This window comes from Chenopodium album, chromosome 16 (genome assembly GCF_948465745.1).
Source record: "Chenopodium album chromosome 16, dcCheAlbu1.1, whole genome shotgun sequence".
NCBI lineage: Eukaryota > Viridiplantae > Streptophyta > Magnoliopsida > Caryophyllales > Amaranthaceae > Chenopodium > Chenopodium album.
In genome coordinates this window covers 34897629-35041807 of record NC_137849.1, presented here as the reverse complement: position 1 = coordinate 35041807, position 144179 = coordinate 34897629, and the positions used below count along the sequence as shown (strand labels likewise).

At 34.2% G+C, this 144179-nt stretch overlaps 7 protein-coding genes and 1 pseudogene across 7 annotated transcripts; all 8 read left to right on the top strand.

The window, feature by feature from the left end:
* Window positions 1-2105: 2105 nt before the first annotated feature.
* Window positions 2106-4756, top strand: LOC145585160 (peroxidase 12-like). Its single transcript, XM_081641890.1, has 3 exons — window positions 2106-2362; window positions 2683-2877; window positions 3982-4756. The coding sequence occupies exons 1-3, from the start codon at window positions 2129-2131 to the stop codon at window positions 4606-4608; spliced, it is 1056 nt and encodes a 351-aa protein (XP_081498016.1). The 5' UTR covers window positions 2106-2128; the 3' UTR covers window positions 4609-4756.
* A 21014-nt stretch (window positions 4757-25770) lies between these two features.
* Window positions 25771-34722, top strand: LOC145584147 (peroxidase 12 pseudogene; annotated as a pseudogene).
* A 2290-nt stretch (window positions 34723-37012) lies between these two features.
* LOC145585159 (peroxidase 12-like) lies at window positions 37013-39015 on the top strand. Its single transcript, XM_081641889.1, has 3 exons — window positions 37013-37278; window positions 37966-38160; window positions 38392-39015. The coding sequence occupies exons 1-3, from the start codon at window positions 37045-37047 to the stop codon at window positions 39013-39015; spliced, it is 1053 nt and encodes a 350-aa protein (XP_081498015.1). The 5' UTR covers window positions 37013-37044.
* An 11967-nt stretch (window positions 39016-50982) lies between these two features.
* Window positions 50983-52508, top strand: LOC145585158 (peroxidase 12-like). The gene is made up of 3 exons (XM_081641888.1): window positions 50983-51222; window positions 51579-51773; window positions 51867-52508. The coding sequence occupies exons 1-3, from the start codon at window positions 50995-50997 to the stop codon at window positions 52485-52487; spliced, it is 1044 nt and encodes a 347-aa protein (XP_081498014.1). The 5' UTR covers window positions 50983-50994; the 3' UTR covers window positions 52488-52508.
* Window positions 52509-75733: 23225 nt separating this feature from the next.
* Window positions 75734-78479, top strand: LOC145585156 (peroxidase 12-like). The gene is made up of 3 exons (XM_081641887.1): window positions 75734-76030; window positions 77422-77616; window positions 77704-78479. Exons 1-3 carry the CDS (start codon window positions 75806-75808, stop codon window positions 78319-78321), a joined length of 1038 nt encoding a protein of 345 aa, XP_081498013.1. The 5' UTR covers window positions 75734-75805; the 3' UTR covers window positions 78322-78479.
* A 7991-nt stretch (window positions 78480-86470) lies between these two features.
* LOC145584146 (uncharacterized) lies at window positions 86471-87727 on the top strand. Its single transcript, XM_081641060.1, has 3 exons — window positions 86471-86605; window positions 87052-87299; window positions 87535-87727. The coding sequence occupies exons 1-3, from the start codon at window positions 86471-86473 to the stop codon at window positions 87725-87727; spliced, it is 576 nt and encodes a 191-aa protein (XP_081497186.1).
* A 3807-nt stretch (window positions 87728-91534) lies between these two features.
* LOC145585155 (peroxidase 12-like) lies at window positions 91535-96187 on the top strand. Its single transcript, XM_081641886.1, has 3 exons — window positions 91535-91870; window positions 92807-93001; window positions 95190-96187. Exons 1-3 carry the CDS (start codon window positions 91631-91633, stop codon window positions 95808-95810), a joined length of 1056 nt encoding a protein of 351 aa, XP_081498012.1. The 5' UTR covers window positions 91535-91630; the 3' UTR covers window positions 95811-96187.
* A 1230-nt stretch (window positions 96188-97417) lies between these two features.
* LOC145584145 (serine/threonine-protein kinase WNK8-like) lies at window positions 97418-98686 on the top strand. The gene has a single exon (XM_081641059.1). It carries the CDS (start codon window positions 97418-97420, stop codon window positions 98684-98686), a length of 1269 nt encoding a protein of 422 aa, XP_081497185.1.
* Window positions 98687-144179: the final 45493 nt, after the last annotated feature.

Here is a 144179-nt window from a genome sequence, read left to right as displayed (position 1 = left end):
ATTTGGTGCAAATTCTTACAAATCTCAGGGGTACGCGGTGCATTTGAAAGTTTTTAGGAGTACGCGGTGCATTTTTTAAAACCTTAAGGGTAGACAAAATAATTTTTCCTTTTTTTTTTTTATTTCTTTCTTACACCTACACTTTAACTTTTTAAACTTGATCTTTCTAATTGTGTCCAATGTTTTCTTACACTCACCCACCATATAATCAAACTTAATCTCCGTAATTGTTATATATATATATATATATATATATATATATATATATATATATATATATATATATATATATTTTTTTTTTTCGAAAAAGTAATTAAAACAATTGAGGAGAATAACCTAATATAAGTAGATGTTACGATGCGTTACCCCTAGATCGGGGAGGTGGAGGTTATTAAAATATATGAAAAAGAATATTACATTCATATATATATATATATGGGAAATTGTTGGCAATAACTCTTAAACCAAAAAACCTATAATGGAAATACCCTTAGCTTAGTGAATCCTTTCCAACTCCAAAATTTCATTACAATATATTTTTTGAGTGAAACTAACACTAAGGGGTAAATTTAAATATACAAGAGTTTCTAACAAGACCATGTCATTATAGCTAAGACTATCGTTTTCTTTTAGATTAAATAGAAACTAACAGAAAGAGACTTAAACATAAAGAAAATGTTCTTCTAAAATAAATAGAATAATGATCATATAATATTCTTGTGATCATGTAACCAAACCTATGACAAATGAATGCTATGCACTAACTCGAGACAATGACTTTTTTTTTTTTTTTGTGAAAGAGAGATCGACAATGACTTTTTGATTAGGTTATCTATTAAATAGGTATAACAAAAAACAATTTGAATTTTTTTTTTTGTACAACTTCCGTTTCATATTATCTGTAACAATTGAGTTTTTTATATCTCATAAAAAATATCCAAATATTACATATACTGTGTGAAACAGAGGTAGTAGATGATAATTTATAAACGATGGCTTTCAATCAATAAATTGTTAAATTGTCTATTCCCTTCCTCTTAAAAAAATTGATAAAAAAAACTTATCAAGCTTGTGTCTACCATACGTAAGACTTTTGACCACATGCCAAGGCAGACAAAATAAAAAAAATGCCTCAACCTGTGTCATTCATGCATGTGGAATAGATAAGCAAGACAAACGGATAATTTTAGTCAATTTCCCTATTTCAACTAACCAATTACAAATATTACACCAAACAATCAAGACTAGTACTCTTTTGTTTTTATTTTTGTCCCACCTAGAATCTTAAATTTGAAGATAAAAAAATATAATATCAACTATATTGGACAAATATAAGTAATAAACATATTAAAATTGATGTATGTTAGCTTCGTGAATAATCCGTACTATTTTTTAATCCCTTTTAAAAATATTTGATGAAATATGTATGTTGAAATATGCGTACTCTCTCTATTTCAAATTATTTAATATAGATATATTGTATATATGCCAACATTTCAATAATTATATATTAATAATTATATATTAATGAAAATTATTTTAAAATTTATATTATGAAACTTTATATTAATACTTACGAAGTATGTAACAACATATTTCAAGATAAAAAAAAATTATAAAACTTTATATTAATACTTACGAAGTATGTAACAACATATTTCAAGATAAAATATGTTTTTTTTTTTTTAATTATGTTAGGAAAAAATTATGGTCAAAACTTATACATAAATAGAGAAAAAAAAGTCCAATGTCCCAAATATTATGGGACGGAAGGTGTATCCGTGTATTATAAAACAAATGTACCAAACTAAAAGAAAGGGTGAAGTTTTTTATAAACACTCGGGTGGAAGGTGCATCTAAGGTACATTCTATTCATTTAATATGTTTTTTGCTCATTTTGAAGTCTTAAAATGAGCAAAAAATTTATCAAATGAGCAAAGAACACAATTAGATACACCTAACTCTATATACACCCGAGTAAGGAGTACAGTCTACAGAGTAGCTTATTATTATAATAATATTATTATATCACCAATAATATATTTTCTCCGCTTCTCTACCTCTTTTTTTTCCTTATATATTGGCTTATGCAATGGATTATCCAAGTCTATCTAAAATAACTTTATAGATGGCAGCCTTAAAGTTTTTGCCTCTATTCCTAGTTGTATCATCTTTGGTAATAGGAGTCTCTAAGGGTCAGAGTACAATACCAGTTGTGCCTGGTCTTTCATACACATTTTATTCATCTAGTTGTCCTGGTTTGGATTTCATTATTAGAGGTCATCTTTGGCAGGTTTTTCAAAGTGATATAACCCAAGCTGCTGGTTTGCTCCGCCTTCACTTCCATGATTGCTTCGTTCAGGTACATATCTATGTATGTCTGAATTTAATTGTCGCGTAGCACTAGTTGATGATACAATCAACGTGACATTTAAGTTCGAGGAGTATGCCAATTCAGTGTAACTTGTAAGCTTGATGGTTAATTATGGAATTAAATTTTATTCATATATGTTCAGAGTAGAGGGGTCAATTATTATTACTACGTACTAGTATATGACAAGTGAATGTTAGAATAGCTTTATAAGCTTGATGGTCAAGCTAGCCAACTGATAAGGTCTACTCTGTATAAATGAAGTTTATTATGCATATTTTTAATCACAATATTATGCCTCTGTTTTATAGGGATGTGATGGTTCAGTGTTGTTGGATGGATCAGCCAGTGGTCCAAGTGAGAAAGATGCACCTCCAAACTTGACGCTCAGGGCTCAGGCATTTAAGATCATAAATGACCTCCGTGCCCTTGTGCATCAACAATGTGGCCGGGTTGTCTCTTGTGCTGATATCACTGCCCTTGCTGCTCGTGAATCCGTATTTCTGGTATTGTTATTATCTTTTATTAGAATAAGAAACTAAAACTTTAGCCATTCAATAATGCGTAATCTCTCGATCTCTATTTTTATGCCTCATTTGACTTTACAAAGTATTCAAGATGCGTTTTGAAAACATTTTCACATAATTATAATTCCATTTCCTTACACTAAAAAATTATAAAACCTTATATTAATAAAATATATAATGAGACTAACCATAAAATTATATTATCATGATAGACATTGATGTGACTAATAGTAAAAGTTTTTGAAATTTGAACCAATAATTTACAATAGGGTTAAAAAATACGGACAAAGGGAGTTATCAGCTAATAAAGTAACTGTAAAATAGTAGTGATCAATTAGCTGAGGTAGTATGTAAGGCTGGTTTCCCAAGAGACAAGATATGATAATTTGTTCTATATATATATGAAAATGAAATTACATAAATTATTTGAATGGACGTTGTATTAGTTAGAGGGGGTGTCCCCAAGGCCGAATATGTTAATGTGAAATTATTTACTTTGTGTGACAAGATTTGAATAGATGTGTTATAGACTTTTAGTTTTTTTTTTTTTTTTTTTTTTTTTTTTTTTTTTTTTTTTTTGACAATAGTTATAGACTTTTAGTGCTGGCGGCTAAACTAGAACTTTGGAAAAAAAATATATAAAGATTGAAGAAAAAAACTACTTCGTATGACTTTATTATTTCAAATCTAACCTCTTTTTTAATTTCTTGATTTTATTGGAATAGTTTGATAAATAATTTGTTTACAAGATCTTTTTTTATTATTCATATTTATTATTTTGCAAACACACCTGCTTGACATAAATTATGAGAAAGAGGTTAAATAACGTTAACGGACAAATTCTTGTCAAAAAAAAAAAAAAAAAAAAAAATATTAACGGATAAATTAATCAATATAATCACGTAATACCTAACTCTTTCCTACTCTAATCAAGTAATCGCCTCCTAAAATTACATGAAAAAAATTACCTCTTGAAAAATCGTGTCTTGAATCGATCTATATTTGTATTTTTATGATTTATCCAATATAATGTATGTAGAATTTTGATCTCACACTAAAATACTTTGCTATGTGATTTTTCAGTCAGGTGGACCATTCTACTGGATTCCCTTAGGAAGAAGGGATGGCCTTAACTTTGCTACACTTAAAGAAACCCTAGCCAATCTACCACCCCCCTCTTTTAACACTGACCAGCTCCTCAACTCCTTATCCAACAAAAACTTGAACGCCACGGACCTCGTGGCCCTCTCCGGAGGCCACACTATCGGACGCAGCCATTGCTCCTCCTTCGCCGATAGACTCTACCCTCAAGACCCTACCATGGACCAAACCTTCGCTAAAAACCTTAAACTCACTTGTCCAACAAACAAGACTGATAACACTACGAATTTGGACATTCGTACTCCTAATGTTTTCGACAATAAATATTATGTTGACCTAATGAACCGCCAAGGCCTGTTCACTTCCGATCAAGATTTGTATACTAACTCGAAAACGAGAGATATTGTTACAAGTTTTGCTATCAACCAAAATTTGTTCTTTGAAAAGTTTATAGATGCAATGGTTAAAATGGGACAACTTCATGTATTGACGGGGTCACAAGGGGAAATTCGCGCTAATTGCTCAGCAAGAAATGCTAATAAGTATGATGAGGACATTAAATCTGTGGTGGAAGCTGATCAAGAACAAGGAAAATTGTCACAATTTTAAGGAACAAACGTTGTACTAAAACTTCAAGTAGATATGTATATGTTTGACTAGTCTCCTACACTTAAGGGTCGATGTTTTAATGCGTGTGTTTGGTATGTTATCTTATAATAAGGTGAGGTATGATGTCAATGAACATGTTTAATTTGGAGCGTTTTTCTCGACTTCTTGTATCATAGGGTACTTATTGATGAATGGTTTGTGCCTAAGTTTTTAAGTTTTTATTATGGAAAAAAGTGCTTCTGGTTTAAAAATATCGCATCTAAACAATGGATTATTTAAAAGATGGGATATGGAACAAGACAAACAAGATTATTTAGATATAAGCTAAGCATTGTTGTTATCAAGGTTATCAGGATAGAGACTCTAATTAGGATCTCTGAAAGGAGAGGATCCAATTGTAGGATCGTATGATCCTATTTTTAAAAAAAATAAATAAAAAAATAAAATAAAAAATTATTGAGCCATATCAACTTAAGTCATTCGACAAATTTAAATACAAAAAACAATTACTGTGCTTTTTCGGCCACACCGTGTGGCCGGGTTACTTATTTAGGAGTTACTCAGTCGGTCAAAGGTTACTTATTAAGAGGTTAATTAGTCGGTTATCGTGTTTTCGCCGGGATTACTTAATCCGGGGTTATTTATTTAGTGGCTAATCAGTTAGTCGAGTGTTACTAATTCTGGTCGATTAACACGTGTTCTATGTGAGAGTATCCCCTGGTCGACCAAGTAACCCCTGACCGACCAAGTAATTCCTGATCGATCAGTAAACCCTAGAATAAGTAAACCCTGGCCACATATAAAATTTTGTGCAGTGGTTACCTTTCTCTATGTAGTTCGATATTAATCTAACATCAATAATTATTTAAATAATATATTATGTTCAAGATTGTCAAAATAAGGTTTTAACTACGATTATTAATTTTAAGTAGTTGTTCTGAAAAATTATTTGAATTTATGTGAATAATGTGTATTTAGTAACTATTATTGAACACTTTAAACAATTTTGCGTATAAAGTTATAAACTACAACGTATTTTATTATAAAAAATTTATGTGTATATGTTGTTGTAAAATAAAGAGAAACATAAGAGATTGAGAGGGAATTGGTCTGTCTATCTTTATTCCATATGATGGGGCTATATATACATACAATATGATTAGGGTTTGTTTAGATAAGAATGAACCCTATATGTAGAATATTTCGGAATGATATAAGGAGTATAATGGTCATTTACACAATATTTCATAACACTCCCCTTGGATGCCCATTATCGAAGACTGTGCCTCGTTAAAACCTTAATAGGAAAAACCCTATGGGATAAAAACCTAATTAAGGAAAAAGAGTACAACATTCTTCGTAATACGCTCGGGATGCTACCTCATTAAAATCTTACCATGAAAACCCAATGTGGGACAAACCCATGGTCAAGATAAAAGAGTAGCGTGTATTTTCTCCCCCTGATGAATACATAACGTGAAATCTTCAAGTGCAATAATAATAAATCTAACACGACATGGTTGGATAACTTCTCCCATGTAGCAGAACACCATTTCTTGAAAATTGATCCTTTCAAATTGAACTTGAATCTTCAAATTTTCACATGAACAAGTGAGTTGTCTTCAATTTCACCATATTTATAATAATAGAACATGTGTGTTGTCCAGATCTTATTCGAAATCTTTGTTTAAAGTTGCCTTTATCATTACACGTATGCCTTCTTCTGGAGGCCAATCGACATATTTAGTAAAAATTTATGATCAATAATTTATCGTAATATATGGCAATACATGATATAATTTTCCAATTTTACATGATTTAGTGATATAAGATAATTACACACATACATCACTTATGATTCTTCTGGAGCATAAGAAAATTATTCCCGCCGAAAGATATCTCAATGCTATTATTTGTAAATTACATATTTAATATAAGAGCTCTCCAATGTATAAAAAAACTGATTGATCTCACATACAAACTTCAGGTTGAGATATCAATGATGTAGTCATATTGACTTTTTAGGAGATTGATAATAATTTGCAATATTCAAGATATAAAATTTGTGAGGATGGGTATTTAAATATGTACGTCGTATATAAGTTCTTCAGGAACTCTTCTTACATGATTCATAACATGCTATTAAATCGACGTCATCAATAATTTTATCACAAATGTAAGCTTATTTGAATATAAATATTTCTTTTTAAGTTCCCATCAATGTTGTAAATACATCTTACTATATTTTGGACGAATATTCACACATACCACAATAATTATATAGAAACTAATGCATGTAATATGAGACATAGAAATCTTGATAAGATATTAAACAAATAAATACAATGAGTAATGCATCTAACAACTTCCTACACATGCAATGAGAAATCCACTAGCATATAACTCACACATACACATAAACATAAGACTCAAAATAATGCAAAATACTATATATTGTGGATTTAAAAATCCATATTTCATTGGACTTCTAGTCCATGATGAACTATTGATCAATATCAATATGTCGACATCAAAATCGACATATATTTCAGATCCCTTATTCACTAGTCCATTCTATCAATATGCATATTTTTATCGGTTCCATCATATATCGGTATCATTATATAATTCTTTAAGGTACAATTCTAATTTGCATGCTTTTGACCAATGATATTTGAATACATCTCCAATTGGTACCATTACAACAACCTTTAATTATTTTTTTTTTCATATCATAGGCCATATATTATAATTCAGATATCCATACCACTTCTATTTGGGGTATTTCTCACCCAATAATTAAGAGATTAATTTACTATTAAAATCACTTGTATGTAAAGCCACTATATGGTGATCTTCTAATTCTCCCAATACTTTAATAATGAATTTACACTTACTCAAAATCGCTACACATACAAGTTTTAGTGAGTTTCTGGCCACTTATTACTTGTTCACATGCAAAATTGTTCAAAACTAGCATATAATCTATTGAACTTTCATCAAAACAAACAATTAAATCACAATCTAAATCTAGCCCATCAATCTCAATGTTATGTCTTGCCATTCAATTCATTTCATATATCTAACATGAGAGAGCGCCAACACATTAGTTCTTTCATATCAAGTGAAACTTCAAGTTTCCATAATGGGTAATTATAAACCTGGATGGCCTAATTTAATCATCACATCCAATCACTTCTATGAATTTGAATTTTGGTCAGTTTTTCAATACTAGTGATCACTTTATTAAACTTAATTTATGCATGACCATGAATATAATGTGATATTAAAACACCAATATGTGATTCTTTTACAATTGGCAAGACAATCAACTAATATTTTATTCCAATAATTACTCATACTTTGCTAGAGTTTTGACTATAATCTTGATACATGTTAATCTTGTTGGACATTTTATACTCTTCTGGAGTCTTTTATATAATCATGAAAAATATGAATTTTACTAAAGTAATTTCTTCTAGAAATATATTGGGATTTATCACTTCCTCAAAATTGTCATTGTCAATAGTGGCTCCTTTCCTTTTCGAAGATACTTAATTATCTTTAGAACTTTTTGATCTATCACGTTTCAGGCGTGCTATAGGTTCATCAGCAATTGATTTTGTCCTTCAGGGACATCAATTTTAATTGGAGCAATTACAATACAATTAGTATATGACAATGACATTTATTTATATCCATCTTTAGGATGGTATTATTTCAAAATATTTAATTAACATATGGCCATCACTATTAAAAAAATCATCATATTGATGTTTAGGCTAGTGTATATACCAAACTGACCATCAATATATTTAATTATTCATGTGCAAGGATTACATAAAAACAATGGAATAAACACTATCTCCCCCTAATCCTTGCATATGGGGTATAAAAATAGTCCAACAATATTTAAATTCCTTGCTCCTTTTAAGCCATAAATTCTTTTCGCAATATCATGTATCAATCAAAGTTAAATTTCTCTAGTAAAACTCATGTAATAATTTTATTGATCTAGTAAAGTTGCTCACAATTTCATGTCATGTTGTATTTCATAAACTCATAAAAATTATTTCTTGGTCAAATAGTTGATATATAATAATCTTTGCAATTCTAATTGAACTTTTCAATGATTTTAATAACAAAAACATCATGCAAACATGCTTCTTTCCAATCATACAAATTTTCATTCACTTCTGGGAGTGAGTAAATCTTGTAACTTATAAATCATCAATTTTAACCCTAGTTCGATATACTATTCAAAAACTTTTGTATATCCTTTCTCATGACATTATGTTTATAAAATCACATTCGTATTGTGAAACTAACAGAAATTTCTAAGTCATATATGTATCTTCATACTATTTTTTGAGGGTTTTAAAACCTTCATAAATTTAAGGAAATTCAGGTTCATATGTATGATATTTCATGTTCAACTTATTCATCATTCCTATATATTCCAACTTCATGAAGGCGTATAATAGTATATATGTAATCATATTCAAATCACATCAATAATTATTTCAACATTGAAAGTGGCAGTATGTTTCATAATAGGTTCCACTCATAAGGTTACTGACAATATGACAATATATGATACATACCATGTTAATGTCAATTATAATGCATGTACATGAGATAGTTCAAAGTACTAAAAGAATAATATTTGAAACTTCAAGTCCCAGAAATGGAGAGATATGTGTAATTATACAGTATTAGATTACAAGTTACTAGTATGACACTATATGTCTGGATCGATCATTTCGTAAATATCTAATATATCTAATGTAATAGTCATTATTGTCATCACAAACTATTGTTCATCAATCAAATCCTTTCCCATATAATTAATAAAATAAAAGAATTTCAACATTGCTAGTGGAAAAACAAGATAGATTGTGATTAACATAATTCGAGGTCAACCAGAAAAATAAAGAGTGTTGACATCTAGTCAAACATCATAGGCTTGTGAAAGGGAATCGGAATCATATATATTTTGTTGTAATTCATATACATTATTAAAGTTAGCATAATATAAACATGTATTTGTTGAACCCACAAATAACGATTTAAGCATGTATGGGGTGTCTAATATATAGTACTTCCTCCGTTTTTTTTTATTATTGCACCATAGGGGTTGGGTTCAAATATTTTGGTAGTGGAAAAAAGTAAGAGAGAGAAAGGTAAAAATACAAAATTGTCCATGTGACATATAGATAAATTAAAAAGTAAGTGTGAAAAAGCAAGGGTATGTTGGGTATTTGTAGTGTGAACAGAAATAATTTTTTTCCCAAAGAGGAAATGGTACAATATTTGTGAAACTTCCTAAAAAGGCAAGTGGTGCAATAATAAAAGAACGGAGGAAGTATTATTTTAGTGACCATGCATAAATTAAGTTAATATTCATATAACATGTATATAAAATTCACAAAAGTGATAAGAAGTATGTTAGTATTTGATGCAAAATAATATGAAGTATGTTATGCAAATTAAAAAGAGATAATTCTCTATAGTCTGTTATTATTTCTTTGCATTTGATGTAGTATATACACAATGGGCCTGTTCACATTTACTGAACTGAACTGATTGGAGCTGAACTAGGGATGTCAATGGGGCGGGGCGGGGCGGATGTTGGCCTTCCCATCCCCATCCCCACCTAATATTTTCATCCCCATCCCCGCGGCGGGTCCAATTTTCATCCCCATCCCCGCCCTACCGGGTACAACTCCAAAACCATCCCCGCCCCACCCCCACTAAGATATCCATCCCCACCTAATCCCCACCAAAGACCCGTCTAATCCCCACCCAAGATCCACCTAATATCCGTATCTCAAATACACAACCTTACATAATTAATACGAATTATAAAATAAAACATTCTACACACATTTTTGTGTTATAATATAAGTGTCGTACAAAGTATTATAACTAATATTGTATTTCATGTAATTATTTTATAAATAGAATAAAAGTATGTAATTTTGCTTTAAAAAATATATAGATGTGGGTATGAGGTGGGGATGGGGCGGGTACGAAATAGGGCGGGTGGGGCGGGGCGGGGATGGGGCGGGTACAACTTAAAATCCACCCCTGCCCCATCACCCATGGCGGGTATGGTTTTTATCCCCATCCCCGCCCCACCACCCGCCAAACCGAGACCCATCCCCGCCCCAATGGGGCGGGGATGGGGTGGGTCTCCTACTTGACCCGCCCCACTGACATCCCTAAGCTGAACTGAACTAAACTGAACTGAGCTGAAATGAATATTTTATGAGAGAGGGAAATTAGGAGCTGAACTGAACTGATTGGAGCTGAAATGAACTGAACTGAACTGATTGGAGCTGAACTGAACTGAAATTAAGTAAAATGTGAACAGGCCCAATATCATCAATTCAAGTAAAACATTGGGCCGCATGCAAGACAGGTAAGGACAACTAGGAAAATCAAACTAGAATATATCTTTTACACTTCAAAATTATCTCACCAAAAAATACTACTTATCTTTCACAAGTAAGATCTTAGGCCGCAAGACAAGTAAATACATATTTATCACAATATGGTGCTTCGTGCAAAGTATATCTTCAGTCTTAATTTGCAATTTATATATACCAAACTGTAACAAATTAACCATTTATTAATTAAATAAAGTATAGTTCTCTCCATAGCCGACTCTAGGGTTTCTCTTGGGAGGGTGATTCTAGCGCTGTGCTAGCTTTTGCTTCTTCTTCAAAGGTTATGACTCGTTTATCGGGTCTTTTGCAAGACAATGGCCGCTGCTGATAGTGGTGGTGACTCTCAAATTGAGAAAGTAATAACAGAGACGAAGGTTGCAAAGGAAGAGATTGATTGGATTGATGATGGGGGAGGAAGGAGGAAGATCAGATCGAACTTGCGATTGTGGGAAAGGTCTAGACCTCTCGCAATATAAATTCAAATTCCCTAATTAATACCATGAAAAAAATCTAGAACCTTAAGCATGGATGCGAGGCAAACGAGATTGGGGATAAAACCTTTTGCTTCCAATTCCATCATTGGAGAGACAAGCAATTTGTTATGGAATCACAACCATGTCATTTTGATCATCATGTGCTGATTCTTTATAATGTGGATGGTAAGACCAAACCTTCCGAGATTTCTCTGAAAAAGTCCTTTTCTGGATCAGAGTCTATGATATACCTTTCAAAGGTAGAAATAATGAGGAGAATGCAAGGCATTTAGGAGATAAGATTGGGACTTTCTTGACTATGGACAAAACTGATGCAATTGGTATAAATAAATCCTTAAGGATAAAAGTGCTGATTAATGTAGAAACACCCTTGATGAACACGGTGGAAATCAAGACTAGTAGAGGTGTTATAGAGGTCCCTGTTAAATATGAGAAGCTGCCCGTTTTTTGTTATATATGTGGATTGTTGGGAAACGAAGAGAAGAAGTATGATGAAGTTTCTATAGCAAGAAAATTCAGTGAGAGACTGCGGGTTTCTACATCCTAGAAGGTTTCAAAATTCGATAATAATTCAGAGAACAATTTGGGGTGTTTTGTTTCCAAGTGCTTGTTTGTTACCAAGAGACAAGCAAAACCAAAAGAAGATGACAAGGAGATAGGTGAGGTAGTTGAGAATTAATAGGTTGTATTGCTTGAAAATAATAAAACGCTGACGCCTGGAGGTAAGAAAGGTCCTATGAAGGAAGCTGAGGTTAAGACAGAGATCATCCAGAGTACAAATAAGAACTCGGTTCTATGCGGCGAGGAGGGTCAGGTAACTTTGGTAGAAAACGTGGATGAGGAAGAGAAGGAGGAGAGGGATCAGTGCAATCATGGCAATAAAAGGACTGATGCTCAGGCTATGAATGGGGGAATAAGAAAGTGGAAAAATATTGCAAGAAGCGGGGTGGGGGGAGCTAATACTCCAGAATTCGCAAATAATCGTGGGGACAAAAGGAGAAGAGATAGTAATATGCAGATTGAAGAGGAGGGCATATCCATAAAAAAAATCATTTATACAACTGTGGTGACTGGCGTGGGGCCATGAGCGGAGGTTGGTGAAAACCAACCCCGCCAAACCCAATGAATGTCTTAGCCTGGAACTATCGGGGAATGGGCAATTCCCGATCAGTTCGTCAACTCCGAAAATGGAGTAATAAATTTAGCTCGGGGTTACTTTTTTTTTTGAGATGATGGTGGATAAAAAAGTTGTAGAAGATCTCAAAGGTACTTTAGGCTTTCATGGGGCCTTTGGTATTTCTAGTAGGGGAAAGTCAGGTGGCTTGTGCTTATATTGGAGGGAGGAGGTAGACTTTCGAATAAATTCCTTTTTTCATCATCATATCAGTGGAGATGTGTGGAGTGAGGGTCGAGTGTCATGGAGATTTGCTGAGGTGTACGGTTGGCCAAAGGCGGAGGATATGTACTTGGAACCTCATACGACTTCTTTGTGAGGATGAGGTCCCACTGTTGATAGGGGGTGATCTAAATGAAATTTTATCTTATGTGGAAAGAGAAGGAGGTTCCCAGGGAGAACGGAGAGAGATGGAGAGTTTTAGGGATGTCATGGAGGAGTGTGGTTTGAAAGACTAGGGTTATAGTGGGACTTGGTACACATGGGAACGCGGTAGAAACCCTTACACGCGGGTTTAAGAGAGCTTGATAGATATTTGGCAAACATTGCTTGGTTTGAGAAGTTTCCGAATGCAAGTGTGGAGCATCTCCTAAGGGTCAAGTCCGATCATTTGCCTCTTCTTCTTTCTTGTGTTCCCAACAAGAAGAAGAAAAAGAAGAAAAAAAGAGTTTAAGTTAGAGGCATTTTGGCTGCTAGAGGAGGGGTGTGAGAAGCTGGTGAATGATGCTTGGGGGAGTTCTTTGATGGGGAGTGCAGTAGTGAAAGTTGTTTTCATGAGCAGGAAGCTGAAGGGATGGAGTGATGTGACTTTTAACAACTTGGCAAAGCAGATTGCAGGTGTAAAAGCAGCTCTATTACAGGCTCAATCTCGGACTACTGATGAAAACAATTGCAATGAGTGTGCTAAGCTCAAAAATATGCTTGAGAACTTAAACGATAAATATGAAGCATATTGGCATTTGCGTTCTAGAGTAGCGGAAATAAGGGTAGGGATAGAAATACAAAATACTTTCACCATAAGGCCTCTTAGAGACAACGACGATATCAGATTATGGGTCTTTGGGATTCGTGTGGCAAATGGGGGGAGGAGGAAGAGGAGATTGCAGATATTGTTGGTGGGCATTTTGATGGCATTTTTACTACGTCCAACCCCATGCAGCATCATCTCAGACTTGTGCTTGGTAATGTGAAGCAATCGGTCACAAATGTAATGACCATTGAACTTATGAGGCCGTATACAAAAGATGATGTCTATGACGCTCTCAAACAAATGCATCCGAGCAAAGCCCTGAGCACTGATGGTATGCATGTTATCTTTTATCAGCACTTCTGGCATATTGTTGGTGACGATGTCGCTAATTTTCTCACTAATGTTCTTAATGGTGGTTCTTTTCCGGAAAGTGTAAACAAAACAAATATTGCTCTCATTCCGAAAGTTAAAGAATCAAAATTTGCTGCTGAATTTCACCCCATTAGTTTATGTAATGTATTATACAAGCTTGTGTCGATATGTTTGGCTATCCGGTTAAAAAATATTTTATACGAGATTATTTCAGAAAATCAAAGTGCCTTTGTTCTAGGGAGATTGATAACTGATAATGCTTTCATTGATTTGGAATTATTTCATACGATGAAAAAACGGAGTAGAGGTCGGAAAGGTCATATAGCCATGAAATTAGACATGAGTAAGGCTTATGACAGAGTAGAATAGGGCTTTTTGAGACAACTCTTGCTAAAAATGGGCTTTGATGGAAGATGGGTTAATATGGTGATGAATCTTGTGTCGACAGTGAAATACTCCTTTATTATTAATGGAGGAGTATGTGGTTCTGTGACCCTTCTAGAGGGCTATGTGTAGACACCCAAATGTGTCTCCCCAAAACAAAAACCCAGTGATGAATACCTTTCATGTCATTTGATTATCGAACGAAGTAAAAGTGTGAAAAGTCTAGTGATGTGGTTGTTTTTATTAAAATATCTCACTTTCTGTTTTTAAAATATTTCTTTCTACACTCTATTTATGAAAATAGCCAGTCCAATTTAGTTTGGTCCATGATAAGGGTCCAATAATAGTGTATTTGGATTGGGCTCGAAAAGAGCTTTCCAACGATATATTATAAGCCCAATTCCGATGAATAATGAGGAAGTTATGGATTAAATTAAATTTGGCCCGAAATGAATTTTATATGTGGCCCAATGATGTAGAGGAGGACCTATTAATTATTATTCCTAAAGTTATTAGGATTTGATTTTAATGTTCTAGAATATCTAGAAGGTTATTTTAAATTCTAATGAGATTAGGATTAATAATTATATTTTAAAGAGTTTTATTTTGAATAAAATATGTGATTTGTCACAAGCATGATTTTAATCTGATCAACGTGGAATTAGCTGCTTAATCGTATTAAGAAGAGGATTCCGCGTGGAAAGTGCGTTTTAATTCTGACTTAGCGCGAGACGACAAGGCTGTCGCCTGGCGCTGACAGCTGTCGCCTGGCGCTAATCCTGTCGTCTGGCGCTAACTCTTGTCGTTGGTGACAGGAAGTCTTTTATTCCGAATGGGACTCGAACTCTTTTCTATCGGTTTTCGGACTATTTTTTCTATAAATAAGGGTCGTATCTCCCCGTTTTTATAGATTCACAACCAATCATCTCTTTTCTCTCTCTAAGCTAGAAGCTTTCTCTTTCTCTATTCTTTTTCTAAGCCTAGCCCTTTTCAAAATACATCATACCGCGTTCACAAGTTCTTAGACACACCTTGCCAAGTTCGAAGTTGCCTTCGCCCTAGACGTGAAAGATTGATAGTTTCAGAGGGTTCGGTCCCAAATCTCTATTTCAATTATTTAATTTAATTGTTTGTTTTAATATTTTCCTTGAAGTTACTAACGCGTGTATTTTGTTATTAGAAAGAGATACGAGGCATCCAAGTAAGTAATTTAATTGTTATTATTTTGATATAGAAATCATGCTCTGATTATTTTTATTCCTAGTATCATGTTAGGATGTCTTTATTGATTCCCAGTATCATGTTTAGGGTAATAACTAATATTTCTAATATCATGTATGTTTCTATGGGTTGCTTCCTATTCTTTCCTTCTATCATGTTAGTATCATGTTAAGGATAAGGCTTTGATCTTTATTGTTTAGTGACATGCTAGGATTTGTTATTAATCTTGTTAGTATCATGCCTAGGATCTTGCTAATATTATGCTTTATTGAGATTATGATGATGATTGTTATTATGTTGCTTGATATATTATTGTTATTGCTTGATCACACCTATTATGCATGCTTAAAGGGAATTTGTACTTGTAATCACGCTTTATAAGATAATTAATAATCTTGTTTAGGCTAATATGATTATAATTCAAGTGATCACCAATAATAGATTTGTTTGTGCATTAATATTCAACTAACATAGATTAAACAAGTTTAGGGTTAATCTATTGATTGCATGTTAGTCAGAAAGCGCACATGAATATGAGAAGATTAAAGTAGAGGCCTATTATTAGGGCAGGTTCAATCTCTTTTAGGTTGGATTTGTACCTTCATCCCCGAATATCCAGTCATGGTTCCAGACCACTATAGAGTTAGCGATCTCATGGATCGTGAAGGGGTGTAACCTTCACCATGTGAACGGTTTACAAGTTCCTAAAACTTGTTGGCGACTCTTTTACTCTAGCTTCCTTCCCTTTGGACGCCACCATGCTTAAGTGTATGATCACAGTGGGGCTCAAGTGTGGGATGCTTGAAATATTCCCTACACTACGTCAAGGGGATATTTTGTCCCCTTATTTATTTGTTCTAGTGGCTGATGCTTTCTCACAGATTATTCAAAATAAGGCAATGGCTAGAGAAATTCTTGGGGCTAAGGCAAATAGGAGTGGCCCGCAAACTTCTCATCTTCTTTTTGCTAATGACATTCTCCTCTTTAATAGGGCAAACCGAAAGGAATGCTTAACCATTGTTGATATTCTTAACCAGTACAAAGCAGCATCCGGGTAAAAAATCAATTATGAAAAATCAGAAGTGTCTTTTAGTAAGGGGGTTAGGGTGGAGCAAAAAGAAGAAATGCTGAGCATCCTGAGCATGATGTAAGTGGATCGGCATGACAAGTATCTTGGCATTCCAAAAATTTTAGGGAGATCAAAGAGGGGCACTTTTCAGGCTTTACTTGATCATATCTGGAAGAAATTGCAAGGTTGGAAGGAGAAACTTTTATATGAAGTTAGGAAGGAAGTTTTGTTGAAATTAGTTATATAAGCCATTCCCACTTATCTTATGAGAGTTTATAAGTTTCCCAATGAAGTGATTTGAAAAATTCACTCGGCAATGACAAATTTTTGGTGGGGGCAGAGTGAGAATAAGAAGCGCATACATTGGCAGAGTTAGGACTCGCTTTACACTCTTAAATGTTTAGGTGGAATGGGGTTCTGTGATTTAGCAGTTTTTAATGATGCACTTCTTGGAAGACAAGCTTGGATATTGACATGTAATACGAATTCACTTCTTAGCCGAGTCATGAAAGCTAAGTATTAACCCCACTCTGCGTTCATGGATTCGTATTTAGGCTATAGAGGAAGTTACTCTTAGAAGAGTATTTGGGGTTCGAATGCTTTGGTGAAGGAAGGGGTGTTATAGAAGGTGGGCAATGGTGAGAACATAAAAGCATGGTTTAACCCATGGCTTCACTACTACAAAAACTAGAATAAGGAACGCAAGATATAAATCGGTTAATTTAGATAGGCGATCTCTAGGATTATATAGAACGCCTATCTAAGTTAACCGTTCTATTTGATTTATTTATTTATTTTTATAAAATTGTGAATTTACTATATAGAACACCTTTATTAATTAACCGTTGTGTTTGATTTAACATTAAAAAAAATGACAAACCCTATTTCTCGTGGGTTTGAACGCCCATTTATTTGTCTAACTTCTCCACAACCGTTCTTTTCTTCTTTCTCTTGAAAACTTCCTTCTTTCTCTTTCTCTTTCTCTTTCCCCCTCCCCTCATATCTAGTTTAGAGCTTCTCCATTGCTGTAACAACATTCTCCAATAAACACTATCTCATCTCCATCACCTTCTCTGATTGCAGAAAACACATCTCGTTCTCAGTCAAAATAACCTTAATATGGAGCTTCAATAATGGCAAGGCAACAAAGCAAGACAAGCTCAAATTCTCTCTCCCTCGACAACTATGGCTGCTCAATTTTCATGTCGGTTGTTGGAAGCTTAATTGTTAAAGATGTATTATTTTTATTATCAGTTCTTATACATTTATAACTTTTTTGTTTGTTAATTTCAATAAATTATTCGAATACAATGGGGAAGAAATTATGAAAGATCTTCTGGAATAATTTTTCAGTACTATGTTGTTCGATTTTTTTTTTCAATTGAATTGTATCAAAATGTATTACAAAGGATAATAAAGTTTAATTTGTTTAACTTTGGTATTTGATTTCGAATTTAGCTCTATTGATTGGTGATGTATATGATAATTGGTACAGTATTTAATTTCGGTTTTTACAATTTTAATTCAATTAGATCTATTGATTGATGATGTATTTGATATTTGGTAACTGATTTCGAATTTTACAATTTTAATCCATATGCAACCTCCGTGATTCATGCAAAATTAATAATTTTTTTTTAAAAAAATTGACAAAGAGAACAGTTATCTTAGCCAACCATTCTCTTTTATTCCTTTTTTATAAGCTTATGAAAGAGAAAAGAGAACGGTTATCTCTTACATATAGAACGCCTCTTGTACCCGTTCTCTTTTCTCCTGCATATAGAACGCCTCTTGTACTCGTTCTATAAACTTTGCATATCGCTTAGCAAAAGAACGCCTCTGAGACGTTCTATAAAGCCTATTTCAACCGTTCTCTATTCCCTTTTTTGTAGTAGTGCTTGTTGGAAATAAGAAAGCAAAACTAGAATAGTAACGTTGAATTAAGCTAATGCTATTCTCATTCAAATAAACTAATAACAAATCATGCCTTATATAGGCTACAAAAACTGACAAAATAAATAAAAGAAACTAATTAGCATGCAAATCCTAACTCCTAAGTACGTGGGATGGTTGTTGATACTTGACAGTGCCCATAATTCTAGCCCACTACTACTACTAACTTCCTAGTTTGACTAAGTAAAAACAATATTAAAACTAAATATCTAATTAACTAACTTTGAAGCATTAATTTTAACACACCCCTTTGCTTCAAAGTTTGATAAAAATAAATTAATGAAGCACTTCTCTTCATCCATGATGCACTTCTCATCACCTACACAAATGTTGTTGATGCATATTATCACCAACCATCAATGTTTAATTATTGATGCACATATCACCAACACACACTCTTTAAATTTTTGGAGTACTTCCCTCCATGGTGCACTTCTCAACTCTAAAATAGGTTCTCTTCCACAGCCACTTGTGCCATGGTCTCTTGCTCTTCATTTTTGGACTTACGGTTTCTTGCTATGTGCTCAAATTTTTGACAATTAAAACACTTAGGTTTCCCCTTATGCTAACAATCTTTTTCTTCGTGACCAATTTTGTGACAAATGTTGCATTTGAGAGACTTGCCTTTCCCCTTTTGATAAGGAGACCTTGTCGTTAGAAATGCTTTTTCGCCCTTGTTTTTATCATTTTCGTTTCTCATGGACCTCCTTTGATCCACCGCATGTAGTGAATTGATCAACTCCGAAACTGTCAACTTTGAAAAATCTTTAGTATCTTCAATTGAAGAAAGTTTAGTTTCATACCTTTCCGGAAGACTAACAAGAAGTTTGTCCACTACTCTTTGATTGTCAAATTCTCCACCAAGTAATTTGATTTGATTTGCGATGGACATTAGCCGACTCCCGTATTCCTTGACACCTTCACTACCTTTCATCCCCATCATTTCAAACTCTCTTTTAAGGTTCAAAATCTGCATGAGTTTGGTTTGATGGTTTCCTTCATACTCCTCCTTAATTTTTTCCCATGCTTCTTTAGGAGTATCACAACCCATAATAGTTGTGAATATTTCTTCCGACACCGCCAAATGTAGACACGAGAGTGCCTTTGCTATTTTTGCCGTATCCTCTTCATATTTTTTTGGTTTGGGTTACAATTGGATTTTGTGAAAGAGGAATTGGATACACATCACTCTCAATTGCTTCCCATAAACTCATGGCTTTCAAATATGATTTCGTTTTGATAGCCCATGTACTATAATTATCCCCTTTGAATGTGGGAATGGAAAGTGAAAAGTTGTTTGGGGTAGACATTAGAACTCTCACGATTTTTTAACCTCACAAGCCCTAAGAATCAAATGTCTCTTGATACCAATTTGTTGGAAATAAGAAAGCAAAACTAGAATAGTAACGTTGAATTAAGCTAATGCTATTCTCATTCAAATAAACTAATAACAAATCATGCCTTATATAGGCTACAAAAACTGACAAAATAAATAAAAGAAACTAATTAGCATGCAAATCCTAACTCCTAAGTACGTGGGATGGTTGTTGATACTTGATAGTGCCCATAATTCTAGCCCACTACTACCACTACTAACTTCCTAGTTTGACTAAGTAAAAACAATATTAAAACTAAATATCTAATTAACTAACTTTGAAGCACTAACTTTAACAGTGCTTCCTAATGATGATGGTCGATTTGCAACTAGTGTAACCAAGGTGAGTGATATGATTTGTTTTGAGAATGTGGAATGGAACTACAATATTCTGTGTGAGCTCTTTAATGACAGAGATGTTAAATGCATAATGGCCATTCCTTTAAGCTCGAGAATTCCCTCAGATGAACTCATCTGGGCTTTCTCAAAATATGGGTTGTACACGGTAAAGTCTGCATACTTGTTAGGAAAGGGGTGTGACTTGGAGAATTTTCACCATGCTTGGATCAGTATTTGGAAGATGAAGGTATGCCCGAAAGCTCGCAATTTCTTATGGCATTTTGGGACTGAAACACTACTTGTCCGTGGTTTGCTAAAGTACCGTCACCTAACTGAAGATGACTTATGCCCCTGGTGTAATAACAAAACAGAGTCTTGGAGACACGCTTTTTTTTTTTTTTTTTTTTTTTTGTTAGAGAGTTAAGGAGTTGTAGTGTGAACTAAGCTGTGAGGGGATGACAAAGCACGAGAATATTGAAAGTGCTTGTGATTTAATCGAAAGTTGGGGAAATATGCAGGCCGATTTGGTGGTGCGTGGTGTATTCCTAATGTGGGGAATCTGGCAGGACCGCAATTTTATGGTCTTCCATAATCTGAGCACCCCCTCTCATCTTCTAATTGCTCGTTTGTTGAGGTGGGCAGATGAGAATGATAAATATGCCAATGCAATTTACAAGTCACTAGCATCTCTTACTAAGACTAGTCCAAACAGATGGTCTCCTCCCCCAAAGGGCATAACCAAATTAAATGCTGATGCTTCTCATGCTGCGGAAGGTTGGGTGGGTTTAGGTGTAGTTGCTCACAATTCAAGGGGTAAGGTGATCTTTGCTGCAACAAAGAGAGTAAGAGCGTGCTAGTAGGTAGAAATTGCAAAAGCAAAGGCCATTGATTATGCCATCAGACTGGGGCACAAGTTTGGTTGCGAGGACGTAATTGTTGAAACAGATTGCGAAATTGTTGTTAACATGTTGCTTAAGGGAGCCGCACATCACAAAGAGCTGGACGCGATCTTGTGTGATGCAATATCACCTAGTGCAGCCTTCAAGAGTATTCAACGGGCACATATGAAGCGTGACAGAAATACAGTGGCTCATAATTTAGCTAGCTACATCCCTTTTGATGTTAAGAAAATATGGGAAAATTGGGTGCCTTCTAATGTATCTCTCTATGTACTTATGGATGCTTTGGCCATTTAATGATTAATATTTACTCCCCTTCAAAAAAAAAAAAAGTTATACCAAACCGTAACAAAATTCTTAAAATTTATACTAATTGATTAGAACAAACATATAGGGTATAATAGTAGCATAATACTTCAATTTATTAATTTAATGTATCAGTAAAAGACAAAGGGTTAATATTAAACAGTATATAGATCAGATTATCAAAATAATACTATCTATAAATCCATAGTAGATAGTAATTCAAAGATTACATATCAATCAAGATATACCAAACTATTGATCAAAACGGTAAAACTACATACTTTCTCCGTTCTATTAATATTGCAACAATGGACTTTTTGCACTATTCATCACTCTTGTTTGACCATATAATATGAATTATAGATTAAGCAAAATATAGTCAAGTGGGATCTTGTTGGATTCGTCTCATAAAATACTTTCACAATATCAACTTTTTATAATTTTTACTTTTACATATATTTAGCATAAAAAATGTGTTTTAGGATGCGTAATTTCCTCCTTGTTGCAATATTAACAGAACGGAGGAAGTATATGATACACAAGAGCACACTTTCCAGCAAAAAAAAAAAAAAAAAAAAAAAAAAAAAATTTAAAATTTTGGGTATTAATTTATGAAGGATCTAATTAAGTTATTGTTCTTATTAAATCTTAAATCTTAATCTTAATATTCATAATTGGCTACCTAGTAAATAAAGATAAAGTAGGCCAATGTTTTAAGGCAGATTCAATCATATATAACACTTTGTTTGGATACAAAGAAATGGAAGGAAAGAAGAGAAGAGAAAGGGAGGGGGACAAATTCTCTTGTTTGGATAAGGGATTGGGGGAAGGAAGAGGAAGGAGAGGGATGGATCTATTTTCCCTCTCTCTTTAATAAGCATAATCCCTCCAAATTTGGAGAGATTTGGAGGGAAAATGGAGCTCACCTCCCCCTTTCTTTCTTTTCCTTTCCTTTCCCTTTCCCTTCCTTTCCTTCCTTCTTTGCTATCCAAACAAAGCGTAAGTGAGCCGGAGTGTCGGACATCATAAATAACTAATAGGAAAAATTGACAAAAATAATCCCAACTTTCCCTGGTTCACTCAAAATAATCCCAACTTTGGGGATCATTCGCTCAAAATGATCCCAACTGACCGATTACCTGTTAAAGTGGTTTTTTTCCCCCAATTTTGAGTGACACATGTCAACACATTATAGGTTGAAAAAATAAATAAAGAAAAAAAAACTTAAAAAAAAAGAAAACTTTAAAAAATTAAAAAGTAAACCCCGCCCCACCCATGACTATGACCACCCTCCCTACCGCCAGTCAGCCATGACCCCCTTTCGAAACCCCCCATCACCACCGGCAGCGACAACGCACTCCCCCCTGAACTGTCGTACCTGTACACCTACCACCAAGCCGCACCACACCACAACAATCACTCCTATAAATTCCACAAACCACCACTCCGTTGCGCGCGACCAGCACCTACCAGCCCACAAACCACCTTGCAGTCCCCAACCCCGCCCGCCCCAAACCTTGCCTGGGCGTCGGCACACTCCTTACCCTAACCCAATAAACCACCACCCAAAACACCCGTATGGCAACCTGAAACCCCCAAAAAATCCTCCCCCACTGCATTAAACCCCCAAATCGACCCTCCCCCACCCTCGAAACCCTTGCGGCCAAGGATTTTGAGGGTAAGGGGGAAATTTGGGGGTTTGATGTGGTGGGGGAGGGTTTTTCAGGATTTTAGGTTGCGATTTTGGGGCGGTTTGGTCTTTGGTGGTTCCGGGGTGAGGTGTCGCCGATGCATGTGAGGGGGAGGAATGTTTAGGGGCCGGCGGGGATGGGGTTCCGGGAGGGGGTCATGGCTAAGTGGTGAAGAGGGTGGTCGTGGATGGAGGTTCCGGCAACTAGACTTTTTGTTGGAGTTTTTTAAAATTTTATTTTATTACCAGCAAATTAAATAACGACACACGTCACATTAACCTGTTATAACAGGATAAGTGACCAGTTGGGATCATTTTGAGTGACTGACCCTCAAAGTTGGGTTTATTTAAAAATAATCCAAAATAGGCATTATTTTGAGCGAATCAACTAAAGTTGGGACTATTTTTGTTAATTTTTCCTAACTAATAAGCTAGCTTAGTATCATAAAGTATTTTGCACGTGCTCACATTTCTGCAAAAAAAAAAAAAAAAAAAAAAAAAAGATAGTGGACTAAATTAATAAAACCTAATCATGTAAATAGCAAGCAAAACTCAATTATATATCATCGGAAAAACTACACAATGATAACGGATAACCTGATCTAATTCAATGATAATTTGGGACAATCATATTTACAATATATTAAAGCTTTAATATCATATCATAATTCAAGAAAGAGAAAAAGGAATATAGAAGTAACCTTTTTCACCAAAGAAAAAGCAACGTCGAAGCGGAGTTATATGTCATATGAATTCTTTTGTTTTCCAACTGCTAATATCCTTTATTCGGTCAATTGGTTAAGGTTGGTGTTGATAACGTGTTGTAAAATAAGGAGAAAGATAAGAGATTGAGAGGGAATTGATCTATCTATCTTTATTCCATATGATGGGGCTATATATACATACAATATGATTAGGATTGGTTTAGATAAGAATAAACCCTATATCTAGAGTATTCCGGAATGATATAAGGAGTATAATGCTCATCCACACAATATCTCATAACATATGTAAATTAATCTCTCAAATTATTTTTAGATGTATGTAGGATCAGATTGTAGGATAGTATAATTGTATGATCATATTAAGATCATATCTCTCATCATTTTTTTTCCAAGTAGGATCGTCCAATCCTACAAACCTGAAGATCCGATCATACCTATGGTTTGTATATATTGATCTCACAATAACTTTGAATGGTAGGATGGTAGATTGTAATGTAAAATCGGGATTTCAACCATGGTTGTAAGTAATTAATGAAATAAGGAATTATAATAAATTTGTTACTCTCTACCGGCTTAGAAAACAAAGTAAGATGCATGTGTACAAACAAGATGGCGAAATATCAGTTGCATAAAAGAATCCATTCAAAATATTTGACAATCCTAGTGTATCCGTACCATATAGTCCAATGAATAAATTCGTTACACACCAGAAGATCATCTTATAAAAAATTTCCCTTATCGGATTACATTTTTGTGGAAGACAAACAATCTGAACTTCTGAAGTCGCTTTATAAATTTGATTCTTGCATAAGGTCATGAAGTATATATACGATCGATATTTGACGCAAAACATTGATTTAGGGCTTGTTCACATTTACTGAATTGAGCTGAACTGAACTGAACTGAACTGATTGGAGCTGAACTGAATTGAACTGAAATTAAGTAAATGTGAACAGGCCCTTAGTCACCTAGTTTTTATTTATTTATTTATTTATTATTATTATTATTTTTTTATGAATGCACATATGTATGACTTAAATTTCATGTCAGAAATACAATTACGCCAAATCTTGTATGGTAGTACAAGTGTCACTAATAAAACTTAATTATTTTTAATGAAAAGATATTATTTAAGTCCAGATTTCGAGATAAGATAGAAATAAATTATTAGACATTTCGTAAAATTTTTGAACATCTCGACTTTTGAAATGTGAATATAAGCTTTTGGACATTTTATATAAGTTTTTTTCAAAATTCTATACAAATTGTTGGACATATTTATCAATTTTGGGGTGGGTGAATTTATGGTGAAATAGACTCATCTAATATATATGTACAATCCAATCATCAAAATTCAACTTTGCAAGTAGCCAAGTAGGCGAAATGAATTGAAGTCACTAAACGTGTTACACACAATCCAATCATTGCATATATACAACAGTAGAAGAAGTACCTTACGTAAATTATATGAGTTTAATTATGACAAAATGAAGAGGAAGATAAACCCTAGCTAAGCAATAACACTATGCATGTGGATAAATATGATTCACAAACTTAGTTTCTTAGTCAATCCTAAATTATCAATCAAATTAATGAAAACAAAACTAACAAAATATGTTAACGTCTTATCTCAATTTTGCCTCCTATAAATAGGGCTATGAAATGCATAGGAAATATCTCCAAGATAAAAATAATAATTTGAGTTAAAGGTGAGAAAAAATACATAAGAAAATAATAATATGATGATCTTTAAAAATTTCTCTTTATTCTTAGTTGTTATATCTTTGGTGGTAGGAACATCAAAGTGTCTTCATAGCTCAGAACCAGTTGTGCCTGGTTTATCATACTCATATTATCAAAATAGTTGCCCTGATGTGGAATACATTATTAGGAATCATCTTAGGAAGGTTTAATCGTGATATAACGCAAGCAACTGCTTTACTCCGTTTTCATTTCCATGATCGCTTTGTTCAGGTATTATTATGATACTAGTTCATTGCCCAAGCAATGCTCAAATATTAACACGAAAAAAATTATATTTATATATTATTATAAGTGTGTATTTGTTTATAGATTATATATATATATATATATATATATATATATATATATATATATATATATATATATATATATATATATATATATATATATATTTAATATTTTATTTTTCCCTCGATTTTTTATTTTTTATTTTTATTTATTTATTTAGAGTTGTTATTGTTCTATTATTTAAGCGGTATATAAATTCTCTCTTTTTTTTTTTAGAATTATATTATTATTTTTTAAGGAAAAAAAAGTAGAAAAAAAAAAAGATTTTGGCGGGATTTTTTTTATTGTGGACACGACACATGTATTTCTTGGATAATCTTGGTGATTATTTTTCTATATAGTATTGATTATTACAAGTAATTTTAGAAAAATTGACATAAAATAATCCCAATTATTAGCGGTTTCAAAATATATCTTTGACTATCAATATCTTTAATTATGCACTTTCAAAAATTATACAAAGTTGATTATAAAGATACACATTGAATTGTATCTAACAATATTTACATGACTATGCTATTTGTATACATTAATGAGAATTTGTAATAAAAGTTTTATAATTTGATCATGAAAAAGAAAATAAGCATTATGTTATGGGATAGAGGAAGTATTATATTCTATTAGTTTTATTATTATTTAACAATGATGAGCTTGATTTTCATGTGGGAATGAATAAACTAAGAAAGCTAGAATTAGAATAATAGATAGATCGAAGTAAGCAATTATATAAACTCAAGAATTATCTAGGTTAAAGAGGGGTTATATTTTTATTTAATTAAAGGTGGGTTGCATTAACCTAATTTCTTTGAATTTAACTACTAAATTGGATCAAATCCAATTATCTCTGATTTTCACTTTATGTTTACACCTAGCTGATTAGGCTGTATCCGCCTTGGTTAGACATGATTAGCCTTAAATTTTTTATTATTTTTTTTAAAATTTGAATATAACACAATGCAGGAATATGTTCCTACATCTTTTTTTTTTTTTTTTTGAACACCAAGTAAGCATACTTATATTAAATCGATTTTCGCCAAAGTAATAAGGATTTGGGGAAAAGAGTCCGTACAAACAACTTCCGAACTAGGAACCATAGCCCATCTAGCAACTAGGTGAGCCAAGGAATTACCACTACGCCTAACATGCTTACATTGGAAAAAGCTAAAAGCGATACTCATGGAAGATATATCTTCATAAAATAGGAACATAGGTGCACGTCCTCTCTGATTTGACTGAATAGCTCGAACCACTTGCAATGCATCGCACTCAAGAACAACCTCATCAAACCCCAATCTTCGACCCAGCTCCATGCCATATTTGGCAGCCCCAGCTTCTGCCATCACAGGTGTCCAGTTGGCAGCCTCGTGCTTCATTGCTGCCACCAGAAGCTACCCCTCAGATCCACGAATTACAGCACCAAACCTAACCCCACCAGCCTGCACCAAGTGTGCATCAACATTGATCTTCACCTTTCCGTTGGACGGAGGGCGCCACGAAGCTCTCAATGCAGGACCAGCCCCTCTACCTGGAGCATGCACCTTGGCATTGTAAGTACAATAATCATAGAAAAGCTTCACAAACCCAGCCCCCCTACGCACTGCATCAATACCATTTCCACCCTTGAAAATATGGTTGTTCCTACAATGCCAAATTGCCCAAATCAAGGAAGCAAAAACACTCAAACGCTCCTTGTTCACCTTTGTTCCCGTCCACCGAAGTCTCACAGCAAAAGAACTTGCAGGGGTAGCAACTAGGAGATCCCCAAAATCACTTGTGTTCCACACAACAGCTGCATAAAAACACTCAAAGAGAGTGTGCATAATTGTCTCGTCCCCACAACCACATATGCTACATTATTGTGAGACACTAATATGACGCTTATACAGCACCCCCATCACAGCAAGAGATCCCTTGCACGCACTCCCAAGAAATGGTTAAGTTTGGGTGACCTCTTCACACTCCACACTAATTTCCACAACGATTCTGAACTATCACCATGAAATAAATCCCAAGCTCTCAACGGCCCTATCCTACCCAACCAATATCCACTTTTCACAGAGAAAGTCCCCTCCTTTAAAGGCCACCAATATCTAGTATCTTTTTTCCCCGAAACAGAAAGTGGAATATCCATAATAGCCAACTTATCAGCAGCACAGAAGTTGGCATCCAACACCTCTTCCTTCCAACAATGTAAAGTATTATCAATTAGATCACATACCTTAAGCTCAAGATTGCAATTCCCAATAGGTGTGGGAACCAATTGTGAACCATCTCCAAGAAGCCATGATTCCTCCTAGACTTTAATACTTGTGCCATCCCCCACTCACCACTTTAAACCATCTAGCAGCAAATTCTTTGCACCCCAAATACTTCGCCAGCTATAACTTGGGTCGTACCCTCTTCGAGCTTCCAGAAAATCAGAATGCTTAAAGTATCGAGAATTCAAAACACTATACAGTAGAGAATTACAGTCATTTAATAATCGCCAACCTTGTTTTGCCAATAATGGTTGATTGAACACACGAAGATCACGAAAACCCAAACCCCCTTTCGATTTTGGAAGGCAAAGATCCTCCCATTTGTGCCAATGCATCTTTCTCTCCGAGCCACACAAACCCCACCAAAACTTGGCAAGCAAAGAGTGAATTTCATCAATTAAAACATCAGGAATCTTAAAACTGCTCATCATATAGGTAGGGATGGTTTGTGCCACCGCCTTAATGAGAATCTCTTTTCCCGGCCTAGAAAGGAGTTTTTCCTTCCACCCTTGTAGCTTCTTCCATATACGATCTTTCAAGCAAGCAAAAAAGGCCTTCTTTGATTTTCCAATAATCATTGGCAATCCCAAATACTTCTCATGTTTATCCACCTCTCTCACACCAAGAGTTCCAATAATAGCGTTCCTTCTCTCCACACTCACACACTTGGTAAAAGAAACCTCAGTTTTGCTTAGATTGATTTTCTGACCCGATGCTCTTTCATACCTACTAATAATATCAGCAATTTTAGAACATTCTTGCAAAGTTGCTTTCATAAAGAGGATACTGTCATCAGCAAAAAACAAGTGAGATACTCTAGGAGCGCCCCGACACACCCTCGCCCCGTGAATCACATTCTCTCTAGTCGCCTTCAAAATTAGAGTAGAAAACGCATCAGCACATATCAAGAATAAATACGGGGAAATAGGATCACCTTGCCGGAGTCCTCTTGAAGGAACCAAAGAGCCCGAAATAGAACCATTATACTTGAAAGAGAAAGTGACACTCTCCTAACATTTCATCACCCGATTAACCCAAGCTATTCGAAAGCCCATCCTAAGCATGACCTTCTCCAGAAACCGCCACTCTACTCTATCGTACGCTTTGTTCATGTCCGACTTAAGTGCAATCAACCCATCACGACCCTCACCTTTCCTCTTCATAGCATGAAAAATCTCAAAAGCTATAAGGGCATTATCAGAAATCAACCTATTCGGCACGAAAGCATTTTGGTTCACCGAAATAACCGACCCCAACATAGGCTTCAATTTATTCGCCAGAGTCTTTGAGATGATTTTATACAACACATTGCACAAACTAATTGGTTTAAAATCTGTCATTCTTTTTGGCTCGTTACATTTCGGAATGAGGACAATGCAAGTACGATTAACATTTGTTAACTCCACCTCTCCACGCCACCACCTTTTTACAAAATTAATCACATCACCTCCAATAATACTCCAAAATTTCTGAAAAAATAAGACATGAAGACCATCCGGACCCGGAGCTTTATTGGGATGCATTTGAAACAAGGCTTCTTTAATTTCCTCCCTCGAAGGTTCTTTATCAAGAGACAAATTCATATCATCAGAAACAAGAGCCTCAATACCCTCCAGCGCCTCATCAAAATCAACAGGTTGATCGGACGTAAAAAGACCATCAAAATATTGTGAGATAACCGAATCGATAGCTAAAGGAGAAGTCTGCCAAACATCATTGTCATCAAATAACCCCATAATTGAATTCTTCTTCCTTCTTTGAATAGATTTGTGATGGAAGTACTTCGTATTCTTATCTCCATCACGAAGTTCCGTCGTTCTAGACCTTGCATACCAATACGATTCCTCGTGGCGCCTCAACTCATTTAGCTCATTACTCACATCCTTACATTGCTGCAAAATCACATTGTCCATACGGCCCCTCTGCAGCTCACGCAACTTGCTCTCGGCTTTCTTAATTTTTTTTCTTTAAGCTGCCGAAAGTCTTCTCGGCCCACGACTTTAATCTCTCCTCCATGATGGTAATGCAATCAGTAATAGCAGTCGCTTCACCTTCACTCCAAGCGTTCCCCACCACCTGGCTACACTCATCACTTGATAACCATAACGCCTCAAACCTAAAGAATTTTTTCCCCTTAGCATTATCATCACGGTCACCATATTTGAGTAAAATGGGGGCATGGTCTAAATGACACATTGGCAAATGGATTACCTCAGAGCATTGAAACAAAGCACACCACCCCAAGTCAGCCACATATTTATCGAGCCTTTCACGAATAAGAACATCGATCGAATTCCCACGCTGCCAAGTATAGATATTCCCTTTATAACCAAGGTCCCTTAAACCGCAATCATCCAAATACCCTCTAAAAGCATCCATCAACCTCTCCTTCCGCACCGTCCCACCACTCTTCTCATTCATCCCCAATATTTCATTAAAATCCCCAAAGCAAAGCGTAAGCATATTTGAGTCCCTTTTCAAACTACGAAGCAAGTCCCATGTCTTATATTTGCACGCCGTGTCTGCCCAACCATACACTCCAATGGCCTTCCATAATGGGGTATTATCACTACTCCGTACATCCACCGCAATATGATGCGCAGAAAAGGAACTCACTGCTACATTCATATCTCTCCACCACAAACCCGACCCACCGGAACAACCCTCACTACTAAAACACAAGCCATTAACGAAATCACACCTATTTCGAATTTGCTCCAACCTATGACTGTCAATTTTTGTCTCCGATACAAACACCAACTCTGGCTTGTCCCTCCAACACCAATCTTGGAGGGCTCTCACTATCAATGGGTTGCCAAGCCCATTGCAGTTCCAAGCTAGTATTTTCATTGCCCTTCGTGGGATTGGTCATCACCAATCGCCGCTACTTGAGCTGTTTCTGCCCAACCCGATGTGTTATGATCATACTTCACTCTTTTTGCCACATCTCCCTCAGTCCCCCTTCACTTTCTTCACCCTTCATCATCGCCTTCCTTTTTCCTTCACACAACGCCCCTACCCCCTCTCCCGCATCGTGCTCCATCATGTCATTAGAGCCTGTAGCTCCTTGCTCCAATTCACCCCTTCCAAATCCCCTCCCACCCTTCAGTTTGTCAGTCACTCGAATCACTTTTCTCTGCTTCTTAGGTTGTTTCGGTGGCAAAAAGGAGCCAATAGAGAAAGGTAGGCTTTGCATAGGCACTTCGCAAGGCAGTAGGTTCTTTTCAATATGAGCAGGAGCATGCATTATGCTCGAAAGTCCAGAACTCTTCTCAGCAGTGCTGTCACTCTCGACCCGTTTATTTGGAACACTTTGAGAAAGGCTTTGCACAATTTCAGCAGCATCAGATGCATCAACACACCCCCCTTGTCCAGACTTACAAACAGTTCCAGCAAGTTTCTCACCATTATCACTCCACCCTTCGATCAACACTCTATTATTCACATCCAATTCGCTCCCATGAACCTTCTTATTGACTTTCTCACTCATAGTATCTTTCTCTTTTGTAATAAAGAGTTGGCGTCTGCTTTTAGTAATATGACTTACCTCTTCATTCATCTTGCTAAAACCTCTTCTAGGAGAAGCTTTAAGGAAAGTGTCCCATCCCAGCTTCTTCGATTTATCATCCTCAGAAATTGTCACACAATCTCTTTCCGAATGTCTGATCGTCCCAAAAGCAAAATAGAAGAATGGAAGTCGTTCATACTTGAATTCAATCTTCACCATTTCCCCTTCTTATCCTTCATCCATTGATATCGTCGTAGAGGTTTTTCAACGTTTAACAAAACACAAACTCTACGGTATCTATTGAGCCTTAATATATCTTCTTCTATCTCCATAAATTCCCCTAAATTTGAAGTTAGGGCTTTTGCATAGGTATCAGTGCGACACTTATAGGGTAAATTCATTATTCGAACCCAGAACGGTGAGTGGGTAAGTTTCACTTAATCAGGTTGTTCATTCCCATCAATTTCATTCAAAAGCAATAAATTATTCTCCTAACACCATGGTCTACCCTTTAATACCTTTTCCTTATCCTTCCAGTGGAAAAATTGAAAAGCATACAGATTAGGGCTAATAACCCTAATAATCATATCATGCGCAGGAGACTATACCTTCAACATCGTTCGTTTGAAAGCTTCAACATTGTAAGGACGCTCAGTACATAATCACCCTACGATCAGTAAGGAAATATTATCTTCCAATTCCGCACACTCGACCTCACCAGCATCAATTAGATCACCATCCTCATCTTCGATTTTGAGTGAAGAGTATTTGTTCACCAAATCGTCGGCCATTGCCGGAGAACCATGCTCAAAACAACAGCAAAGAGCGTAGCAAGGTCGTTTGAGACGGAGAGAAGTCTTTCTTTCAAGGAGTTTCGCCCTTTCTTTCGAGGGAGTATGTAGTAACAGATATGTTCCTACATCTTATTTTAAAACTTAATAGAGCAAATTAGAAAAATTGTATCATACTATGCATTTTTTTAAAAAAAAATTTATATGTTGAAAATAGATTATATATCTTAGATTCTATAATAAGAAAAATTACGAAAGTTAAACATTTAATGCATAATAAATAAGACGAATTTAATAACATCTCATATGATACAGAAAACTTGACAACTATTTGTCAATTTACTTATTAAACCTTAAACATAAATAATTAGATATTAGTAAAATTATATATAAAAAAAATGAGTTGATTTTATGAACAATTGTTTTAAGTATGTTAGGCGTAGTCAAAGTTAACTCGTGAATAAGTGAAAATGTCAATGTGTGTAAATATACATGGAACGGAGGGAATGCAATAAAAGTGTCAAGTCTAATTATACAGTAATATTATTATAATGCTTTATTATCATTATTTTGATATATTTAAGCAATAATAATGTTATATTACCTTTGTTTTACATGCATGTCTTCGTCACAAACAAATTAAGAAATAACAATTTATAAAGAAAAGAGTCCAATAACATATTGGTTGCATATAATATGAAGCATTCGATTTGAATACAATGTTGCAAATGATAAATTATTAGTGGTTTAATTTTCAATTATATTTACCTGACTTTATTTAGAATATAGTAGAGATACGCTATAGTGTGCATATATACGAAGTATATATAGTCGATAAACTTAATTAAATTTCAAATGATATATAGATTCTAATAATGATTTGCCACCTTTTAATAATTTCTCCTCCTCAAAATTTAAAATATTAATACAACTCCACTTTTATTAGGGATGTGATAGTTCAGTACTTCTCGATGGATCACCTAGTAATCAAGGTGAAAAGGATGCACCTCCAAATTTGACGCTAAGGCTTGAGGCAGTTAGAATTATAAATGATCTTCGTGCTCATGTCCATTATTATTGTGGTCGAGTGGTATCTAGTGCTGATATCCTTACCCTTGCAGCTCGTGAGTCCGTTTATCAGGTATTAATATTTTCTACTCTTGTAAACTAACCATGTTAATTATAAATTAGTTGAAAAATATTAAAATTTTATTCTATGTATTTTATTTATTTATTTATTTATTACTATCGGAGTTTATATTATTTAATTTAATTGAATTAATTATTTATTTATTTATTTATTTATTTTTGTTAAGTTGAATATGAGGATTAATGCTTTTTTCTTTAATTTCCTTGTAGTATTTTTTGTAATTAATATTATCAAAACCCTTCACAATTAAATCATTACTTTGTAATCTAATTTCTTAGGCAGGTGGACCATTCTACTATGTTCCCTTAGGAAGAAAGGATGGCCTAAGCTTTGCTTCAAGAAACGAAACACTAGCCAATCTACCACCACCCTTTTTCAACACCACACAACTTATCAACGCCTTCGCCGCCAAACGCTTGAACACCACGGATCTTGTGGCCCTCTCGGGAGCCCACACGATCAGGCTCGCCCATTGCAACTCCTTCACCAATAGACTCTACCCTATACAAGACCCTACCATGGACCAAACATTTGCTAACAACCTTAAACTCACTTGCCCTACAAATACCACTAATCGGACTACAAATTTGGACATACGTACTCCTAATGAATTCGATAACTAGTATTGTGTCAACCTTATGAATCGTCAAGGCTTATTCTCCTCCGACCAAGATTTATATTCTGATTCAAGGACAAGGGGCATTGTCACGAGTTTTGCTACGAACCAAGACTTGTTCTATGAAAAATTCATCGACGCAATGGTGAAAATGGGCCAAATTAATGTATTGACCGGGACACAAGGCGAAATTCGTGCAAATTGTTCTGCGAGGAATACTCGGATTAATATTGATCTCGAATCTATGGTGAAAGAGGATCAAGAACAAGAACAATTGTCACAATTTTAAGGATTATGTACGTAAAACATCTTCTAAGTCGAGTTAGATTGTAAATTTGTAACAATATTAAGTGTTGGTCAGCTTGTTACGTAAAGTTTAAAGATCGATGTTATGTCATACATGTTATGTAATGGATTAAATGGAATTTCGTCTTAAGGAATTCCATACTCTTAATAAAAAGGATTGATTCATGTTATACTAATATTCACTTCTTTCAGTTCTTTTTTGTTTGTCTCGTTTGTCTATTTGCACAATTTTTAATATAATGTGTTCTTTGTATATTTGATCACCAATACTTTCAACAACACATAATGAAAAAATGTGTATAGTATATGGTTGAAATTTTTAAACCATAAATTGATATTAATCAAACAAAATCCTAGCTGAATAATTTTTTAAAAAAATTATCATTGCAGATTTTTCATTGACAAAATCTCTCTGTTTTAATGAAAGATCTCAATTAGGATAATAAACAAATTAATAAAAGAATAAAGAGTAGTATACTAGGATCATTACTTGTGTATTAGCCTTGTTATATATTAAACTTAATATGAATCAAGGCTTACTATTAACCAAATTACTACAACTATTTGTCCATGAAACTAAGTATAACATGCATAATACTGTCATCATATTGATTAAAATTTTACTAATACTGTCTTCATTTCATAATGAACCATAATTTATCTTTTAATGGCAAAGGTTGAATAATAATATGTCCGGTGTATTTGTATTTTTTCAAGTTAATTAAACCATTGAATTTGAATATAAATTCATATGTCATCGTGTTTTATTATCCATAGGTTATACTCTGTATAAAATTATAATTAAAAAGAATTGCTGTAAAACAAAATCAAAGATAAAAAATTGTTTTCTTTGGACAAAAAAAAAAGCAAAAATTGAACCGGGCTTTAAGAAGTTAAGTTCGAACCATTTAGACTGATCTATTGGTCCACCCAAATGGACAATTCCTTTGCTTTGACGCAACTAGTTTTGAATTATGATGTGGTCTACTCATTTGATTTTCACATAATATAATTGTATTTATCTGAACATGCTGAAAGTTATTTAAAATTATTAGACTATATTATAATTTATATTTTCGTATAAGAATAAAATAAAATAACTGTTATTAGCTCTTCTCAAAACTTATTATTTTCAAAACAAATGAAGATGCGATAAACATAACATGATGGCCTTACTAGTCTTGGAGATGTGCACAACCTTTGGCATATTGATGACTTTTCTATAAAAGCTCAAGTTGGCATGAAGCTACAACATTTATTATAAAAACTTATACTAGCTAAGGTATAATTAGTTTCGTTAAATTATGCCCCAATGTGTATTATAAACAAGCTACTGTATGTGTTTGAGTCATTAAATATAGATTTGTTTAAACAAGGTCCTCAGTTGACAACGAAAACCAGTTCACCCATTAGATAAATTACAATAAGCTCTAAGTATTAATTTCATAAGTTTGAATTAAGGATTAGAGTTAAAGATATAGTAATGCAAATTGTTCTTTTTTATTAGGTGATTATGTGATTTAATTGCTCCCGCTTAGATATTAGAAACCTTACTAGTAATATAATTGACACGCATGTGGTCACCACCATTTAATCTCAAATTTTAAATAACAAACTTTAAAAAAATTGTCAACTAAAACAATGTTTAATTAGTTCACCAAATTTGATTTGAATTATTTAGACTTTTAATCTGATCTAAACTTATTGATTTTCGGAGTTGGTTAAGTTTTGACACTATTAATTACATTCAATTCGTGCTCTGGATTGGATCTAATATTCTTTGAAATTTATAATAATTTACTTAAATATGTTGATCTGGATAGATCAAATCCTAAATAAAATGATATACATATCCAAAAAGACTTTAAGAGATTTGTTTAAAAAAAATAGAAGACCATAAGAGATAATATACAAAACTTAATATCAAATTCGGTCTGTATTAGTGCTCTACATACCTTGCCCTACAGTTAAATTAAAAATAGTTACAAACACTAATACTACGTATTAGTTATCAGTTAAGCTTGATCAACTTAAATTATGTGTAAGAAATGCGGGTATAGTTAAAATGCATGTGCTTTCACCTGGCCATACGTGGTCATTGACCAAACTACGAGGAAGATAAAATTAACATCGGAACTCCTCTATATTCTAACGTATACTGACAAGCTCAAAGATTATTCAATCTCAACTAATCATTAAAATAACCCATCAAATGATCCACGATTTCACACCAAATTGGCAATACCTTATTGTTTTTTCCTATAAATTGTCAAACATAATGCTACAAAATTCATAACCAAAGTATTTCGTTGAAAAACATATTACAAAAACAATGGGCTCTTCTAAATTTATTTCACTTTCCTTAGTTTTGTTTTCTTTGGTTGTAGGAATATGTAAGGGTCAAAGCACAATACCAGTTGTGCCTGGACTTTCATACTCGTTTTATTCATCTAGTTGCCCGGATTTGGAGTTCATTGTTAGAACTCATCTTTGGGAAGTTTTTAACAATGATATTACACAAGCCGCGGGTTTGCTCCGCCTTCACTTCCATGATTGTTTTGTTCAGGTAATATATATCGTGAACTATTGTTTTCTTTTACTTGCTCGTTTCGCTAAATGTAAAAGCGAAAGGTAACAGTTATTCACATAAAGTGATAGAACGGGTTTGAATTTAGAATTATACCCACTTTTGTTGGTTTGTATGTTTGAATATAAGAGAAATTTTTTGCTTCTAACAACTTCACTCATATATAGTTGGTATTAAAATTGTATTTATCAGATTATATCATCTTTAAACCAACAAAGAATTTTATTGATAAAATACGAACAAAGCTTTAATCTAATTTTTCATTTGTTGATACCAATAAGGCAATAAGTATTTTGGTATTATGGAACTGATATCATCTAAGCACAATTTAATACCATCGAGTACTATTAGAGTTATAAGCAATCAAATGCGGAAGATTTCTAGTTGAATATGTACCTACTAGGCCATTACTACGAGTATTGTGTATTCGTGTAGATTGTGTAGTATTATATATTTATATGTGCCTCAAATCCTCCAATTCATGCTCCCTTTTACCTTATACGAAGTATTTTACTTACCTATATATCTTGGAATTTTGTGTTATAACTCTCACGTGTTTAGATTCTCCTCGAATCCTCGATCTTCTCCTAAGTAGAAAAATTGATAATTTTAAGGAAGCCTAATTCATCATGATTATTCATATTGCCCATCAAATTTATGTTTTAGGGATGTGATGGATCGGTGTTGCTGGTTGGATCGGCCAGTGGTCCAGATGAGCAAGATGCACCTCCAAACTTGACGTTGCGAGCTGAGGCATTTAAAATCATAGAAGATCTTCGTGCTCTTGTGCATAATGCTTGTGGCCCAATAGTCTCTTGTTCAGACATTGTAGCCCTTGCTGCTCGTGAATCTGTATTTTTGGTACGTTTATCTCTTGTTTTTGGTATGTTCATAGATAAAATTAAAGCTTATTGAAACCGTTCATATATTTTAAAATAAAAAGTCAAGCATGAGTCGCGTATTGTCTAATTAATAATTTATGAATTAATTATACAAATACATGGTATATATATATTCCTTATCTTTAACCTTTCTCCAAGTCAATTTTTTCATGTAACAATTTCTCATTATTTATCATGTAAATTTTTACAGCCAGATGGACCATTCTACGAAATTCCCTTAGGAAGAAGGGACAGTCTAAACTTTGCAACAACACCTGTAACACTAGCAAACCTACCACCACCTACATTCAACACCACAAGCCTCCTCAAGGCCTTCACAGACAAAAACTTGACTACAACCGATCTTGTCGCCCTCTCGGGTGGCCACACCATTGGTCGCGGTCATTGCACTTCCTTCGCCAACAGACTTTACCCTACTCCAGACCCTACCATGGACCAAACCTTCGTTAAAAACCTTAAGCTCACATGTCCAACCAACACTACTGTTAACACCACGAATTTGGACATTCGTAGTCCTAACTTGTTTGACAACAAGTACTTTGTCGATCTCATGAACCGCCAAGGGTTGTTCACTTCCGATCAAGATTTGTACACTGACTCTAGGACAAGGAGCATTGTGAAAAGTTTTGCTGTTAATCAAACCCTATTTTTCGAAAAGTTCGTGGAAGGGATGATCAAAATGGGACAACTCGAAGTATTGACGGGTTCACAAGGGGAGATTCGTACGAATTGCTCCGTTAGAAATGGTGACAATATAGGCTTGGCATCTGTGGTTAAGGAGCAACAAGAACAAGGAATGTTGTCGCAATATTGAGGAATTATACATTGATTTTGAAGTGGAATAAATGAAGTTTGTGCTAATTGTATTGTGCATTTGTAAGTGTGATGATACATTGTACGTAACTTTTGTATGATTGAGATGGTATTTGATCCATCTTTCATGTATTCGAGTGTTACTACTTTTGTTTAGAGGTGTCAAAACCGAACTGACTCCAAAAAACTATCCGTTTCAAACTGTAACCGATCCGATTTGATCCGAGAAATTCAAGATCCAAACTCGATCTGTAACCGAACTGAACTCAACCCGAATCCGAACTTGACCCGATCTGAACTTAACCCGGTACCGATTTGATCCGACTTGAACTCAAACCGAACCAATTTGATCCGACCCGAGCTCAACCCGATTCGAAATTGACAAGGCAAAAACTGACCTAATCCGATCTGTTTTGACCCGAACTGATATTAACTCGACACGATTTTAACTCGGTTTGATTTTTATCCGATCCGAATTTAACCCAAACATAATTAATTATTGACCTTTTTATTCAAGTTCTTATACTACGTACTATATTTACTAATCGTTTTTTACTACAAAGAAATAATCCGGAGTAACAAATTTACTTCATGTATATATCAATTATATAAAATTATTTTCTAAGCTTTATATTCGTCTCATCTAAAATTTGCTACAAATAATTTTTAATACTTTAACATTAAAACCTCTTCTTTCAACTCGATAAAAAATATAATACATGAAAGACTTGATATTGACCCAATAATAAGGTAAAAACTCAATAATAACTCTAGGTTAAAAATAACCTTATTTGGGTATAAATTTGGAAAGCTCGATTAAAATCCAGCCAAACACAGAAAGGAATTGAATTGAAATTGATCAATTAATGAATCAATGGATCAACCTTATCTTAATCAAAGTGAACTTGACCGAACCGAAATCAACCCGACCCAAATTCATCCGACCCGAAATTAACCCGGTTAAACCCGTTTTGAACTCGATCCAAATTTATCCGAACCGAACATGAACCGATCTAGAGTTGACCCTGTAGGAGTTTATAGGTACTACGCAGCGGAAATAATATGAATCATATTCAATTAAGCACCTAATCCAGAATCGCATGCATAACACACAAGACACATAATCATACCTTTGATGCGTGAATTCCACGAAGCTATTCGACAGGCAAATCAGGGAGAGAATAGAGCCCCAAGCGTTGCTCCTCTACTTAGTCCACGAGATTCGAACGAACCGTCCACCAATACTAGATTGGTCGAGTGATTGAGGAAAACCGCGATTACCACCTTTACGAACAACCGACCACCGCACGAACCACCACCACCACGAGACACCACCGGCGCCGAGGAGGAGGAAAGAGCCGTGTGAGAGAGGACTTTGAGAGGGGTTGGGTTTCATGTTTGCTAATTAGGGTTTGATCAAATGATCAGTTAATTGCTTGCTTGCAAACCTAGGCACCTAGCCTATTTATAATCTCATTATAATTCGACTAGGGCACGAAGCCCAAAAACTCCTTCTAATCCTCCATATGGCCGGCCACCTAGAGTGATGAGGCCCATGATGGGCCTCGTCCTCTAATGCTCGATCTAGCCCCTTTGTGTGACCTTATAGGATCCTTCCAATTGGGCTTTGGGCTATTTTACTAGTCCAAAGATCGTTAGTACCTCTAGCTATGGCAAAACGACGACCCAAATGTACGAACTTAATTATCTCCATAATTTAATCCAATTATATATCTAGTAATTGCACACGACGAAGACATAACTCCTTCAATCTCCCACTTGTCTGAGACAAGGGTGCAATATTCAAATTCCTTAAGTCAATATATGTGTCGATTTGATAATATGATTGCATCACATGTCGAGATCATATTAATCTACAAATCGTTTGTTGAAATCTGAGTTAGAATTACAAAACTGAATGATTACTGTGTAATGCATTTGAACGCGGCCACGTATTTTCTGCATTCTCCCTCTTCAAGTGGCCATGACACATTTCCTAATTTGATAGGTAGACTCAATTTAATCTTGTGGCAACAAGGCTCCCACTCAACTTTTGAAATAACCGGGAAACACACTTTATAATCTCCAGTTACGGGAAGACGTTTGAATGTACCATAGTTAAATCAATCATTGAATGAAATCAATGTTCCACTCATGTCAAAGGAATCCACTAATATATCTGGAAGCTCTATACTTGAACTTCAAAGTAGGTCAATAGTTCGATCATGCATCATTCATGCATATCCAAGTGATTGACCGAGCATCTCTATGCCCTTATAGCCCATGAAACTGCGCTATCCAATCAATCTTACATGCTAGTCCATTTATTGAAATCATTTTTGTCCACTTTAATGATCTCGAACTAGGAACTTAAATAATATATGAATTTTGTTCACTTGTGAGGTTTCAATTCACCAGGTCATCAACCTGATGAGCCCATCAATTCATAATTATTTTGGACATTTTATTTAATTTCCAAAACCATAATTAAATAAGAGAAATAATAATTTCTATTTTAAACATAATTCTGCAAATTGATGCATTTCTCATGTAATACATTTTCTCAAAACATACACAACTTAAAGTACACAACTTGCTTCAATCCTAAGACTTTAATATGACTCTCATACCTTAGTCCATGGAAGGGGTTTAATGATTTCTCACTCATAATAAAACTTTGCAGATCACAACATTCCGCTTGTCATTGATCTCATAAATGAGGTGATATCTCATATCTATTTGTTTGGATTTGTGATGTGACCCTGACTCCTTTGTTTTGGAAAAGGTGTCCTTTTAGTCACAAGACAATTTGATCCAAACTTCCTACTTAACTACTCTTACTGTAGCTAAAACACATATTCTGACATTGAGTATGCGACAATATTCTGCTTTGAACTCTTTCAAGCTTACTGTCCTTCTTCATACAAACACAAAATGTATCTAGATCACTATCTAAAGTCATCTTTCCTGTTTGGAAACTTGCATCCGTATAACCTTTTAACAACTTATTCACTTTTAACATCATTAGCTAGAAAATTTCCTTTAGTCCTTCTCAAATACTCAAGGATTTGCTCTTTGCAACTTTCAGTATGCTTATTCTGAATTTACTTGAAACTTGCTACACATGCACGAGTCATATGTAACATCTTGCTTTGTACATATCATGGCACATATAATGGACCCTTCTGCAGAAGCATAAGGTACATTATCCATACAACTCAACTCTATTAGCTTTTGAAAGCACTGAGTTTTACTGAGCATACTATGGGAATACATCCTCTCTTAGAGTCTTGCTTCATGAACTTGTCAAGAACCTTATCAACATAAGTCTCTTGATTCATTCCAATCATTCTTCAAGATTCACCTCATGGATCATGATTCCCAATATGTACTCAACATCTCTTAGTCTTTCACATTGAAACAACTTTCTAACCACTGCTTGACTGATTCAAGCATTGATATGTCATTTCATATGAGCTGTATGTCATCTACATACATGACCAAGAAGACCGATTGCTCCCACTAAACTTCTTGTTTCTACAAGATTCCTTTTTTTCGTTCTTTGAGGAAATCAAACTGTTTGATTGCCTAATCGAAACAAATGTTTCAACTCCTTGATGCTTACTTCAATCCATTAAATGAATTTTTGAAGTTTTTAAAACTTTCTAGGATTTCTGGATTTCAAAATTCTTAAGTTGTATCATATACATATCCTCCATCAAGCACATTTCAAGAAGGTGATTTTGATATCCATAACTAGAATAATCCGAATAGGCTTACGCATCTAATAGGTTTGACCCTATTTGTAAGACTATCATGGACTAATACGTCTTTACAGACATGGAGTTCATACTGGATTTCTTGGCTTTAAGCCATTTCTTGAGTTGGCACTTATTCAAAGCTTGCTTGTAGGGCATGGATTCCAACCATTCCAATAGGAAAATTTTAGAATCCACCTTTTCTCAAGATTTCAACAAACTGTTTGTTTTGATCCTAAGTAACCTACAATAGGTATGAGCAACAATAGAATTATTCTCTTCAACTCTTTGAAGCCTTTCATTCAAATGGGACGACAGAAGCATCGCTAGTGGAATTAGCTTGCTTCAACATATGAATTATCAAATTAGCTGATTTCATACGCCCTCGTCTCTGATGTAGTATTATCCACATCCATTTGCTGCTCATCTCGAATTTCATCGAGATCTAACTTTACTCCCACTTGGCTTTGTAGGAAGACATTTCTTTCTATAAAGACACTATCGCGAGCAAGAAACACTTTGTATCTACGCGATTGTAGGAATAATACCTCTTAGTTTCCATGAGAAAACCCATGAAGAACTATTTTTTTGATTTAGGGTGTATTATGTCATCTTTGTAAACATTTTACATTGATTTCATAACCCTTAATCTTGTTTAGAAAAGATAACTTTTTAAACATTTCCAAATCATAACTCTTATGACATCTTTTCTTCTGCTTTGGTTATGTTTTCTGTTTAGTATATTTGCAAATGTTGTTGTAATGCATATCCTCAAACGATATTTGTAAATCATTAAAGCTAATCTAGGATCGAACCATGGCAAGCAAAGTTTGATTCCTTCTTTCTACATACACTTTAAATGTAATGTTTCTGGATTTTGAACTAATTCAACAATTCTCTTTAGATGATCATTTACTTTTTGAGTTAAATATTTATCACAACAATCATATTGTGGTGTTAAATTGCTTATCTCAAACTGATTTTACATTTCATTTTGGAATTTTGAACATTTCAATGATTCCAAGATTTACTTCATTAAGTAATTATCGATATATTTACTTAAATCGTTAGTAAAAGCAATAAAATAGTTAAATCTCTTTGCTAATTCTTGAACTTATGGTCCACACACATCATATGTATGAGTTCCAAAAGGTCATTTTAGCTCCTTTACTCTTTCAACTAAAAGGCAACTTGGTCATCTTACCTTATCAAGCATGACTTCTAAATCTCAAGTGATTCATAATCATATAAGAATAAGAGTCCATCCATAACTTTGGATGTGCAAATGGTTTATGTGACCTAATCTTACTTTGTTATAAGCAAGTTTACTTTAATCATCTAAAATTGCTTTTGTGATCTACTTTTATCAATGTCATAAAGCAAAATAACTCATATCTAGCAAAATGAAAACAATTTATTACCTTGGTCATGGATCAACACTTGTCCAAGCCAAGTAAAAACGAATCAGTATTCAAAGTAACACTGAAAAATTATCTCATCAAAAACTGGAAATTGTTCTATAATCATCATAAAATTCAGATATTAAAACTATGAAGCTATCTCTGGCCACTTGAACACTTCTAGTGCACCTTCAAGCTCCATTTCCATGCTAGCCTCACTTGGTTGCAGTTCCTGCGCAACATTCATAATGTCAAGCACTGCAACTTGGTATCACATACCTAAGTGAAAGTTAAAATTTTATAACATAATATCTGAGGTTGATGCTCCATTCTTCTTGAGGAAGTCTAGGTATTTCTGGCAATTGTGTTTCCAATGCCCCTTCTTCTTGCAGTAACAGCATTCACTTTCACTTGCAGCTTTGGGTTTTGGATTCGCCTTAGGCTTCTCAGGAGCCTTGGCAACTTGCTTGCCCTTGCTCTTGGCACTAGTCTTTTTCCCCTTTTTCTTGAACCCCTTTCCCTTGTGAATCATAAGAACTTCCTTCTTAGGTTCCTTAGGGATTTGCTTTTCAGCACTAACCAGCATTGCGTGCAATTGATTCATAGTCTTTGAAGTCGCAGTCATGTTAAAATTCATGATAAACTGGTTGAAACTTTCTGGAAGTGAGTGGAGATTGAAGTCTGTTGCCATCTCATCACTATATGGGTGCCACAGTTTCTCCATACTTTGAATAAGGCCGATCATTTTGAAAACATGATCATGAACTGTGGCACCCTTCTCCATCCTACAATCCAGAATCTCACGATGGAGTTCGTACCTTTCAACTCTAGCTTGTTTCTTAAACAAAGCTTTTAGTTCTTGCATGATTGTGTACGCATCCTAATCCTCAAAACGCTTTTGAAGACTAGGTTCCATGGTAGCAATCATCAAGCAAGTGATAGGCACAACTCTATCATGAGCTTCCTTGTGCTTCTTGACTTCTGCCGTAGTTGCATTTTCTGGCAGAGATCCTGGCAATGGGGTGTCAATGACATCCTCTCTACCTTCAGATTTCAGAACGAGCCTTAGCATTCTTTCCCAAGTGGAAAATTTTTCTCCTGTCAACCTATCCTTCTCAAGGAATGGTCGAAGATTGTAAATGTTGTTGTCATTGTGATTACGGCTACCCATCTATGTCAAAATAAGGAAAAGTTTAATAATTATGTTTAACTTAACATTAAAGTACCATATACGAATTAATTAGGTAACTTTAAAGCACTTTATTCAATATCAATTGATCCCAATTGAATTTTAAGTGATTCCAAGATCCTTTATTTGTGCAATAATTGATCGGACTTTAGCCCTACCATCAACCATTACATTTTCAAGGTGAGTAAACTCTTTACTGATTACAACTCTTGTAACTCTTGGTTGAATAATTAACCATCATATGTTTAATTATTTCCCTTTGCTTCAAGGTTCTAAACTCTTTAGGTAACCTTGTTGAGCATAACCAATTAAAATTGTAAAATTTGATTTACCCCAACTTCCCAAAGATATAATATGACACCCAGCTTTGGCATGACCCATCATAAATATCGAAGGTTTTATTGGGTTTTTAATTGGAAAAGCAATCTCAATATTACTGGGACCTAGATTCATTTATGTTGTGATTATTTAGTGAACTCTAGCGCATCATCAATCAACATAAATAAAATCTAACATGCATAATCTACTAATGCAATAAAACATGACTTAGTATGGCCCCTTAGTCGTAAGAAAACTAGAAATGAAAAGCTCCCACTTGAATCATCATGGATCTCCATCCACCTTGCTCCTTTGGGCCTTCACTTCATGGGCTTCTTTGGACTAACACTATTTAAATAACTAATCTATTTACTTTAAATAAAAGTTACAAAAATATTTAACGGTACGCAAACCGTATTTTAGATTACAAAAATACATCACGATGCGTAGATCGTATTTTTGTATCTATGGGCCATACTAGTCTATATATAGCAACATAATATCATATATTATAAAAGTGCCATATAATAAATCACTCAACATGCTTGTCTAAACTAAAACATCGAATGTTCATAATAAAGTCAACGCATTTTCTAAAATATCTTATATTTTAATCATAATTAGATAATATCATATATTATTCATGACCGTTTATAAAATATTATATATTTAATTTAGACATGAGATAGAATCAACTCATATTTTAATCTAGAAAGATAAATTATATTTAATCTTCCATGATTATCCTAATAAATTTAGGAGATTCTATCCTAATTACTAGCCAATCAAATAATTTTAAAATCAATTATATCCTAATCTAATTATGGGATAATCACATTATTTAAATCAATTATTATCCTTTTGGAATATGCTCATAATATCCTAATCAATCTTATCCATAATTAACCACTTTAATTAGGATAATTACCAATTTAACAACTTTAAATATGGATAATGTCAAATATAACAACTTTTGAATATTTGATTTTATCCTAAAATAAAAGATTTTATCCAAATAAAACCTATTTTATCTTTTAAAATAAAAGATCATATTTTCAAAGTATTTTATCTTATCCAAAATAAATCATATTTATCTTGAAATAATTTTAAAATAAAATAGTTTTTTTTTTAAAAACGTGAGTCACCACCGCCGGCCACCGTGGTTGGCTAGCCGAAGCTAGCCACGGTGGCTGACTGCCTTGACGGCAGCCACTGCCGCAAGGGCAACAGCGCGGCAGCAGCATTGGCAGCCGTGGCAGCAGCCGTGCAACGCCTGCACGCTGCTGCCCACAGCCACCCTCCGACCTCCGCCCACCGCCCTCCCCTTCCCCTCCCTCTTGGACCAGCAGCGGCGGCAGCCACCATGGCTGCGCCACCCAACCGTGGCTACCGCCTCTAAATTTGTTTTTTTTTCCTTTAATTTAATTAAAATGACTTTTATTAAAATTAAATTAAATCAGTCAAAAAAATTAAAATTAAATTAAAATTCAATCTTAAAATTAGGGTTCTTCATAAAATTAATCCTAATTTAATTCTAACTTTTAAAATTAAATCGATGATCATACACAAAACACTTTTATGCATAAATCAATACGATTAAAATTATGAATTATAAAATAAATCGAATTAAATCAAAATCCAGCACAAAAATCATATTTTAGGGCTATAAAGTTCGAAAAATTCGAAAATTAGGGTTAGGGGGTTCGAAAATTTCGAACATATTAGGGCTAAAATTCGGTAATCTTCATGGCTATTTGAGCATAATTAAATCACATTTAATCGATTCTAAAAGTTTAATCACATTTAAATAATAATTGAACCATAATTAAATTAATTTCTCCTTCTTAATTGATTATAAAATCAACATGGACATCAAATAATCGTATTATTATGATCTAGCGCGTTCATGCAAGAGGCTAACTGATACCACTGTAGGAGTTTATAGGTACTACGCAGTGGAAATAATATGAATCATATTCAATTAAGCACCTAATCCAGAATCGCATGCATAACACACAAGACACATAATCATACCTTTGATGCGTGAATTCCACGAAGTTATTCGACAGGCAAATCAGGGAGAGAATAGAGCCCCAAGCGTTGCTCCTCTACTTAGTCCACGAGATTCGAACGAGCCGTCCACCAATACTAGATTGGTCGAGTGATTGAGGAAAACCGCGATCACCACCTTTACGGACAACCAACCACCGCACGAACCACCACCACCACGAGATACCACCGGCGCCGAGGAGCTGAGGAGGAAAGAGTCGTGTGAGAGAGGACTTTGAGAGGGGTTGGGTTTCGTGTTTGCTAATTAGGGTTTGATCAAATGATCAGTTAATTGCTTGCTTGCAAACCTAGGCACCTAGCCTATTTATAATCTCATTATAATTCGATTAGGGCACGAAGCCCAAAAACTCCTTCTAATCCTCCATATGGCCGGCCACCTAGAGTGATGAGGCCCATGATGGGCCTCGTCCTCTAATGCTCGATCTAGCCCCTTTGTGTGACCTTATAGGATCCTTCCAATTGGGCTTTGGGCTATTTTACTAGTCCAAAGATCGTTAGTACCTCTAGCTATGGCAAAACGACGACCCAAATGTACGAACTTAATTATCTCCATAATTTAATCCAATTCTATATCTAGTAATTGCACACGACGAAGACATAACTCCTTCAGATCCAACCCATATCCGACCCAGACTCAATAGACCTTGACCCGAATTTGATCCGAATCGAATTTGACCCGACCCGACCCGATCCGAAAAGAATAATTTTAACCCGAACATATCCGACCCGAACAGACCCGACCCGAATAGACCCGACCCAAACTCCATCCGGTTATTCGAATTGACACCTCTACTTTTGTTTTCATTGTAAGAATGAAATAAAGGTGTATTTGTATGTTTGAAAAAATTCCCTACTTGGTTCGATTGATTAGTTGCCGCAAAACAAGTTAAACACTCTTAAGGCCAGACTAAGGGCTTTTTCTCCTATTGCCATATGATTGTGGGAAAATGGAGCCTCCTTTGAAATTTGGACTTATGAAAAAGATTATTTGTGGGTGAGGGAGGCCCAGACCCGACAAATTTTCAATTGAAGGTTTTAATCTGCTAATTTGTTTTTATAAAAGAACCTTTCCACTACAAGAAATAAGATCAAAGAGGGCAATTTTAATTGCCCTCTTTGAGCCAAATCTTGCCTTCTTAGGCAAAGATGGCGACTTTTTAATCGCCCTCAAGTTGCCCTCTTAGCATCGTAGTATTAGCTTAAGAGGGCAATTGAGATGTTTTCGCCCTCTTTGAAAGAGATCAAAGAGGGCAAAAAGTTTTGCTCTCTTTGAATAAGATCAAAGAGGGCGAAAATTTCCTTCCCCTTTGATTGATTCAAGCAGGTCAACTAATTTTTTCTCCCTCTTTGTCTGTTATCAAGTAGGGCAAGTAGATCTCCGTAAATAGTCCATTTTGACAAATATCCCTGAAATTGATAAATTTGAAATTACGTATTAAAATGAATATAACAAAATGTCAAGAACTGATCACTTGATATTTATTTTTTGTATACATCAATGTACAAATACAGTTTAAAATCAAGCAATTCATACTTCCTCGTTCCAATCCAAATTAAATGACATACTTTGACTTTATGTACTATTCACATAACTTGTTTTGACTTCGTGTTGAGAAAAAAATATATATTTTTGTGAGGTCTTGTTAGATGCGTCTCAACATCTATTTTTTAAAATACCAAAATTTTTATAATTTTTGCTAATATGTAATCAAGGATATGTGTATTGAAATTATGTATTGACAAACATGCCTAAATAAAATATCACTTAAAAAATATACATTGACGAGTATTCCCAAGTGAAATGTGTCATTTAATATAAAACGGAACAAGTATTAAACATGACCAGAGTTTAGAAAATTCAAACATAACACTTATTTTATGCAAAGAGAACATAGCCACCCAATTGAGGAAGAGTCACATTCCTGTCATGATATGCTTACACTAATCTAATTAAAGCTCAATTATATGTTTAGTCAAGGGACCACATTCTATAAAAAAATAAAAATTTATAATATATTCAATGCAAGTAGATTAGTTTAATAATTTTGATGCATATTGAAAGGGAGCAGACCGGAACGAATCATACGACAATATACAAAAGCTAACCTATCTTTTGGCTAGGAAAGAATTTTAGTTGGATTAATATAGTACCTTGTTAATCATATCCCTCAGATTTTCGGACAAACTTTATCTTCGTACATTGTTGATTATTTGCTACTTGCTACCTAACTTTATCTCAACACATGTTGATATTGTCGAAGGTTGATTATTTGCTACTTGCTAGCTAGTCTTTTGGTCATTAGATAAAGGATCATAATTCAATTTGGGGATAAAAGAAAAAACATTTCAAAAAGCATGTGCCAACCATACGCACCATTGTACCGTCGTCGACTCTGACCCCAATCTAGAAATATTATAGTAGTAGCCACTAGCCAGTAGGGGATGCTTTTAACAAGCCGCCGGTGACCTATGCTCCTTTTTCGTATTACTCTTTCTAATTCGATTTACTTGCCCTATAATTGTTTAAATTACTTACAATATTATACTGATGACTTAACATTAAATGTTAAAATCTAAGAATTGATTGATTTGTAAAGTACTAATTAAGTTATGTTTCCCCTCAAAAAAAAAAAGGAAAAAAAAAAAAAAAAAAAAAAAAAGAGGTTATATTTGGGGATATTATCGGAATTTCTTATGTTAGAATTTGAGAAGTTTGTGTTGCCACTTGCAACGTGTCAACATTTGCATGTAAATATTCTATGGCATTAATTGATAAGCATATTAACTAGATTTAATCAGAGTTAAGCTGGAATATACTCATTAATATAAGGTTTTGTTTAAAATTTGAATATTAAGATTAAAATTACACCCCCAACCCCAACCCTCCTCACTTAAGATTTTCTTATGTGTCAGTTTACCTCCCAATGGTCATCAGGCAGAATAATCTTTTTTAGGGTAGGGAAAAAAAATAATAATAATAAAAAAAAAAAAATAAATAAATAAATAAATAAAAACAGATACATTTTATTCAATCATGACATACATTTTCATCTTTTTCACCTAACCCCTCACTAACCATACAATACATTTGTAGTAATATACTAATCTGATTAATAAATTATAAGTCCATCACCTTTTAAATTTCATATCCACTTTAATTTTGATTATATATTGGCCTCAGAAGTTAGCAATATATTTTACCAAGTGATTAAGAACATCTATTATAAGCACTATTAAAAGAAATAATGGCTTCTCACTTTACCTTATTGGCTATAGTTGTATTTTCATCCTTGGTTGTAGGAAGTTTAAGTAGTAGTGTACCAGTTGCACCTGGATTGTCACTCTCATTTTATTCTTCTAATTGCCCGAAACTCGAATCCATTGTTAGAAATCATCTTAAGCAAGTTTTCAAGAAGGATCTCACTCAAGCTGCTGGTTTGCTTCGCCTTCATTTCCATGACTGCTTTGTTCAGGTATCATCTTACAACATTTTATTACATAGATATTGTTCGTGCATGTAGAATATTTTGTATTGTAGTTAATTTTTAATCATCGGTGTCATGTGCGATTGTGTTTTTCTTTCGGGTGTTTAATTAAGTTGGGTTCGAGCTTGGGTCGGATCAGCTTAGATAAACTAAGATAAACTTATAAAAAGAATAAAATTTGAGCATATCATTAGACACTAGGGTTTTTGTTTCACTCTTCAAGAGGATAAGGAAAATATATAGACATTCAATTTTTGTGCATTTATTTCAAATTATTAGTGTATCTCATTAACTATACGTGTACCTTTTTAATGGTTGATATATTTTTATGGAACACAAATTAGGGATGTGATGGATCTGTATTGTTGGATGGGTCAGCAAGTGGTCCAAGTGAACAAAACGCACCACCAAATTTGTCACTAAGGAAAGAAGCATTTAATATTATAAATGACCTTCGTGCCCTTGTCCAAAAAGCATGTGGCCAGGTTGTTTCTTGCGCAGATCTCACTGCCCTTGCAGCTCGTGATTCCGTTGTTCTGGTATAAACCTTATTCCGTAAAATCTATTTATACTATTTATGTACAAATTTCAATTAATCAATGCCCTAACAAATGTTTTATTTGCTTTTGTAGTCAGGTGGACCAAACTATAATATCCCATTTGGAAGAAGGGATAGCCTAAACTTTGCAACAAAAAATGTAACACTAGCCAATTTACCTAGTCCTTCTAGCAACACCACAACCATTCTCAACTCCCTCTCCACCAAAAGGTTTGATCCCACTGATGTCGTCGCCCTCTCCGGGGCACACACCATTGGTCGCAGCCATTGCTCCTCTTTCTCCAATAGACTCTACCTGAAACAAGATGGGACTATGGATCCATCTTTTGCAAAGAACCTTAAAGTCACTTGTCCAACGTCAAACACCGATAATACCACAAATTTAGACATTCGTACTCCTAATGTGTTCGACAATAAATATTACATCGACCTTGTTAATAGACAAGGCTTGTTTACTTCCGATCAAGATTTGTTCATGGATACAAGAACGAAAGGCATTGTCAATAGTTTTGCAAACAATCAAAGTTTGTTTTACGAAAAGTTTGTAAATGCGATGTTAAAAATGGGACAACTTGGTGTGTTGACGGGTAAACAAGGGGAGATTCGTGCAAATTGCTCCGCAAGGAATGCTAAAAGTGTGGACTTGTGGTCTGTGGTTGAAGAGGGTGAACAAGGAAGATTATCACAATTTTAAGATATTTTTTTAATTACTAAGTTTTAAAGTGGAATTGTAAGAAATTGTGCTATTTATAAGTTTAGTCTTTAGTCTCGGTTATAAGGCATCATGTCATGTTTGTAATATTTGTTTACTACTCTATAATTATCAATATGGTGTGTTTAGCTTAGCAGTTTACATTTGGAGTTACTATTGTGTTTGAGAATTGATTTGTGGGGAATTTTATGATTAACTATGGTCCCTATGGACCAGAATGTATTGCTAGAAACTAGAAAAAGTTGTGTTTTGGGCCTAAAACAATCACCTAAGAAGGATTGATTTGTTTAATTTAATTTAAAATACCCTCTTCACTTTATTATTTGTCATAGTCTTGGTGCTTGCATGCTTTTCTAGGACTTATGGTTCTTATCTCTTTGTTGATGATTGATTATGTTGGAATATGACTCGAGAAGTAATCGTGGATGAGCATGTAAGCTACTGAATTGAATGAGTCAATTTCAATTGTACTAGACATATTTCTTAAACTATTTTAAACTTTGAGATGACTCAAGTTGAAGATGAAATCTTGTTTCAAGAGCTTTCAAACAATATATAATTTATAAGCTTAATTCCGATAAGAAATGAGAAAGTTATAAGTGTTTTTCTATGAGTTGTATGTGCTGATCTGAACTAGATAACACGTCCATGCCGCTAGAGTTCATGATCGATGATCAATAGCTATTGGATTGATTAATCGATGTTGTCATGTCCATGCTAACCTAATACTCGTTTTAACCTGATATGTCAAGGGTACATAAATACCTATTCGGGGTATTTTATTTATCCACAATTTGAGAGAAACACATAGAGACGTATGGAGCTCTTGTTTTTGTAACTCTTATTTTTTAGAGTGAAAGTGAAATTTAGCAAGAGATTACTCTTGTAAACACTAATTGAAATCAATACTACTTGAAAAGTTATGGGTGATCATTTAGCTTAGGCCTTTAAGCTGTTAAGCCATTAGAAGACTTCATGTACATTTCTCAGCTCTTGCTTTCTCTATTATATAGTGAAGAAATACCTTTTGATGATTTTCCCACTAATGGAGTAGGGATTAGGGGTCTAATCGACTAAACCTTGAAAATTCTTGTGTACTATAGTTCCACACAAATCAAATACAATACCGTCTAATACTTATTAGTTCATTAAATTTGGGATTCTAATTTTAGGAGTTGAGGGTAGACAGCGTTATCTCGTGTCCATTTATTGTAGGCTTTGTAATTGTTGAATTAAACTACATACCCATGAAAAATACAGCTGCTAATAAATGATGTATCCAAGTTTTTCGAGTTTATAAACTACTTAGTTGATGTTTGGAAACTATATATATTTTTTTGGTGAAGTGAAAACTATATATTTGAACGAACTTGGTATTGTAAACCAAAAAGAACTTGCCTCACGGGCGCGAGAACAAAACCCCCCAAAATAATCTGCTTTCAAGGCCACTGGTTTTCTAAATCCAGCTTTTCCTCTAGAATCCTCCGATGGGCTGCAGGCAATCTGAGTAGGCCGCTTTCCTTCTTGATCGCCGGTAAGTCCATTCCTGCGGAGCCTGCACCACCTGATTGCGAGGAGGCCTTCATTCTCGCAGGATGTAACTCGTGTACACCTAGGTTGACACTGAACCATCGTCTGCGCCGCCTAAGGAAGTGCATTTCCGACGTCGGTGACCCGGTTGACAGCCAATCCGCTGCTTTTTACCCTATCATCATTTGTTGAAGCTTAAAGGTTTTGATGATAATAGACTTAAACTCAAGCAAACTTGACTAAAGATTTCTTCAAGTGTTTGACCAAGAACAGGTGAAGTAGACCTTGGTGGTGGAAGAATAACCTTGACTAAGAAGAACATGAAGAGAATACTTTAAGAAGGTTAAACAAGATAAAAGAAGAGTTCCCTAACAGGAACTTAGTTCTCTAACAAGAACTATCTAAGTTCCCTAACAGGAACTTGAAGACAGCAGGAACTTGGTTCTGGTCTGCGTGAAGCCCAAGCAATCTTCGAGTGCAGAATAAAATGGCGCAGCAATTTAATTTAGTTAAGATTTTATCTTCTGGATATGTTGTTAAATATGTTAAGTAGGGTTTGCACGAAACTTATTAGAAGTGTGACAAAGAGCTTGGTAAATCTAATAAAAAGGAAAAGATAAAAAGATAGATTTTAGGAAAAGATTTACTAAATAAATATTTCTTAAAATCAGAATATCAAAAAGATATTATTCTTTTTGATAATCTTTCTTTATCTTATTTTCTGAAAAAGATTTTCTTTAAAACTAGATTTACTTAAATAAAAATCGTGTTTTGAGGTTTAGTTAAAATTGACATAATTATCTTTTGAAAAAACCCTACTTGATATACGAGTTAATCTTGTATAAATAGTAGAGATCTCATTTCATAGTTTTCGGTGAGTTTGTGCTTGAAGAATCATTCGTGTTTTAATTGTTGTTCGTCTCAACTAACAATTGGTATCAGAGCACGGTTCTCACGTGCAAGTAGATAACTTTGCCGAGTAAGTTCCTGAGGAGAGATGAATTACAAGGAGAAACTTGAAGAAGGGAATTCTACCCAATGTCCACCTATGTTTAATGGTAAGTTTTATGCCTACTGGAAAAATAGGATGGAGATTTTCATTAAGGCTGAAAATTACCAGGTATGGCGTGTGATTGAATCTGGTGATTTTGAGGTAACCGCAACCAATGACAAAAACGAGGTATTTCCTAAAATTATTTTTGATTATGATAAAGAAGATTATCAGAAACTTGATTTAAATGCTCTAGCTATTAAATATTTGCATTGTGGTCTTGGACCTCATGAACATAATCGTATTATGGGGTGTAAGACAGCGAAACAGATTTGAGATTTACTAGAGGTAACTCATGAAGGAACTAATGAAGTAAAACGTTCTAAAATTGATTTATTGATGTCTAGGTATGAAAGGTTTGAAATGCAGTCTAAGGAAACCATAGAAGAAATGTTTACAAGATTTAATGATATAATTAATGAACTGAGTTCCCTTGGCAGGCAAATTCCTATAGATGAACAGGCAAGAAAGATCTTGAGGAGTCTACCACATGATGAACGCTGGAGATCCAAGGTTACTACAATGCAGGAAACTAAGGACTTCACTAAGTTCAATATAGAACAACTAGCAGGTTCCCTAATGACTCATGAACTTCACCTGAGTTCCAATAATGAAAGTTCTAAAAACAAGAGTCTCGCACTTAAGGCACAAGACTCAAATGCCTCGGAAGTTGATGAGGATGAGATGGCAATGCTAGTAAGAAGATTCAAGAGAATGATGAACAACCAGAAGTTTGATAGGAACAAGAAGGCTACAAGTTCCAGAGACACTACTTGTTTCAAGTGTGGCTCAAAAGATCATTTCATCAAGGACTGTCCAATCAAGGAAGGTAATAAAGGAAGGACTAAAGGAAAGGATCAATCCAAGGATTCCAGAGTCTATAAGCCATACTTTACTGAGGACAATGTAAAGAAAGCTATGCTTGCTGCATGGGGAGACACAGACTCAGAAGAAGAAGAAGACCAACCTTCAAAAGAAACTGCGCATCTATGTCTAATGGCCAAAACTGATAAAAAGGCCAAACTGAAGGAACTCGAGGCTGAGGTATGGTTTTCTCAAAAAAAATTAAGACATTTTTCTAAAGAGAAACTAATATGTGTTGTTTTGGATATTCAAGAAGAACTTAAAGAATTACATAGAGCAAAACATCAAAGTGATAAGGCTTTGTTAACTTACAAGGAAAACAGTGAATGGGTAGACAATATGAAGTTTGATATTCAATACAGGTTCTTTAGTCTCTTTGATGACAATGTTGTTCTAAAAGAAACTATAGAAAAACTGAAACATGATAACATACTTTTGAATGTGGAATTATCTTTGTTAAAACTTAGTGTAGATACTCCTAACTCTGAAGTTCCTCCACTTATGCATTATCCGAGTTTTGAAAAATTAAAATTTGATTTGGAAGATCTAAAAACAGATAAGGCAAGACTTGAGGGGGAACTTAAGAGAGCTAGGAAAGGTAAGCAACCCATAAAATATAAAGTTCCAGATTGGATTGCTAAACCTCAGACCAAGAGAACAGAGGGACTAGGTTTTAAAAAGAAGTTCCTAAAGGAAAAGAAGTATGTAGATCTGCCAAGTAGTATTGTTTGTTATTTCTGTGGAAACACAGGACACAAGCAGGTTAAGTGTCCTAAGAAAGAAAAAAGCACAGAGAAGAATGAAAAACATGTAGAACAGATTTAGATTAAGAAAGATAACCCAACTCATGTTACAAAGGAACCCAAGGAAACCTGGGTTCCTAACACTAACGTTTGATTCTTCATGCAGGTTCCAGTGAGGGGGAACAACACTTGGTACCTCGACAGTGGTTGTTCTAAGCACATGACTAGAGACAAATCTAGATTTCTCTCACTGGATGCCTATTATGGTGGGACTATGACCTTTGGTGATAACATGAAAGGAGATATTGTTGCTATTAGCAAAGTAGGAAGGTCAAGTTCCCATGATATTGATAATGTATTTTTGGTCGAGGGTTTGAAACACAATTTGTTAAGTATTTCTCAATTTTGTGATAAAGGTAACTCTGTTAGCTTTACTTCCAATAAGTGTAAAATCATCCACAATAACACTAAGAACATAATCCTAGAAGGAACTCGCAAAGGGAACACATATATTGTGGATCTCAATGAGGTTCCTAACAGCAGTTTGACATGTCTTAGTGTTATTGAGGATGATACTCTATTATGGCATAAAAGATTTGGTCATGCTAGTTTTACTTTGCTTGATAAACATAGATCAAAGGAATTAGTGGAAGGACTTCCTTGCATTAAATTCCTATATGATAAAGTGTGTGATGCTTGTGTTAGAGGAAACAAGACTCGAGTTTCCTTTAAATCTAAAATGATGGTAAGTACCAAAAGACCTTTGGAACTTATTCATATGGATCTCTGTGGTCCAATGAGAATCCAGAGTAGAAGTGGTAAGAGATATGTTATGGTAATTGTTGATGATTATTCAAGGTATACTTGGGTATTCTTTCTTGTTAATAAAGATGAAACATTTGATGAGTTTGTTGCTATTGTAAAGAAAGAACAGAGAAGAACAGGTAATCAATTGATACATCTCAGATCAGACCATGGAACAGAATTTGAAATTTTCAATTTTGATGAATTCTACACAGAACATGGAATGGATCATAACTTCTCTGCACCAAGAACTCCACAACAGAATGGAGTTGTGGAACGCAAGAACATAAGCCTTGAAGACATGGCCAGAACTATGCTGATTTCAAGTAGACTGCCTAGAAACTTCTGGGCAGAAGCAGTGAACACAGCATGTTACATTCTCAACAAAGTATCTGTTAGAGCCATCACCAACAAAACTCCCTATGAACTCATTAAAGGGAGAAAGCCTAACATTTCTTACTTTAAATCTTTTGGTTGTAAATGCTTTGTTCATAATAATGGTAAAAGGAACTTGGGAAAGTTTGACGAACGTAGTGATGAGGCAGTTTTCTTAGGATATGCCTCAAATAGTAAAGCCTATAGAGTATATAATAAGAGAACAATGTGTGTTGAGGAATCTGTACATGATATATTTGATGAAACTGAACAATTGATTGATGTACAGGATTGTGATGATGATTTTGAAATTGGACTTGTTCGCAAACAGGATCCAGATGAGGAATCAACATCATTGCAGAAGCAGCAAGTTGAAAATGTAGGAGAAGCAAATACAGAAGCAAATGAAGCACCTACATTGGAGAATGCAACAGGAACTCCACAAAACGCAGAACAGAATATAGTAAATGAGGAAGTTCTTGAAGAAGTGTAAACTGAAAATCAAGTTGGAGTTCCTACTGAAGAACTAGTCAACAACAATGAAGAAAGACTGTATCCAATCAAGGACTTCACACCAAAGCCTTGGAAACATCAGAAGTCACATCCAGTGGATGCAATCATGAGCGATATCACAAAAGGAACTTAGACCAGATCTCAGCTTAGGAACTTCTGTGCATTCTATACGTTCCTTTCCTCTATGGAACCTAAGAACTACGTTGAAGCTTTAACTGACACTGACTGGAGTAATGCTATGTAAGCTGAACTTAATGAGTTTGAAAGAAATAAAGTTTGGCATCTGGAACCTAGACCTAACAAGAAGAAGACAATTGGTTTAAAATGGGTGTTTAGGAACAAGCTAGATGAGCACACTAGGTGAAAAAGCAAAATTGGTACCGGTTCAAAACCCCTCAATGCCACCGGTTTTGAACCGGTGCCAATGTGGGGGGTGCCAATTACTTGGATGAAAAGCCACCGGTTCAAACCGGTGGCAAAAATGGTTATTGGCACCGGTTAACCGGTGCCAAAAATGACCCCAAAAATTTTTCATTGTTTTTGGCACCAGTTAAAAGTGCCCAATTTTTTTTTTTTTTTTTTTTTTTTGTCTTTTTTCACTTAAAAATTAAATAAACTAAAATAAATAAGAACACAAAATATAAATCCAATATCAATCAATATAATCGAATCTCTACAATATATAATCAAAAAAATTTTACAATATAGATCAATAAAATAGATCAATTGCAACATATAAATCAAAAAAAAAATTACAATATAAATCAAAAAAAAAAATTACAACATCACAATAAAAAAAAACCCTATTCAACATCTAAATCAATATACTTGCACCTTGATTCTTGCATCAATATACCTGCACCAATTAAAACAAAAAAAAAATCGATTAAAAGAAATTATAGTAGCTGTGAAAAAAATATTAAAAAAACCAAAAAAATAAAAAAAAATCGAATTAAAATTGATTACAAAAAAAAATCGATTAAAATTGATTACAAAAAAAATCGATTAAAATAAAAACAAAAATTGAAAATCAGTTAAAACCCGGAAAAAAAAAATCGAATTAAAATCGATTAAAAAATCGATTAAAATAAAAAAAAAACCCAGAAAATAAAAAAAAAATTAAAATCGATTAAAATAAAAAAAAATCGATTAAAACAAAAACCCAGAAAATAAAACACAAAAGCAAAATAAAATCGATTAAAATAAAAAAAAAAAATTGATTAAAATAAAATAAAAACCCAGAAAATAAAAAAACGAATTAAAATCGATTAACATAAAAAAAAAAATCGATTACAACAAAAACCCAGAAAAAAAATGAAAAAAAATCGATTAAAATTAAAAAAAAAAAAAAAACCCAGAAAAAAAAACAAATTAAATCCGATTAACATAAAAAAAATCGATTAAAACAAAAACCCAGAAAAAAAAACGATTAAAATCGATTAAACCTTGAATAATTTTGGACTAAACCCTAACCTTGCTCATGCATGTGTTCGTGGTGGTCTTGGTGGTGGTGGAAAAGTCGGTGTTGCAAACGAAAGTGGTGGTCTTCGTGTTGGTCTTCGAATGAAAGAAAGGAAGGGGACACGAGGGAGAAGGAGATCGAGAAAGAGAAAGAGAAAGAGAAGGAGGAGATCTAAAAATAGAAAGAGAAGGAGGAGATCGGGGAGCAGGAGAAGGAAAGAGGAGGAGAGGAGAGAGAAAGAGAAAGAGAAGGAGGAGATCTAAAAAGAGAAAGAGAAGGAGGAGATCGGGGAGCAGGGGAAGGAAAGAGGAGGAGAGGAGAGAAAAAGAGGAGGAGAGGAGAGAGAAACGGCTGAGAAGAAATTAACTAGGGTTGGGGGGAGTTTAAAAGGGCCGCGTTTCTTTTTAATAATTAAAAGGACCGGTTCACAAAGGCACCAGTTCAAACCGGTGGCCTTTATGTTTTTGCCACCGGTTTGAAGTGAACCAGTGCCTTATATCCTGGTTCAGCTTCCCACCAATTTTTAAGGCTATTTTTGCCACCGTTTTGGACTGAACCGGTGGCAATTAGGGGGTGCCTTTTTGATATTTTCTACTAGTGGCATGGTATTATTGTTAGGAACAAGGGTAGACTTGTTGTACAAGGTTTCAATGAACAGGAGGGAATCGACTATGAAGAAACATTTGCTCTTGTAGCTAGGTTAGAGGCTATACGCTTACTTATTGCTTTTGCTGCTTACATGGGATTTAGGCTGTACCAGATGGATGTTAAATGTGCGTTTTTAAACGGATTTCTAGATGAGGAAGTCTATGTGGAAAGCCTCCTGGATTTGAGAATCTAGAGTTCCCAAACCATGTCTACAAGCTTGACAAAGCTCTTTATGGGTTAAAGCAAGCTCCTAGAGCATGGTATGAAAGATTATCTAAGTTCCTTTTGACAAAAGGTTTTAAACGTGGTAAAATTGATAAAACTTTGTTTTTAAAATCAAATGGAATTGATATCTTAATTGTACAGATTTATGTTGATGATATTTTGTTTGGTGCAACTAATGAATCTTTGTGCAAGTATTTTGCTGACCTAATGAGTGGAGAATTTGAAATGAGTATGACGGGGGAGTTAAACTTCTTCCTCGGTTTGCAAATCAAACAAATTAAAGAAGGAATCATGATCCATCAACAAAATATATCAAGGAAATGATCAAGAAATACAAGATGGACAATGCTAAAACCAACAAGACTCCTATGGGCATTGGAACTAGAATAGATGAAGACCCAACTGGAACTTGCATAGATCAAACTATGAATCGAGGTATGATTGGCTCTCTACTTTACTTAACAGCTAGTAGACCTGACATATCTTTTAGTGTAGGTCTATGTGCCAGGTTCCAAGCCAATCCAAAGGAATCCCACTTGATAGCAGTAAAGAGAATCCTTCGATACTTGAAAGGAACTGATGACTTGAGTCTCTTCTACCCTAGAAGTGATTCTTTTGATTTAAATGGCTTTACTGATGCTGACTATGCAGGTGATTTGGTTAATAGAAAAAGTACTTTAGGTATGGTACTGTTTTTAGGACCTTGTTTAGTTTCTTGGGGTTCCAAGAAGCAAAACACAGTTGCATTATCTACAGCTGAAGTTGAATATGTGGCAGCAGCAGCATGTTGTTCGCAAATCCTATGGATAAAGCAACAGGTTAGAGATTTTGGTATTATATTTAAATGTGTTCCTATTTACCGTGATAATACCAGTGCTATATGTATTTCAAAGGATCCAGTTCAACACTCAAAGGTAAAGCATATCCACATTAGGCATCACTTTTTAAAAGATAATGTGGAACAAGGAAATATTAAGTTGGAATTTTGTCAAACTGAAAATCAAATTGCAGATATTCTAACCAAGCCCTTGAACAGAGAAAGATTTGAGAAATTGAGACTGGAACTTGGGATGATCAAGCTGATTTGATGGCTTCTGAAGTTCCAAGACATGGCAAAGTAAAAAAACAATGTAAATAGAGCAAAAAGAGCATTTAGCATAATCTTGGTGTGCTAAACATAGCTGAAGTGTCACCGTTGTTGATCACTGAAGGTTAGTTCACTAAACACTTAATTGTATAAGCAATTAGTAACGTACATTGCATGTGTGTGTAAAGCGTGTTCCAATTACGTGTATTTTCATAAAGTAATTATTTTTGAAAATTAAATGAATTTGGAAAGAAAAGATTTTTGAAAAATTCATCCTGCCTAAATTGATTTGTAAAAATTAATTGAACTTGTTCAATTAAATGACTGAACAGTAAACTCCTTAAATTCCATCACACCGCTTCATTAATTATAAAAAGAATCTTTTACCCACCTTCGCACTCCACTGTCAAATCAAATTAACCCTCTTCGGTAAAAACCATCAAAGCTTAAAACCACCATCATCTAACACCATGGTCATCATCACTTCACTTAGTTCCTCAGAAAATTCCCAAAACGAACCAAGGTCAGAGCCTGAAATTGCTTCTCCTCTAACCATGGTGTCATACAAAGAAATTGATAAAACCCAACACGAGACCACTTCTACCTCCTTTACCTTCACCAGAATCCCTAAAGAGAAGAAATTGGATGACAAAGAAGTGGAAACCACAGATATCTTTGAAAAATTGAGAGAATGGAAAGAAAAGAAGAACAAAGTGAGGACTGTGGAAGATCACATTAAGGAGGTCGAGGATTTCGTGGCCGGAATTACAGAGTCTGGAGGAGAAGATGATCCGATTGAAGAAGACATCATAACTGACCAATCAGAGCTTGAGGCTCTAGCAGGAAGGTATGTTGTAGGTCATAGAATTGATTTAACTTGGTGTAGGAAGGCTAAGTTTCTGGAATTTCTGGATTTACTCAAGTTCCAAGAATGGGAGTTTTTGCTTTCTAGGGCTTCGAACAATTGCATGTATCCTGTAGCTATGACTGAATTTTGTCAAAATTTTGAAGTGAAACAAGGAGTGATTTCTAGTGAAGTGAATGAAATAAAAATTGAGTTTGATGTAGAAACCCTAAGCAAAATTCTGAAAGTGCCAACAGAGGGTTATGAAACATACATTAAGGGAAAATCAACAGTGAAGATTGGAAACTATTTGGGCGCTGATATTGTTGAGTCTCTGGGAGGAAAGAGAGGGATAAACACAATGAGTCACAATGATCTGAAACCTCTAAACAAATTGCTGTTTAATTTGGTAAAGAAAACCATCCTGCCTAGAACTCAAAAGAAAGGTGAAGCTTGCTTAATGGACATGGCTGTTATATTTTGTTTGAGTAGAAAGATCAGAATCAATTTTCCATCATTCATGTATCAACACCTAGCTCACTGTGTTCCTAGCAAGAACACAGTGGGCTATGGAGCAATCATGTCCATTGTGTTTGAATTTCTTGGAGTGGTGTTGAAAGGAAATTATGGAGCTCTGGATGAGAAGCCAGAGAATGTGATAAATGAGGAAACCCTGCTGGGTCTTAGCCTAGAAGTTGTAGGAGGAAAGATTCAATGGGTTGAAGAAAAGAAAGAAAAAAGTGCATCTGCTGGTGGGAAGAGGAAGGAGGCACCTGCTTCTGGAGAACATGTGAGGAAAAGTAGAAGGTTGTCTGCTAGTACACTTCCCAAGACAAGCCTGGAGGAGCCGTTGGAACTGGATGCTGAAGAAAATATGCTTGAAGGGCAAGTCTTTGAGTTGACTGACAAGGTTGAGGTTGTAGAGAAACAGCTTAAAGAGGCTATGGGCACAATTCAAAAGCTAGAAAGAGGAGTACAGGGACTGGAAAAGAGTCTTAGGGAACAGAAGGTGGAGTTCCAGAAGACTATTCAGGACCCGGAAGATAAACCGGAGGCCAGTATTGAGCATTAGAAGGAAGAAAACAAGAAGATAATGTTGTTTCTAATGAGTTGACAAGTTTGAATCCAGCCAGCCTACCTCTAGCCTATCCTAGCCTAGCCTAGCCTAGCCTAATTTGGTTTGTAAATTTGGATGTTAATCTTTTGGTTTTTATGGAATGATTTGGAACTTTGCCTATACATGTGTGTATGTGTATGTTATGAAAACTTGTGCAGGAAAGTGGAACTAACTCAAGGGAAGTTAGCAGTGCTGCCTTCAGTTTCCCACACTCGATGAATTGCTTGTGGGGCTGCGGCTAGATGCTTAATAACCTTGAAAAACAAGACTTTTTGATAATGCCAAAAGGGGGAAAAGAAGAAGCAAACTTTGAGGCTGAAGTTGTTCTGGATTCCAGTTGAGAAAGTATCAGAAATTTCTCAAAGTATCAGAAAGTTATATCTGATATTGATGCCAGTAGTTTCTTTAACTTAGTTTAATCTTGTGTTCTGTTTTATTGTTAAGTTTTTCTTATTTTTGTTCTTATTTTTATTTTCATTTGTGTGTTTATTTTCGGTTAATAAAATCAAAAATAAAAAAATACGAACCTTTTGTTTCATTTAATCTTTTAAAGAGTTTGTTTAAGTTTGTCATCATCAAAAAGGGGGAAATTGTTAAAGCTTAAAGGTTTTGATGATGATAGACTTAAACTCAAGCAAACTTGACTAAAGATTTCTTCAAGTGTTTGACCAAGAACAGGTGAAGTGGACCTTGGTGGTGGAAGAGTAACCTTAACTAAGAAGAACATAAAGAGAACACTTTAAGAAGGTTAAACAAGATAAAAGAAGAGTTCCCTAACAGGAACTTAGTTCTCTAACAAGAACTATCTAAGTTCCCTAATAGGAACTTGAAGACAGCAGGAACTTGGTCCTGGTCTGCGTGATGCGCAAGCAATCTTCGAGTGCAGAATAAAATGGCGCAACAACTTAATTTAGTTAAGATTTTATCTTCTGGATATGTTGTTAAATATGTTAAGTAGGGTTTGCACGAAACTTATTAGAAGCGTGACAAAGAGCTTGGTAAATCTAATAAAAAGGAAAAGATAAAAAGATAGATTTTAGGAAAAGATTTACTAAATAAATATTTCTTAAAATCAGAATATCAAAAAGATATTATTCTTTTTGATAATCTTTCTTTATCTTATTTTCCGAAAAACATTTTCTTTAAAACTAGATTTACTTAAATGAAAACCGTGTTTTGAGATTTAGTTAAAATTGACATAATTATCTTTTGAGAAACCCTACTTCATATATGAGTTAATCTTGTATAAATAGTAGAGATCTCATTTCATAGTTTTCGGTGAGTTTATGCTTGAAGAAATCATTCGTGCTTTAATTGTTGTTTGTCTCAACTAACATCGTTTTTGGGACCTTTCGGTCCTTCGGGGGGGGGGGGGAGGTGGTTGTTGTACTTGACAAGCTCCCCTTACCGTGTCAGTTTCTGTTTTGGTGGTAGGGTCTCGGCCACCGCCTGTCTGCGTTTGTAGTCTTGGCTCTAGGTTGGCAGTCGGATGTCTTTCCCTTAGGTTTCTAGTTTTCTAATTTGCTTATCTACTTTGCTTCCAGTTTCTTTCGTGAAGTCTTTTATTAATTTCCTTTCCCTTTTCAAAAATCCTAGTATACACTGCCGCAAATTACTTAGTGCCCTTATGCACACCCACTTGAACGATAATTTTAACGAAAGCATTGTAAACTTTGCAAAAAATAATTGCCCCCGTAACATTCTTAATCAAGCAAAAGACTTGAACAAGGAAGGTAATACTTACCTCAAGAAAGGTGAATTTGTTCTTGCTAAGGCTAAGTATGACAAAGGGCTGAAACTTCTATGATTTTGTCAGCCGAGAATTAAAATGAAGATGATTATGTCTTCCTATGGAACCTTGTCATATCTATCCCTTGAGTCAAACCTTGAAGCTTGTGCCCTAAAAGTCCATGATTTTGAACAAACTAAGCAACTATACTCATTAGTCATTGTGCTTGATAGTAACAATACTAAAGCCCGATACAGAAGGGCTTTAGCCTAAATCAAGTTTTATCAACTCGAAGAGGCCCATGAAGATCTTGGCAAAGTAGCTAAGGCTGAGCCTAAAAATCAAGACATCCTTCATGAGATGGAGAAGGTGGAGGGGTTGAGAAGAAAAGCTATCAAGATCAAGGGAAAAAGGAGCAATAAGGAGTCCGACTTGTCCCACACCATCTTCAACAAAAAAGGGAAGACTAGCAATCCCTCAGTCAATCTAGACTTTGTTGGGTTGCCTAGTGTTATATTACGACCTTACCCACCATGGACGCTGCTAATGAGATGATGGTAGAATGTCTTACCACTACATCCAATGTTCTTACCCCTTTGGAAAAAGAGGACGATGATGCTACTAATAGTTCTCCAAACAATCAGGATTATGGACATGCTAAGGACAAGGGACCTTGGAAATTTCATATGTTCCTCAACGGATCAAGAAGTAACCAGTCCCTTAATATTTTCGATTTGTTTTATTTAGATCTGTGTCAAGAGAAAACCTTAAGTTTCTACAAACATTCTGTTGTATCATGGATGATTGTACGAGTATAGTAAATTAAAGAAAAAGACCACCTATGATGAGTATTCTGAATCCCATATGACAAAGGATCGGAATCCAAAGTTCTTGAAACCTCACTTACGCCCACTAGGATAGTGGGTCCAAAAAAGATGTAACACAACAAAAAGAGCCAAAATGAAAAGGCCAAGCGAACTCTGAACTCCGCCACGATCAATGGACTTTCGAAACCCAACAGTGTTGCCGTTGAGAAGTTAGATGATCATATAGCTACTAGCCTAACTTTTAGCGACAATGAGGGTTTGATTATCGAGGAGGGGTATGAGTTACCTGCAAGAGATTTAACTACCACTGTTTTCGATGATATGGAATCCGTAGGTTCTAAAGATAAAGACCCCATGAATGTTGAACTCGACCAAGTGCAATCCCCTCCACCACTCACCACCTTCATGTTCTCTGCCACGTCAAGAAAAAAAATGGAAGGTCAATTAGGGCAAGGGTGAAGAACAAGAAAGGTAAATGGTATTGTAGTCGTTTTTGCAAGATTATCAAGAAATGCAAGAAAACAAGTTTGGAGCAGCTTAGGGCTAGTTTTAGCAAAGGATATCCTCAACCCCCTTATTTGTATTGTCAAGCAGTTCATAGCGTTTGTAACCTCAATTTCTTTTTTAGCTCTTGTATTAGTTTGGTTAAGAGATTTGAATTTTCTTGTTGTTGTCTTGAGTCAGTTGGAAGCTAGCAATCTCCTTTTTGGACCATTATATAAAAAAAAAAAAAAAAAAAAAAAAAAAAAAAAAAAAAAAAAACTATATTCAGACGATTCTAATGCTATTTTTAACATGATTATAATTTTTAGGTGAATTATTAACATTGATCAAAACGAGTTATGTAAATAGTGTAAATGTTAAAGTGAGAAACTTTTAATATAATATTGGGTTACTAAAAGATAAACTTATAAAGATATTGATGTTAAATAATTTTCTTATATAATTTGTTATGCAGTTCATCTTAAATAAATTACAATTTTAAGAGAAGACCAAAAATAATTTAGTAGTTATAAAGAAATTGTGTAAGACTAGGCATAATGTATACAGAAATTTTTTACTTGTGTGTCATATAGGATTCTTATCGGTTATGGATAAGCTCATGATTTAGTTGAAGGCTCTCGTGACATTTATGCCAGCAAACTAAAAGCATATGCAATCACATTGATTGGCATGACCAAAGTGTTTTGAAAATGGTGAAGGGCTAATTAATTAGCTATGTGCACATGCGCCTTAATACCTTGGATCCGACACATGTACTCTACTGCTTTTATGGCCGACATTTGAGAATTTTGTTCGGAGATTCCAGATGCTTGTGCCAACCATAAGCACCAAATACACTACATACAGTGCCTTATTCTCTGTATGATGCCTACGTATTAAATTAGTAATATTAGGGTCTTGTGTCTCAAGGTATTAGAAAATTAATTAGTAATATTAGGGTCTTGTGTCTCAAGGTATTAGAAAATTAATTAGTATGTGACCTGGGTAATGCCCCGGCTTATTACTTTGAACACTTATCATTGAATAGATAGGTTCATTTTTTATTATTCCATTTATTCATTACTTGTATTTGTTTATTTATATAATAATTTTTCATATTTATGGAACAACTACTGACTACTAATTATATAAACATGTCTTTTGTATATAATTTATAATTAATATAATGAAAATAGAGACATAATTATTATCGAAAGAATTAAATAACTAAAATTAGACTAATAGTTGATTTTTCTTGTTTGCATTACCTCATTGATCAGCATTATTCGCAAATAATAGAATTGATTTTTTTAAGAATCGAAATCATTAAATGTTTAGATCTCCAATCCATATATATATATATATATATATATATATATATATATATATATATATGAATCAAATATAAAAGCATTATTAATCAATAGATGAGGTTGGTAACACTTCTCTAATACATATTTTTGAGGTTGTGTGTTCAAATCTCATGATAGACATTTTCATTATAATATGCTCATGGTTGAAAGTTGGCATGGCGGAGTGTCACATGGCACATAAACGTTTTTAGGAACATTTTTTAATATATAACTAGTGAGTGACCCCGCGCGTTGCCCCGGGTTGCTATTATTGTAGACGTACAATCGGTAATTTTTTTAAAAGGCTTTTTAAAACTGCAATTGTCACTGTCAAACCAAAATTGAGTTACTCTTTGAATGTAGTTTTTTTATTTTTTAATTAAACCTTGAGGTTTGTACTTATAAGAAATTTTTTCTATACAAATAACATAGTTGATATTGGCTTAAATGGTTAAATAATCATATGTGTTATTAGAGGTTGAGGGTTCAAAGCTCCTTATCCTGATGTTTTTATATGGACTAATGTTAGTTGCTTGGGTGATGTGGCATTTGTTTGAGTGATGATGTGACATCATGAGATGGTGGGAAGATGTCGTGGCGCAACAAAATAGAAACTACGTGGCACGTCAACGTTTTTAGGAACATCTTTTAATAGATTAGTATAGTTTAATACTCCTTTCATTTTTAAATACTTGCTCCATTTCTTCATATGCGGAGTTTTAGGAGAAATTGGAGAAAGTACTTAATAAAATATAGAGATAGTAGGGTAAGCGGAAGAATAATTGTAAAAAACAAAAGTAGTTGCATTGAGAGAATTGGAGAAGAGAGAATATCAAATTAATAAAATATAATTTATGTTAGGTCCACTAGTTGAGAGAAATGAAGTAAATATTGTAAAACCTTTTCAAATAAGGAAATGGAACAAGTATTTAAAAACAGATGAAGTATATTACTACCCCGTAAAAAGAAACTAGTTAGGAATGCATGACAAAATCACACGTCAATTGATGTAATTAATATACTCCCTCCGTCCCTTATTAATAGTCCCTTTTGGGCAAATTTCAAGGGAATTAATAAGCATAAATAAGAAGTAGTAAAATTACATTGAAAAGATAAATTTACATTGGGTATGCAAAAAAGTAGAGAGAGAAAGTAATAAAAGTATATGGAAAAATAAAATTTACTCGGGAAAGTTAAATTTGCACAAATATTATTGCAAAGTTGAGGGAATTTTGGTAAATATTAATATTAATGGTTGTTAAAAAAGCAAATGGGATGAACATTTTGGGACTAAAATTTAGTCAAAAGAGACTATCAATAAGGGATGGAAGGAATATGTTTATTTCCCTACCTTATAAAAAGTAGAAGATAACTCTTAGAAATAGTGTGCTACCAACTATACCATCAAAAATATGTACAAAAATGTGTATTTACTTTTTTACCCTCATTAATATGTTTACTCTCATTAAAATATTTAATGTTTTTTTTCATTAAACCTATTATCAATTAATTCAAAAGTTTTTTTTTTAACAAAAAACTTGTATTTTTTTTTTTTTTTTTTTTTTTTTTTGTGTTGTGAATAAAAAAATTCTAATGCTTTATACTTCATATGTTTTTATTATTATTTAAAAAGAAAAAATTGTACGTACGAAGAGACTGTTTATTACCAAGAGACTGTCTATCTTTACTCCTTCATGGTTGCTCTTCTTATTTACAATCTTGTCGTACTTTAATTGCAACTATTATTAAGGTTTATTAGTTTTGAAATGTACATTGTTTGATGGCACATGAACAACGTTATGGAATTTAAATGGAATTCATATTAAATAGTGATATTTGAGCAAATGTTATCAAGAGGTATAAAGAACTTAAAAATCCTAAAATCAAGGGAAATCGATGAAAGGAAAAAAAATGGTATTAATTAATTAATTATGGAGAGAAATTTGGAGGAAACATATAATTAAGTGATTATTGCTTTAATTTTAGATTTATATATAGATATTAGATGGTCGTAGAATATTAAAGAACTTACATTATTAAGTTTTTAGCTGCACCGAACATGGCACATATTATTACTCCGTATGACCAAAGCTCACAAAAAATTCATTTGAAGAAAAACACACTAGGTATTATTGAAACATGCAAATCAATTAAGAATTCTAAACTAACAATTGCCGCTTAAATTATGAAAGGATGCAAATCAATTAAATATTATTTAATAATTATTTTGAAATAACACTATCAAACTTTTTTGAGGGTTTTAAAAAATAATTGTCAAAAAACATTATGGTGGCTTTCTTATGTTCTACGAAGCAACCACATAGGCACATAAACTAAATAGTACGTATTAAAATTACCAAGTCTACCACCCAAATCAAAGGTGTAAATACACGTCAATACAACTTTTCTATGAGAGGTGGCCCTTTGCAAGCATCGCGCGCGTAGGCCACCCAAATTACTTTAATATTTTCAATTCTAGTTCTCTTATCAAACTTGTTAGCTTTTGCCAAATTGCCATCAAATAAATGATTAAATACAATTATAGACTGAATATAATTATCGACTTAGTCAAGCCGCCAGTAATTTTTTATCAATTAACTTTTTTCTTTTTCTCTTTCTTTTATTGTCATATTTTATGTACTCGTATTTATTATGGTAGTACACTAGGACTCCCTAGATAATAATGGCCAAGTTTCCTAAAACTTTTACCATAATAATTGAGACATGTAAGATCATAAAAAATCTATTCGTTTTATTATTATTTTACTACCTAAAGTAAGATGGGAAAAAATAATCCGGAATGAACAAAGACTAAATTTGTGTTAATTATTTTCTTTTCTTTTTTTTTCGTTATTATGACGTGGTTATTTTTTTTTTTCAATTTTATTTAACAAACTATTACATTTTAAAGTTGTATTTCTCTTTTTTTTTTTAACACAACATAAGGAACATATATTACCTAATTAGAGTTTTACAAAGAAAGCTGCCCACCTCATTCCGTAGAGCAAAATTAGAGGTAAGTAAATAACTAACAACATGAACACTGCCATAGGACCATTTACCAAACTGAAAACTAATGGTCCTAGCAGCCACTAACACTAAACCTCCTCGAAGACCAAGATAAACCAGCTTAACAACACAAATTATACAGAAAATATTATTCCTACCATTCCTAGGCAAATTACTCTCCATCTGAATCTTCATCAACATTCATGGCTGCTGCAGCAGCTAATTCAGCATTATAAATAGGCTTGATGGGCTCCGGACAAGTCAAACACAATCTATGTCCAACGCTCATAGTCATGCCAATCCGAGCTAGTTCATGAGCAACAGCATTGTTGTTTCTCTTGACATGCAGAATCTCAAAGGTGTCGAAGAATTTGATATCCTCCTCAATGTCCCTAACCACTGCTGCTAACTCATGATGCAGGGTACTTCCAGCTGATTTGAGCATGATACCAATAGAGAGGGCATCAATTTCCAACTCCACATCTTTTGCCTCGAGTCTCTTTACCATAGCAATTCCTTCTCTAACTGCAAGTAACTCTGTGGCAAAGGCTGTAACTGCGTTATACTTGCTTGAAAATCCCATGATCCAAGACCCATCATCTCTACGCACAACACCACCACCAGCTGCAACATTGATTGCTGTCCACGCTCCATCAGTGTTGATTTTCACCCACCCTTTAGGAGGAGGTCTCCAAGTATTCTGAACACTCGAACTGCTTGAATTGTCAGAAACCTGTGCTTTGCCCTGCATAATGTGATTAGTACACTGATAGTCTATGATAAAACGACTAAAGACAACTCGAGAATTAAACATTTTAAGTTCAAATACTGCTGTGTTTCTTTGCTTCCAAATGTGCCATATAGCTATAGTAAAAGTCATTTTCCAATGAGCATCATAAGCTAAATTGAAGTTAATCCTCTCAGTCCAATCTAATGAGAAGAAATCATGAAAATTAAACTGATGTGGAAGGTGCACCTTTGCAAAAATATCTTTCCATAAAATTGCAGAAGAAAAACAGTCACGAAAAAGGTGTAAATGTGATTCACTATTCATATTACATCTAGCACACAGCGGGGAAATAAACGGCAGAAAAATAGTCAATTTCTCAGCCACAGGAAGGATAGCATGAACCACATTCCAAAGCAACATTTTGTATTTTGAAGGGACAGTGATTTTCCAAAGGGATTTCCATGAATTAAAGTAGGGAAAGGGGTGATAAGTAGATGCAATAAGGAAATGATAAGCAGATTTTATGGTAAAGTCACCTGACTTGGACAAGGACCATTGAATAAAATCATCCAATCTAGCAACTCTAGCAATGGGAGTAGCCAAGATTTCAGCTATAAGAAAACCTGGGAGTAAGTGTTTTATGGCCTCTAAATCCCAAATACCATCCTTAATGATGTCACTAACAAACCAACCTACCATCCAAGAAGGAATATCATTCGAGATTAGCAAATATATAGGTGCCTTTCCCACCCAATGATGATACCATAACGAAGTAGTAGTACCATTGCCTATCCCAATTTTCATACCCGAGGCTAAAAGATGTCTACCCTTAAGAATATCTCTCCATATGGGTGAGTGAGAAGATTTTGGAATGCAATCAAACAAAGCAGAATTTTCAAATATTTCTCATTAAACATCCTCACCCAAAGCTTCGTAGGATTATTTAAAAGAGTCCATCCTAACTTAGCCATGAAACATAAATTCCATTCCCTTAATCTCCTAATCCCTAAACCACCAGCAGCAAGAGGCATAGTAACATATTTCCAAGCAAGTCTAGGACTATAATGTATACTATCCACCTTATTCCATAAAAATTTCCTACATCGTTGCTCCAATTTATCAAGGACAGAAAAGGGAAGAAGGCTAGTTTGCATATGGTAAACTGGGTAGGAATTTAGAACCGATTTGATTAAAGTACACCTTCCTGAAAGATTCAAAAGCTTTGCTTGCCACCCCCTAATCATATCCATAGTTTTATCTAAGAGGCCAAAATAAAGAGAAGGTTTAAGCTTATTAGGACTAATTTCAACCCCAAGATACTTCCCAAATGAAGTAGAACATTATTTAAAACCAAAGGAGCTAGCAATGCTATTTCTAACCAAATGATTCATACTCGATGGAAAAATCATGCAAGATTTAGACTGATTTAATCTCAATCCAGACATATCCCCAAAAGAATTAAGAACAGACATCATTACATCAATATTTTCAGTAGAAGAGTTACCAAAAAGAAATACATCATCCGCATAGAAAATATGAGACATATGAATTGAAGATGTAAGTCTAATTGGTTTCCATAATTTCCTACCAACATGATGCTCAATCATAATTGACAATCTCTCTAGGCAAAGAACAAATATATAAGACGATAAAGGATCACCTTGCCTAATGCCACGAGAAGGAGAGAAAGGATTACATATTTCCCCATTCCACAAAACAGAAATTCTTGGGGAGCAAATACAATTCAAAATCAATTTATTCAAATTATCAGGAAAGCCAAAAAAATTCAAGGTATTCTCAATAAAAGACCACTCTAGGCTATCATAAGCTTTGGTAAGATCTAGCTTTAGAGCACAAATATTCTTTCCTTTTTTAGCTTTCTTGAAAACATGAGCAATTTCTTTAACTATATTATATTGTCCTCAATGCCTCTTCCAGGAATAAAACTTGATTGAAGTGGATTTATGATTTTAGAAAGAAAAGGTTTTATTCGATTAGAAATCAACTTGGTAACCAATTTATAGCTAGTGTTACATAACCCTATTGGTCTAAATTCCGATAATTTGGAAGGTTTGTCAATTTTGGGAATTAGAGCAATATATGAATTATTAATACTAGGAGGAACCTCACACATACTAAAACAATTAAACACAAACTTGTGTATTGAGGGACCTATATCAGACCAAAAATGCTGAAAAAATCGAGGTTGTACACCATCAGGCCCCAGACATTTCATGGGATTCATACTAAATAAACATTCCTTAACCTCATCTAAACATGGGAACCTAGACATAGCTAGTCGATTAGAATCAGTGAGGGTGTAATTTGGCAAAAATTCATTTTGGAAAGATATATTAGGATTTAATTTTGACTGAAACATATTTATAAAATAATCAGTAGCCAAAATTTTGAGCTTATCACAATCCATAGTCCAAATATTTGTATGCTTCTAACAAATTTCTGTTATGACGCTTCTATTATTTTTATTATTTCTCTTTTCTGAGGTCCCTTACTTTTTAATAAACTAGGTTAATCCCGTACGATGCACAATTTTAGGAATAAAATATTTGAAAATATATATTAGAACATGATGTTAAATGTTCTAATTAATTTCATAATTAAAAATAATTTTTTTTAAATAGCATTAGTGTTCAGTGGTTAATATAGGAGGAAAGAAGGAAAAATAAAAGAGCCTACCGTCAATTACGTAGTAATTTTTTTTCTCAATAAGAAAATTGTGTTGTTAGTCAATTTAGTAAAAAAAATTAAGTTTTAATGAAAATGTGTAATTAATTTAGCTTTTCCATACATTAACTTTATCTTGAAAGGAAAAAAGGAAAAAAAAAAAAAAAAAAAAAAAAGGATGATGTCGCTTATAATTTTGGCGGGAATTTTTTTAATAAAAAACTGACACATAGGCAATGGTGATGTCAACGGTTTCTACTTTAATTATACTTATAGATAGATTATTACCTCTATTATATATTCTTATAATTTTACCCGATGACTCTGAATCTCTAACCCACCTGCACCATAATATATTTAAGTCAATAAAATTACCAAACCCTATATATATATCAACTTTTATACTTTTTTTTTTAAATGTATTAATTTGACTGGCACATTTGCCAAGAAGTAACTTTGACCACTAATTATTTTTTTTTTTTTGAGACAAGACCACTAATATTTTTAATTGTCTATTAGTAAAAATTATATAAAAAAATAAAAATAAAAAAACAAAAAAAACAAAAAAAAATTATATTATGAAAGTAGACATTGTGATGAATCTAATGATATATTATATAATAACATTTATTCATTTTATGATACCAAAAAAAATTAAGTCAAACATGACATGTGAAAAGTGCAAAAATCAAACTGATACGGAGGAAGTAGCACTTAAAAATATATGGCCAGAGCATGTAGAAAATACTACGTAGTACTTGTATTATTTCCTCCGTTTTTTTTAGTTGTAATACTTTCCTATTTTGAAAATAGTTAATTATTTGCAACACTTTTCATTTTTCACATTTTTTTTTCTCTATCTATCTCTTATCCACATGTGTCCCTCTTATTTTTATCTCCATCTCTCTCCTCTTCAAAAATTGCAGAGACTGTGAAAATAAAAGTGTTGCAACTAAAAAAACGGAAAAAAGTATTTATTTTCTAAAAAAAAAAATTCTCAAAAGTAGATAAAGACTTTTCAATCCTGACTATCATATTCAATAATGTCACCTAACCCATAATAAATACCCAAATAGTACATATAATATCAACCCCAACCCAACACCTTTTTTAGCTTATAAATTTGCCTATAAATTTAGCATTCTATACTATCTAGTGAAGAGCAACAACTACTACGTACTATAGTTAAGGCATTAAACTAGGTAACCGAAAAACACAAAAAATGGGTTCCCAAATAAATTTGTTGTTCTTAATGATAATGTCATCTTTGGTAGTAGGAAGTTTAAGTAGTGTACCAGTTGCACCTGGACTATCGTACTCATTCTATGGTTCAAAGTGCCCTCAATTAGAATCCATCGTTAGAAATCATCTTAAACAGGTTTTTCAGAAGGATATCACTCAGGCTGCTGGTTTGCTTCGCCTTCATTTCCATGATTGCTTTGTTCAGGTATATTTTTGTTTATCGTTCGTGTGAATTTTTAGTTGTTGTGATGATTATTTGAATTATGTGTATCTGAGATTAATATTGTTATGTTGGTAAAACTATTGATTATTGGACGGTAAATTTTCTATTTACAATCCCTTTGTATGATGAATATAATTGACTTTTACTATTTACGATTCATTATTATGATGAATTATGAAATTTGATTATGGGGCAATATTGTGCTCTCTGTAAATTTTTATTTTTATTTTTTATTTATAAAATGCATGTTAATAGGTAATAATGACATAATCTACTACATCCTTATTTTTAAGTGAAATCTCTCGCAGTTTAGTGGGTAATGAAATGTTACTTTAGGTATTGTGTTGAGGTTAGTTTATTATATTTAATGGGTCATGAAATACTACATTATACGAAGTAATATGTAAAATGAAATGATTATAAAAAAAAAAAAAAAGCGTTTCTTATGTCATCATAAAATTGTTGTAAATATTCATCAATATAAAAAGTACGGAGTATTATAAGTAATTTAAAATAAATTTAAATTAATATAGTGAATATAGAGTACTTTTCAATTATGATTTAAGTGTGAAAAAGGGCTCCACTTTCACTAAATTAACATAGTATATTAGACTATTAGTATTGACGTATTGTAAATAAGAAAATCGATTGAAAACGAATAACGTACGGCTATTAAATTTGTCGTTAGTATTTTTTTTATTTGTGGTGGTTGGGCCCAAATTTGGGATAGTGTTTGATTAACTAGGATTATGTTTCAACAAAGCCCAACCCAAAGGAAATTTCAACAAAGTTGCAACTCTTACGTGGAATTATTTTGTAGGGGCAATTGTCCCTTTTTTCTAATTTTTTTGAGGAAAATAGGGTTCGTTGTCCTTTATGTAGACTTTTTGAGCGATTCAAAACCATATGCTTTTAAAGACTACGTTATTTTTTCAACTATTGGAAAAAATTGTCCTCTTTTTATCGAAGACTATTGATTATTTTCCCTCAAAAAAAAAAAAAAGACTATTGATTATTAGTAATAGTTATCACTAGCATTAGATAAAATATATATAGGGTGGCTGATGGCCTAGCCAATTTGGGTGTTCATCTTGAGGAAGGGATGGTTTATTTCGATACGCCTCCGATCGAAATAAACGCTCTTCTAAGAGAGGATATCTTAGGAGTGGCTATTCTACGTTTTATTATGTAATCTCTTTTGGCTTTTGAATAAATGGCTTGGCCCTCACTTGTATCCAAAAAAAAAAAAAAAAAAAAAAAAAAAAAAACTAATTTATTGTTTTCAATAAAGGATTATTTGTTTAAATTAATCTAATCCAATTTACTATGAGGTACTTCAAATTAGTATGATTTATATAAGTTAAAAATTACAGGGATGCGATGGATCAGTATTGTTGGATGGTTCAGCAAGCGGTCCTAGCGAACAAGGTGCACCACCCAACTTGTCACTAAGAAAAGAGGCCTTTAAAATTATAAATGATATTCGTGCCCTTGTGCATAAAGCATGTGGACGAATTGTTTCTTGCGCAGATATCACTGCTCTTGCAGCTCGTGATTCCGTTGTCCTGGTATATATCTATTATTCCCTTCAATTTACTATTTCCATGTATATATAATGTCAAAGCATTTCTCAAACTTGTCACTTGCTTTTGCAGTCTGGTGGACCAAATTACAACATCCCACTAGGAAGGAGGGACAGCCTAAACTTTGCAACAACACAAGTAACACTAGATAATCTACCGGCACCTTTTAGCAACGCCTCAACCATTCTAAAATCCCTTGCCAACAAAAGGTTTGATCCTACTGATGTTGTTGCCCTTTCCGGAGGCCACACCATTGGTCGCGGCCATTGCTCCTCCTTCACCGAGAGGCTCTACCCTACACAAGATAAAACAATGGACCAAACTTTTGCTAAGAACCTTAAGGCCACTTGCCCGGCCAAAGACACTGATCGCACCACAAATTTGGACATCCGTACTCCTAATGTATTTGACAACAAATACTACGTAGACCTTATGAATCGCCAAGGTCTATTTACTTCGGATCAAGATTTGTACACTGATCCTATTACAAAGCCAATTGTCACAAGCTTCGCGATAAATCAAAATTTATTTTACGAAAAATTTGTTGTTGCAATGTTGAAAATGGGACAACTTGGTGTGTTGACGGGTACACAAGGTGAAATTCGTGCAAATTGCTCGGCAAGAAATGCTAAGAAGGTGGATATGTGGTCTATCATTGACGAGGGTATCACAATTTTAAGTGATATGTAATTAACTAGCTATGTTTTGAGTTGATTGTAATAACCTGTGAGGTTTAATTAGATGTTTTGTCCTTAGTTTTTAAGGCTTCATACTTCTATGATAAATAAAATGTTTGACTAGGTGAAATACTCGTACAATTTTATCTAGATCTAGTAGCACGCTTAATAATAGAAGTATTGTACTTGTACTCTTGATCTTTGTTTCTTTTATCAAATTGTCAGTAATTTTAATTTTCTTTTATCTACTTTTACCATTTGCATCTTGTTGTTTTCTGGTTGGAAATTATAGTTTTCTTCTTTAAGCATCATTGATCTAGCATGGATTTGGAACAATATTATACATATTTATCTTACTAACTCTTGTCACCATTTCTACCAAATACTAATTGTCGACTTGTCGTATTGTTGTTTTTATCTTATCATTAATTTAAAATTTGCTAGCAATTTTTTTGTCCTTATTTATCTTTTAGAAATTGCACTTTCTTATTGCTATCCAAGGAACAGGAGGCTAAAATACTTCACAAACTTTTATATGTGGTTGGCCACACCGTGTGACCAACTATTATGAAGATTACTCTGTTAGGGCTATAGGGGTTACTCACTCGGTTATGGGTTACTAAGTCGGTTAGGAGTTACTTAGTTGATCAGGGGTCACTAAGTCGGTCAAGGATTACTCACTCGGTCAGGAATTACTAAGTCAATCAAAGTTTACTCGGTTAAGTGTTACTTGGCCGGTTAGGGGTAGTTACTCGGTCAGTCAAAGATTACTCAGTCAGAGATTGCTCGTTGATGAAGGATTACTTGGTGTGTATCAGCTGACCACACAGTGTAACCTGCCGCAGACAAAAGTTGCTGAAAATACTTAGCTTGGATAGCTCTCCAACTTTTAGCCGAGAGTTTATGAGCTAAATCTCATTATGCTTATCATAGAATAGATGAATCTCTTCTTCCTAAGGTAAATGATGAGTCTTCTCAATACATTCCTGTAACCACAATAAAAGTATCTTTCATCTATTAGTACGTCTTTCTCTAAAAATAGGGAGCTTTTTAGATTTCTGGTGGTTTTCCCGTGATAGGATTCTCTTAGATACATGAACCTTTTCAACTAGGGGTTTTCCTTGTGATAGAAAACCATTATATTGTAGGTGGCTTTCCCCATCGTAATACATTGTATGGTTGTGTTACTTGTGTACTATCCCTTATATGAATTATACATTAGATCATTCGGTGGGGGAGTGCTCGACATTAAATGAAAAGGGAAAGGAAAATAAAATACATACTTGTAAACTTATGTCATCTATGACAGATATAAAAATATTTGAATATGTTGAAGATTATTCAAGTCTGCTAGCTCAGCTTGTTTCTTACATCAGCTATATAAAGTTCAAGAAATAGAATGAAAAATTATGTTATTCATTCGGTTTTACTTTTGTACATGTAAACAAAAGTTGTTATAGCACCATAACAGAATTCTGTTATGATACGTAGTTTCTAGAAGGTTTTGTATTTAGTATAAAAGTTGTTTTTATTAACATAGGATTAAGTATTCATTCATTTTTCCTTACACAATCAATACAAAAATACCTCTTGTTCTATTTAGCTTCTAGCTTTATCTCTAAAAGTTTTCTCTAAAATTTCTACCGAAAATAAAAAATCAACATGGTATCAGAGCTTCTGAATTTGTTTGTGACTTGCTAAAGAAGGTGAATCCGATTGTTTAGCTCATCTTCTTGCCTTAGATTTTGCTGTTTCACTCAGGTGTGATATGTTTTTTTGCTCATCGAGTTTTTCTTTTCATTACTGAGAAAGTCACTTGAATTTTCTGAAAGAGTTGTTGATTGTTATTTGGTCATTTGATCGATTATGGATTAGTTTTTTTATTGTAGTATTTGTGGATCTTTTTTTTGGATTGAAGTTGTTAGTAGTTGATTGATTTGTTCAACTTTTTTTTGTCAGTTTTTCTTCGAATTCTTCCTAAGTAAATCTTTTGAAAATGGCTGGAAATTCTGAGAGGGTTGTTTTCCCTTAGAACCAAGATCTTTCAAGCAAGTATTATATTAATCCTTCTTATGCTAATTCTGCAAAGTTAGTATCATTTAAGTTCAAAGGTGAGAATTATCGTGATTGGAAGAGGTTTATGATGATTAATCTTTAAGCTAAGAAGAAGCTAGGTTTTGTTACCAGAACAATTTCGAAGCTTGATGTTGATACAGAACCAGCATAATATGTGGCTTGGGAAGTTGGGAGAGGTGCAATGATTTGGTGTTGTCTTGGATTCTTGTTAATCTAGATCCTACTATTGCTAAGAGTGTGTTCTTCTTTAAGTCAACTGAAAATGTTTGGAAGGATTTGGAGGAACGATAGATTTGGCTTTACTTCCATGGTTGATCATATATGTTGTAACTTGGGATGGTTTGAAGATTTTAAGCTAGTAAACAATCCTAATTGCACTATAACTATTTTTGATGGGAGAAAAGTAGTAGTGAAACATGTTGGATCAGTTAGATTGAACAATGATATTAACTTGAGAAATGTCCTACATGTACCTGAATTCAAGTTTAACTTGATTTCAATCCACAAGTTGTGTAAGGATATGAATTGCAGAGTTTACTTTACTCATAATGAATGCTTCATTCAAGGTCATACTGTGAGAGAGACTCCAATGCTTCTTGGTAAATTATAGAGCGGTTTATACAACATTACAAACAAGCATTCTAAAGTAAACACTACTACAAAATCTAGAATAAGAAGCGCAAGATACAAAATGGTTAACTTAGATAGGCGATGTCTAGGATTATATAGAACGCCTATATAAGTTAACGGTTCTATATGATTTATTTTATTATTTTTATTAAATTGTGATTTTATTATATAGAACGCATTTCTTAGTTAACCGTCTATTTGATATATCCAAGATTTTACACTCACAATATAGATCTCCCTTCCTAATTAACCATTCTATATGTTTAACATTATTTTTTTTAAAAAAAAAAAGAAAAATCTAACATACCAAAAGGCCCAAAATTCTAACCCTAACTCCTCTTTCCTCTTAAGATAGTCGTCATACACTTATTCTCCTTCATAACTTCCCCTCTTCTTTTCCTCTTCTCTCAATTCTTTCCTCCTATGAAACTCTAACTCCTTTCTCTTCTACCTTCATCCCTTAGTGTTCTAAAAACTCCAAGCTGACGCCCGATTAGACTCTGAGCATCGCTGCTGATGTTACAAAAAATGTGGTGTGCGAAAGATCAATTCTCAATGTTACAAAAAATGCGGTGTGCGAAAAATCCGTCGTCTTCTTCCTCTGTTTACAACTAGCCTTGTTTTCAACCCCCAACTTCGATACAATGCGACGTGCGAAAGATCAAGCCATTGAATCTCTGTTTTGCTCTGTTTATGGTCATAAGTTATTGCGGGTTGATTGGTGTTTAACATTATAGAGGTAGCTTGTTTAATTCTCAATTATTAATTATAGATCTATAACTTTTATCAATTGATTTTATGTTATGATTTGGATTAAATTATGATTTTTCATCTTTGGTTTATGGGTGTTTGTTGCGCCTTCACTATTTGCGTGCACTATCGGTGGAGGTGTTGCGGTGGTTGAGGTTGGTGGAAGTGCTGATGGTAGTTCAGGTTGGTGTTGAAGCGTCGCTGGTGGTTCAAGTTGGTGGAAGTGCCGCTGCGGTTGAATTAGATTATTAAGTGGTTTCGAATTTCAAGGGAAAATCAAGTTGTTGTTCTTCTGAAGTTGATTGCACATTGATAATTATTAAGTTAGGTTAGAGAATTGTATCAATATGTACTTGAGATGTAATTATAATAAAGTTTGTTTTAATTAATTTGGCGTCTGACTTTGACTTTTACAATTGCAATTCAATTTCATTTATTGATTGATGATGTAGATTACGAAATAGTATACATGCAACTTTCATGACGCAAAATTATTATTTTATTTTTTATTTTAAAAAAAATATTAAAGAGAACGGTTATCTTTGCTAACCGTTCTCTTTTATTCATTTGTTATAAGCATATAAAACAGGAAAGAGAACGGTTATTTTTTGCATATAGAACACCTCTTGTACCCGTTCTCTTTTCCCTTACATATAGAACGCCTCTTATACCCGTTCTGTACGTAAACTTTACACATCGCTTAGCAGAAGAATGCCTCTGAGGCATTCTATAAGGCCTATTTCAACCGTTCTCTATTCCATTATTTTTTGTAGTAGTGAGACATGTAGCCTAATCTTAGATGCCACAACTTAGCATCATATACTGTAGTGAAACATTTATGATCTGACTTTGATAATGCTAAGGAGTTGGGAGAAGGTGAAATGAAGTAGTTATTGTTGTCTCAAGGCATTTTTCACTACACTAGTTGTAGTGATACACCACAACAAAATGGTGTTGTAGAAAGGAAGCATAAAGACCTTTTAGAGACTCCTTAGCATTATCTGCGAAATTCTGGGGAGATTGTGTCCTTTGTGCAGTTTATCTCATTAATAGAATGCCTTTAAGGGCCATTAATAATGAGATACCTTATGAAAGAGTGTTTAAGGAGTCTGCTGGTTTGGAACACTTGAGAGTATTTGGGTGCCTTTGCTATGTAAATACTTAAGCTTGATCCTAGAGCTAATTTATAATATCAAGGTTACAAGGTGTTGATACTTGAAAGTAATAACAAATTTATAATATCAAGAAATGTTGTTTTCCAATGAAAGACACTTTTCCTTTCACATTTATAATAAAACACATTCTTCAAACCAACATATTTTTATATGACATTTTTCTCCCTTCTCAAACCCATGATCAGTTTCATAATGATTGTACATCACATTTAGAACACTTTCTTTCTTCCCAAATTCACATTGATTCTTCTTTTCCTACTACTCCTCTCAGTTCTTCTTCTTCTTCTTCTTCTTCTTCTTCTTCTTCTCCTCCTCCTCCTCCTGTTATAGTTTCTAATACTATAGTTCACTCCGATTCTCGAGATACTATTTTTGACCTAAGTGAACAGGCCACTAGACCCCCATAGAAAACCCTTTTGGCATGATGATTATGTTTGTAACATCATCATTACTAATCATTGGTGTAATCTAGTTTGTTATTCCGAGTACTCTACTCCACATAAAGCTCTCCTCTCTTACATTTCACATATTCAAGAAGCCACTTCTTATGCAGAAGCTATAACTGACAGTAATTGGGTTGAAGCAATGTAAAAGAAAATTGTTTAGGGTAAAAATATCCATGACATGTGGACCAATAATGCTACTGCGACACGTGTCCCTAAGCTCAGCGGTCAATGATCCAGTCACTAGGTGAAAAAAGAAGATTGCCACCAAGTAATGCCCACCGGTTTTTAAAAACCGGTGGGGAAAACTGGGAGAAAAAATGAGGGAAGGGTATTGCCACCGGTTCAAACCAAACCGGTGGGGAAAATATTAATCCCACCGGTTTTGAACTGAAGGCTAAAAAAAAAAAAAAAAAACCGCCACCCTTTATAATCCCCTAACCCTAACTCTCTCCTCTCCTCTCCTCAGCCGCTCTCCTCTCTTTCTCTCTCCTTCTCTCTCTTCTCTATTCTCGTCTCCTTCTCTCTCTTCGATCTCATCTCCTTCTCCTTCCTGTTCTTCTCCTTCGATCTCCTTCTCGTCTCCTTCTCCTTTAAGAGCACCAAGACCACCACCAAGACCACAAAGGCCACCACCGCAACAATAACACCACGAAGATTTTAATCGATTTTTGGATTTTTCTGGGTTTAATTAATTGATTTTTCTGGGTTTAATTAATCGATTTTGGATTTTAATTCAATTTTTAATTTGATTTTAATCGATTTTTCTGGGTTTAATTTTGGGTTTAATTTTTCTGGGTTTAATTTTTGATTTTAATCGATTTTTTTTATTTTTTTCGAAGTTCTTGAAAATCAATTTCTGGGTTATTTTTTGGGTTTTTAACTAATTTTTGGGTATTTTTTATTTTTGTGGGTTTTTTTGTGGGTTTTTTAACTGATTTTAGTCGATTTATGGGTGCATGCATAGTGTTCTGGGTTTTATATTTTTATTTTTTTCGCAGCTTATTTATTTTAATAGATTTATTTTTTTTGTTTTAATTGATGCAGGTATATTTATTTAGATGTTAAATCGAAGATTGAAGATGCAGGATTATTGATTTAGATGTTGTATGGGGTTTTTTTTTATTTTGATGTTGTAATTTTTTTTTTTTTAATATATATTGTAATATTTTTTTTTTTTGATTTATATGTTGTAATTGTTCGATTATACTAGTATTGATTTATATTGTAATTTTTTTTTGATTGTATGTTGTAATTTTTCGATTATATTGATTGATATTGTTCGATTTATATTTTGTTGTTGTAATTTTTTTTAATTTAATTGTTCGATCCAAAACCCTAGAAACTGTAAAACGGTGGGAAGCCAATCTACCGAGGTTAAATAACCTAAAAGGCACATGTCCCAATGCACCATAAATACTGATCATTTACATCAGTTGGGATACAATGAATCCTCCAAGTGCAATGACTCCCAAAAATATTCTCCCTTCTTTCTACTCACTACTAGAAAAAGAGCGTTTTCCGACAGAAACCGTCGTCGGAAACACTTTTCCGGCGGAATTTATGTGTTGGAAGAGATTTTCCGGCTCAGAAAAAGTCCGTCGAAAAATTACGACAGAATATAAATCCGTCAGAAAATTGCGACGGAATTTCCGTCGGAAACTTCTACCAAAAAAAAAAGTCACCCACACCACAACTCACCACCACGTTCAACCGCCTCTGCCCAAACCCCAGCCGTTTTCCACCCTTTTCCCACCTAACTGCAATACCCAGTAGCCCCACCACTAAACCCGAACCCAGTAGCCCCGAAAAACCCTCCAACACCCAGATCCCCACCCAACCCCAAACCCTAACCTAGTAGCCCCGAAAACCCTCCCACACCCAGATCCCCACCCACCCCAAACCCTAACCATCCACCAGATCCCTACCCATCCACCACCACCACGACTTCCACCTTTTCGCCGGCAAACCCAAAAAAAGAAAAAAAAGAAAACATACCCACCACCACCCACCACAGCAATTAAAGCCAAATTTAAAAAAAAAAACACACACACACACAACACAAAACACACCACATTCACCACCGTGAAAGCCAAAAATTAAAATTAAAAAAAAAAAAATTAAAAACACAAATACATACTTGAAAACTTGAATTGGCTTCGAATTTAACCTTGAATTTAGTTTAATAAGGCCAAATTTGACCATGAAAACACTAGATCTAGTGTTTTCATGGTCGAATTTGACCTTAAAAAACCCTTAATTTGTTTAACACCATCCCTAAAGCGAAATCGACCACCATGCCGCAACTACACCACCCTCAAACCGCCGAAAAACAAAAGAGAATAGAAAAGGAGAGGAAAGAGAGGAGAAGAAAGAGACGAGAAAGAGAAGTGAAAAAGAGAAGAGGAAAGAAAAGAAGAGAGGGAAGGAGAAGGAGAGAGCAAATAAGAGGGAAAGACAGAGAAGGAGAAGGGGGAAAAATGATGAGAGAGAAGGAGAAGAGGGGAAGGGAGGCGGATAAGAAAAGGGGATTTAGGGTTTCTATTTTTTTATTATGTTCTGACGGAAAATAAAATTTCCGACGGAATATTTCATCGGAAAGCCCATATATTCCGACGGATTTATATTATGTCGTAAATTTCCGACGGATTGTGGAATTTTTAATGTTTCCGATGGAATTTCGTGTCCGTCGGAACCAGTCCGTCGGAAATCAGCCTATTTCTAGTAGTGACTTTCTCTTTCTAAAATCCTTTTTCGGTCACTAACTTGATCGTCAAAGGCAAATCTCTGGCGCACTGGAGGTTTGTTGTTTTGCAGGTGACTAGGCCATTCAAGTGTTGCATTGTGGATCTGTCTCCCGTGGTAAGTACACACCCCCTGTCTTGGATACGTATAAAAAACCATGGCACTTGGGAACTTAGCTTGTTGATTTTCCAAAAGGAAAGAAAGCTATTGGTTTCAAATGGGTATACAAAATTAAATTGAAGAAAGATGGAATATTAAAAGATACAAAGCTAGGCTTGTTGCAAAAGGATATAATCAGAAATATTGGGTAGATTATGAAGAAACCTTTTCTCCAGTTGTGAAAATGGGAACAGTTAGATGTTTTCTTGCTGCTAGTAAACATTGGCATATATTCCAAATAGATGTTAATAATGCCTTTTTACATGGAGATTTAAGTGAAAAAGTTTACATAGGATTGCAAATCCGGACAACAAATTTTGTAAGCTCGAGAAACCCTTGTATGGCTTGAAACAAGCATCTAGGAAATGGTTTGCCAAGCTTGTTCATGAACTGGTCTTTCTGGGTTTCTTTCAGTCAAAGTATGATCACAGCTTGTTCATCATGTAAGATGGGTCTGAAATTACACTTGCAGCAGTTTATGTCAATGACATTATCATCATAAGAACTCGTCTTCCTACAATTGATAAGTTCAAGCAACATCTTGATGATAAGTTTAGTATCAAAGACCCGGGATCGGAATTCTTACTTACTTTCTGAGAATTAAAGTTGGATATGTTGCAGAAGGTACTATTTTGATCAGCTAAAGTTTACAATGGAGTTACTAGCTGAGTCTCCTTTTAATTTGATCTCACAAGAAAAGCTTCTACCCCTCTGCCTCAACATCTGAAACTCTTATCTATAGATGGTGATCCAATGTAATTGCAGAGGTTTATTGGGAAGCTAAACTGTCTTACTAATACAAGACCTGACTTAGATTTTACAGTTCAAAGTCTAAGTCAATTTTTGCAAGCTCCTAAAACTTCTGATATGGATGCTTTACAGCATACTTTGAGGTACTTAGCTAGTACTCAAGGTCAGGGTATTCTTTTACAGGCTTCAGATTCTTTGGCACTCCAAGCCTTTTCTGATTCAGATTGGGGAGCCTGTTCAGATTCCAGAAGATCTATTACTAGGTATATTTTTCTCTTTGGCAAGTCACCTATATGCTAGAAATCGAAGAAACAAACCATAGTTTCTAAATCTTCTAGTGAATTAGAATATAGGTTTATGGCAGCAGCCTCTTCTGAGATTGTTTGGGTTATCAAGTTATTGGAAGAAATGGGTGTAATAGGTTTAAGTCCTGTCACACTTCACTTTGACAATCAATCTGCATTATACATAGTCAAGCTTCATGTGTTTTCATGATAGGACAAAACATATTAAGATCTACTGCAACTTCACAAAGGAAAAAGTATTAGAAGGTCTGATTCAGTTGACATATTTGCCTAAAAAGTCCCAGCTTGCTTATGTCTTTACTAAAGCGTTGCTAGCTTATCAGTCCAAAGAGCTTTTGTCCAAGTTGGGGTTGTTTGATCCTACAGTTCAACCAACTCCACCATGAGGGGGGTGGGGTGTGTTGAAGATTATTCAAGTCAATATGCCAACTCAACTCGTTTCTTACTTCAGCTAAACTTCTAGAAACAGAATGAAGAATTATGTTACTCATTATGTTTTGCTTTTGTACATGTTAGCAAAAGTTGTTATAGCATCATAATAGAATTCTGTTATGAAGAGTAGTTTCTAGAAGGTTTTGTATTTAGTATAAAAGCTGTTTATTACCATAGGATTAAGTATTCATTCATTTTTCCTTACACAATCAATACAAAAATATCTCTTATTCTATTTAGCTTCTAGCTTTCTCTCTAAAATTAAAGTTTCCTCTATAATTGTAAACTTGAAGTACACATCCGCTTGCTTGGAGCTAATAATATTATAGAGCAAACACTATGAAAATAGAGTGAGACTAATTTATCCAAAAGATAAATGTGATGGTTGAGACTTATGAATGATTCTACTTAAAAGGAGGCTAGGATGGATGAGGTTTAAACCAGTGACCTTCTTGTCACTTCGACTTTTGTTAACATGCTACATCACCAATTCTTTGTTGGAAATAGATTTGGGATATTCCTTGTTTGCAAAAAAAATTTTAAAAAAAAAAATGTGGTGGGACTGATAAGGAAGCCCCATTTTATCATTGTGATAAACAAAAATCGTTTATCTGATGGTATTATTTCCGTAAATAAAACAACAAAAAACTGAGATATAATAATATTTTAGTAAATAAATCAACATATTATATGTGGGCTCACTTTTAATACTCGTAAAAAGTTTTTTAATTATTTACGAAAAAGCCACTAAATAATTTTTTTTAATTTTTTTTTTAATTTTTTTATTATGATAATTTTGCATTGCATGTATTTTGTGGGACAGATTACCTAGCACTCTAACCTTGCTAAAACGATCCCCAACAAAAACTCTTTTGCAATTTCTGCCCAAACACTAAGGAATTGAAACCAATGCAATGAACATATTCTAAGACTCTGCCCTAGAACTTCAAATCCATGGTCACTTAACCTAAAATTAAAGTTAATGCATCTCCTCAAGCTCAATCATGGATTCTAATATTCCCCCACCATACGAGGGCTAATCTAGTTAACTAATTAATGAAGTTCATTTTTACACAAAATATAAAAAAACCTTCACAGAGAAGCATTTTTAATTGAGAGTATTAGTTAATAAGCTTAGCTTGTTGTGTATCTTTAAAAAAAACGGAGTAAATCAAATTGATGAACATGACTAGCTAAATCAAATTCAGTTTATTACTAAGCATGTATCCAGTGGATGATAAATATATTGACTTGACTATTACTTAGTGTAACACCTAGATTAGATCAATTATAGATCTCAAGATTAGTCTTGACTTAAAAACATCTAGATCAGAATTAAACTTCACCAATACTTTAATGAAATCAAAGACATGTTGTACTTGTCTCAATCAATTTATTAACATTTTTTTTGTGTGGTATTTTTCGATTTTGTTGTGTTAATTTTCATATTTATAGGCTTATTTTCGTTTCTTGGGTTAATTTTCGATTTTTTTGGGGTTGATTTTCATTTTTTTGAGCTAATCTTAGTTTTAATGGGTTAATTTTGGTTTTTGGCATTAACTTTTGGAATGGTGGTAGTGTGTGGTTGGGTAAGCTGGTGGTTCTGAGGTGGGGCTGGTAGTGTGGGGTGGAGGCTGGTGGTGTGGGCAGTGGTAGTCGTTAATAGCCAGAAAATTCAAGAGGAAAAAAAGGGGGGAGGGGGGTCACGTGCCCTGATTTGAGTCAACGCCGGAGTTTAAGGTCAAAGGCGGAAAGTTGAGCCAGGTGGTCTTACTCAACAAAAATTTGTATTTAGGTGGTCTTAGGCAACATTTTTTTAAGTGGGTAGTTTTTGACAAAAACCAGTATTTGGCGGGTGGTTTTAGACAAAATTTCCTTTATTTTATAATAATTGCAACACTACCTTATTTGGTAAGGATCTACTACTAATCTATTATAATCTCTCTCCTACATTTTTTTTTTATCTCTCTCTTACTAACAATTAAATTTATCTCCACTAATTGTACTTTATGTTATATAGTTCACTTTTAATCCACACCCTATAATTTTTATTAAACTTATGCAACACCTAGTGTTACGATTATTACAAAACAGAGAAAATATTACATTTTTTACGAACATTGAGTCCTAAGTAATTAGGTTCTCGATCACTTCTCTCGTATTGATGTGGCTGATAGTTTATTTATTGTCTGAGACAAAAACTAGTACTCGTACTATAATGTGAATGCATAGTGGTTATTATTTGCTTATTTCCGCTAACCAACGTTACATGACATGGGCTAATCCGTCCTTTATTTAACTTTTTAAAATGTCAATGAAAGTTTACTTTTTCAAGCGAAGTAACATGTGTGTCAATATTTTTAATTGATTAATTTTTCCTTCCTACTACAACAATATGCGAACGACAAAACTAATATCCAAGATTACAAACCAAATCTAAAGTTGTTAATTGTTAGTTGTTTGAATTTTAATATATTTATCACTACAAAAGTCGACAAAATATGAGGAATTCACACAATTATATAGTGATATGAACCATATATTTTAAACCAATATATAGAAAGATATGATTATACTATAAATTATATAAAATCTGATTGTATTTAGTGATGGTAATAGATTTTCATTTTATTCCATACATCAAGTTGCTTAATACGTAGTATTTATAACTTGTAAGAAAGTAGATCTAAAACCAACATTATAATTAGTAAATATTGAAATATTGCTAGGGATAAATATACAAGAGGTTGTGTAGTATAAGTAGAGTGGTCAAATTGAGTGGTGCATTTTGGGTCCAAAATGATTTTTGATGGATCAAGTCACTTCAAACTCGGGACATACTGGCTTTATTTGTCGTTTCAAATCAGATTAGAAAGTCGTGTTTGCAGATTAAATCGAAATTTTTGTCATTTATTTTAAACTTGTGCCAAAATTGTGTAGAGACACACCACATAGAACTAACAATTGGATTTTGGATAGATATATTAAAGTATGATATGGAGTACATCTACGATTAAAGATTGAATTTACTTGTACATTTTTTCTTACATTGAGTGATGGATTCTGGATAATTAAAACACACACTTTTTTTTTTTTTTTTTTTGTAAAGTAAGTTTTAAATTTTAAATTACTTCCTTCATTCACAAATAAAATGTCTAGCTAATTGTTGACTATACATTTTTATTTTTATTAAAGATCAATTAAAAAAAAAAATGATATTCGAATAATAAGTCAAGCTGATGTGTACATTAAAAACTGGAGGGAGAATTTGAAGACAATTAGAGGTGTTAAATTCCATCTAGACCTGATCCGAAACCGAGCAATTAAAAAAATATCCAATTTAAATTTTATATCGCATGGATAATTTAGCATGACTCAGGTTTAAAAATAAACCCGACCATTCGACCTCATCGAATCCAATCCAAATATCGGAATTGACACCTCTAAAGACCGTTGATTATTGTCTTAAGTAATCCTTTGGTAGAATATAAATGTGTGCGAAAATGCCTAAAATCGACAAGGAGATATATATTTCAAGCTTGAGCCAACCACAAGTAGAATATGAATATCTAACCAAATTATTTGAATGGAAAAATTGAAAACACGGAATACTAGGCAGCAAGTCATCCATGTGGAAAATAACAAAAATATTACACTATTCAATTCTGACAACGATCTATTATTCAACTAACCCTTTTAAAAAAGACTTAATAATTTTTCATGAAATAAATTTATTTTGCTACCTGCTTTATTAGTTTGTTCCCTCCTTTAAATTGTCCTTTATTGCAGCGGAAAAATCTCACATTAAAAACACGTACACTTGAGAGATAAGCTTATTAATTTTGAGCTTGAGAAAAATGGGTTCATCAAATAATTTGGTTCTATTTTTAATCATAGTTTCATCTTTTCTAGTTATAATTTCTAAGGGTCAGCAAAGCAGTGTACCTGTTGTTCCTGGCCTTTCATACACATTTTATTCAACTAGTTGCCCTAATTTGGAATCCATTGTTAGGATTCATCTTCTTCAAGTTCTTGAGAATGATACTACTCAAGCCGCGGGGTTGCTTCGACTTCACTTTCATGATTGCTTTGTTCAGGTATATTTTTCAATATGTATTTTACATGTATATACTATATTTTCTTTGTTTTTTAACAAGTGTAAGAAAAAGAATTTATACTATATGTTCATGAGTAAGCCTACATGTCATGTGGTGCCTTCTTCCATTAATCGAGTTTTCATTTCATGTACTTAAAAATATGTATTATACAAGATTTGAATCCACAACTTCACAACATAAAATTAATGCATTAACTCGGGGAATCACCCGGGCATAAAAACTAGTTACAATTTCATAGGAGTACTTGTCAACACAAAACCTTAATCACACAATTATATGTTTAATGTTACACTTAAAATTAATATTTTGTAAATATATATTGAAATAAATTAATATTTTGTAAATATACATTGAGAAATATTCAACAATAATAAGGCCCTACACGGTTAGTGTGGTGTATGCGAATCTAAGACGACTACTCTATCTGGAAATTTAAGTTGTGGTGCTAGATAGAGTGTACTACTAGTGAAAGTTACTTGCTACTTAGTATTCCGTAGTCCGTACTACTTATTTATCTTCTAATTGCTTATCCCATCTTTTTATTTTATTTACTTGTACTTATCTAGCCATTAATATTTTTGAGTACATAGTAATAAAAATCATCAATGTTAAGATTTTATAAAAAATACTTTGAGACAAATTAAATCTAGCTAATTAACATGATCCTAGACACTGTCCTTCATAAAAATTATTTTATTTTTCTTATGTTTAGTTAATACAGTACAATAATTGATAAAAGTCTTCTATGTATGACCATATGGACAATAACTAGGTAGATAGATAGAAATCGAAAGGAGTATAGTCTTTGTCTTAAAAATTTTATGCTACGTAGATGACTCCCTTGGATCCACAATTTCCTTGAAATTTATGATCAAATACTAATAATCGTGTTTATATATGTACTACGTTTGTAAGGGATGTGATGCTTCAGTATTGCTAGATGGATCAACAAGTGGTCCAAGCGAGAAAAGTGCAATTCCTAACTTAACACTGAGGCAGGCAGCATTTAAGATTATCAATGATATACAAGCTCTAATTCAAGACCAATGTGGCCAAGTTGTGTCATGCGCTGATATCACTGCTCTTGCCGCTCGGGAATCCATATTATTGGTATGATCTCTTATCCAATCCTTTATTATTTCTAAACTAACATTTATGGTATATTTATGTTTGTGGTCCATAAGGTCTTAAGGAGTAGTTGGCGTACTGGCTAGTTGCACTGTAGATCGAGAACCCGACGAGAAGTGAAGTACATTGATTGATAATAAGTAGAAATTTTTATGAAAATGTCATTGTTTTAGATTGACTAAATTGAACCTTGCAATTGCACATAAATAAACACTATGTATTATAGTAGCATATTTATTAGGATTTTTTTGTAAATAACCACCCCAATATATATCTTGTATTGAATTTACCACCCGATTTTTTCAAAATTAAAAAAGACCACCCATTAATGTCAAAACCAGTAAATTTCACCATCCTTCTTCAATTCCGGCTAGTTTTCCGACTTAGGATACATGTGTCACCACATAATTGCTCAAAAAAGAAATTAAAAAAATCCCCTTAACCCCAGCCCCCTGGCAGCTCCGCCATCTCCTGCCACCCCACCCAAATCAACCACCTGCCGCACCACCCTCACCCCAACCAACCACCACTCCTACCGGCGAACCTCACCAAGCCCCAACCCTTGCTCGAGAAACCCCACCTAGCCCCCACCCCTAACCCCTACCCACATCGCCATTTCACCACCGAACCCCACCCACTTTGTCGCTTCCTCAAATACCCCTACCAACATCGTCGTTTCCTCACGAAACCCCTACGTCGCCGCTTCCTCTGCTCATTCCAAGGTTGCACTGTTCAATTTGTTTTTTAGTTTTATTTTCCGTTTTTTAGGGTTTTGATTTGTTGGTTTGATAAGATTGTTGAGTGAGTTTGTAATTGATTGAAGAAGAGCTAGGAAGAGGAGGAGATTTAGAGAGTTGCTGATTATTCTTGAGATATGGGTTGACATTGGTGAGTTGGTGACTATAGATAAAACTATAGAAGAGATGGGTTATGGTGATTGTGAAGGTGGTGGTGAGATTGAGGAGTGGAGGAGATTGCAGGAACAGGTACGGGGAAGGAAACGGATGTCAAAAATGGAAACGGGGAAGAGGAGGGGTGCCGGAGGTGGCAGAGTTGCCGCCTTCCAGAGGTGGTAGGGGTGGGTTTAGGTTTTTTTATAATTTTGTGGGCCCCTAAATCGGAAAACTGGCCGAACTAGTAAAAAAATTGGCCGGAATTGGAAAAGGGTGGTGAAATTTACTGGTTTTGACATTAATGGATGGTATTTTTTAATTTCGAAAAAAACGGGTGGTTATTTCAATACAAGGTATATTTCCGGGTGGTTATTTAAAAAAAATTCCTATTTATTATACAGAGTTTATATCAATTTTGTAACATGACCCAACGTTGACCAAATTATAATTATATGTTCATATATTTCATGTTTATGTACAATAAATCTATATTGGCTATAATGATATTAATGTCAATTGGAATACTTTGTAAAGATTACAGGTATATATTTTTTTTCAGCCAGGGAAATTAATTGACTTATGTATAACACATAGTAGTTGACTAGGACATATTAAAAGAGGATCTTTTGGGTTCAAATCGATGAAAGACCTCATATGCTTATGTACTACTCCCTCAGTTCCAATATTTATGCCCCATTGTAAAAATGGTAAAAATTTGGATTAAACTCTAAAATATTTGCTCGTAAAATACTTTAATCAATCTGCTATAAGAGATAATATAGTCATGTGAATCTTATTGGATAAGATACATCTCATTGTATTTTTTTTTTATTATTTTTTTATTAAATTTTGGTTTTTATAATTTTTACACGTATGAAAATAGAAATAAATCATATCAAGATGTATATTGAAGACCAAAAAGTGAAATGGGGCAAAAATTAAAGGATAGAGGAGTATCATTGAAGCAAAAGAAAGATGCACAAATTAATTAAAATGAGGCATGATTAGGTGAAAATTATACGAATGGTTCTCTTAGTCCCCAAGTAGAAATTCATTTGTCTTTTAAACATGTATTTGAAATGATAAATAAAAAAAATATATAGCAATTATTTAAGTTATATTTTTGAGACGGAGGGAGTATATTATGTATACTAAGGAAATTAACACATACTTGGCATTCCTAGCCCTTCCTAACATTAATTTAATTTGATTATTTTCATTTTATGTGTGCACTTTTCATGAATTATATTCTTACTATTTGGTATGTTATTTTGCAGTCAGGTGGACCATACTATAACATACCCTTAGGAAGAAGAGACAGTCAAAATTTTGCAACATCAAACGTTACATTAGCCAATCTACCACCACCAACTTTCAACACTACTCAAAATCTCAACTTATTTACCTCCAAAAACTTCACCGCAACCGATCTAGTCGCCCTCTCGGGTGGTCACACCATTGGGATCGGTCATTGTACGTCGTTCACCAACCGACTTTACCCCCAGCAAGACCCGAACATGGATAAAACTTTCGCTAATAACCTTAAGCTCACATGCCCTGCTTCAAACACTACAAACACTACCAATTTGGACCTTCGTACTCCTAACATTTTCGACAACAAGTACTTCGTTGACCTTATGAATCGTCAAGGCTTGTTTACGTCTGATCAAGATTTATATACCGATTCAAGGACCAAGAGTATAGTCCAAAGCTTTGCCGTTAACCAAACATTGTTCTTTGAAAAGTTCATAGATGGTATGGTTAAGATGGGCCAACTTGGCGTACTGACCGGATCACAAGGGGAGATTCGTGCAAATTGCTCCGCGAGGAATGGTAACAGTATGAGCTCTTGGTCTATTGTAGGTGATGAGCAACAAGGACGATCGGCTCAGTACTAAAGACCATCAAAATAATGTAACGTTGGGAGTTTAAAGTTGAGTTTGTACGTTTTGTGTGTTTCATCATCCACTGATCGACCTTCTCGGTGTGTATTATGTAATAGAATAAGCTGTGCTTAGTACGACCATATGAAAGGTATTGGTTACATGTTGACTTATATGTTCAGTTGCATTGTAACCATCCTCGCTTCATGTAATATGATGCTATATGAGCTTATGGCCTTTTGAATTTGTTGTCAACACCTTCATATTTTGGCCATGGGTTGATCTTATGGACAAAATCACTAGGCCGAAAAAACGTTACACTTACAAAATTACTAATGCTAGACATTGTCTAGCAAGCTGCAACCCTTTTTATGATATAACCTTTTCTTGTATGAGTTGTATCCTATGGCCACTCTAGACATGGGCCACTTGAACAAGAGACATGCTGATACGGCACGTATGCTTACATGGAACACGGCCCAACCCATACCCATATTTAGCATTCACATGAAATTAAATTCTGTTGTAATAATTCTTATAAATGCGTGCCCAGCTTGCTTTCGTTGCACTTGTAGCAATGTAGCATTCCTTGATTTCGTTGTAGATGACTCTGTTTCTCAATTATTAGATTTATCAGTATGCCCTTTATTTCTTTTTAATTCTATACTTTGTATAACATTTATCAACCATTTTTAGTTAAAATTTTGGTATGATCCGATTTTGACCTGAAATAAGTGGTTTGGACACGACTTTTTTGGAGTGAAGTTGGGCCCGAATCGAAGGCTTGGCCCAAAATGGGTCTTTATTTTTTGGCAATTCAAAGCCCATCCCGGTCCATGATCACCTTTACGTTTAGTACATAATGCATCTGCTAGAAGGCCTAGAACCTGTTATTACATGAAATTTAGTAAGGCTGTGTTATAGACTTATACTTCGTAATACTTATCCATCACAATCGTTCAATTTATGCTAGAGTAAAAATAAGGTAGATCTTTATTAATACGGAATAATAAGCATTGTTAATACATTTCGAAATAGAGAGTAACAATGGTGCATATCTCATATGCACCCGTCCTAAAATCAAGAACTAAGAAGCTAATGAAAAGTGTAAACATCAATTATTAATTAATCAAGATTAGCAACACATGTTAATTTTGAATTCCAAAGTAATTATATGGGAGTAAATTGATTAGCAACATCAATTTATTTTGTTTCAGTATTCATTCGAGATTACATATATCTCTTACGGTTAGAGCTAGTCATTTTTATTTATTATTAATTTCCAAGAAAATATCTTAAATTAAAATTAATTTTTTTTTTTTTTTTTTTTTTTTTTTTTTGATAAATAAAGATATTTAGTTACAATATAAAAATCAGGAAAACCCATTTATGTTTCTTGATCTTGATAACCGACTTAACTGATTTCCCCCTGCAAAATTAACAACTTTATAACTAACTACCACTATAAATATTTCATCAATCCATTCCTATTATTTAGTTTCTTCTTCAAAATTATATATCCCTTCATTTTTCATCCATTAAAATCATCACAAACCTTAGCTTCTTTCTTTCATTCATTCATTCTGTTCTGTCATTTCTTATTACTACGTACTAAATTAGTAATGGCATCTTCGAGTTCAATCGAATGGAGGATTGTGGAAAGAGAAGAAAGAGAAGAGCAAAGAATATTCGCAAGGTCCGACAAACCCTTAGGAAGCGGCTCCTTCAAAAGAGTTTATTTGGGGTTCGATGAGGTTAAAGGCATTGAAATTGCTTGGAGTAAGATACCATTTACACGGGAAATAAAGAAGTCTAAGATATGTGCTGAAGCTGAATTATCGATGTCATTAGAACACGAAAACATAATTAAATGCTACGATCATTGGTTAGATAAACCCAATAAAGTCGTGAACATGATTACAGAGTATTGTCCTTCAGGGGACTTGAGAGACTACATTTTGAAACATGATCTTGTTGCTAATACCGCGTTGATCAAGAATTGGTGTAGACAGATTATAAGCGCGTTACATTATATTCATACTCGTAATCAGCCTGTTTGTCACCTTGATGTTAAGTGTGCTAACATATTTGTTAATGGTAGCACGGGCACGATAAAACTAGGAGACTTCGGAATCGCAAAGGAGTATAATCAACTAAGGGTTATAGAAGACATAAAGAAGTTTGGGGCTACAGTAGCAGAGATGACGGATAGGAGAAGATTACTACGCGGTGAGGTCAGGTTGGGTGACATGGTATTTGGCCGCGGTGATCCGATGGCTTACAAGTCGTCTGTGCTAGCCGGGGTGGAAAATGAAGAAATTAAGTGGTTTTGTACTAAGTGTCTCTCTCCTGCTCCAAGAACCACGGCATTGGAACTTTTAGATGACTCATTTCTTGCAGTCGATGTTACTGGAACATCGACTGCTAGTACTAGTAATGCTGCTGGTAATCTGAATCTGGGAGAATCTGTTCGAGATCAGGTGGCTGAACTACTGCAGCCGCCTGCAGAAGTACTGAAGGAATTTGACAGTGGAGATAAGAAATTCAGGTTACAGGGGATAATGTCAGAGGATGTATCGATTTCTATTACTCTGAGGATTATTACTGATGGCATTGATACGGTTACAACGATGAATTTTGAGTTCTTGCTTGGAGTTGATACAGTTTCTGATATCATGGAGGATATTGCAGTAGAATTTGACTCGTCTGCTGAAGTAATCGCGCTGGTTTCAGAGAATATGGAACAACTCATAACAGAATTTCTGCATGAACCTCATCACAGTAACACAGAGCAGACGCAAGACGGAAGATCTGAGGATAATAGAAGAAGTAACAACAGGAAATGGAAGCTGTCAAAATGGTTATGCTGCACTAAACCCAGATCAATTTGATTCTTTAGTACAAAAATAGACTATTCAATGGTTTTCTTTTATGTTAGTGTACTAAAGGTGACTATAATTTTAGGCATGTTAGAGATGCTTTGAGTCTTAGTTGAGTCTTAAGTGTTTACGATTGCTCGACTTTAGGTCTAGCTACCTTTGTTTTGCTTTCTTTAATTTGTCGATTAAGTGTCTTTCAATTTGTAAGTGTTTGATTTGGAAAACAGAACATTATGTGAGTGAGTTAGCTAGTTAATTTGTAGTTAAGTACTAGTACTTAATTTGTTTTTAATTCTTTACAAGCATATATTGTGTAACAAAAGCTTTCCTTTACAATATAATTATTACTTTTAGTACTATGATTAATGTTTTGTTTGTAATTGTATGATTCTTTGTACAGAATTATTAATGCTTTTTCTTAAGAGAGTAACAACATATACACCAGCCCCTATATTTTAAGAAAATTAAAAGTGAGACATTAATAAATTATTAATCAAGATTAGTAAAAAAAACTAACAAATTTTAATTTATAATTCTTAAATTAATACTCCTTCCGTCCTCAAATGTTCTTTTCATTTGTTATTTTGACACTATTCATAAGTTAGGAGAATCTTCTAAATTATGGTCAATATATAAGACATAATATATAGTTATGTCGGGTCTTATTTTATTCGTTTTGATGAATAATTTATTAGTTTTCAATTGTTTTATTATTCACTAATAAGAAACTAACAATATTTATGGTCAACATTTGCAAACTTGTACATTCAAATTGGAAAGAACAGGCACAGGGAGTCATATGGGAATGAAAGATTTTATCATCCTACTTGATTTATTTAGTTATTTTGTTACACCATTCATTCGAGATTACACATTGTTGTGAGCCAGTGACTTTTAATTATTAGAAATATCTTAAATTAAAGTTAAGATTTTTATTAATTAAAAAGCAAATTAAAGATATATATTTAACTATAATATAAACATCAAGAAAACCCATTTTCTGTTCCTTGATCTTAATAACCGACTTAACTGATTTCCCCTATAAAACTAACAACTTAATAACTACCACAACTTTTCTACATATAAATATTTCGTCAATTCATTTCTAATACGTATTATGTTTTCTTCATCAAAACTATACAATATCCCTTCATTTTTTATCCATAAAAATCATCAAAAATCTTCTTTCTTTTCTTTTGTTCTGTTCTATCATTTCTAATCAATACATACAAAATTCGTAACAATGGCAGCTTCGAGTTCATCGCGGGCAAACAAGTGGAGGGTTGTGGAGGAAAACGAGGATAAAAAACTCGTAAGGTACAAGAGACGCCTAGGAAAAGGCTCCTCTAAAAAAGTTTACTTGGGGTTTGATGAGGTTAAGGGTATTGAAATAGCTTGGAGTAAGATAAAATTAGGACGGGCTACGAAAGAGTCAGGAGAATATGCAGAAGCTGAACTATTGAAGTTGTTAGACCACGAAAACGTAACGAAATGCTACGATTATTGGATTGATGATCGCAAGAAAGTCGTCAACATGATTATTGAGTATTGTTCTTCAGGGAACTTGAAAGAGTACATCAACAAACATAATCTTGTTGGTAATACGACGTTGATCAAGAATTGGTGTAGACAGATTCTAAGCGCGTTACATTATCTTCATACTCGAAATCCGCCTGTTATTCACCGTGATATTAAGTGTGATAACATATTTGTTAATGGTAACACGGTTTGATTAAACTAGGAGACTTGGGATGCGCAATTAGATATGAATCAGAGAGAACAACATATAGTACTGACATATATTTGTTTGGGATTTACTGCGCAGCAGAGATGGCGAATGCGAAATTACTAAACGGTAATAACTTCAATTGGCTAGTCCATCCAAGAATGAGAGACAATCGGGGTAGTTTGGACTCATTTGCGGATTTTGCGCTATCCGGAGTGGAGGACACTGAAACACAGAAGTTCATGAAATATTTACTGAAACATCGACTGCTAGTACCAGTAGTGCTGCAGGTAATCAGACCCTCAGAGAAACTGTGCGAGATCAGGTGGCTGGACTACTGCTGCAGCGTACAGAAGTACTGAAGGAATTTGACAGTAGAGATAAAAAAATTCAGGTTACAGGGGATAATGTCAGAGGATGCATTGATTTCTATTACTTTGAGGATGATTCGCGATGATTTGGTTTGAACGATACAATTTGAGTTCTTACTCGGATTTGATACAATTCCTGATATCATGGAGAACATTGCTGTAGAATTCGACTTGTCTGCTGAAGTCACGCTGGTTTATGAGAATGTGAAACAACTCATAACAGAATTCCAGCAAGACGGAAGGTCCAAGGATAATAGAAGAAGAGGCATCAGGAAGCTGTCATCATGGTTTATGAGAATGTGAAACAACTCATAACAGAATTTCAGCAAGACGGAAGGTCCAAGGATATTTGAAGAAGAGGCATCAGGAAGCTGTCATCATGGTTTGCAGCTACTAAATCTAATGTATTGTGACATCTCTACTAGCCAATCAACTTAAAACACATTGAAGGACTATTACATAAGTATTATTGTTTAAACTCAATTTGAGCTAAGCAAACAAAGAAATACGCAAAGCAGTTTTAGTGTGTACCTTGTAGTAATAATACACTGTGCATTAGTAATAACGCGCAAATAAGTGTGATTACTACCAAATAAGCTTGGTGGATATGGTAGAGAACTCACTGTGTGACTTAAAGGTCACAATTTCAAGTCCCCCACCAACTACATTTTATTGGGAATAAGGAAAAATGTACGGAGTATTGTTTTCCTTTGTGAAATTCACTATTATAGAATTATTTTCAATAAAAAATTTAATTTTTTACATGTTTAAATAAAATTAAAAATTAATACTTTAAAACAAGATTCTTTTATGATACGAAGTATATATTATAATTGCTTAAAATATTTCAATCAAATTTTTTTTTTTTTTTTTTTTTTTTATTTTTTTGAAAAATCAATCAATTTAATATAACAAAGGCTAATATTAAAAAAAATAGGAAAAATTGTCATGATTAATCCTAAATTTACTGCGTCTGCCAATATCAATCCCAACTTTCGTTAATTTTTTTTATTAATCCCAACTTTGTACCCAATCCGCTCCCATTGCACTCAAGTAACTTGCAACCGATTAAGCAAGTTAACACTTATGAGTTGAATTTTTTTTTTCAAACGTGTCACTACGTGATTGGTCAAATATTTTTAAAAAAAAGCCACCCATAACAACAGCCACCCTAAACGGTAGCCACCATTAAAGACAGCCGGAATCATGGATGGGAAGGGATGGGGGTGGCCGGAATTTGATAGAGAATGCAGCACGGTAGTTGCAATAGTAGAAAAAAGTAAATGGCAAGCGGTTCAAAACCCTTAATGGGAAGCGATTTTGAACCGCTTGGGCTTGGGGACTTCCCATTGCTCTTTTAAATGGCAAGCGGTTAGGGCTCTTAATCGCTCCCCATTATGCCTTAAATATTTTTTTTTTGGCTTTTTTTTTTGGCTTTTTTCACAGAAATTGATATTTAAAAACTAACATATATATATATATATATATATATATGTATAAAAATATATACGTAGTATTTCCATGATAAATTGTTTTAATATTACATTTTAGTATTGTGGAGATATTACATTTTCGTTTTAAAAAAATTAAACTACTGAAGCCACCATCGCACTGCTATTCTGCCACCGCCATTCTGCCACCACAGCATGTGATGCCTCCATCGCAACGGACAAAAAAAAAATAATAATATTAGATCAAAAAGTTTACTCATTATGCAAATAAATTGAAACAAATTCATTAACCCATCAATAAATTTACAAACCCTAACCAAATTTCAACCCAAAAAAATGCAAATAAACCATAAATCTAAACGATTCAAAGCAATCAAACATAATCTAACAGTTTAGAAATGCATATAAAAGATGATATTTGAAAGGAAAATTTGTTCAAAAGGACCAAGAAAGAGGACACTTTTGTTCAAAAGGACCAATTAAGCCAAAAGTTGTTATAAAGAACCACAAAACACACTTTGGGTTATTGAGTGGGACCATATCGCATTTTCAGGCAAGTCAACGCCGGAGTCCGGCGTTGACCATCACGTGCTAGTCACGTGGCTCATGAAGTTGGGTCAATTTTTTTTTTTTCCTTTTTTTCCCATTACTCTTCACGAATTTCCCCCAAAATTCACCTTTTCCCCCAATTTTTCTGATTCTTCTTTCTCTCTCCTCAAATAACTTACCCTAGGTTCAGTTGAATCTGAAATTGTGTCCTCTTTCTCCTAACAAATTCATCCAAAGTGCAATTGAGGACAAGGCGAAAGGTAAGCATTGTGAATTGGGTTCGTATTTGTCGAATTTTGGGAATGTGGGTGATGTTTTTCGTTTTTGTGTTTTTTCAAAATTCGATTTGTAGCAAAAGGAATCTGGGCAAAACGACGAAGAGAGTTAAGTGCATTTGTGGGTGTTAGCCTCAATCCGACATGACATGAGTGTGCTGAAGGGAAGAGCAGTTTGCATGGAACAAGAGAAGAACAAGCTAGGTGAAGAGCATGAGAGGATGAAGAGTTTCGTTTTGAATGAGGCTAACATCAACTGTGGACAATAAGCTGTCATTAACAATCATCAACATCAAATGGCAAAGCAAAGTTTTTTTTTTTTTTTTTTTTTTTTTTTTTTTTTTTTTTTTTTTTTTTTTTACAAGAAATGGCAAAGCAAGATTAGTGCCATGAACAACGAGCTTCAAGGAGAGAGAAAGAAGAAGAAAGGGGATAAAAGGGGGTAATTGGGTATTCAGGGTGGAACTCGTGGAAATGAGGAAAACAAAAGAAAAAAAATTTGACCCAACTTAATGGGTCACGTGCAAAGCACGTGACGGTTAACGTCGGAGTCCGGCGTTGACTTGCCTGAAAGTAGAACGAGGTCCCACTGAACAACCCAAATTGTGTTATTTGGTCCTTTTGAGCAACTTTTAGCTTAATTGGTCCTTCTGAACAAAGTGTCCTCTTTCTTGGTCCTTTTGAACAAATTTTCCTTTTGAAAAAAAAACTAGATCTAAATTTTTACCTAAATTAAAATAAGATCTGAAAAACGGTGGTGGTGCTCGATGTGTGTCGTCGTCATCGGTGTTGTTGGTGTTGCGTTGTTGCTCGGTGAGTTGGTGATGCTCGGTGATTAGCTGGGATGGGGGCTGCTCGGTGGTTAGCTGTGGTGGGGGCTGCTCCATGGGTTTGCTGTCTGTGGGGTCTGCTCGGTTAGAAGGAGATTCAAGAAGAGGCTGAGGGGATAAGAATGGAGAGGAGGAGAGAGAAATGAGAGATGTGTGGAGAGAGAAAGGAAAGATGTGCGTGAAAGGAGAATGGAGATAAGGAGAGAGAAAGGAGATAAGAACGTGAGAGGGAAAGGAGGACCCGTGATTCCGTGAGTTGTGGAGGCGTGAGTATTAGTATTACTTTTCGGGTTTTTTTTAAGGAATGAGGAGCGGTTTAATGTTTAAACCGCTTCCAATTATAATATTTAGGAGTATTTCAACCTCAAACCGCTTGTCATTTGATGTCTGTTTTTTTTTGGATGGGTTTTTGTAGGGATTTCAAGCGGATTTTAATAACCGCTTCCCATTTGGGGCTTCCTATTTACTTTTTTCTACTAGTGTTGAAATTGAATGGGGAAAGGAAGGAAGAGCGGAATCCGCCATGAAAGGGAATGGAAGGGGCGGAAACGATGGGGGAAAGGTTAGGGGATGTCGTAATTCGAAGGGGATGAGAGGGATCTGGTTGAAATTCGACGGGGAAGGTAGGGAGGGCGGAAATCGACATTGAAGGCGGCAGAAACGGAGGGGGAACAGAGATGAAGCGTGGTTGATGGAGTTGGATGGGAATGAGGTGTTGGCGGAAACGAAGGTTGAAGGGAGATCGAAGGTGGTTGAATAGACGTCAAGTGGCTGCAACAACCGCTGCGATACCGCCACCACCAAAGGCATCAGCAGCAGCAGTCGCTGCAGCAACTACATAAATAGATCCAGCAGCAGCGGCCACAACAACAGCCACCACCAGGGCAACAGCAGGAACGGGTTAGTGCCGGAGATAATTTAAGTAAAATAGGCAACTCTCCTAGTACAACCTATTACATAGACCTTTGCTTCGCAAGTTCCTCCACGGACACTTGCTAATTGATAAGAACCTATCCTATCAGACCTAAGACACACTCGGGCACCTTTTTCGACCCAAGACACACTCAGGTTCCTTTCTCAACCTAAGATACACTCAGGTTCCTTTTTCCCACTGTGCAACCCAAGACACACTCGGGGTGACTCACTACCACTCGAATTTTAGAGAATTCAAACTCTTACACTCAAATGTGAATTTAAGAGAATTTAAAATCTCACCCCAAAACCAATTACAACACAAAGACTCACTCTAACACATAAATGGAAAGCTACACATGAAACCCAAAACCAAAATGATAAAGCTTAAACCTTTGGCAAACTTACTCTTAAGCACTAAGTGGTTTTCACGCTTAAAACTCTCATTTTGCTTCGCTGAATTACTTCTATATTTATAGAGGTTCCTCAGCTCACAAAGTAAGGTTTTCGTAAATAAGATAAGTTTAAACAGAAACCTGATCTTATCTCTTTAAAATCGAAACCAAAATAGATTTAATTTCGCTTTATTTGAAAACCAAATTTTAACAAATTTGTTTTAGTTAAAAGATAAAATTTTATGAAAAAGATAAAACCGAGTTAAATCAGATTTTAAAGGATAAAATCAAATAAATTCTTTTTCATAAAACTTATAATTATCTTTTACGAATTGATTAGTTTGCCAAGCTTTATCTGATTTCTAATAAGTTCCATGCATAACAACCATTAACATGTTTACATCAACCTACAAAACAAACTGATCCTTTATACAACTATGAGTTATGAAGTCCATCTTTTTCAGTTGATATCTCGATCTTTGCACGGATCCTTGGTTGTTGAGGCTTGCCCCAGCATTACACTGGAACCAAGTCGTTACAACCCGTTTTGAAGTTCCTGTTAGGAAACTTCGGGAAGTTCCATTTCTAGAACTCTTCTTCTGTCTTTACTTGTCCTCATGGATCTTTTAAAGTTCCTTTGTCTCAGTTCCTACTTCAGCTCCCAATAAACATGGGCAACGGGCCGTGCCGTGCCGCCGCGGGCGGTGCCTGGCCGTGCCGCGGTGGGGGGCGTGCCGTGCTTAATTTTGGCACACCCCAGCCCACGGCACGACACGACCCACGTGCCTGGCGGGCCGTGCCGTGCCGGGCCGCGGGCCAAACCGTGCCAATTTTTTTTTTTTAAATAATAAATGTAAATAAAAAACAATATATATATATATATATATTTTAGTACAACTTAATTTTATATAAATAATGTGATTAATTTATGTTTATGTTAATGTTAATATATAGTGTTTTGAACAACTTTATTTAAGTTAAGGTTATATAAATTATTTATCTAATTATGTTTAAGTTTAAATAAACAAATAAAAACAATTTTATTAATTTAGAAAAAAACAACAATGCATATAATAAAAAAAAATTACGAGTGCGATAATTCGAAAACACAAAAAATTGAAGAATAACTTAGTTTATTATATGCCGGTAGCCGGTACGATAAATCGATAATACAAATAATTAATGATAATTAAAAATCGTACAATATTTGGTGAATAACTTCATTTATTATACGGAATACGGGAATACGAAGTTCGATAATACAAAAATTGTACGATAGTGTATAATGTAAATATATAATAATGTAATTATTATTGTTCGTCTTCGTCTTCGTCTTCTTGTGGTTCAAGGTCATCGGCCAATTGAGTTGATTGAGAAGTATGAGAACTAAAAGAAGTCGACGTTCCTTCATCGTCGTCGTTTTGTGCATAAGTACGATCTTGAGAACGAGTTTCGGCATCTAACCAATCCTTGAAGAAAACACACATTTCAAGTGTTTCGGGTTTTAGTCTTGTTCTTCTATCGTCTAAAACCCGTCCCGGCGCACTAAAAGCTCTTTCGGAGGCAACGGAGGAGACTTGGATAACAAAAATATCACGAGCCATTGCCGACAAAATTGGATGTTTCATGGTTTGTGATTTCCACCAATCAAGGATGTCGAGGCCAAACTTCTCTTCATCGTCCATGCCTTTCATGAAGTCGTAACTTAGGTACATTTGCAACTCCGAAACATCGCTTTGTGTTCTCCTAGTTGATGTTGATTCCGTACCTGAAAACTTGGACATCATGTTAGCAGCTTGTGCAAATAAACCTTTTGCCCGCTTACTTACGTTTTTGGATGTTTGAGAAGGGGCAAATCGAGACACGGTTCCATATTTACTTTCATAAACTCTATATAAAGAGAAAAACTCATTAGTCACCTTATTTTTAAAAGTTTCAACATCATCTTCCAAATTCATGTTACTATAATAAATATCAATTAATAAAAAAGTGCCATCATATTTTTGCCTAGGATCTAAAATAGAAGCAAAAATATAAATCATAGGAATATCAGTGTAATATTTACGCCATTTTTCCTCCATAGATGGAAGATATCCATGATATTCATATTGTAATCGATGTTCGGCAAAAAGTTGTGCAAGTAAACATGCATTGCTAAGAAAAGAATGGGAACAAGGATTATATACAGAAGAAAAACAATGTGTCATACTATATAGTAATTGTAAAAAATTCATATATTTTTCACAATTAGCCCAATCATCTTCTAGTAAAGCACATTGTGGAAATTTCATAGTATAAAAAAGTGTTAAATCAACCTTGTAATCGATTGCCCGACTCAACATTTCATAGGTGGAGTTCAACCTAGTTGGACAATCCGGTGCTATTTTTATAGTCTTTCTCCTTTGTTTCTTGCAAAAACCTTTCCATTCTTGATATCTCAAGTTAGAGCTATTAATAGACATAATAGCATTCCTTATTTTGTGACAAAATGGACCAATTGCTTGTGTTCCATCCTTCACACACAAGTTAAGAACATGACAAATGCATCTAATATGAAGTGCTTCTCCATCTAATACTAAATCGGTCAATTGGGGTTTAACCAAATTCGCACTATATGTCATAGAAGTTGCATTATCGAAAGTCATATACATGATTTTATCCCTAAGACTATATGCATCAATGGCTTCCATTAAATGATGAGAAATGTTAAGACCGGTATGAGGGTATTCAAGCATTTTAAAATGAATGATGCGCTTTTGTAACAACCAATCATTATCCAACCAATGACAAGTAACACATAAATAGTGAAGTCCGTATCCACTATCCCATGCATCGGCAGTTAAAGAAACTCTACTAGGTTGATTAGCCAATTCATTTACTAATTTCAATTTATACTCTTGATAATTCTTCATGGCAGCAGATCGAACGGTTTTTCGGGAGATTTTTTTGTGTTTGGGTTGTAGTGCTCGGTTAATGTAGTTGTTAAAGGCATCATTTTTGGCGAAAATAAAAGGTTGTACGGCATGTACAATCATTCTCCCAAGTTCATCCCTATCTCTCTCATAACTATAAGTGAAGCCTTGTGGATGGAAATGAGAAATTTTGGGTTGGGTTGGATCATTAGATGGTCCACCACATCTTTTTGAATGTCTACTAAGGTGTCCCGTCCCTCCCTTGGTATCGGCCGAGAAAATTTTACTACAAGTCCGACACCGGGCTTTGGTTCCATTTTTACTCAATTGATAATGTGCCCAAACTTCACTCTTTCGGTTGGTTTGAGCAAATTCCTCTTCGGTACACCACTCTAATATGTTAGGATTTTGGGTGTTAGGCATTTGGGTGGATTGTACACTCGACCCGGAGGCTTGTGTTTGGCTATCTTGGTTACTAGGAATAGAAAATTCATGTTGTGATCCGTATAAATGAGGTGAGAAATGGGTTTGTTGAAATCCCGAACTAGGCATAGTCCAAGGAGCCATATCATCCATTTGTTCGTGCCCTCCCGTGGTTTGGGGATGAAAGAAAGCGGTGGAAGTGTTTGGAAAGGGCATGTTAGGGGAGGGAAAGGTGTTGGGGGGGGGGGCATTGAAGTGTTTGGGTTTGGTGATTCCCTACTGTAGGGAATATTTCAAGCATCATGATCCCAAACTTGAACCCCACTGTGATCATACACTAAAGTATGGTGGCGTTCCAAAGGGAAAGACAAAGAGCAAAAAGAGTCGCCAACAAGTTTTAGGAACTTGTAAACCCAAAAGACAATCCAAAAGGACCATCAACTAATCCATAAGGTCTTGAACCAAACAGGGTCCGGGGATGAGGGTACGAATCCAATCTACAAAAGAAAGGACCCGCCCTATAAAATAGGCCTCTACTTTGTTCTGCTCGTATTCATGTGCGCTTTTCGAATAACATACAAACATTATATTAAACCTACCCTGTTTAATCTATGTTGGTTGAATATTAATGCACAAATAATACTATTATTGGCGATCACTTGAGTTAAAATCACATTAGCCTAAACCAAATTATTAATTATCTTATTAAGCGTGATTTCAAGTACAAATTCCCTTTAACAATCATAAAAGGTGTGATCAAGCAATAACAATAAAACATAAATAATATCAAGCAACATAATAAATCAATAACGATGATAATAGCATGATAAGGCATAATAAAGCTCAATAATAATAGCAAGATCCTAGGCATGATACTAACAAGATTAATAACGAATCCTAGCATGTCACTAAGCAATAAAGATCAAAGCTTTAAACCCTAACATGGTACTAACATGATATTAGAAAGAATAAAGCAAAAAAGGCACCCTAAACATGATTCTAGAAAGCATAAAATAACATCCTAACATGATACTAGGAATTAAACATTAATAATCATGCTTTCTACATTGAAATAGAGTAATAAGATTACATACTTTGAAGCCTCGTACCTCTTTCTAATAACAAAATACACAAGTTAGTAAACTTCAATGAAAATAATAAAGAATAATTAAAGAATTTAATTGAAATCAAATTAAATAAAGTTTTGACTAGTTTTGGACCAAACCCTCAGAAATTATCAACCTTTCACGTCTAGGGCGAAGGCAACTTCGAACTTGGCTAAGTGATTCTAAGTCTTGTGAATGCGGAATATTGTTTGTGAAAAACTAGTTTAGAAAGAGAGAGAGAGAGAATAAGGATTAAGTAATTCTTAATGAGAGTTGATAGAGAGAATTGAGTAAGAATTGATGAGAGATGATGAATAAAAACGGAGGTTTGAGACCCTATTTATAAGGAAAAAGTTCGAAAATCATAGAATTTGATAAGCAATAAAACTACACGCTGTCGCTAACAAACTGACCTTGTCGCCAGAAATTTATCCTGTCGCCAGGCGACAGAGACAGTTTTTGCGGATTTTGTTTTTATCAAATCTTTTGATCTAAAAGTCCAAATAAGTCATATAATATATCGTTGGAAAGCTCTTGAAGTCTACTTTCAAATGCAATTGGAATCAGATTAAAATCTTTTGTAGATAAAAAGATATGGACGAAATAGTGAAAGGGTGTCAGTTTTGGATAGAGTTTCGTATATCTTTAATATCTTTTTCGTTATAGCTCGGATTTAATATTATAATATATCATTGGAAAGATAATTTCAAGATCTATCCAACCATATAAAATTTGGATAAAATATATGAGGCACGAAATAATATCTGACTATCTTTGGACAAGTTTAAATCCGAATAGAATTAGGAAAGTTTTAAAGAAGGAAAGTTTATATTCAAATCAAATTCTATGATCTTATCTTTTCAAAAAAGGATAATTAAGATATTTTAGAAACTTATAGAAGATTCTAATCAATCCTAATTAGTTTAGGAATAGGACTAAACCTTTGGACCCTCCTCATGATCATTGGGTCGTAGGTAAAATCCGGTTTGGGCCCAGTTTAGTATTTTGGCCATAACTTCCTCATTATTCATCGGAATTGGGCTTATAATATATCGTTGGAAAGGTCTTTTCAAGCCCCATCTAACTACACCATTATAAGACCCTTATCATGGACCAAAATAAACTGAATTGGACGTTTTCATAAAATAGAGTGGGTTTTCGAAAACAGAAAGAAAGATTTTAATAAAAACTAACCGCAACACTTGACTTTTCACACTTTCACCTCATTCGATTATGGTTCGACGCGAAAGGTATTCATCACTGAGTTTGGTTTTGGGGAGACACAAATGGGTGTCTACACCTACGTTTTGACTTGCCTTTTCTAGAGGAGGAGGAAGTGTTCGGGTTTGATGCCATGATATTTAATAATAATAACAACAACAATAATAATACAAATAACAAATTAACAATAACAATAATAATAACAATTGACAACAATAATAATAACGATAGCAATAAGAATTAGTAAGTAGTTTTTATATAAAATAAGTTTTCAAAAATAATTATTATAATAGTAGATTATTTAGGTCAATGAGATCCCAGGTACGAGAGGTTAGGAACGACATTGTCCAGAGCCCAAGTCCCGCCTTAGACAGATTTCACTAACAATCTAAATTATCCACAATAAAAATAGAAAGTAGTTTTTATATAATTAAGTTTTTCCAACTTCCAAGAAAACAATAACAACAATAATAACCACAACAACAACAACAACAACAACAACAACAACAACAACAACAACAACAACAACAACAACAACAATAACAATAACAACAACAACAACAATAACAACAACAACAACAACAACAACAACAACAACAACAACAACAACAACAACAACAATAATAATAATAATAATAATAACAATAACAAATTAAAATAAAGTTGAGTTAGATCTTACAATGACGCTTCAATTGCTTTCCCAAATTTATAATTTTCTGATCCCGAATTTATAATTTCCCGAGTGTAAATATAAGAATTTTTTTTATTTTTTATTTTTTATATAATTTTGGTAGTAGACTAATAAAAGTAAAAATGTAAAATTTATAAGAGAGTAGGAATTTTTTTTTCTTTGCACAAAAGAGAAAGAGAGTAAGATTGTAGGAATTAGAGAATAAGAAAATTAGAGAATAAGAGAGAATAGATGAGTTGATGAATTGTGAAAATTTTGGAGGAAGAAATGAGGTATTTATAGGGATTTTGGGTGGGAAAAATAGCCGTTTTATAGCCGTTTTAGAGCCGTTTTATAGCAGTTGGAAAACGGCTACTTCCAACGGCTAGGCACGAACCGTGCCGTGCCGGCCCACGTGTCGGGTCTCGTGCCGCCCGCCGTGCTCGTGCCGTTTTCCGAATTTTGTGTTCACGGCATGGCCCACGGCCCACTGGTGGGCCGCCGTGCCGTGCTGGCGTCGTGCCGGGCCCGTGCCGCCCGCGTGCCGGCATGACCCGTGCCCACCTTTAGCTCCCAACGCTTACTGAACCTGCAAACATCACAACACTAGAAAATCCTTATTAGATGGAAGTTTGCTCAATTCTTAACATCATCATCAAAACCTTATAAGGGTCAACAATTTCCCCCTTTTTGATGATGACAAACTGAACAAACTCCTGAGGATAACAAGTAAAGAAACAGAAGGTTAATTTTTCATTTTTCTATTTTTTTTTCTTCATATAAGCTAAGTAAAGAAACAGAACAGAATGAAATGACAGAATAATGAAAAGAATGAAAACCAAACAGAATGAAAAACAAACAGAAAGCAATTAAAATTTAGAGAAGAGAACAACCTTTGTTACTTACTTAACTGGAACTAGAATAACTTCAGCTTCCAAGTTTGCTCCTGCTTTTCCCCCTTTTGGCATTATCAAAAACCTGACTTTTCAAAGTTTTATTCATCTACTCATAGCCCCACAGGAAATTCATCAATGTGGGAAGCTGGAAATAGCGCTGGCTAGCTCTCTTAAGCTAGTACTTCACACAAATTTTCCTGTTTATTCACAACAATGCATGCATATATAGACAAAGTTCCATATCAATTAACAAAAACCAACCATCCAGAGTGCTTAAAAAATATTACAGACCAAGTTCCAAAATATCCAAAAGCAAATAAAGTTCAAAAACGACCAAAGAAAACATATCATTGTTCCAAAACCAACATGAAATAGATTAAGCTAAGGGATGGCTGGGATAGGGTGCAAGGGTAATCAGGCTTCAAGCACTTTGATGATTTGCTCAAGCTCTGCCTTGTTGTCTGCTTGAGCTTTCTTCAATTTCGCTTCCAGGCTTGAAATGGATTTATGAAACTCCTTTGCTTGAGAGGCATTGCTTCTCTCCATTGCCTTCATCTTCCCTGCCATGTCAATGAGCTGTCCTTCAACCTGCATAAGTCTGTTAGACAAATCAGTTACCAACTCATCAGCTCCTCCTTCACCTTCGCTTAACTCCAAGGGATCATTAGCACTTGTCCTGGTCTGAGTTCCAACAGAGAGCCTTCTGCTCTTCCTAACAGGACCTCTTAGCTGAGAATCATCTTCCTTCCCCTTTTTCTTCTGAGCTTCATACTTCACACACTTCCCCCTCACTACAACAAGACTTAATCCCCTCAGAGTGGTTTTATTTATCACATTTTCTCCTTTCTCCCTCATATGTCCATAAAAATCCTTCAATTTCACACCCAAATCTTTAAACACCGAAGTAAGTATTGCAGTATATCCTACCTTTATTTCTTTCTCTATACAATGCTCTAAGTGTTGGATCATAATTACTGGGAAATTGATTTTGATTCTTTTTGACATGCAAAAGATCAGGGCCATATCTAAGTAGCAAAATTCATTTTTCTTTTGAGTCCTTGGAACCAAGGACTTTTTCACCAAATTAAATAACAGTTTGTACAATGGAGAGAGATCATTGTGATTCATGACACTCACACCCTTCTTACCACCCAAGTAATTGATTATTTCAGTTTTAGTATGCCCTGCCACTTTCACAGTTACAGCCCCTTTCATATAAGTATCAAACTCCTCACATGGAACTTGAAGTAGAGTTCCTAGTCTAGCAGCATCAAACTCAATATCAACACCATTAACTTTGCTATAACACACACCATCTTCAAATTCACATTCCTTAATAAATTCATCCATTGGCAGTGGATACAGATAGTTCTTTGCTTTAACAGTAAACATGGAATCCCAACCATGAAACTTAAGCAGATCTAATAATTCAAAATTCACCATACTACACCATGCATCATCAATTCTATAGCCTACAACATACCTTTCAGCTTGCTTTCCCAAAGCCTTGTCATCTTCTTCCCCCTCAGAATCATCCTTCGCCTCTTCATGTTCGTCTTCTTTCGACATTGCTTCAATTTCTAGAATTTGATCCTCCGGCGATTTCTCCGATTTTTCGGCCTTTCTTTTCTTCCATTGAGCAAGTCGATCGAGGATGATGCGTAAACTTCCAGTTAAGGAAGTTGCAGTTTCTTCAATAGCGTTTGGCTTGGTATTTTTGGGTTCTGAGGTGGTGTGAAGTAATTCAACAGGAATTGGTTGTGGGCTAGGGGATCTGGCTGGTGATTGCACTTCTTGGTTCATAGGGTTTTCATCGGCCATGATTGGAGATGGTTTAGCTGTAGAAACTTTGTGGTTGAGAAAGTTCAAGAGGTTTAATTTGATGTGACTGTGAGTTATTTTGAGTGGTTGGGTGAGTATTTAAAAAGGGGTAATTATATGAGGCGATGTATTGAAGTTGAAGGGTTAGTTTTAGGAACAATGAATTTTATCTTATTTTTGAAAGTTAATCTAGATGGAGTTTCAATTCAAGATTTATTTTTCCACGCTATAAAAGATATTTCCAGTAGATAATTTTCTTGAAAAGAGAATAATTTTTCAAATTCGATATTCATTGGAACTAGTCATATACAAGTCTACATTGCCTTGAATAATATATGCAATTTAAATAAGTGTTAATTAAACTAACCTCCAAGAATTCACCAACGGTGACATTCCCGTTATGTTTATCAAACCAAGTTTGTGATAGATGTTTTATTTCTTCTAATTGATCTTGTAATTGGCAATGCCATATCTAGGAACTTCAGTTGCAACCAATTCAGCTTGATCATCCCAAGTTCCAATCTCATGTTCTCAAAGCGTTCTCTGCTCAAAGGCTTAGTTAGAATATCAGCAATTTGATTATTAGTAGGACAAAATTCTAACTTAATATAGCCTTTTTCCACATTATCTTTCAGAAAATGATGTCTAATGTGGATATGATTAACCTTAGAATGTTGAACTGGATCCTTTGATATACAGATAGCACTAGTATTGTCACAATAAATTGAAACACATTCAAATTTTAAACCAAAATCACATATTTGTTGTTTTATCCACAGCATCTGTGAGCAACAAGCTGCAGCAGCTACATATTCAGCTTTTGCTGTAGACAAAGCAACTGTATTCTGTTTCTTAGAACCCCAAGAAACTAAGCATGATCCAAGAAATTGAGTCATACCTGATGTGCTCTTTCTATTCACTAGATCACCTGCATTGTCAGCATCTGTATATCCTACTAAATCAATTGATTTATTTCTTGGATAATAGAGGCATAAGTCATCAGTTCCTTTTAGATACCTAGGTATCCTTTTGACTGCTTTAAGATGAGATTCCTTTGGATTGGCTTGGAACCTCGCACATAAGCCTACACTGAATGATATGTCAGGTCTACTAGCAGTTAAATATAATAAGGAACCTATCATACCTCGATACATCTTCTGATCTATACAAGTTCCAGCTGTGTCTTCATCCAGTCTGATGTTAGTTCCCATAGGTGTTCTCATAGACTTGGAACTTTCCATCTTATATTTATTTATGAGTTCCTTCACATACTTTTGCTGGTGAATTATTATTCCTTTTTCAGTTTGTTTGATTTGCAAACCAAGAAATAAGTTTAGCTCACCCATCATGCTCATCTCGAACTCACCACTCATAAGGTCACCAAAATACTTCACCAAAGATTCGTTAGTTGCACCAAAAATAATATCATCTACATATATTTGTACAACTAAAATGTCAGTTCCTTTAGATTTCAAAAAAAAAGTTTTTTCTATTTTTCCTCTTTTAAAATCATTATCTAATAGGAACTTGGACAACCTTTCATACCATACCCTTGGTGCTTGTTTCAGCCCATAGAGAGCTTTATCAAGTTTATAGACATGATTTGAGAATTCTGGATCTTCAAATCCAGGAGGTTGTTCCACATAGACGTCCTCTTTTAATAAACCATTTAAGAAGGCACATTTGACGTCCATCTAGAACAACTTAATATCCATAAAAGCTGCAAAAGCAATAAGAATGCGTATAGCTTCTAACCTGGCAACTGGTGCAAATGTCTCATCAAAGTCTATGCCTTCTTGTTGATTGTACCCCTTGACAACTAGCCTAGCCTTGTTTCTCACAATGATTCCATGTTCATCAAGCTTGTTTCTGTACACCTACTTTAGTCCAATGACTTTCTGGTGTTCCGGTCTAGGAACTAGGTGCTAGACTTTGTTTCTTTCAAATTCACTCAGTTCAGCTTGCATTGCCATTATCCAGTCTGCATCTTGTAAGGCTTCATCACAGTTCTTTGGTTCCAAAGTAGATAGGAACAAGAAAAATGCACAGAAGTTTCTCAGCTGGGAACGAGTCCGAGTTCCTTTGGTTATGTCACTCATAATCATATCCACTAGGTTAAACTTTTGATGTTTCCAACGTTTAGGGGTAAAGTCTTTGATTGGATACAGTCTTTCAGGTTCAGCACCTTTGTCTTTTGTCTCTTGATTCAGTGGTTCTGGATTCTCAGGCTCTGGGTGTTCCTCTTGAGGAACTTCTGTTTCAGTTGCTGTTTGGTTTTCAGCTATAGAATTCTTGTCTTGCTGCTTCATGGATTTAGTTGATTCCTCATCAGGGTCATGTCTTCTTACCAACCCTATTTTGAAATCATCATCATTATCCTGTACATCAATCACATAGTCAGTTTCATCAAAAATTATATGTACAGACTCTTCAACACACATTGTTCTTTTATTGTAAACTCTGTAAGCTTTACTATTTGAGGCATATCCTAAGAATACAGCCTTATCACTCCTTTCATCAAATTTTCTCAAGTTTCTCTTTCCATTGTTGTGTACAAAGCACCTGCAGCCAAATGATCTAAAGTATGAAATATTTGGTTTTCTTCCTTTCATTAGCTCGTAAGGTGTCTTGTTGGAATAGAAACTCTATTTAATATGTAACATGCTGTGTTTACTGCTTCTACCCAGAAGTTCCTGGGCAGTCCACTGGAAATCAACATCGTTCTTGCCATGTCTTCTAAGCTTCTATTTTTCCGTTCAACAACTCCATTTTGTTGTGGAGTCCTAGGGGCTGAGAAGTTGTGGTCCATTCCATGTTCATCACAAAACTCATCAAATTTTGAGTTTTCAAACTCAGTTCCATGATTTGACCTCAGGTGGACTAATTGGCAACCTGTTCTTCTCTGTTCTTTCCTAACAAAAGCAACAAACTGATCAAACGTATCATCCTTGCTTACAAGAAAGAAAACCCATATATATCTGGAAAAATCATCTACAATAACCATTACATACCTTTTGCCACTTCTGCTTTGTATCCTCATAGGACCGCACAAATCCATATGGATAAGTTCCAATGGTTTTGTGGTGCTTACCATATTCTTAGATTTGAAAGATATTCGTGTCTGCTTACCTTTAACACATGCACTGCAGACTTTATCTTTTAGGAACTTGATGGATGGAAGTCCTTCCACAAGTTCTTTTGACCTAAGTTTATCAAGCAAAAAAAAACTAGCATGGCCAAATCGTTTGTGCCATAATAGGGGATCATTCTCAATGACACTAAGACAAGTCAAGCTACTACTTGGAACTTCATTGAGATCCACAATATATGTGTTCCCTTTTCTGGTTCCTTCAAGAATAATATTGTTAGTGTCATTGTTGATGATTCTACAAAGATTAGAGGTAAAGCTAACTGAATTACCTTTATCACAAAATTGGGAAATACTTAACAAATTGTGTTTAAGACCCTCGACTAAAAAGACATTTTCTATAGCATGGGAACTTGACCTTCCTACTTTACCAATAGCAATAATTTCACCTTTCTTATTATCACCAAAGGTCACAGTTCCTCCATAGTAGGCATCTAGTGAGAGAAATTTAGATTTGTCTCCAGTCATATGCTTTGAACAACCACTGTCGAGGTACCAAGTGTTGTTCCCCCTCACTGGAACCTGCATGAAAACTAAGCGTTAGTTTCTGAAACCCAGGTTTCCTTGGGTTCCACTATTTTGGAAGAAGAGTTAGGTTTCTTCATCCAGACCTGTTCAGCATGCTCAGTATTCTTAAGAGTATCTTTAATTCTTTTAGGACATGCAGCTTGAAGATGTCCTGTACCACCACAATAGTAACATAATTTTTGACTAGGTAGATCCACATACTTCTTATTTCTCCTAGACTTCTTCTTATATTCTAATCCTTCTTTATGCTTATTTTGAGCATTAGCTATCCAAGATGGAATTCCATTATTAATCACTTCTTTGTCTTTCCTGGCTCTAGCAAGTTCCTCCTCCAAGGTTTGATTTTTTATTTTAACTTCTTCCAAATCTGATTTTAATTTCTCAAAATTTGGAAGTTGGCTTGCGATAGGAACTTTAGAGTCAGGGGAGTTAGTTCCAAGTTTTAGTTGAGCTAGCTCTACATTTAACAGAATATTATCATGTTTCAGTTTTTCAACTTGTTCTTTTAGAAGGACATTTTTATCATATAAATCAAAGAATCTAGTCTGAATATCAGTTTTCATATTATCAACCCATTCACTATGTTCTTTGTGGATTTTTAAAACTTGATCAGTTTGGAACTTCGACCTGTTTAGTTCTTTACAGTCATCTTAAAGTTCTAGAATAATGTCCATAAGATTTTTCTTGTTTAAATGTTTGAGTTGTCGATAGTCATACCATACCTCGGATTCAAGTTCCTTCAGATGGGCTTCTTCATCAGTTTTAGCCATCAAACACAAGTTGGTTGTTTCTTCCACAGACTCTCCTTCTCCTTCATCTTCTGAATCAGAGTTTCCCCATGCTGCCATCATGGTTTTTTTGACATCTTCCTTGGAGAATGATGATTTGTAATACTTGTTCTGCTCTTTGCATTTGTACTTGGATTTCTCATCCTCCTTAGGATTAGGGCAATCTCTGAGAAGATGTTCCTTGGAACCGCATCTGTAGCACTTGAACTCTTTGGAACTTAACTGTCCTCGTTTGTTCTTTTTCTCCTCTTTTTCCCAGCATCCTCCTGAACCTCCGTACAAGCATGGCTGTCTCCATATCATCATCTTCAGAGTCACTTGATTCATAAGCCTTTAAAGCAAGGCTTTTATTCTTGGAACTTTCATAGTTTGTTCCAAGGTGAAGTTCATGAGTGAGCAAGAAACCATTGAGCTGTTCAAGGTTGAACTTGGTGAAGTCCTTGGATTCCTGTAGAGCAGTGACCTTGGATCTCCACCTCTCATCTTGAGGAAGAATTCTAAGAACTTTTCTTACCTGTTCATCAATAGGTATGGACCTGCCTAAAGATTCTAACTCATTGACAATGTTAGTAAATCTAGTGAACATATCCTGAATGGATTCTTTGTGTAGCATTTCAAATCTTTCATATTTTGACATTAGCAAGTCAATTTTGGAACGTTTAACTTCATTTGTTCCTTCATGTGTTACTTGTAATAAATCCCAAATCTGCTTTGCAGACTTACAACCCATGATTCTATTGTGCTCATGAGGTCCTATTCCACAATGCAAGATTTTCACTGCTTGAGCATTTAACTCATATTTTTCATAATATTCTTTATCAAATTCAGCCAGTGGTTTAGGGATTACCTCTTTGTTTGCATTGATTTTTGTTACCTCGAAGTCACCACTTTCAATGACTCTCCATACTTGATAATTTTCAGCTTTGATGAATATCTCCATTCTATTCTTCCAGTATGAATAGAACTTGCCATTGAACATTGGTGGTCTTTGGGTGGAATACCCTTCTTCAATTTTCTCATGTGCATTCATCTCTTCAGGAACTTACTCTACAAGGTTGCTTGTAATTTCGTGAGAACCTGCTCTGATACCAATTGTTAGTTTAGATGAACTACTACGAGAGGGGGGGGGGGGGTGAATAGTAGTAGGTTCCAATCGCGGAACTTAAACTGAAATTAAAAACAAAATGCAAACATAACTTAAGGCGCACAACAATTTTACGAGGAAACCATCCAGTGCTTAGCTGGAAGTAAAACCTCGGCCCTATTGGGTCTTATAAACAAATTCCACTATAATAGGCAACTCTCCTAGTAAAACCTATTACATAGACCTTTGCTTCGCAAGTTCCTCCACGGACACTTGCTAATTGATAAGAACCTATCCTATCAGACCTAAGACACACTCAGGCACCTTTTTCGACCCAAGACACACTCAGGTTCCTTTCTCGACCTAAGACACACTCAGGTTCCTTTTTCCCACTGTGCAACCCAAGACATAGTCGGGGTGACTCACTACCACTCGAATTTTAGAGAATTCAAACTCTTACACTCAAATGTGAATTTAAGAGAATTCACAATCTCACCCTAAAACCAATTACAACACAAAGACTCACTCTAACACATAAATGGAAAGCTACACATGAAACCCGAAACCAAAATGATAAAGCTTAAACCTTTGGCAAACTTACCCTTAAGCACTAAGTGGTTTTCACGCTTAAAACTCTCATTTTGCTTCGCTGAATTACTTCTATATTAATAGAGGTTCCTCAGCTCACAAAGTAAGGTTTTCGTAAATAAGATAAATTTAAACAGAAACCTGATCTTATCTCTTTAAAACCGAAACCAAAACAGATTTAATTTCGCTTTATTTTAAAACCAAATTTTATCAAATTTGTTTTAGTTAAAAGATAGAATTTTATGAAAAAGATAAAACCGAGTTAAATCAGATTTTAAAGGATAAAATAAAATAAATTCTTTTTCATAAAACTTAAAATTATCTTTTACGAATTGATTAGTTTGCCAAGCTTTATCTGATTTCTAATAAGTTCCATGCATAACAACCATTAACATGTTTACATCAACTTACAAAACAAACTTATCTTTTATACAACTATAAGTTATGAAGTCCATCTTTTTCAGTTGATATCTCGATCTTTTCACGGATCCTTGGTTGTTGAGGCTTGCCCCAGCATTACACCGGAACCAGGTCGTTACAACCCGTGTTGAAGTTCCTGTTAGGAAACTTCGGGAAATTCCATTTCTGGAACTCTTCTTCTGTCTTTACTTGTCCTCATGGATCTTCTAAAGTTCCTTTGTCTCATTTCCTACTTCAGCTCCCAACGGTTAGTGAACCTGCAAACATCACAACACTAGAAAATCCTTATTAGATGGAAGTTTGCTCAATTCTTAACATCTTCATCAAAACCTTATAAGGGTCAACACAATAAATATTGTACATCTGTTATAAAATTATTCTAATATGAATAAAAGTTAGTCTGACATAAATAAAAGTTACGAAATATTTATACTTTGTTAATAAAAGTTACCAAAAAAAATTGTAAAAATGACCCTAAATTTGATTAAAGTGACCTACTGTACATTGGATATATACAAAGATACGGTGATTCTCGCTATCAATTATCTCCTAGAATTAATTAAGGAAACAATTAGAATTAATTAAGAAAACAATAATCATCAAATAGTAGATATACCGTAATTATCCTAACAATCTGTGACGAATTGATAGATCAAGAAACGAAGAAAAGTAGGAAATAGTTTTTTTAAAAAATTTGTCAATTCAATGAACGATGTGGATTTATACTTAAAACTAGAGTGTACCCGAGCAAATTGCACGGGATATATATCACACAGTAAGATATTAAAATGAATACAATGTAGGAAGTTTTTTTTTAAAAGCAAAATTGTGGAACTTATGCTAGCGTGTTTTCTGTGTGCTGCAATACCGTAGGGTTACTGGTAGAAAAATGGAGTAACCTGTATTATATTGAAATGGTAAACCCTTATTATACTTTTTGAGTAACCCTGAAAACAGTATAACCCCTATATTATTAACTAAGTAAGCTCTATATCCGTAACGGAGTAACCATTATAACACTAACCGAGTAATTTCATAAAGTGGCCAGCTAAAAGTTAGTGAACTTATGGGGGGCTATATTATTTTCAAAAATAAATAAAATGCCTATAATTTTAAGATTGAAGTTTTCAAGCGTTTGGATAATACAAAATTAAAAAAATGAAACGTGTAATTATAATATAAAATCCTTCCAATATTGTGTTATAAAAAATTAGTGTGTATATTTGTAATATTAAGTAAAGTGGGTAGTTCCCTCAAAAATTAAAAAGTAAAGTGGGTAGTTTATATATTAACTTTTTTATAAGATGAAAAAACATAATAAATATGCTTGTAGTTGAATGTTGTTAAAAAATGTGCAATTATATATGGAGATATATATTGTATTGTAAAATAGTAAAAGTGAAAATGATTTTTTTATTTTTTTATTTTTTATCTAAAATTTAGAGAAGTGGAAGTTATTGACAACAAAAAAAAAAGAAAAAGAAAAGATGGATAGGGTAGTTATTTTCGAAAAAAAAAAAAGTAGAAGATTGCACCAAATTGTAGGATTGGGGTTTTGGAGTGATGTGGTTAAGTGTTGCAAAATTGACTCTATAATTATATATTAGATTTGTAAGCTTGTTATTTAAAGATTGTAATGGCTACAAAGATAATAATTATTAATTTATAACCAATAAAATACTGTAAATCCTAAAAAACCCTGTAACAACCTGCCTATAAAATTGTAAATCCTCACTCTTTTAGTTTACCTCTTTCTATGAAGCTCTCTATATAAATCATCATAAAACCACATATAATTTTCTTTCATACCAACAAAAAAAAAAAAAAAAAAAAAAAAAAAACACAAAAACACATATAATTGAAGTTCTTATTCGAACTGTGTAGCTGTTCGTTAGTCATGGATTCGAGTTCCCACCAAACCGACGCCAAATACAAGGTTGTTGCGGTATCTCCGTGCAGGGCCGTAGCATGGCCAGGGCAGGTGGGGCGACCGCCCTGGCCCCCAAACCAAAAGCCCAACTTCTGTTTAAGAAAAGGCCCCAAAATAATTATGTATAAAAAAAATAAAATAAAAAAAAAAGAAAAAAAAAGAAAAACTAAGGAAGAAGCGTGAGTTTCAGAAATTCAATCTCCATATTTTTCGCTGTTCAACCTTCTTCCTCCCTAATTTTTCTCCCAAAATATTCACTTTCCTAAGTGAATTTGATTTACCCAAAAAAAAAACTGCCATAAATTTAATTTTATCCCCTTTTTTTTGGTAAATTTATTTTTCAATATGTATCTCAATCCAATTTTCGGTCAGATTAATCCCTTCTTCTACATAATTATGATAAACGGTAATTTTATCCATCAATTTTCAAAGGAAATTTATCTATTTATATATAATTCTCTTTGTAAACTCTACTTTATTCATCTAAATCTTTTCTTTCTATTAAGTTTTCATCTGTACAATTGGGGGAAAAATATTAAGTCATTGATTGGTGTTGTCTACTTGTCTGGTTGTTTAATTCAATTAATTGTGCTAATTGGCTACTTGCTTCGACTCGTTTGACGAGAGCTAAGGCCTACGAGTTCATCATTCAATGCTACGGAGTACTGGAGTAGTTTGCTAAGGTAATTTCTTATCTAACTTTTTAATTTTGTACTTTTTCATTCTTAAATCATAATGTAATTATGTAATTTTATTTTTATTTGGTTAATTTTACTAATTTTTTTTGTTTCAATTGTTTTGTATTTTTCAGATTTGATTACTTGAAATGACACTTGTTTGGAGTGCAAATTGAGCGTACTAAGTCTTTTGTTCAATTGCTTCAATAATCAGGTGTTTTTGTTCTATTCTATACTTATTAATTTATTATTGGTTTTGTTTGAAAGAATGTTGCCTAGAAAATATTTATCTGGTAATGATAAGAGGAAAAAAAGAAAACGGATAGAAGAGTTAAGAGAATCTCTTAAGGGTTCCATTGACAAATTTTTTACTAAAGTAGTACAAGTAGAAGAGTCTTCTAATGAATTGGGTGAAGATGAAAATCATGAACAATTCAATGAGAATATAAATAATGAAAATATTGATAATGAGGCAAATGAGCCTAATGAGGATGCGACTAATATGAATGAACAAACGAATGTACCAAATACATCCGATGTTAATGATGTTGGCAATGATCAAGTAGTCCCTCCTTTAGATATTTATGATCCTAAAAATTGGGGTAATCTTGACATTAAAGAAAGGGATATTTTGATAGAAAAAGGACCTATTAGAGATTTGAACCTTGTGTTTCCAATTGATAACAAATTAAGGCATTTTTCATATGCTTATTATACTAAGAAGTTGAGTAATAGTGAGACTTTTGATAGAAAATGATTGGTTTACTCAAAATTAGCTGATAAAGTATATTGTTTTTGTTGTAAATTGTTCACATCTCAAAATAACAAAACTTTTTTAGCAAGTGATGGTGTGAATGATTGGAAACATCTTGGTGAGAAACTCAAATTACATGAGAATAGTTTTGAGCATATGACTAATATGAACACTTGGTATGAAACAAGAGTGAGATTAGAAATGAATAAAGGCATTGATAAAGACTTGCAAGAGTCAATTTCAAAGGAAAAAGAGCGTTGGAGGCAAGTCTTAATTCGAATAGTTTCTGTTGTGAAATATCTAGCTAAAAATAATTTAGCTTTTCGTGGATCTAGTGGAAAACTTTATGATGATAGTAATGGTAATTTTTTGGGTTTAATTGAAATGATAGCTGAATTTGATTTGGTAATGCAAGATCATGTTAGACGTATTCAAAGCCAAGAAATTCACAAACATTACCTTGGTCCTCAAATTCAAAATGAGCTTATTTCTCTTTTATCTCATGGTGTTCGGACTTCAATAATAAAAATAATAAAAGAGTCAAAATATTTTTCTGTAATCCTTGATTGTACCCCTGATGTGAGCCATCAAGAACAAATGACTTTGATAGTAAGATGTGTGAATGTATCAAGTGATAAAGTCAAGATAGAAGAATTTTTTTTAGAATTCTTAAAAGTAGATGATACTTCTGGTTTGGGACTTTTAAATGTATTGTTAGATGTATGTAAGTCCCTTGATTTGGATATTGATGATGTGAGGGGGCAAGGTTATGACAATGGCTCTAATATGAAAGGGAAACACCAAGAGGTTCAAAAGAGATTGCTTGATATTAATCCAAGGGCTTTATATATGCCATGTGCTTGTCATAGTCTTAATCTCACTCTTTCTGACATGGCACATTCTTGTGTTAAAGCTATTTCTTTTTTTGGAATTGTACAACGTATATACACATTATTTGCACATTCCACTAAAAGGTGGAAGATTTTAGTTGACAATGTCCCGAGTTTGACTGTTAAATCTTTGTGCAATACTAGATGGGAGAGTCGAATTAAGAGTGTTAAAGCTATAAGGTTTCAATCTCCTCAAATAAGATTAGCTTTGTTGGAATTGTATAATTCTAGTGGTGATGATGCTAATATTGCTAAAACAAAAAGTGAAGCCGAAAGTTTGGCTAATTCTCTTGCAAGTTATGAATTTTTACTTGGCATGGTAATTTGGTATGACATTTTATTTGCTGTTAACATTGTGAGTAAAAAGTTGCAATCTAAATCCATGAGTATTGGAGCTACAATGAACGAAGTGCAAGGTATGATCACATATTTTGAGAAATATAGAATTGAAGGGTTTGAATCTAGTTTGAATACTGCCAAAAATCTTGCACTTGATATGGATATAGAGCCAACATTTCCAACAAAGCGTCGTATCACTAGAAAAAGACAATTTGATGAGAATGAGAATGATGATAATGATGAGGAAATACAATCACCCGAGGAATCTTTTAGAGTCAATTATTTTTTGGTGGTTGTTGATATTGCAATATCTTCTTTGAAATATAGATTTGAGCAATTGGAGGTGTTTGATAACATTTTTGGTTTTTTATTTGATTCAAATAGGTTGAAATCATTGGATAATGACGATTTAAGAAAATCTTGCACAAGTTTTATGACTACCTTTACTCATAATAATTTTTCGGATGTTGATGCAGATGATCTTTTTTCTGAATTGAAAGTGTTACAAATGACTTTGCCAAATAATTTGATGTCAACATCTGAAATCCTTGAGTTTGTCAAAGCTGCAGATTGTTATCCAAATGTTTCTATTGCCTATCGAATCCTTTTAACTATGCCGGTGACAGTTGCATCTGCTGAAAGAAGTTTTTCAAAGTTAAAGTTACTAAAAACCTACTTGAGATCTTCAATGTCACAAGAAAGGTTGAATGGTTTAGCTACTTTATGTATTGAAAAAAATATGTTAGAACATATCAATGTAGAAACCATTATTAGTGACTTTGCTTCTAGAAAGGCTCGTAGAAATATTTTCATATGAACGCTTAGGCTTTGATTTCAATGTTTTATATATAGGAAATTTGATGTTATTAAAGATTATTATGCGTAATAAAATATGTATTTTTTTGCCCACCCAAATTTTATTTTATTTTAAAACTCTATATGTGAATTAGGGCCCCAATTTTTGTCTTCGCCCCGGGCCACCGAAATTTCTGAAACGGCCCTGTCTCCGTGTGGAAGATATCTTAAGCTCGACAAGATCCTCACTGTGCCAAATGACTTCTTCGAGCGTCTCGAGGAGGCCGAGAGAGATCCGACGTGGCAATACGTAAGGTACGACAAGATCATAGGCGGAGCTAAGTCGAAAACAATATACAAGGGATTTGATACGGTTAACGAGATAAAAATTTGTTGGAGTAAGACGGAATTAACCGAGGATATGTTAGAGAAGAAGAAATATGTTGATAGTTTGATTGCGGAAGGTAATATATTAAAGTCATTAGACCATGAGAATATTGTTAGATGCTTCAATTCATGGATTGATCCTAAAAAGAAGACCAATAACTCAATTACCGAGTTTTTCTCTTGTGGGAATTTAGAAGAATACATGATAGATTATGATCTATATCAAATCAAAGCGATCAACAAATGGGCTTGACAAATTCTTGAAGGAATTCGTTACCTCCACAGTCATGATCCCCCGCTCGTTCACGGTGATATTAAGTGCGAAAACATATTTGTTTGTAAAGGTAAGCTGAAAATCGGGTGTTTAAGTCTCGTAGATGAGAAAACATTCTCTTGTTCATCCGCACCAGAACTTTTTGAAGGAGATTATAATGAGTTGGTTGACATATACTCGTTTGGGATCTGCTTACTTCGGATGGTATCTCGGGTAATTCCATACGGCGAATGTAGTGAATTGGAAGAGTGTTACAGAAAGGCTAAATCTGGTGTTATGCCCGAAGCTCTAAACAAAGTAACAGATTTACAAGTTAAACACTTCATCGAAAAGTGTTTGGCTCCTGTTTCTGAGAGGCCTGCGGCAATTGATCTCCTCAATGACTTAGGATCGATTGATCTTCTTAAACGTTAACCGCCCTGTTACTTGATTTCATCGACTTTGTGATTAACTTTAAAGGACTAATTCAAAGTTATTTTACTTACTTTTATTTGATTTTATTAAGATACGGAGTAATATATTTAGGAAATAGTAATTTAGGATCTTTTAATTACCAGTAATTTACGATATAATGGTTACTAATTTTTAATTTATAAAAGTACGTAGTACGAGTAGTTTGTTAATTTAAGAAGCATTTTTATTAATTCCTGTTTTGATCCATTTTATTTAAATTTAAGGATATAATGGTACTTCGTTTTGAGTTTCATGAGTAGTAAGTTTTAAAGGGGGTGCAGCTGTTACTTAGATAGATGAAATAATATGAGAGGGGTGAATTGTAGTTGGGAACTTATACCAAAATTTAAGCGAAATTTTAATTGAAAGCTATAAGGTACACAAAGAAAGCAAGAGAGAATTTTACGTGGAAACTTCTTAGGCCTAATCAAGAAGAAAAACCATGACCATTTTGGTTTTTACTAAACTCTTTCACTTAGGGCAACGACTTTGTTACAACCTAGCGTGGACCTTTACTTGAGTTTCTCAACAAAATCAAGTTCCCATAGTTGTTCCCTCAAACAAACCTATCATGTTCCCACAGTTGTTCCCTCAAACAATTGTTCATAAGTTCCCACAATTGTTCCCACAAACTTCGACTCTAAAGCTCTCTTATACATACAAAGAACTTACTCAATTTCTAACCCAAGAGTTCACTCAAACCCTTTCAAATTCCCCATTACAAAAGTTCACTCAAACCCTTGAACAATTCTCAAATACATATAAAAGATATAGTATATAAAACTAATATATTGTACACTTTGAGAAATGTAAGGAACTTGGAACCTGAAGGAAGTGACTCAAAAACGTGGAGAAAAAATATAATTCTTTTCTACTGCTCTTCCACTTGAGACATACACTAATTTGGAATGACTCACTAAAGTCAGACACATTGTAATTGGAACTTAACTCTCCTTTTCTAAGAATTCAATCCACGCCACTTACATACACCACTATCTCCATTACTTGAGGTGAAGTTACTATCAGTTAGGAAATAGTTTAAGAACATGGGAAGTGGGTAATAATTAGTTGAATGTGGAGTGAAAACATGATATCTCAAAAACTGTTCTCTTTTAGAGAAGATAAAGGAAGCATTAAAATCTTATTTGAAAAAGATATTTTTGTAAAATAATATTTAAGATATATATTTTCCAAAAATAAATAAAATCTTTTTGTAAAATCATATCAAAGATTTATTTTCCAAAAATAGTAAAAATCTTTTTCTCAAAACTAATTTTATCACATTTAAAAACTTTATCTTAATAAAGAAAAATAACTAAATATAACCTCATTCATGAACGTTTACTTATTTTTCTTTAATTGACCCATAAGGAACTGACTGCTCACCTAGTTCCTCTCGTGTGTCAAATGTGGGTAAAACTCGATTTTTAGATGACAAGGAACTCGAATGTACTCATTTGTTCGTTTTAAGAAATACCGGCATTCTTAGTGAGTACGAAAGGTATATATGTTTAGGAGAAAGTTTTCAAAAAGCCTTATAATTAAAATAATTGTTGCAATGATTAACCTTGTGTCATTAATCTACTAGGGAGTTTGAGGACTACATTCTTAGTACTCGAACTTATTTGCGTAGAGAAGATGTCATGGAGAAATACAAAAGTGAATTCCCTGATTGGTTTCACCACAAAGTGATAATACTTTTCTAACATTACATATCGATTAACTTGTGATAATACACTAAATTTCATTTCAAGAAGTGTGACATTTGTATTCGAAACGGTTTTAGGTGGTGGAACATAAACCAAGTTCCGATGTGTTGCGAGCATTGTCTATGTGGCCTTTCAAGCGTGTTCGAACTTGGAACCAAATATTTGTCGGTGGCTTTAATTTCCACACACAGTCCTATGGCAAACACAAATCTATGATGAATTGCGTGGTGTGTGTGTCAAGTGAGGAATGTGGAGAGTACTTTGGCATTTTAAACGATATAATTGAACTTGTCTACACCGGTCCCGAAAGAGAGTACAAGACTATTTTGTTTAAGTGTAATTGGATGGATTGTGGTAGAGGAATGAACATACATGAACAATGCAAGCTTGTCGAAGTAAATCATACTAAGAATTGAAATATCCCAAGTATGATCCATTTGTCTTATCTTATCAAGTGTCTCAAGTGTACTATGCATCATACCCTAGCCTTAAACGTGATCGAGTTCAATGGTGGGCTGTATTTAAAACACAAGCAAGGATGGTGGTTGATGCTCCGGTGGACTTAGAGTTTTTGCAGGCTCCTTCACCACAAGTACATGCAACGCTTTGTCCACCAAATAACATTCCAGACTATGAACTTGATATTGATGATGATGATGACGATGGCTTTGTTATCTCAAGCGATGAAGATGAAGAAGATAACATTGACTCTAGTGATAGTGACGAAGAAGAGGACATCGATGTATTTTTAGATGACACTAGTGATAGTGATAATGATAGTGATAGTAGTGATAAGAGTAATGAAGAAGAGAATATGTAGTTACTCCTTCAACTATTTTCTTGTAATTTTTATTTTTAATGACTACTCGGACTTGTAATATTTCATTAAATTTTCTATCTCATTTAATTTTTTTTGTAATATGCTTCTAATTTATGAAATTACAATGTCATGTCATGGTACTAACAATATTTTCAGGTGGTCATGGCTGGAGGAAATAAAGGAGAAACGTCCAAAAGGAGAAAGGCCAAGGGGAAAACTCAAGTTGTGCATGATGATGAGGATGAGTCAATGGAGGAAGAGGAGGCACACGATTTGGGGGCGTCTCAAGAAATCATCACTCGGAGACAGATTCAAACACATGTACAGGGGCAACAGCACCAAGAGCAACATCAATAGCTTCAGGAGAAACAGGACCCACAACCTAATGACTTGCCGGAGTTAGACCCTACCACACTTTGGTGCGTATGTAGTTGTAATGAAATATCCTTAGATTCGTATTTATTTTGATAAATTAACTTTGTATTGCTTCTAACATGTTTTGTTCACCTTTTGTTGATTATCTACTTACATGAATGTCTCTCTTTTATTATAGGTTTGATGATAATGAGGTGAAGAATATGCTCTTCGACACGCTAACCGGCTATTATCGAGAGCCTTGGAGGAAATACGGAGAGGTTGATGCAAAAATGAAAGAACACTTTTGGAACTTGTTCAGCGTATGATAACATTAACCTAACATAATACATGTTTTATAAAGTATATTGATGGAGTTTAGTTTGTAATAACGACATTTTCTATGTATTGCAGAAAAAATTCAAATGGGCACCTCAGTTGAACGAGCATGTGAAGCAAACTTTCGAATTCAAGTTTCCAAATCGCCTACGTGACATGTTCTACAACATCACAAAGAAGATGAATGGTGCCAAACCAAAATGGCTTAATGAAGATGTCCACAAGAAGATGATGGAAATTGTTGCCAATGATCCGATATATAAGAAGCGGTCGGAACAAAACAAGAAGAATAGAAGAGGCGAATCCATGGAAAAGGTCGTTGAACCGACCCACTTTCAAGGTTCTATGTCAGCTGTACAACATGCTAAAAGGAGGGTAAGGTTCCTAAAATGTGTCTAGTAACAATGAAGTCATTTGTGTATTAATGAACTTTTGTGGTCTAACATGTTTTCATTGATTTTCTGCATGTACATTTAAAGGCGGTAAAAAACCAAGGCCAAATACCAAATGCCCATGATCTTTTCTTGAAGACACACTTCAAGGAAGTGCCTGGGAAAGGCCAAGTGCCTGCCAACACCAAAGACAAAAGGATTGCGGTAAATACTTCATTATCTTAGTTCCTAAAACTTATTAATTGACTTGATATATGGCAAATTAGCAAACTAGAACTCATTATATGCTTATTTAATAGAATTTAGATGAATATAGGTCATAAAATGAGTTAAGTGCTCATTTATCTTGATTTCTATCCATCAAAACCTAAAAGTATTTGATATTGGAATGTTAGAAGAAAGAATGAGTTCATTTGATTGAGAACATAAAAAATGGGCAAGGTAGAAGCGATAGACGCCAAAATTGACTGAATTTGGACGAATGACGGTCGTAAAGTGACTTACATGCTCATTTATCTTGATTGTTAGCCATAGACACCTAAAATTATTGGATATTGGCATGTTAGAAGAAAGAATGAGTTCATTTGATTGAAAACATAGAAAATAGGCAAGGTAAAAGCCATATAGGCCAAAATTGATTGAATTTGGATGAATAAGGGTCGTAAAGTGACTTATGTGCTCATTTCTCTTGATTTATAGCCATAAACAGCTAAAATTATTTGATATTGACATGTTAGAATAAAGAATGAGTTCATTTGATTGAAAACATAGAAAATGGGCAAGGTAGAAGCCATATAGGCCAAAATTGAATGAATTTGGATGAATAAGGGTCGTAAAGTGACTTATGTGCTCATTTCTCTTGTTTTATAGCCATAGAAACCTAAAATTATTTGATATTGACATGTTAGAAGAAAGAATGAGTTCATTTGATTGAAAAACATAAAAAATGGGCAAGGTAGAAGCCATATTGGCCAAAATTGATTGAATTTGGATGAATAAGGGTCGTAAAGTGAATTATATGCTCATTTCTCTTGTTTTCTAGCCATAGAATCCTAAAAGTATTTGATATTGACATATTAGAAGAAATAATGAGTTCATTTGATTGAAAAACATAGAAAATGGGCAAGGTAGAATCCATATAGGCTAAAATTAATTGAATTTGGATGAACAAGGGTCGTAAAGTGACTTATGTGCTCATTTATCTTGATTTCTAGCCATAGAAACCTAAAAGTACTTGATATTGACATGTTAGAAGAAACATTGAGTTCATTTGATTGAAAAACATAGAAAATGGGCAAGGTAAAAGCCATATAAGCCAAAATTGATTGAATTTAACTGAATAAGGGTCGTAAAGTTACTTAAGTGCTCGTTTCTCTTGTTTTCTAGCCATAGACACCTAAAAGTATTTGATATTGACATGTTAGAGGAAAGAATGAGTTCATTTGATTGAAAAACATAGAAAATGGGCAAGGTAGAAGCCATATAGGCCAAAATTGATTTAATTTGGATGAATAAGGGTCGTAAAGTGACTTATGTGCTCATTTCTATTGTTTTCTAGCCATAGAATCCTAAAAGTATTTGATATTGACATTTTAGAATAAAGAATTAGTTCATTTGATTAAAACCATAGAAAATGGGCAAGGTAGAAGCCATATTGGCCAAAATTGATTGATTTTGGATGAATAAGGGTCGTAAAGTGACTTATGTGCTCATTTCTCTTGATTTCTAGCCATAGACACCTAAAATTATTGGATATTGTCATTTTAGAAGAAAGATTGACCTCATTTGATAAAAAACATAGAAAATGGGCAAGGTAGAAGCGATATATGCCAAAATTGATTGAATTTGCATGAATGAGGGTCGTAAAGTGACTTATGTGCTCATTTCTCTTGATTTCTAACCATAGACATCTAAAATTATTTGATATTGGAATTTTAGAAGAAAGAATCAGTTTATTTGATTGACAACATAGAAAATAGGCAAGGTAAAAGCCATATAGGCCAAAATTGATTGAATTTGGATGAATGAGGGTCGTAAAGTGACTTATGTGCTCATTTGTCTTGGTTTCTAGCCATAGACACCTAAAAGTTTTTTATATTTACATGTTAGAAGAAAAAATGAGTTCGTTTGATTGAAAAACGTAGAAAATGGGCAAGGTAGAAGCCATATAGGCCAAAATTGATTGAATTTGGATGAATAAGGGTCATAAAGTGACTTATGTGCTCATTTATCTTGTTTTCTATCCATATACACCTAAAAGTATTTGATATTTATATGTTAGAAGAAAGAATGAGTTCATTTGATTGAAAACATAGAAAATGTGCAAGGTAGAAGCTATATAGGCCAAAATTGATTGAATTTGGATGAATAAGGGTCGTAAAGTGACTTATGTTCTCATTTCTCTTGTTTGTTAGCTATAGACACCTAAAAGTATTTGATATTGGCATGTTAGAATAAAGAATGACGTCTTTTGATAAAAAACATAGAAAATGGGCAAGGTAGAAGCGATATAGGCCAAAATTGATTGAATTTGGATGAATGAGGGTCGTAAAGTGACTTATGTGCTCATTTCTCTTGATTTCTGGCCATAGAAACCTAAAATTCATTGATATTGGCATGTTAGAAGAAAGAATTAGTTCATTTGATAAAAAAAAACATAAAAAAATGGGCAAGGTAGAAGCGATATAGGCGAAAATTGATTGAATTTTGATGAATAAGGGTCGTACAGTGACTTATGTGCTCATTTCTCTTGATTTCTAGCCATAGACACCCAAAAGTATTTGATATTGGCATGTTAGAAGAAAGAATGAGCTCAGTTTCATTATAAACATAGAAAATAGGCAAGGTAGAAAACATTGTTGGCTAAATTTGCTTGATTATTCAAGAATAAGAACCGTTACCTTATATTGTTGGTTGTTTTTTTAACAATTTTTTTGAAATATCATGTATATTTTGTAGGAGACCTACCAGAAGAAGCTCGAAGAAGCAAGGAGTCAAGGTATTCGGAAGAGTCCAAATGAGTTGTACTGGGAGACGGTTGGTGGGCGCAATAAGAAGGGTCGTTTGAAGGGACTTGGCCAAAGTGCAGAGCCCTACTATGGCAACCGGATGGGTCGAGTTTCCAGTTCTTCACAGCAATACACGCCGTCTATCATTTCTCAGATGCAATATCAGATGGAACATAGGGTGCAAGCTCTCCAAACTCAAACAGAAGTTGAGATGCAAAGCCGAATTGACTCCAAAATGGCTGAAATGGAGAGGAGATACAAAGGAGAGTATGGATGAGATGATGAGTCGTTTCACCAACAACGACACATGTTCCACCATTCATCCTCAGCATCGAGACCCTGGGGACGACCCGGGTAGTGGTAGAGCAGGCCAGGGTACCCCGACGATTATTTAGGTTAGCTTCACTCTAGCATAGCTTCAGTCTAGCATAGCTTTTGTTTGGTATGGATACCAAATTAGTTCGGACTATCGTTTCTAAATTAATATGTAAATAAATATAATTTCTTAGGTTGTTAATTAATTTTTTTTTAAACAGCAACTTCTGCAGGTGTTTAGGTGTCAATGTCAGTTTATTAAAAACAAAAATTCAGATTTGGAACTGTATTTTTTGTCAAATATTACCGACGGTTTTGAAGGTCCCTCCGACGGATTAATTCCGTCGCAAACTGCATTGGTGAACGACGAAAACAATATCCGTCGAAAGATAACGACGGAAGAGTCTCTCATAAATTTGCGACGAAAACTTTGCGTCGGAAAAACCAATTTCTAATATCCGTCGATAGATAACGACGGAGGAGTCCCTCGCAAATTTGCAACGGAAACTTTGCGTCGGAAATATTTCTGTCGGAATGTTGCGACGGAATTTTGATTAAGGTCAAACTACATTCCGACAAAATTTTTTCCGTCGAAAATCAAGTTTCCGACGTAAATTCCGTCGAAATATGGTGAATTTCCTACAAAAGGTATTCCGTCGGAAACTTGATTTCCGACGGATTTTTCATAGTTTCCGACGGAATTTTTCCGTCGGAATTACGCTGTTTTCTTGTAGTGTCAGTTCCTTCGAGACTAAAGTTCCAATTTAGTTCATTCGGCTTGTTCCAAACAATTTCTCTTGTCCAACATATTTACATGATTCCTCGAAAAATATACTCCCATTTTTCTACCGTCTTCATGTTTCTCTGATGAAGCTTTTACTCAAAGCTCATGTTCCTTTAAAGGAACTTCTTTTTGCTTGTTCCCACTCAGGAACAAATGCTTATTCCTTTCGAAGAACTGAGTTCTAGTGCTTCTTAGGAGCTGCATATAAAGTCTAAAAGAACGTTTAGACTTATTCTCTTTGTGTTCCCGTGAGGAACTGTTCTCTTTGTGTTCCCCTTGGGAACTCTTTTTCTCTTTGTGTTGTGTTCCCTTGAGGAACTCAAGCACGATCCATAATTATCTTCAATTATGATCTAATCTGTATTCAATAATCCTCATATTTCATGGCTTGTTCATGCACATCTCAATACACATATTAGTTAGATAAGCATCATTTGTTATCAATCATCAAAACCTTACAACAATTTCCCCCTTTTTGATGATGACAAACAAATGATGCTTATTACAATTTAGACAATAGAAGATGTACGATTATTCCCCCTTAAACATGCAAATTAAGAGCTATTAAACAATTCATGCATGTACGATAAGGAAGTACACATAAAATGACATGTTTGAAGTACGTTATATGATGAAAACTACATTGTTCATTAAGCATCACATATGAACAAATATTCAATAAGCACTTCACATAATAAGCATCATACACACATATTCTTCCCCCATTTTTCATTATCGAAAAGGGTATTCTTACACACATTTATTAATCCAATTCAATCATTTATGCATACATTCATAAGGGCAAATGTCACACATACCACCATAAAAATGGTTAAACACTTGATATCCCTAAAAATTGATACTCAATTTTCAAACTAGGATGCTACAACACAAATTTTCGATTCATAATCCAAATACATAACTTCAAAACCAATGAAGGAACTTGACAGATAAGATATAAAATCAAGCAGAAATCAGTTTTGAAAGTTTGTTGGTGAAGAGGATAGTGAATATCAAGCGCAAAAGGTATGAAAGAATCTAATGGAAATATTTCGAGTAGAAGGAACTTGAGACAAATGTTGTGCTCTTAGCTTAGAGAGATTGAGATAAGGTTCTTAACAATCATAAGAGTTTAATTACCTTCATCTTACACTCTTGAATGTCCAACGAAACACAAAACACATTACCTTGGTATATATGTACTTACCAATCAAGTTCCCTTCACTACAACTACCAACCTTCCTTAAGGAACATGCTCATAAGTGAAACTTAAATTTAGATTCATAATCAAGTTCTTCCAATATCTCCTTCTGTTCCTTAGCTTTCTCAAACTTCATGAATAAAATTCTTCATCATCTAGGAAATAATAAATTAAAGATTCAATAATCACCCTTCTTTTTTATTTTCATTTTTTTTTTGAAGGGTGACTTTCAAATTTTTCTTTCATTCACATACATTAACGAAGATAGAACTTACTCATATACTCTTGTGTTCCAACACCAAATGAATGAACCACTTTACTTGGTTTATCCCTTATTTCACCTTAGTTCCTTTTCATTCTTTTTCATATTGGACTTTTTGTAAAAATTCCACAAGCTGATTTTTCCTCCAAAACATCAAATGATAGATCATAAATACTTCGTTCGACTTCTTCCACAACTTTCCCCTCAACATGTATTCATCCAACTCTTCATGTATCTTTGAACCATTAAGTATGATGAATTTTAACTTAGAGCACATGAGTTGTGGGAAAATAAAGTGGGAGGATGTGAATAAGGAAAAACATAGTGTGATTAAGGATCTTCGAAGTTATGTATATTTGAGATATGAAAGTGAGAAATAAAAATCATAACACAACACGGACACACAACATAATGTTGTTTTTGAAGGTTAATGGTGTGGAAAATTTGAAAGTTGGCAAAAAGAGAGGTTTGTTATCTCTAGAATATATAACCATATGAGATAAAATAGTTTGGGAATGTACATGTCTTATTCCATTAAAGTTTCTTCCATTGTTCCTTTGGCAACTTAGGATTTTTGTTTTTGACAACATTCATAATTCTCAACAAGACCTTTGACACTTTTAGGCAAGTGAATATGTCTTTTACAACACAGTAAATTAAGTGTGACACACTAAACTTAAATGTATGTACTTTACTTCAATTATAATGTGCACAAGAAACCACACTTGACAATTATAAGAAAGAAATATGTATATATGCTCATGTCATACTTCAACAAATCTTATTCCTTAAAACAATCCATACTTTACTAATTAGTTGAAAGCATAAGAAAGAGATTCCACATATTCAAACAACATATTGCAAGTTCCTTATTAAATACAACACTCAATTTAAGCATCAACAATGCAATATTGTGAATATTAAAGGACATACCTCAAGTTATGTTTCACCATTTATCAGAATAAATTTGCAATGGACTGAAATTTTGATGGCTAAGTTACGAGTTCCTTACGGATTTATTCCATCCTCTTGATGCCTTCACATCCAATGCGAACAATCACTTTAGACTTTAATATTCCCGGCCATCTTACTTTCAAGGTTCCTTATCATATTATCAATCAGATCATTATATCTTTCTCTTAATTTGGATGCAAATCCAAAGAGAAACCGAGTTCCCCATATGCATTTCTGTTAACAAGGTCAGCAAAAGTAGCCCTTGCACAAAGATTCGTTATTTGTGCTAAAGATATGAACAATATAAGTATGTACAACTAATAAATCAATAAGTTCTTGAAAATAAAACAATTAATTTTCAGATCAATTTTAAGGAGGAACTTGATTAATTTCCTATACCATTATGTATGAACCTGCTTCAACACTTAAAGAACTATGTCAGATTCACAAATATGGCAAAAAATGTAGGATTTTTAAATCATAAAGGTTGTTCCTCATAGACATCTATAATTAGAATCTGTAGAAAATTCATATTAGACATCTTTTAAAAACAACTTGATTCCCATGTAAGTAGCAAAATAATTGATATGCAATCAACTCATTATCTAGCTATAAAAACACGAACAACTAACCTGACCAAGTTAAACGATGCTCAAATATATTCATGAACACTTATCAAATGATTTTTGGTGTTCTTGAATAAGTTCAAGGTTCTGCACCTTAGCTTGTTCCTTTGTACCTTGTTAGAAGGCTTTATATGTTCCTTGGTCAAGATATGCTCTAAGTTCGTTCAAGGAACCAACACTTTATGATACGTTAGAGCTTCTAAGGAACCATAGGACAATGTAGCTGATTGATGCTGCTTTATAGAGTGACATAATTATGTAGAAATTCCACTAGATTCAAAGGAACTAGTGAGTTCTACACTAAATTAACTTCAATCTGCATGCTGGGAACAAACATGTTAGACTCAATGCACATTAATACCTTGTTGTAACCTGTACATGTTTCACACTTGGAGGTGCACCATAAGAACACCACCTTATCACTTCTATTATCAAACTTCCCTATTCAAATGAAGGGTGTCTTTTTTCTCAAAGGTCTAACCATTTCCTTATATATGATGCAGCAAGTAGCATTGATAACATTTTAGTGATTTCAACATTGAGAGCTTGTAATCAATACTTTGTTCCTGCACAAATCATTAAACTTCAAAGGAACTTGGTTCCATGGTTAGATGTTTAATATAATATTTGATTACTGTTTAATCACTTAATCCCTCATAGAAAAGATAAAACAAAAATATAATCTTTGTTACATTCTAAGAAAAGTGAATAAATATTCCTATGATAATCATCAAATATAACCAAGACATATCTCTTTCAAAATAAATTTTTAAATACTAGAAAATCACACAAATCCAAATGATTGAGGTCCAATAGGTTTGTGTTCCTTATCATCATTTAGCTTTGAAAGAAGATAAATTAGACAGAATCACTAACTTTTCATACTTCACAAACTTATGGTATGGAACTTGACATAAGATAAACTAACAACCAAATTCCTTAACGTTTATCAAGTATGGAAAAGCAGCATGTCAAATATGTTTGAAACACAGAAGATTTCATCTTCAATAAATCCTTGAAATGTCAGGTTATTGTAAGGAACCAAATTGTGACCCTCATACATAGTATGAGTTCCTTCTTCGATTCCCTTTCAATATGACACTTCTAGTTTTATAGATGATGAACTATTATTGGTAAAACAAATAAAGTTATAAAACTTTGAAAATATCATAATGTACTTCATGATCTCGAAAGAATGTTCACAATGGAGTAGGAACTTAACTTACCAACCTTTTAAGTTAATGCCAAGAGTTAAAGTTCCTCCATTGTAGGCCACTAGTGAGAAACCTTTTGTCATTCCTTCCATCACGTGTTAAGAGCACCCGTTGTCGAGATACCACGAGTAGTTCCGATCCCCCTCACTAGATATCGCCTATCTCAAACTGGAACATGGTTCATTTGTTCCTTTTAGACCATTCCACATTCTTTTGGGCTCTTTTAATATGAGGAATTGAATGTGTTGATTTGATCTTCAATGTTTCAACACCATATCAATCATGGATCCTCATATCTTTCTCATAAGCATATAACCTGAAGTTCAAGAACCCAATTAAAAGATTTTGTGCAATAGGTTAGTAAATAGAGATAAGACATAAAAAGCTCAAATCATAAAGCTCCAACTAAGTATACCCCCTTAAGAATGTTATCCTGACCCATATATTAGTCTAGTAGTAGACTTTTGTACGTACTTCCAATACTTTCTTGGAAGTCATCATATAGCACCAACATCCTTTGAAGAGAGCAGAAAAAGGAATTTATGATTTATTTTTCGGAATCAAAATCAATAGGAACTTGAATCAAAACTTATATATTATATATCGTGACAAATTAATGTAAAGTTGTGTTACTTCCATGTTGTTGGTTCCTTCCTACATTCTTAGATTCACCAAGTTCCTTCAGATCAACGTCCAAAGTTCCTTGATCGAAAAACTTTCCTTTTTATGCATTCATTCACATCAAGAATCAAACCTACAAGATAATCATTATTAATATGCACAAAACTTAAAGAGAAGTTAGTTTCTATCATGAAAACGATGTAATTCTACTTCTCTACTATAATATTTTACAATTATGCATTTATGATAAAGAAAGTCGGTTAGCATAATTAAGTAAAAGATTAAATAAAAACAAAAGGTAAACAAATACTGACCAAGACTTATAAGAAGATGTAAAACTAACCTACCCATTAGCACGTGTAAAAAGTTATACTTTCACATGCCTCTTATAAAGAAGTTTATAAAGAGGAACTTGTATACAAGAGACCATCCATCATGTCATTAATCATGATATGGTTGCTTCCTCTCATATTGAGTCTGCAGAATCTGATTATCTCTTGATCTTTGGAACCCAAAATAAATTAGGTTCCTTCCCGTTAGTAATAGTAGTCAAAGATTAATAAAACTACTCTTACCACCAAGAAACAACATGTATATCTACAATAGATATTCAAAATACACGAGATGCGTGAAGAGATACTATTTCTCTAATACTACTCAAAATTTTCGTGTATTACCAAGTCAGAAAAAATTAAGTTCCTTTTTATAGGAATCCAAGTTTGTTGTTTCACAAGATGTGTTCCTTAAACTACTTCTAATCAATCAATTCTTTATGAATAAAAAATCAAACATGAAATCTAACATACTAACTTTTAAACACACTAAAAATCAGAATAGACATTATCCAAATTTGATGAAAAAAATTCATAAGAATTAAAATCATATTAACAAAAATACTACAAGGAACAAGCTTAAACTAATGTATGCATACAATGAAGAACTCAAAGACAGAATACTTACCTCAAAATTTCGAATCTTTGAATACCTTTCACTTCTCCATTAAAAGTTAATCTCCACATTATTATGCTTGGAACAACGAAGGGTTGAGTTCCTTTCTTTAGTTTTATTGTACGTACTCATCTTAGCCAAGAACTTGCACTTTAGGGTTGCCTGCTTCATCAAGAGCTCCTACTCTGATACCAATTGTTATTTAGATGAAATACTACAAGATGGGGGTAAATCGTAGTTGGGAACTTATAGCAAAATTTAAGTGGAATTTTAATTAAGAGCTATACGGAACAAAAAGAAAGAAAGAGAGAATTTTATGTGGAAACTTCTTGGGCCTAATCAAGAAGAAAAACCACGACCATTTTGGATTTTACTAAACTCTTTCACTATAGGGCAACGACTTTGTTACAACCTAGTGTGGACCTTTGAGTTTATTTCCCAACAAATTCAAGTTTCCATAATTGTTCCGTCAAACAAACCTCTCATGTTCCCACAGTTGTTCCCTCAAACAAATGTTCATAAGTTCCCGCAATTGTTTATTGTTCCCTCAAACAATTGTCTCACAAACTTCGACTTTAAAGCTATCTTATACATACAAAGAACTTACTCAAGTTTTAACCCCAAGAGTTCACTCAAACCTTTTCAAATTCCCCATTACAAGAGTTCATTCAAACCCTTGAACAATTCTCAAATACATATATAAGATATGGTATATAAAACTAATATGTTGGACACATTGAGATATGTAAGGAACTTGGAACCTGAAGGAACTGGCTCAAAAACGTGGAGAAAAAAATATAATTCTTTTCTACTGCTCTTCCACTTGAGACATACACTAATTTGGAATGACTCACTAAAGTCAGACACATTGTAATTGGTACTTAGCTCTCCTTTTATAAGAATCCAATCCACGCCACTTACTAACACCACTATCTCCATTACTTGAGGTGCAGTTACTATCAGTTAGGAACTAGTTTAAGAACATGGGAAGTGGGTAACAATTAGTTGAACATGGAGTGAAAACATGATATTTGAAAAACTTTTTCCTTTTAGAAAAGATAAAGAAAGCAGTTAAAATCTTATTTGAAAAAGATATTTTTGTAAAATAATATTTAAGATATATATTTTCCCAAAATGAATAAAATCTTTTTGTAAAATCATATCAAAGATTTATTTTCCAAAAACAGTAAAAATATTTTTCCCAAAACTAACTTTATCACATTTAAAAACTTTATCTTAATAAAGAAAAATAACTAAATATAAACTCATTCATGAACGTTTACTTATTTTTCTATAACTGACCCATAAGTTTGCTTCCAAATTTCTTGAAAGGTTATTATTTAAATTTAGTATAATGCTCATAAAAAAATAAATAAATAAATAATGACCTAGTATAATGATTAATGACTACAATTACATTGTAATCATGAAAAACCTTCCAAAATTTATTAGACTAGATAATTAGATATCGATTAATAATACGTGTATTCATCAAGAATTCTATTTTTTTTTTTTTGAGGAAAAAGAATTCTATCTTTTTGTGTTTAATATAAGATATTTATTTTTTTAAAAAAAAAAACCTAATACAGAGTATAATAGGTAGTTACAAACACTACTAGAAAACAACCCATTTTCGACGGAAGAGATTTTTTGGTGCCGGAAAAATCTGTCGAAAACTTTTGATGGACACAATTCCGTCGAAAATTTGCGAGGGAAATTCCTTGTAAAACTGTTCCACCGAAAAAAATACGCTGCACCACCACCGGCACGTCGTATCACCACCTCCAACCCCTAACTAACTTTAAACCCCATCAGACCACCACCAGCCCCGAACCTAAGTAACCCTAACCCTAATCTCTTACCACCACCAGCCCCCACCGATAAACCCCCAAACCTCCAGGCCCAATCTAAACCCCAACTAACCTCCCTCCCTTCAGCCCCTATTTTAACCCCACCCACCCAGAACCACCACTAACCTCTTTCCTATTTAAACCCTGCAATTTTTAATCCTGCCCAACCCAGGTTGAACCGACACCGGTTCTCTACCACCACGACACCACAACACAAAAAAAACATAAAAACACCGACCACAACCAAGATGTACCCACCACAACCTCGCTAACCCAACCCTTAAAATCCGAACTCCAACATCCACCACCACCACCACCACCATAAATTTTCAAAAATATCCCAAAAAACAACAAAATAAAATCAAAATTAAGAAAAAAAAAAGAGATACATACCTTAATTTGACCGAACAAAACCTCGAAATTGGGTTATAAGGCCAAATTCAACCATGAAAACTCTAGATCTAGAATTTTCATGGTCGAATTTGATTTGAAATCCTTCGTTTTAATTGCACCGTTGATGACATGTCGATGTCTTTGTTGTTGTTGTTCATGCGATGTTGGTGTTGTTGTTTATTGGTGTTGTTGCGGCTATGATATTTAGAAAGAAGGGGAAAGGAGAAGAGAGAAAAAAAATAAGCGAGAAAGAGAAGAGGAAAACGAACGAGAAGAAGAAGAGGAGAGAGAAGGAGAACGAAGAGCAGATTGAAGAAGGAGGATGAAGAAGAGAGAGAAGAAGGGGAAAGAAAAGGAGAAGGGGGAAAGAGAAAAAAAAAAAGAGGCGGGCAATAGAGGAAACTTCCGACAGATTCTTATTCCGTCGAAAAATGTACTTTTCGAGGGAAAAATCCGTCGGAAAGTACATAATTTTCGATGGATTTATATTCCGTTGGAAATTTCCGACGGATTTCCGTCGGAATAAAAATATGTCAGAATTTTCGATTTTTCCGACGAATTTTCGTGTCCGTCGAAATTCAGGCTGATTCTAGTATTGAAAGAAGAAAAAACCTAAAACAAGTGCCTATAAATTCATACGCCCTTTGTTTATACCTCATTATTTGAAACACCAAAATTACTCATCATAAAACCATATCAATGAAAGAGTCATGGATTCGAGTTCTAAGCAAGACAACGTGAAGCATCTCAAGATTGTCAAGACATCTCCGTCAGGGAAATACGTAAGGTTCGACGAGATCATAGGGCGAGATCGGGTTTCGAAAATCTCAAAGTTGTTGAGACAGATCAAACAGGGCGATACGTAAGGTACGATAAGATCATTTGCAAAAGCGCCTCGAAAACAGTTTACGAGTGCATTGATTTGGTCAGTTTGAAATCTATTTTTTAGACTAAGACAAAATTACACGACGATATCCTAGAAAACAAGAATTATGTTGATAGTTTGATTGCGGAAGCTAATATGTTACAATCAATTAATTATATGCAAATAGTTAAATACTTGGATTCTTGGATTGATTTTGATAAAAAAAAAATCAACAAC

What these genes read in the sequence shown, in the direction of transcription:
- LOC145585160 (XM_081641890.1), top strand. Translation starts at nt 2,129, where the DNA reads ATGGCAGCCTTAAAGTTTTTGCCTCTATTCCTAGTTGTATCATCTTTG. An exon ending in TCCATGATTGCTTCGTTCAG is followed by an intron (nt 2,363 to 2,682) that starts GTACATATCTAT and finishes TCTGTTTTATAG; the next exon opens with GGATGTGATGGTTCAGTGTT. An exon ending in CTCGTGAATCCGTATTTCTG is followed by an intron (nt 2,878 to 3,981) that starts GTATTGTTATTA and finishes GTGATTTTTCAG; the next exon opens with TCAGGTGGACCATTCTACTG.
- LOC145585159 (XM_081641889.1), top strand. Translation starts at nt 37,045, where the DNA reads ATGGGCTCTTCTAAATTTATTTCACTTTCCTTAGTTTTGTTTTCTTTG. An exon ending in TCCATGATTGTTTTGTTCAG is followed by an intron (nt 37,279 to 37,965) that starts GTAATATATATC and finishes TTTATGTTTTAG; the next exon opens with GGATGTGATGGATCGGTGTT. An exon ending in CTCGTGAATCTGTATTTTTG is followed by an intron (nt 38,161 to 38,391) that starts GTACGTTTATCT and finishes AAATTTTTACAG; the next exon opens with CCAGATGGACCATTCTACGA.
- LOC145585158 (XM_081641888.1), top strand. Translation starts at nt 50,995, where the DNA reads ATGGCTTCTCACTTTACCTTATTGGCTATAGTTGTATTTTCATCCTTG. An exon ending in TCCATGACTGCTTTGTTCAG is followed by an intron (nt 51,223 to 51,578) that starts GTATCATCTTAC and finishes AACACAAATTAG; the next exon opens with GGATGTGATGGATCTGTATT. An exon ending in CTCGTGATTCCGTTGTTCTG is followed by an intron (nt 51,774 to 51,866) that starts GTATAAACCTTA and finishes TTGCTTTTGTAG; the next exon opens with TCAGGTGGACCAAACTATAA.
- LOC145585156 (XM_081641887.1), top strand. Translation starts at nt 75,806, where the DNA reads ATGGGTTCCCAAATAAATTTGTTGTTCTTAATGATAATGTCATCTTTG. An exon ending in TCCATGATTGCTTTGTTCAG is followed by an intron (nt 76,031 to 77,421) that starts GTATATTTTTGT and finishes TAAAAATTACAG; the next exon opens with GGATGCGATGGATCAGTATT. An exon ending in CTCGTGATTCCGTTGTCCTG is followed by an intron (nt 77,617 to 77,703) that starts GTATATATCTAT and finishes TTGCTTTTGCAG; the next exon opens with TCTGGTGGACCAAATTACAA.
- LOC145584146 (XM_081641060.1), top strand. Translation starts at nt 86,471, where the DNA reads ATGGGAACAGTTAGATGTTTTCTTGCTGCTAGTAAACATTGGCATATA. An exon ending in AAATCCGGACAACAAATTTT is followed by an intron (nt 86,606 to 87,051) that starts GTAAGCTCGAGA and finishes ATGTAATTGCAG; the next exon opens with AGGTTTATTGGGAAGCTAAA. An exon ending in TCCAGAAGATCTATTACTAG is followed by an intron (nt 87,300 to 87,534) that starts GTATATTTTTCT and finishes TTTTCATGATAG; the next exon opens with GACAAAACATATTAAGATCT.
- LOC145585155 (XM_081641886.1), top strand. Translation starts at nt 91,631, where the DNA reads ATGGGTTCATCAAATAATTTGGTTCTATTTTTAATCATAGTTTCATCT. An exon ending in TTCATGATTGCTTTGTTCAG is followed by an intron (nt 91,871 to 92,806) that starts GTATATTTTTCA and finishes TACGTTTGTAAG; the next exon opens with GGATGTGATGCTTCAGTATT. An exon ending in CTCGGGAATCCATATTATTG is followed by an intron (nt 93,002 to 95,189) that starts GTATGATCTCTT and finishes GTTATTTTGCAG; the next exon opens with TCAGGTGGACCATACTATAA.
- LOC145584145 (XM_081641059.1), top strand. Translation starts at nt 97,418, where the DNA reads ATGGCATCTTCGAGTTCAATCGAATGGAGGATTGTGGAAAGAGAAGAA.